The sequence below is a fragment of the Lutra lutra genome, chromosome 16 (genome assembly GCF_902655055.1).
Source record: "Lutra lutra chromosome 16, mLutLut1.2, whole genome shotgun sequence".
In the NCBI taxonomy this organism is placed as follows: Eukaryota; Metazoa; Chordata; class Mammalia; order Carnivora; family Mustelidae; genus Lutra; species Lutra lutra.
Genome location: NC_062293.1, coordinates 18770946 through 18910374, shown reverse-complemented (window position 1 = coordinate 18910374; position 139429 = coordinate 18770946). Strand labels below are relative to the sequence as shown.

Here is a 139429-nt window from a genome sequence, read left to right as displayed (position 1 = left end):
GATCTGGGGAGAGGGCCAAAAGGAGGCAGAGGCCAGTCCCCACTCCCAGAAGCACCTGAGTCAGCCACCTGCGCATCCAGCCTGACATGCACAGACCCAAGCCCACTGTCCCCAGCCCATTTCAGTCTCCACTGGGTTCTGGGGCAAAGATCCTCACCCAGGGCCTTTGAAAGAAAGAGGAAGGGACTCTGTTTATTAGGCACCTACTGTGCACAGGCCATACAGGATGGAAGCACAACCCAATGAGCTGAGTTTATACCCATTTTACAGATGAGGTAACTGAAGGTCTGAGAGAGGAGGGAACCCAGGATTCGAACAAGAGAAAAGCGCTGGGGCAGACCCCAGGAAGAGGCCCTCTCCACTGAGGGACAGAATGGCTCACTACCAGGAATAACCATGGAGCTCAGAAGTTGGGCGTGGGAGCAGGGGAGGGGAGTCTAATTCGGGGGCCTGCTACCCTCTCTGAGAGGTCAACCACATCAGGCCCACCTGTTCCCACTGGGAAAAGAGGGCTGTTGGGGAGTCTCCCCATAAAGCCCTTTCCAGCTCCCTTTCTCCCAGCCTGGCCAGAGCCTCCAGGGCTTCCCTGTGTCCCATCAGCCCCTGAGGGCAGGAGGCGCCATCTTGTCCTGCGCCAGCCCTACCACCCCCCAGGACAGATGGCTGCGGGTGTTATTTTTAGAGCTCTCTCAAGGTGGAGAATCGGGCTCCCTCAATCACCTTTTTATAGGTTCAATCACCTGCACTCTCCGGAAATGGCACCTTATCAACCAGTCGGGCCCATGGGCCCTGCATATCCCAGGAAAGGCCAGGGCAGCACGCTGAGCATGAAGGCAGAAGAGGGGACCTGCCTCTATACCCAGAGGGAGGAGAAAAATCATTCACCTGAGGGCAGGTGCATAGCCCTGTTCTCCAGGACCCCCAGTCTCAGAGGACAGTCGTGGCCATACCCTTGGGGATCCCCAGTGTGAGGGGAGGGGCAAAGCCGTATCACCAGGGAGCTCCATCCTAAGGGAGGAGGCACAGCACCCTCCTTGCAGAGCCCATCTGGAGAGTTGCCAGGACACAGAGATAGAGAGGAAAACAGAGGGACAAGTCTGGGTCCAGTTGGGGAGCAGACGGCAAGACAACAGCCAGGGAGCTGGTTGGAACAGCTGTAATCCCAGGGGTCGGAGTCTAGATAAGGACCCCTGCAGGCTAACGGGAACAAGGATGTCCAAGAGTGGGAGCCATTTGCTCTTCTGCAGCCTTGGCTGAGGTCAGGACAAGGGTTTCTGGTGTACTGATCCCAGGCAGAGAGAGAGGACAGTGATTGCGAAGTGCCCAAAGGGAATTGGTGGCCTCTCCTTCCTCGGGGAGTTGGGGGAGGGGTTCTGAGGACAGATGGGAGCAGAGGAGAAACAGTAGAGAAGCCAGAAGGTATGGGGGAAGGCCTGGGTTCAAGGTACAGCCCCTAAAGTAGTCGCTTCCCTCTTTGCCTTTAGAGTGACTGTGAGAGGGACAGCAGCCAGTGCACCACAGCCTACAAACCTCCCACGGGCCCACCCCGCCCTTCAGCTCCACTTCCCAGTTACAGGGCAAGCTGATTGGTTCATTAATCACCACCTCCTCATTGAAGACTTTATTAACTTGTTCATTAGTGAGGATGACGTCTCGGCCCTCGATCAATGGACTCAGTTACCCCCCACCCACGTACCCGCTACCATCATTGACCCATGACTCAGTTGCTATTAGACATGTTTGGGAGGTAGGGGGGCTGATATCTGTGAAAGAAGAAACTTCAAATTAATTGTTGTTGTAGACTTGGGACCAGCACCTGCCTCCAACTTGTCCTCAAAGAGCAAGGGGGACAGAATCACGGGGGCGCCCTTGCCCTTGATCCCCATTCTCAGAACACCTAGTAAGGGAGGCCAGGAACTTGGACCCCAGCTAAGCATTCCCCTTGCCCAGGGGGGCTCCAGGGCCACTCATCAAGATAGGATGACCCATGGCACACATCCCCAGCGGCTTAGCATTCTCTCCCCCACCCCACTGCCTGACCACTGTCCCCCACTTCCCACACACAAGGGCTCTCTTTGATATACCATGCACTGGGCAGGGCTAGGCCACTGCCTTCTACCCTCAACAAGGCCTCATACCGAAGGTTCTGAGGACAGCAGGTTGCCACGTGGCAATTATTAAGTCCCTACTCTCCTAGGCACTATGTTAAGCACAGAACACAGAGCCGCGAACAAAGGGGCAAAATCCTTGCCCTCGTGGAACTTACATTCTAATGGCAAGAAATAGAAAATCAATCAGGAAAGCATGTAGTATGTCTGATTATGATAAGTACTATGGAGAAAAGTCAGGGTAAGGCAGAAAGAGTACTGCGGTGTGCGGGACTTATTTTATGTTGGGTGGTTGAGGAAGGCCTCACTTATGAGATGGCATTTGAAGGAAGTGAGGAAGCAAACCATGAGGCTACGTTGGGAAGAATGTTCCAGGCAGGGGAAAGAGCAAGTGCAAAGGCCCTGAGGAAGGAGTGGGCTTCACAGTTTGAGGATGGCAAGGAGGTCCATGTGGTTGGAGTGGAGTGACCAGTGGGGTCAGTGAGAAGGAGAGGATCAGGGAGGCATCAGGGGACTGGACCCTGTAGGGCCTCCTAGGTTGCTATGAGGACTTTGGCTTTTGCTCAGAATGACCCAAGAGCTTCGGTCCAAGAAGTGACATGGTCGGACCTAGGTGTTATTTTTTTTTCATTTATTTTAAAGATTTTATTTTTTTAAGTAATCTCAACACCCAATGTGCAGCTCAAACCCACAACCCTGAGACCAAGAGTCACCTGCTCCACCAACTGAGCCAGCCAGGGGCCCCCTGACTTGGGTTTTAAAGGAAGCATCCAGGCTGCTACGTTGAGAGAAGACTGTAGGAGGTCAAGGTCAGAACCAGAGAAGCCAATTAGGAACCCACTGCAGTAATCCAGCCAAGACGTGATGCCCCCCCCCACACACACACACACTCTTCACAGGTGCAGATATCCCACACACATGTCACCTAAGGACAATGCCCGGTTATGTCCAGACAGTACTGAGTCTTGCATCTAGCTAGGAAAAAATCCCCTGGAGGAGACAGTGGAAAATCGATGGATGTCAATGGTGGTTAGGCAGTGGATCAGTCTGCTCTGCTCTCCGATGGTTAAGGCTGCGCGTTTATTAGCCCATGTGAAACTCTCTATGCCACCTTGATTCCCAGCCGCAGCCCAGGAAAATATTGGCTACCATGATGGCAAATCTCAAAATGCAAGCCTGTTCATTTTGTCATGAGTACAAATGTTCTGTTGCCTAAAAACACTGGCCATTTGCACGGAGTGAAGCAGAGAATGAGGAATAACCCGTTGACACCGCGGAGCAATGGCGCCTGTCCGAAAGGATATCAGCTGCATTCAAGGAAGCTTTGTCATCTGCTTAGATTAATGGCAGGGGAACAGACAGGGCCACCCTCTATCCTTCTCGTGATCTGTCACTGTGTACAAAGCCCTGTGACGGACAACGGGGACCGTGGGTGACTGAGTGAGGTCAGTAAGAAATGGTTCAAACTGTCACACCATGGATCCTGGTTTTACCAAGGGGGCGGCTTTGGGAGGCAGGAATGCCAAGAAAGAAAGGATTTTCGCTTCGGATGACCGGAGTTCTCCTAGAGAAGCTTCCCTTACCGCAAGTCCTCGGTTCTTCTGGAAATCGCAGTGACAGATACCTGTGGCCTGGTGCAATCCCAAGGTTCAGGTTTCTCTCTAGAATAGGTATCAGCCAAGCCTTTCTGTCAAGGACCAAACAGTAAATATTTTAGTCTCTGTTCCGCCATTCACCTTGGCTACTGTCGCACAGAAGCCGCCATAGAACTATGCAAACAAACAAACAAACAAAGAAGGGGCGTGGCTGCATCCCCGTGAGATTTTACTGGTGGATATCAAAGATTGCATTTCACATCCGTTTCAGGCCATAAAATATTCTCCTTTTGATTTTTTCCAACCATTTAAAGATATAAAACCAACTGTCGTAAAACCATTTGTCCCAGGATGTACAAAAACAGGTTCGGGGAACCACAGCGTGCTGACCCCAGGTCTCAAAGAGCAGGTACTTCAGGTCCCCCACCCACCCCACCCCCCATGTCAGGTGTCAGGTGTCGGGTGTCGGGCTGCCTGTTTACCAAGAGTCAGCTGGATCTCTCCCTTGTTTCAGCCAGGTATACTTGTCTTTGTAATCCTATAATCCCATAATCCTATTATCACATAATTCAATTAAATAGTACACAAACTGATGAAATGTGAGTGCACAGAATCACTTCCTTGAAAACTAAATTGGCTGCTTTGAACTGACCAGAGAATTGCAGAAATGTTGAATGAGGTGTGAAGGGTAACTAGAAATTCTTTGGAGAAAATTCTAAAAAAAAAAAAAAAAAAAAAATCTAGGTGGCTTCTACACCAGATAGTTTCACTTGTGTCCTTATCTTCTCACCCCACTTAAGGAAACTGGAAATAACAGGTGATGGGTTGTGGGAGTGATTAATGCAAGGAAGACAAGGACACCTCCGCCAGGAGCCCAAAGAGAACCTGATGCTTAAATGTGCATTTATAGGTTTGAAGTCAAAATGATTTAACAAAGGCATATATGTTTCTTTTTTTTTTAAGATTTTTATTTATTTATTTGACAGAGATCACAAGTAGGCAGAGAGGCAGACAGAGAGGGAGGAAGGGAAGCAGGCTCCCCGCTGAACAGAGAGCCCGATGTGGGGCTCAATCCCAAGACCCTGGGATCATGACTAAAGGCAGAGGCTTTAACCCACTGAGCCACCCAGGCGCCCCTCTGTTTCTATTTTATGATTGCCCACTTGGGCCAGCTTTTTCTGAAGACGGGCCAGTGACCCAGTCCTGCTTATATCTAAGCAAGGACTTCTCCAGCAGTTTACCTACTTTCTGTATAGTTTGAATTTGAATATTTTTATAGGTTGTATATATCACTTTAATAGTTTAAAGAACTAATAAAGGGGCGCCTGAGTGGCTCAGTTGGTTAAGTATCCAACTCTTTTTTTGTTTAAGCTTTTATTTATTTATTTGACAGAGGAGAGACACACTGAGAGAGGGAACACAAGCAGGGGGAGTGGGAGAGGGACAAGCAGGTTCCCTGCTGAGCAGGGAGAACAATGTGGGACTTGATCCCAGGGTCCTGAGATTAAGACCTGAGCTGAAGACAGACGCCTAACAACTGAGCCACCCAGGCACTCCAAGTATCCAACTTTTGATCTCAGCTTAGGTCTTGATCTCAGGGTCATGAGTTGAAGGCCCACATTGCGTTTCATGTCCAGCACAGAGAAGAGAGAGAGAGAGAAAGAAAAAAGAGAGAGAGAGAAAGGAAGAAAGGAAGAGAGGAAAGGAGAGAGAAGGAGGGAAGGAGGGAGGGAGGGAGGAAGGAAGAAAAAGGGAGAGGAGGGAAGGAGGAAGAAAGGTTGATTTCCCTCTCCTACAAAGGTCCAAGCTGGCAGATGGTCCAGAGGTGGGGGCTCTGATAGTGGCTCTGACCCCCAAGGAGCCCAGCACCTTCTATCTTGTTATCCTGAGACAGCGGCATTCATCTCTATGGCAGAAGAATGATCATCTCCCCACATTCACTGCCAGTTCATGGGAATGAGTAAAGAAGAAGTAGAGGGTGAGGATTTTCCTTTTAAAAATCTAATAGGGGTGGGTGGGGGCGCCAGGGTGGCTCAGTCCTTAAGCGGCTGCCTTCGGAAACCTGGGATCAAGCCCCGCATCGGGCTCCCTGCTCGGCCGGAAGCCTGCTTCTCCCTCTCCCATTTCCCCTGCTTGAGTTCCCTCCCTTGCTGCGTCTCTCTCTGTCAAGTAAATAAATAAAATCTTTTAAAAAAAGAAAAAATCTAAGTGATCCGAAGGGGCACGTGCACCCGAATGTTTATGGCAGCAATGTCCACAATAGCCAAACTATGGAAAGAACCTAGATGTCCATCAACAGACAAATGGATAAAGAAGATGTGGTATATATACACAATGGAATACTATGCAGCCATCAAAAGAAATGAAATCTTGCCATTTGCGACGACGTGGATGGAACTAGAGGGTATCATGCTTAGCGAAATAAGTCAATCGGAGAAAGACAACTATCATATGATCTCCCTGATATGAGGGAGAGGAGATGCAACATGGTGGGTTAAGGGGGGTAGGAGAAGAGTAAATGAAACAAGATGGAATTGGGAGGGAGACAAACCATAAGTGACTCTTAATCTCACAAAACAAACTGAGGGTTGATGGGGGGAGGGGGGTTGGGAGGGGGGTGGGATTATGGACATTGGGGAGGGTATGTGCTATGGTGAGTGCTGTGAAGTGTGTAAACCTGGTGATTCACAGACCTGTACCCCTGGGGATAAAAATATATTATATGTTTATAAAAAATAAAATTAATAAAAAAAAATCTAATGTGGGGGGAGGGCCCTGGGTGTCTCAGTTAGTTAAATGACTGCCTTCGGCTCAGGTCATGGTCCCGGTGTCCCTGAATCAAGTACCACATTGGGCTCCCAGCTCCGTGGGGAGGCTGCTTCTCCCTCTTCTCCCCTCTCATGCTCTTTCTCACTCTCTCTCTCTCTCTCTCTCTCAAATAAATGAAATCTTTTTAAAATTGAAAATCTAATGGGGGAAGCTGCACACATGACTTCTCCTCCTACCCCAGTGTCCAGAACCTGGTCACGTGGACACTCCTTACTAGGAGGGAGCCTAGGAAACGTGGTCCCCACCACAAGGATACCACCTTCCCCCACAGTTTTAGCCAACTCAGTGGTGTTTTCCCGCCCCAACCACCATCTCTGATTCTCCCGACACCGAGCGGGCCCTCAGCGGTTTGATCCAATTCCGACACTAACTACCTAAGGTGAGCACAGCTGCTGCCACTCATGAGCCCAGTCCCACAGTCCTGCCCCCACTCCAGATGCTATCGAAACCCCTGGACCTCCTGTGCTTCTGGCCAAGAAGCTATAAATCTGGGACTTCTGTGACCCCGTCCTTGGGTTTGATAGTCTGCTAGAACATTTCCAAGAACTCAGGAATACATTTATACTTACTTATATATTATTATATATTACTTATATATATATAATTTATATATATTATATATAATATATATTACTTATATATTATTTATACTTACTGGTTTATTATAAAACACGTTAGAAGGGATACAGATGAGCAGCCAAATAGAGAGGCATACGGGGCAAGGCGTGGAAGGATCCCGAGGGCAGGAGCTCCTGTCCTGCAGGGCTGTGGTTCACCACCCTCCTTGGAGATGGGGGGGCAGAGCTGAAAGTTCCAGGCTTCCCATCAAGGCTTGGTCTTTCTGATGACCAGTCCCCCTCCCAAAGGTATCTAGGGGCCCACTCACCAAGAGTCCCCTCATTAAAACTAAAAGATGCTCCTCTTACCCAGGAAATGCCAAGGGCTTTTAGGAGCTCTGCGCCAGGAACTGGAGATAAAGATCAAATATATATTCTTCTTATGCCACAGCCCCCCTCTGCGAATAGCCGCAGATCCCGGTCACTTGCTCCTCTGCTGAGCTCCTGACCCATATCATCTCTGGTCCCAGACATACCCATTTGGATGTCTGCCAGTCAACCAAAACTCCGTGCCACCCACAGAACCAAAATAATGAATCAACATTTCTCTAGTGCTGTCAAGACACCAGGCCTTTTCACATATTCGCTTAGTCTTCACTGCAAACACGACTTGCCCCATTCGTGCAGAAGATGGAATGGAAGCACTGAGAGTGCAAGTCAGTAGCTGGCCCTTGTCTTGACCCCCAAATCTCCAGGGATCTCCGGCTCCTTGAAGAGAATTTCCAGCTCGCAGGTGGCTGAGTGGGAAATCTTGGCTTCCCAGAACAAGTGACTTGAATCGCTCTTTGGAAGTCTGGAGACAGAGCAGTGCAGATCTACGAACGAGCAGCAGGTCTCAGAATTGGGGAGTAACCACAAAGGAATTCGTCAGAGAGGGCTTAACTTTACTGTGTGCTCCCCTGGAATAGAGGGGACCACATGGAATGTACAGGTGAGGGGGCGTCCTCCTCCTTAAGGCTTGTAGAACACATTTTGATCCATAAATTTTAAAAATGGGATATGCTGTATAGCAGGCATTTTGGCTTTTATCTGTCATTCAATGATACATGGCAGGGGTCCTTCTTTGTCAATAAGCAGACACCCAACCCTCTCCCCCAGCGTTCCTGATGCTCCTTTCCTGTCCTGCTTTCTCCCACAGCACTTCCCACTTTCTATCACACCACACAATAACTTATTTATGTGGAAATCCTAACACACACACACACACACACACCTGCGGTACTCTCAGCAGATGGGGTCTTTGGTACGTGATGAGGTGATGAGGACTGGGAATGGGGTACCAGCGAGCTCCCTCAGCCCTTCCGCCAGGGTGAGAACATAGCAGGAACCGTCTCCATGAATCAGGAAGGGGTTCTCCCCAGACCCTGAATCTACTGGTGCCTTAATCTTGGATTTCCCAGTTTCCAGAATTGTGGGAAATAAATTTTGCTTTTTAAGCGCTACCAAGTTTATGGTAATTGGTTGTAGTGCCTGAAGAGACGGAGACACTCCTAGAATACAGGGGTCTTTGCTTTCTTCACTGATGTATCCCCAGGGGTGGGGGATGCTACAGGGCTGGGGGTGGGGGGATCAATACTTCTGCTAAACGAATGACTCCACCCCCTCACGGGCATGGGCTGCTTGATTTAGCAAGCACATATACAAGTGTGCATACACACGTACATGTACAACTCCTAAGTGCATTCTTGTCCCATTGCACTTTGCGCCCTCCCTTTGCCCGCCCTGCAGGCTGGGCGGTGGCAGATATGGGGACCCTCCTACCATAAGGGGCACCAGACCTCGCTCCGCTCCGCAGGAGCAGCGTGCACCTGCCTCTGAGGCTGCAGAACTAGGGACTGAGGACACGCACTCCCAGGGCCAGGAGGACGGGGTTGGTCACTTACAAGCTGTGTGACCCTGGACAAATTACTCACCCTCCGTGAACCTCAGTCTCATCATCTGTCAGATGTAGATGACAACAGTATCTACTTCGTACAGTTGTGATCATTTTAATTCTTTAAGATTTTTTTAATTTAAGATAGAGAGCGAGCAAGGCAGGGGAGAGAGCAGGAGTGGGGGAAGGGGCAGAGGCAGAGGGAGAAGCAGACTCCCCACTGAGCAGGGAACCCGAGAGACACACACGGGGCTGGATCCCAGGACCCTGGGATCATGACCCAAGCCAAAGGCATGACCCAAAGCCAAAGACGCCCAACTGACGGAGCCACCTCAGCACCCCCAGTTCTGACAACTTTTAAAAGCGATTATGTTCCAGATGAGATGGAGTAAGGCCAGGCCGCCCCGTCTCTCCCACTGAGTGGAGATATAAAACTTGAACGGCGAGGAGTGGAGCAGCCATATGGGGAGTCAGAGAAGCCAAGCACACTGGGCACACTGAGGAAGAAAGCCAGAGTTCAGAGCACTGCTGAATAGCTGAACAGGTGGTGACATCCCCGTTTCCTCTGGTGGCCCCCACCCAGGACATAAGCCAGCCCAGAAGCCAGAACGGCATGGCAAGGGATGGCAATGAAAAGAGAGGTCGTCAGCAGAACTGCTCTGGTTCTGCCTCGAGCCCGGGAGAAGGGGGGCCTAACACTCAGAGAGAGTAGTGCAGCCCCCGGGTTTCTCTTCTGCATTCGCTCCTGCCCTGGCCCCCAGAATTCCACGGCAGTGGCAGTGGTGACAGTAAGTCCCCCCTATGCACACCTTAAACTCTAAGGGAAGGGAACATCCCCCTCTGATCAAAGATCTGTGTTCCCGAGAGGCTGGGGTGAGCCTGAACACGGTCACGGTCACAGGGAGTGTGCAGCAGGGCAGGGTAAATCAAGCCCCAGTTTTCTCGCTGGAGAAATAAAGCAGGGAAGCCCCAGGGCATGAGGAACATGAAGGAAATCACGGACAGGGAAGAGCAAGTTCACCCAGTTCACAAGCTCCTGAGCTTACCCCTCAGCTGTACTCAAATGGATCTGGTCTCCAGCAGTGAGCCTAAGGTTTTGAGACTGGACTCAAGGACAGACCACCGCCCAGGTCCCAGACTAGCCACTGGACACTACACACAAGACACTGAGCTGAACCCCAGTGCAAAAGCTTTGACGTTGAAATGACCTTGAAACTATAACCCAGGGAAATCCGGTCAGGACTCAGAGCCTGAAGCCACCTGGGTCCGTTACCCTGTTAAAACAAAATCGCCCACATTCTCTGGAGAACTCTGACAGTTGCCAGATTCTTACAGCATAATTTTTTCAAATACTCAGAATACAAGCGAGCATTATGCAACATACAAGAACCAGGAGAACCTTCAACTCAGACAGATGCAAATGCCAAGATGACCCATAGATCGGATTCTCTGACCAAGACTTCAAAGCAGCTATTTTATTTTATTTATTCTTTTTATATTTTTTAAATTTTATTTGAAAGAGAGAGAGCAATCGAGAGAAAACATGAGTGGAGTAGGGAGGCAGAGGGAGGGGCAGAGGCAGGCTCCTGGCTGAGCAGGGAGCCTGGGGAGGGGGGGAGCTTGATCCCGGGACCCTGAGATCAAGACCTGAGCCAAAGGCAGATGCTTAACCGACTGAGCCACCCAGGTTTCCCAAAGCAGCTACTTCAAATGCTTCAGGCAAATACTCTTGAAATGAATAAAAAGATAGAAAGTCTCAGCTAGGGGCGCCTGGGTGGCTCAGTGGGTTGAGCCGCTGCCTTCGGCTCAGGTCATGATCTCAGGGTCCTGGGATCGAGCCCTGCATCGGGCTCTCTGCTCAGCAGGGACCCTGCTTCCCTCTCTCTCTCTCTCTCTCTCTGCCTGCCTCTCCGTCTACTTGTGATCTCTCTCTGTCAAATAAATAAATAAAATCTTTAAAAAAAAAGAAAGTCTCAGCTATTAAATTAAAGATAAAAAACAGAACCAAATGGAAATTTTATTTTATTTTATTTCAAAAGATTTTATTTATTTATTTAACAAAGTTACGGTGAGAGAGGGGACACAAGCAGGGGGAGCGGGAGAAGGAGAAGCAGGCTCCCCACTGAGCAGGGAGCCCAACGTGGGGCTTGATTCCAGGACCCTGGGATCATGACCTGAGTCAAAGGCAGCCGCTTAATGACTGAGCCACTCAGGCGCCCCCCAGATGGAAATTTTAGAAGTGAAAAAATAAAATAACCAAAATAGAAATTCCCTGGATGGGATCAAATAGCAGAATGGATATAACAAAAGAAAGAACCAGTGAACTTGAAGATAGCACATGAGAAATCATCCACTCTAAGCCACAGAGAGGGCACCCGGCTGGCTCGGTGGGTGAGCCATGTGACTCTTGATCTCCGGGGCATGAGTTCAAGCCCAACGTTGGGTGTGGAGATTACTTAAAAATAAAATCTTAAAGGGCACCTGGGTGACTCAGTTGGTTAAGCGACTGCCTTCAACTCAGGTCATGATCCCAGAGTCCTAGGATCAAGTCCCGCATCAGGCTCCCAGCTCCACCGGGAGTCTGCTTCTCCCTCTGACCTTCTCCCCTCTCATGCTGTCTCTCTTTCTCTCTCTCAAATAAATAAATAAAATTAAAAAAAATAATAAAGTCTTTAAAAAAAGCAAAAAGAAAAGAAATTCTCAGTGAAAGGAAGAACTAAGGGAATTTGCTACCAGCAGATCTGCACTAAAAGAATTGTGAAGAAAGAGACAGACGGATGTCTAAAGACATTGCCATTTTCTTCTTCAGTTCAACCAGAAACCCTTTAGACTCTATATGACCCAGAAATTCCACTCCAAGGCAGTTATCCTAGAGAAATGAACACATATGTCCACACAAAAACCTGTCTCTGCCTTCGGCTCAGGTCATGATCTCAGGGTCCTGGGATCGAGCCCTGCATCGGGATCTCTGCTTGGCGGGGAGCCTGCTTCCTCCTCTCTCTCTGCCTGCTGCTCTGCCTACTTGTGATCTCTGTCTGTCAAATAAATAAATAAAATCTTTTTTTAAGAGGTGTTAAAAATAAAATAAATTCCTCGCTTTTCTAACTGAGACACCTGCCTGTATAAGGAACATATGAGAAATGCCCACTGGGGGTGGCTGCTTAAAGGCCGTGAGAATATCCTGTTCCACTGGGGTCTGCTCCTTCTGGGAGGTCCACCTCAGGGACGTACAGGCAGAAGGGAAGCAGCATGAAGATTCATGACCACCGGGCACAAGCAGCCCCCTGGAGGAGGTGAGGTGGGAAGGGGAGAACTTTGGGGGAGCGGGTCCAGGCGCATTTAGAGAGCATAGGGTCTCCTAGAAGCTCAGAATTCCACTCCAGAGCCAGACAAATCCTGGTACAAACTCGCTTCATCTTCTCCCCCAGCCTCTGTGGCCAAGCTACGTCATCTCTGAGCCTCGGCATTGTCATCTGTGGAAAGTAGATCATAAAAGTGCCCATAAAGGGAGATGAGGATTTAATGACAGGGCGCCCATAAGATGCTCAGCACCATGGCCAGCTCCCGTAAATGCCCAGTAAAATGCTAGAGTTTATGGCCATTATTTGCAATAAAGTGATTGGCAGGATACACCCTAAATGTGAACAGTGGGTTACCTGCGCTCAAACTCACAACCCTGAGATAGAGAGTCCCATGCTCTACAGACCAAGCCAATCCAGCGTCCCTTGTGGAGGGCTTGTTGTTGTTGTTGTTGTTGAAGGTTTTTTTATCTCCAACATTTCATTCCAAAAATGTTGAAACTTACAGCAAGTTGAAAAGACTATTTGGCAAACGTTATTAGTAAGATCCAGGATGCCTTTTCTTTTTTTTCTTTTTTCTTTTTTTCTTTTTTTAAGATTTTATTTATTTATTTGACAGAGATCACAAGTAGGCAGAGAGGCAGGCAGAGAGAGAGGGGGAAGCGGACTCCCCGCTGAGCAGAGAGCCTGATGCGGCCTGATCCCAGGACCTTGGGATCATGACCTGAGCCGAATGCAGAGGCTTAACCCACTGAGCCACCCACGTGCCCCTCAGGATGCCTTTTCTTCCTTTTTGCTTATACGTAGTTTACATTTGTCTACAATAGACATTTGTTACTTGGATAATGGAATATAGTTATAAGGGAAGGGAAAAGAAAAAAAAGGTGAAGGAGAACAGAACCAAGAACAGAGTCACTGCCTCGGCTCTGCCATCAACTGCCTTTAGAATCGGCCCCACATCTAATTAGAAATTCTTCCAGCCATTGAGCCCTTTGCCCATATGTCACCCCTGTGTCCACAGGATGTCAGGAGAGATTTTGCCAAGCGCCTTGCTAAAGTCCAGACACAAGGAGCCTGTGGCACCTCCACCCCCGACCGAGTAATTCCATTAATGAGGCAAATTAGATCAACCCAGAGTAATCTGTTCTTAGCAGTTTCCCTTCATGTCTTCCACATACCTGCAAAACTGGGAAAGGCATGGATTCCAGAGTCAGACAGCTCTGGGTTTGAATCTCACTAGCATTTCTCAGCTGTGTGACTTTGGGCAAGTTGCCTGACCTCTCTGAGCCTCTCTGCAAAAAGAAAATAATAAAGCCCAGGTCACAGGTTTCTTTTGATAAATAAAATCATGGATATATTTGTCTCCCTCCCCATCCAATCTGTGGTCTCCTCTCCTCAAGGCCAAAGCCTGGCCTTCCTATCTTTGCCTCCCCCAATGCCCAGCACCGGGAGGGACCCTCACCCCAACCCCCACCCCACCCCAATACCCCTTCCGATCCCCTCTCTTCTTCTCTCCCCTCTGCATCTCCCCATCCCTCTCCACAGCTCTCACTAACTCCCTTTCCACACATTGCCCTCTCCTCCCCCACCCAGAACCTCTTGCTTCTCCCTCTCCCCACCCCCTGCCTTCCCTCCCTCGCCCAAGCAACAGGCTTCACCCCTACTCCATTCCTATGCCCCCTGTGCAGCCCTGGCCTGCTCCGTAGGCCCCCTGTGGAGGGATAAAGTAGTATGACTCATTTGTTCCCTCACTTGTTAACAGCTTCCTTGGTTCCGAGGGCTCCATGGAAAGCCATTAGTGTGACTCAGTCTGTGCCATCCATGCAGGGAGCAGGGAGGTAACAGCAGAGAGAGGAGAAAACAGAACACAACCGACCATCCGCCCTGCTGGTGCCTCCCGGGGAGACCGAGACCCAGGCCAGCTGCACGGAAACTAGGGTTTGTCAGGGGGGTGGGGGGGCGGTGTGTGCCTCTCCTTGACACCGCCTTGCACCTGACAGGACGCCGGGGTGGCACTGCCCCCCACCAGAGGATGCTGGCCTGTAGCCCGTTCTAGGCCTACCTACCCCCAACACAGGCACCACAGACCTGCCCGTTCCTTGGCATGACATTCATGGCCCTCCCCACCTCCCTCTCCTTCACCCCTCTGGCCACTTTCTCCTGCCTCACCTCCCCCTGCTCTCCACTCTCCTCTGCCCAGCTCTGAGGTCCCCAGAAACCACAGTCCAGTCTCTGAGCCTTCCCCACCCCTGCCACAGGGGTTTTCCTGCTGGTGGTCCCCGCTCCAGAATGGGGCTGTTCAGGAAAACCTCTTGAAACTGCTGTCCCAGAACCTCGGGCTCTTAAAAACCACCACTAGCTGAGATTTTCTCTACAATAAGAGGTTTTGGGATTTCTTTGGTTTTGTTTGTTTGTTTGTTTTAAGGGGGTTTGTTGTTGTTGTTGTTGTTTTTTACGTATTTGAGAGAGAGAGAGAGAGAGCGCGCGCGCGCGCACATGAGTGGAGGGAAAAGCAGAGGAAAAGAGAGGATCTCGAGTAGATTTCCCACTGAATGGGAAGCCTGCCCCGGGGCTCGATCTCATGACCCTGATCATGACCTGAGCCGAAACTAGGAGTCAGACGCTTAACTGAAGGCGCCACACAGGTGTCCCCCTACAGTAAGTTCTTAACCAGGGTCCTTTGATGGGATTCAGGAATCTGTGAACCCCTTGAAGTTGTGTGACAAAATCTGGGTGAAAGATGATCTTTCTGAGGAAGACTGTTCATGGCCTCCATGAATACTTGAAGCCCCCACCACGCTCTCCCCCAGGTCACCCCCCTCTGCTGCTGGTGAGCCTTGGCGGCATTGAAAGTTACTGTCCAGACACTCTGTTTAGGTCTGTCCCTCAGAAAGAAAAGCCAAACGTTCTCCAAAGTACTTAGCTATTTGTAAGTCACACACTCATGATGTTTATTTGTTCCTGCAACAGTAAAGGTAGGAGGAAACGTTATTCATAGAGGTCACCCACTCCCACTCTGTGGCTGGGCTCCCCAAAGCATAGCCCCCAACACCCTGCTTCAGAAGGGCAGAGCTGTTTGTCCATCTGCCCCTGGACTGTGGCATCTCGCAGACAGTGCCCTTGACTTATCTCTCTCCATTGTGGCCCCCATCCCGGTGGTGAGGGGGCGGGGGAAGAGCCTCAGTAAACGTGAGTTGGAATGTAGATATGAGTGAGTCTTTATTTCATAGACAAAGATATGAGACACAAAGAGGTAAGGTGACTTGCCTTATGTGAGGTCATCTAATCTTAACCAGCTGGGCCTGGGCCTCTGGCACAGGCCTGGCTCCCTGGCCCTGGGCGGATGGGGTGGCTTGGGATATGTTCTCTGATTCTTGCTGGTTGTCCCCAAATCTATTCTTCTCTTCTTCATTAGTCAGAGAACCTCAGACTTAGCTGAAACCTGATTTGAAAGAAAGAAAGAAAGAAAGAAAGAAAGAAAGAAAGAAAGAAAGAAACACATAGTCCCAACCTCTCTTGCAATTAGTTATGTAGATATGACTAAGTTCTGACCAATGGATTGCCAATGAAAGCTATGTTTATAATTTCTAGGAAGTGTCATTCGAGGCATTTTAAGGCACCATAATGGTATGTGTTTTGTTCTTGTTTTTATTTTCTGCTTCATCCTCCTTTCTGTTTGCTGGAGGAAGACCTAATGGCTGGAGCTCAGGCAGCCACGTTGGACCATAAGGCAAAGGACACATCTCAGACAGCCAGAGCGAAAGCCTTACAAGCCCTGGATCCCTGACAACTCACCACCACATCAACCTGGGGTTGCCAACTTCTGGGCTTTTTATACAAGAGAATACGACCTTGTATGTTTGTGGCAATCATTCTCAAAGTGTGGTTTCGCATCAGGAGCAACAGCATCACCTCACAACTTGTTAGAAAGACACATTCTCCAGCTCCATCCTGAAAACTACTGAATCAGAATCTGGGGGTGGGGACTGGGCTTTAATAAGGCAGCTGCTGGATTCTGACACCACTCAAGTTTGAGAGCCACCAGGTTGAGACTTTATAAATTTGAGTTTTTCTTCATGCACAGCTGGACTTAATAATCCCCAACAACAACACACTGAAGGGGAAACAAGACGTCTGGACAAGGACTGCACTTACCTATACAGCATGTTTGTGAAAAAAATAAAACCTTTTAAAGCACTCCCTTCTCTAATAACAGTAACAAGAAAAACTGTAGGTGTATCTGCATACAATCCCACAATTTGAGCAACTAGCCGGCCAAAGGGAAAATGAGGACCTGGGCATCCAGAGGAGGCCCAGGGATGGAAGGGGGAAGACGGGGAGGAGAGGAAGAAACAGGCCAGAGAGAGCTTAGTCCACGGCAGAGAGCTTACTTTTATCCAAATGGTAGTTCTATAAATGTTTTTTTCTAAAGATTATTCATTTGAGGGCGAGAGAGCGCATGATGGTGGGGAGGGGCGGAGGGTGAGGGAGAGAGAGAATCTTAAGCAGGCTCTGTGCCCAACACAGAGTCTGACTCCGAGCCTGACCCCCGGGTTAGATCATGACCCTGTGATCTCAGGCCCTGAGATCATGACCCGATCTGAAACCAAGAGTCAGACACTTAACCTACTGTGCCATCCAGGTGCCCCATCTATAAATGTTTTAAACTTTTCAACATTTTTTAAAATAGGAGAATAGCCCCCATTCATTATTGCACACAAACTGTAAATGTTCAGCTCAGTGGGTTTCCACAAACTAAACACACCCGTGTAACTAGCACCTGGTATAAGAGACAGAGCACGTTACCATCCCCCAGAAGTCCTTCTCTTGCTCCCCTTCCCGTCACTGCCCTGCTGAGGGTAATCACGTACCCTTATCTCAAACATATCAATGGAATCACGTGGTAAGTGTTCGTGTCCGGCTCCTCACCCTCCGCAGTAGGTTTGTGAAGTTCATCCTGTTGTTATACGTGTTTGTATCTTGTTCATTCTCATCTTTCATAATAGTCCATTGTGTGAATGTCATTTTTTTAAAGATTTTATTTTTAAGTGGTCTCCACATCCAATGTGGGGCTTGAACTCCTGAGAGATCAAAAGTCACATGCTCCATGGACTGAGCCAACCGGCTGTCCTGCCTGCTTAATTCTCCTATCATAAGGCTCTGGGTGCCTGTGTGGTGTTTCATAGAGGGGGGCTCCCTTACTGACCAAGCATTTGATGGCGAGATCACTGCATGCTTATATACACTCCTCCGTGTCTACAATGTGAACAGTGCCCCTGAGATTCAATACTCTTTTGCAGTGTACAACCTGTATGCTAGTACTTGGGGGCCTGACTTTGGGGCAGGAGTCAGGCAAAAAAAAAAAAAAGAAGAAGAAGAAGAAGAAGATTTAACCAAGCTTCTGGCAAAAGCAGGAAATAAAGCAGATTTGGGCATGTGACAGAAACAGGCATGGCAGAACTGGACAGTCTTTCAAGCTAATGAGATGTCAGTAAGACATGCTTGAAGCTGGATGCTGGGCTCAACTTGGATGCCTCTAACCAGTCTGTTGATCAGGCTTCCCTGTACTGAGGGCAGCTGTTCATTTTGTCCTAGATAAGATGGTCTGTCCCTCAAACAACCTTGGCATGCAGTAGCCTTAGAAGGAAAAGAGTAGTGAAGGCACCAAGCCCGTGGCGCCATGTTGAACAGCATGTTGAGGTCCTGAAAGCAGCTGGGAGTGGAAAACAGGGATCTAAGGAGAGTTCAGGGGGCAGAGCTGACAGCCCTGGGATGAAGGAGGCAGCCAGAGGGTGTGGTCACTTTCCAGGGCCTCTCCCAGGGAAGGAAGCCCCTGCAAGCTTAGCTCCCAGCTCTGGAGTCTGATCAGTGTCCCCGCAGACCTAGCCCTGCCAGGACACAGGTGGCCTGAGCGCGTTCCCCACCCCCGCTTCTGAGACCCTCCGGGTCTCCGTGCCTGTCCCCATGGGGAGGAGGGCAACACCTGGTAGGGAGTACTGCATAGATCCCTGGGGCCCGGCTGCAGGCGACACCGCTGGGTGTGAGGGCTGTTACCCCAGGGGCTCACGCATCACAGGAAAACCCCTTCGGATACACACCTGCACCCACCGCCCACCGTGCCTCGCGGACACGCACGCAGCTCTCACCCTCAGGGACCCAGAGGCTGCAGGGGAATCCCGGCGCGCAGGTCTGCCCACTCTACACCCTTTCCCACCGCTCACCCCACACGCTGGTGGCTGGCGGGTGACCGCCACCGTCGCACGCCGCCCCACCCTCCCGGGGGTCCTGCGCCGGCTGCCAGCCGGAGGCGAGCGGCAGGTGTTTGCACAGCTAAGTGGCGTCTGTGTACAGAGCCTGCGATCGGCGGCGCCGCGCTTATCTCCCGCAAACACATTATCTCCCGCAACGCCAGCCGCGCGCAGTGCCGGAACCCCTCGCCCCGCCGCGCTCATCCGGCCGGCGCTGATAAGAACCGGAGGCAGCGGAGAGCACCGCCACTTCCCGGCATCCTGCCCGCCTCCGATGGCCCCGCGGATCCGGAGATATGATGGGGTCACGGTTAGGAGGGCCCCAACCGAGGGAGGCCGGAGACTCCCCAGCACACTGCATCGCGTGCTACCTGTCCCCGCCCCCGCCCATCGCCCCCGGTCCCTGCTCTCCAGGGCCCGGCCTCAGCCACCAGCCCTGGCTGCTCCGAGCTCATCCGTCTGCCCCGGCCTCCTTCCCCTGGTGACGGCGACACAGCCAGGGACCCACGTCTTGACCTCGATTCCCAATGGGTGAGAGCAGGAGACTGGTCAGGAATTGCTTAACACTACCACTACTGATACTACTCGTATCTGATTCGACCGAGGCTTAACTGGGGCTCAGGGCTGCCTGAGAATCATCTGATTCCACTTTCGCCACAGTTTTTCAACCACTGGGTGAGGGAGGCACCGTGACTATCCCATTTCGCGGAGGTGGAAACTGCTTACTTAGGTGGAAACCTCAGCATGTAAATTTGAACCTGGCGCCCGTCTGAACCCAGAGCCTGCAGGGACCTCCTCCTGAGAAGCCAGAGGATTAGTCCAGCCTCCTCGGTTTCCAGAGGAGGACACTGAGGCACAGCGGAAGAAACAGCTGGCATCTGCCTGTCAGGCACAGAGTCGGCGCTGAGGTCACTGAAATCGATTACTGAAGTCTAGACCGGGACTTGGTCAGATCATTAAATCTCGATTTTGCTCTTAATTAAATCCAGTCTGGTTGCATGAGGTCCCGTGATGCTGGGCATGACTTTGTTCCTCCTCCAAACTTGTAGGAAAGTTGTGATAGGACTTTTTTTTTTTTAAGATTTTATTTATTTATTTTTCAGAAAGAGCACAAGCAGGCAAAGTGGCAGGCAGTGGCAGAGAGGGAAGCAGGCTCCCCACCGAGCAAGGAGCCCGACGTGGAACTCGATCCCAGGACCCTGGGATCACGACCCGAGCCCAAGGCAGCAGCCCAACCGACTGAGCCACCCAGGCATCCCAGTGATAGGACTTTTATGATGAAAAAAGAAAAGGCCCTTCTAAGTACAAAAACAAACGAAATAAATATATTAAAAATTGTATAAGTTGGGGGCGCCTGGGTGGCTCAGTGGGTTAAGCCTCTGCCTTCGGCTCAGGTCATGATCTCAGGGTTCTGGGATCGAGTCCCACATCGGACTCTCTGCTCGGCAGGGAGCCTGCTTCCTCCTCTCTTTTTCTCTGCTTGCCTCTCTGCCTACTTGTGATCTCTCTCTATCAAATAAATAAAATCTTTAAAAAAAATTGTATAAGTTGGACTACATTAAAACATAACATTCCTCCTCTATATAATTTTAAAAAACTAAAGTAAAAGGCAGGACTCAAACTCAAGAAAGCATATTTATCACATATATGACCAAAGCAGCAATATGGTCTAGAATATATGAGGAGTACCTACAAATCAATTAAAAAAAAAAAAAAAAGACCCAGACCCCCTTTTCAAAAAGTGAGCAAGGATAATACACAAGTAACTAATCAATGTGAAAAATATATATTCTATCTCACTATTAATCAAAGAAATACAAATTAAAAGAAAGAGATACTATTTTTTCCAATTAAAAAATTGGGGGATGGGACGAAGTTTTTTGTTTTTGTTTTTGTTTTCAGTGCTAACACCCACAGTCGCCCAGGCCGTGATCCGCCCCGTGTTGAACACTAGAGAAGAGACTGTAGGAGAATTTTCAGAAGGCTGGCTTAGAGCGAGAGTGAGGGGTTTCTACCTTTTTTTTTTTTTAAGATTTTATTTACTTATTTGACAGAGAGAGAGAGAGATCACGAGCAGGCAGAAAGGCAGGCAGAGACAGAGGAGGAAGCAGGCTCCCCACCGAGCAGAGAACCCAACGCAGGGCTCAATTCCAGGACTCCAGGGTCATGACCTGAGCCAAAGGCAGAGGCTTTAACCCACTGAGCCACCCAGGCTCCCCGGGGTGTCTACCTTTTGTCCAGGTTCCCATTTCTGTGCAGGTAACCAGTAGCTATATCCAGCGGTAAGCACGAGGATATTCAGCAAAGCAGCAATTAATGAAACACACACAAAAAGGCAAACAACACAAAATTCCCAACTATCCAACAATGGGTAAATCAGAGTACAAATGAAAGATGTACTATGTTAATGGAGCCATTAAAAATCACATTTTAGAAAATTGTTGAATGACATGGAAATATTGAGGACATACGCTTAATAGGTGAGGAAAGCTGAGTACATCAAAATAGTGCATACAGAACAGCTCCAAGTCTATAAAAATAGACATGTCTATGTCTCTACATGGAAGGAAATCGCTCAACGATATTCTGTACATAAAAATGTCAAGGATTGGGGCGCCTGGGTGGCTCAGTGGGTTAAGCCTCTGCCTTCGGCTCAGGTCATGATCTCAGGGTCCTGGGATCGAGTCCCGCATCGGGCTCTCTGCTCAGCAGGGAGTCTCCTTCGGTCTCCCCTCACCGCTCCCCGCACTCCTGCTCTCTCGCTCACTCTTTCTCTCCCTCTCTCTCTCAAATAAACAACATCTTTTAAAAAACGTTGGGGATAGTCCATGTTGGGATGGAACTACAGGTGATGTTTGTATGTAATTGTTATTACTTTCATAATCAGAAAAGTTTTAACTGGGAAATTAAAAACAAGAAATAATTAAAATAATTAGACACAAAGGAATCCATGAATCCATGAAACACTGTTTCTCTTCATTTTCTCGGCACTCTAGCCCCAGCCAGGGAACCAGATTTTTGACATTTGCTCAGGGGTGGGAGAGCCCACTTTCTCCTCCTGGGATCCCCGGGACTTCCTGAGCCCTGGCCCTTGGCTGGCCTGGCTGGAGCACGGGTGTCTTAGCTGCCTGCTGCCACCCCTTCTTTCCTGCCTGTCCCCTGCAGGCTGGGAGTTTGTCCTGTCTGCCAGCTCCGTGTCCCCTCTCCCCTCATCTTGTCAGAAAGCCCCAGGACTACAACTTCCTGTCTTCCGCAGTCACTTCCCTGACCTAGAGCCAAAGCCCAGCTGCCTCCCCACACTTCCTCCAGCCTCCAGCAAGGAATGAGGCCCAAGGAAGGACCAGACCCCAGAAGGGCTGTGGTCCCAGCAGGGAAAAAAGCAGAAGCCAGGCTTAGTGCCTGGGAGGAGAGAGACCCAAGATTGGCCAGGAGTGGACAACAGGGTGGGTGGGCCCCTTGGCCCATTAAGAGAGGTGCGTGTCCAGGTCTTTTCCTCCTGAAGACAGGACACATACCCAAGTGTATGTCCAAGAGGGGAGGCATTTAGGGTGTCTGCAGAGGAGGCTAGGTGGCCCCATTGCTCCCCATGGTTCCCCTCAAGACTGGGTTTCTTGCAGCCTAAAGGAAAGGATCCTTTGAGGACTGTGGCCCCAGACAGGCTTAAACTGGAATCCCAGTTCTACAGCCCATTGATTTTGTCTTTCTGAGCCTCAGTTTCCCTCATCTGTGAATGGGACTAATACCATTCCCATGGCAAGACCATAGCAAGGACCACAGAAGCTGTAGAAAAACCACCGAGAAGGTGTCCGTTAAACCATACCTGGGGCTGATATGCCTGCCCCGGGACTCAGAGCCATGGGCCGCTGTCAGGGGAGCCTGCACATCCCTGCCCTCCACCCAATCACCCCCCACATGTGGGTGGATTCTTATACCCAACTGCCACCAACTATTTCTGGAATCCCAGCTCCACATGTGTCCATGCGTGCCAGGCCCCCCGCTGAGCGTGTTACACTGATGCCCCATCGCAATCCTGTAAGGTCCATGTTATTAGCTACATTTTACTGATAAACTGAGGCTCAGAGAGGTTAAGCAACTTGCCCCCGGTCCCACAGCGGTCAAATGGACATGGGGGCAAAAGCTCGGGCCAATGGGGCCCTGATCCGCGCTCTTTCCTCTATCTCAGGCTGCCCTCGTGGAGCCAGACAGCGACACATGCCTCGGGCCTCTGTGTCCACTCCTCTGGTGTTCAGCACATATGTGGGTGACTCCGGCCCTGAAGCCACGGCTCTATCACCAATATTCCCAGACTGGGCAGAGTCCTCCCCTCCTCTGCCCTTATTAATTTTACCAGGAGCCTCCTGAGAAAACCAGGCCTCCCTCTCCCCCACCCCTCTGCTCTCTGGCTTAATTACTTCTCCTCCTGGCTGTAATGAATGTCTCTGAGCCCCTGAGACAGGAAACTTCATCAGGAACCGCTGCCTTCATGACTCAGCCTTGCCTCCCCCAGCCCCGTCCCTCTGGACCCAGACAGAGGCCCAGTCTCTGCCTCATCTCCAGCCCAGCCCCAGCTTCAGCTAAGAGGGCATCCGTGGGTGGGAGACTCCTCAGCCCTTCTGTCCCCCTGCCCCCCATAGAATGCAGGAACGCAGACCCCAAAAACCAGACCATAAGGGATCTGCCCCAGATTGGGAGGATCCCGATCCTCCCTCGTCCAGCAATCCGCACGCAGGCATTGGACCAGACGGCTCAGAACGCCGCTCATCCTGGCTTCCTGCATACCCACAGCCCCCGGGGGTCACAAAGAGGTCATTCTTTCCTCTTCTTCACTCACCCATACTCCAGGAGCACCTGCTCCAGGATCTGCCTTCCAGGGATCTAAGGTCCAGCAAGAACACACCCCAAAACAAGTAGATAAATAAAAAGCAGATAAATAAAATGACCCGTGACTCTTGAAGAACACGGGTTTGAACTACGTGGATTCACTTACACGCAGGTTTTTTTCGGTAAATACAATACAGTGCTGTAAATATATTTTCTCTCCTTTATGATTTTTTCTTTTTTTTAATATATTTATTTTATATATATTTATTTTATTTTATTTAAGATTTATTTATTTGACAGACAAAGGTCACAAGTAGGCAGCGAGGCAGGCAGAGAAAGAGAGAGAAGAAGGGAAGCAGGCTCCCTGCTGAGCAGAGAGCCAGGATGCGGGGCTCGATCCCAGGACCCTAGGATCATGACCTGAACCGAAGGCAGAGGCTTAACCCACTGAGCCACCCAGGTGCCCCATCCTTTATGATTTTCTTAATAACATGTTCTCTCTAGCTTACTTTATCATAAAAACACAGCATCCAGGACATCTAGCAGAAAATACGTTTATTTTTATCGGCTGTTCGTGTTCTCTGTAATGCTTCTGGTCAACAGTAGGGTATTGGGAGTTAAATTGTGGGGGAGTCAAAAGTTCCAAACAGATTTTTGACATCCCTAACCCCCACATGGTACAAGGGTCGACTGTATTTATAAGGAGGGGGAAAGTGGGAGCTGAGAGTGATAGCTTGAGGAGCGGCAATGGCATATACAATTCCATCCTGTCCTAGTCAATCTCTATATTGGAAGTCCTTACAGCAGTCTGCCCCGCATTCTCATGCGTCAAGTTCAGCAGGGTCTCACTGGATCATCACGTCCCATCACCCAGGGCTTCTGCTATATACCCCCCCACCCATCACCTCAAATAACCAGGGAGGAAAGAGGGTCCAGAACCAGCACGCAGGAGGGAGAACAGCAGAATGAATACAGTATCCGGCAGCCGCCTGACATCCCTTTCTGCCTCTCTGCCCTCCCACTGGGGTCCCTTGTCCTCCTCCCCCGCAACCCCGGGACCCCGCACCCATCCCCGAAGTCATTTCTTTTTTTTTAATTTAATTTTATTTATTTATTTGACAGATCACAAGTAGGCAGAGAGGCAGGCAGAGAGAGGAAGGGAAGCATGCTCCCTGCTGAGCAGATAGCCCGATGCGGGGCTCAATTCCAGGACCCTGGGATCACGACCTGAGCCAAAGGCAGAGGCTTCAACCCACTGAGCCACCCAGGCGCCCCTCAAATAAATAAAATCTTAAAAAAAAATACATTGAACCATAGAAAATCTGGAAGGCGGCACAACCAGACCTGTTGAGGGAAGAGGCCTTTGTGAGTAGAAAGGACTGGATGAGAACACAGGAGAAAGGTCAACAGCTTTGCCCACAGAAGCGTTAAACACAGGTACGTGTCATAAAAGCAGAACTGAAATGACGCATGAACCCCTCTTTTTTGCCTGGCTCGAGCCTAATCTGTCCTAGATGGAGCCCGCCAGGAACCTTCCCTCCCTTCACCCCCCACCCCACCTTCCCTGGTTGGGGTTGGCTGTCACCCCTAAATGCTCCCTGGCCCCCTGCTGCTCCATCCTCCAGCAAAACGCAGATGAGACTGTGTGTGAATGTCACTTTGGATCCTCGTGGTGCATGGGCACCTTGACATCTTATTGTTTTTATAATCTCCATGCCCAGTGCACAGAAATACTTTACATGGGGTAAAATCCATTAAGTTTTTTAGTGGCTATCTGTTCTATTTTCTCCTTCCCTAGGTTTTTTTTTTTTTAATTGCAGTAAAATATACATAACATAAAAACCCCAAAAAATACATGTAACATAAAATCTACCCTCCTAACTTTTAAAAAAAGGTTTTATTTATTTGACAGAGAGAAAGAGAGAGCGCAGGCAGGCAGAGAAAGAGGGGGAAGCAGGCTCACCGCTGAGCAGAGAGCCCGATTCAAGGCTCGATCCCAGGACCCTGAGATCATGACCTGAGCCGAAGGCAGAGGCTTATCCCACTGAGCCACCCAGGCACCCCATACCCTCCTAACTTTTTGAGGAAATGCCATACTGTTTCCACAGCAGCTACACCATTTGGCATTCCTGCCAACAGCTCACAGGGATTCCAATTTCTCTGCCTCCTTGCCAGTCCTCGTTACTTTCTGGTGTTTTTGACAGTGTGTGAGGTGGCATCTTACTGTTGTGGGGATTTGTTTGTTTGTTTGTTTGTTTGTTTTTAATAATCTCTACACCCGACATGGGGCTCGAACTCACGACCCCAGGATCAAGAGTCACGCACTCCACGGGTGCCCCCTACTGTTGTTTTAGCTTGCATTTCCCAATAACTAGTTTTATTTTTTTTTTATTATTTTTTTAAAGATTTTTATTTTTCAGAGAGAGAGAGACAGGGAGAACACAAGCAGGCAGAGCAGCAGGCAGAGGCAGAGAGAGAAGCAGCCTCCCGCTGAGCAAGGAGCCCGATGTGGGACATGATCCCAGGACTCTGGGATCATGACCTAAGCCGAAGGCAGCAGCTTAACCAACTGAGCCACCCAGGCATCCCTCCTAATAACTAGTTTTAAATGAGTCAATAGACTAAAAAAAAAAAAAAATCCATACAGCAGATATGACAAAAGGCAATATCTTTTATACATAAAATGAATATACAGATCTCTACGTCTCTATGTAAAACATTAGGTTCCAGAAAGACAAAGGGACATGAAGAGACAACTTCTGAAAGAGGAAAGGTAACATAAGAACAAATGGCATCACTGGTCACCAAAAAAGGCAAAACAGAGGGGCGCCTGGGTGGCTCAGCGGGTTAAAGCCTCTGCTTTCAGCTCAGGTCATGATCTCGGAGTCCTGGGATCGAGTCCCGCATCGGGCTCTCTGCTCAGCAGGGAGCCTGCTACCCTTCCTCTTTCTCTGCCTGCCTCTCTGCCCACTTGTGATCTCTGTCTGTCAAATAAATAAATAAAATCTTAAAAAAAAAAAAAGACAAAACAGAACACCATGTTTTGCCTGGGAAGATTTCAAAACTTAAAAAATATATAAATAAAACGTTAACACTACTGCTTGGCAAGACTGCTGGCAAATAGACATGCGCGTCCATTCTCGGCTGAGTGGGCTTTGGTACAGCCCTTTTGAAAAGCAACTTCCAAAGACTCGGGAGCCTTTATGCACTTTAACCTAGGAGTTCAGTTTCTGGGTGCTCACTGAAATAAAATCATTTCAGCAATATATGCATAAAATGTGTACCAAAGCTTATTTATAATAGTGAAAACTTCGAAGTAGCATAAATATCTGATAATAGCATATTCAGTAATAAATTTTAAAGTATCCATATAGGGTAACATTATGAAGTCACCCAAAAGTTGATCATGAGGTTGATGCGATGAGAAGCCGTTTGGAACTTTAAGTGGGAAAAGCAGAATACAAAATGTTACCTGCCCTAACATCTCAACCCAGAAAAAACAAGGGTAGGAAGTATATATGAAAATATACAGCAGGGGGCGCCTGTCCGGTTCAGTCGGTGGAGCCCTCGCAGTCTTGATCTCCGGCTTGTGAGTTTCAGCTGCACCTTGGGTATGGAGATTACTTAAAAATAAAATCTTGGGGGGGCGCCTGGGTGGCTCAGTGGGTTAAGCCGCTGCCTTCGGCTCAGGTTATGATCCCAGGGTCCTGGGATCGAGTCCCGCATCGGGCTCGCTGCTCAGCAGGAAGCCTGCTTCCCTTCCTCTCTCTCTGCCTGCCTCTCTGCCTACTTGTGATCTCTCTCTGTCAAATAAATAAATAAAATCTTTAAAAAAAAAAAAATAAAAAAAATAAAATCTTGGGGCGCCTGGGTGGCTCAGTGGGTTGGGCCGCTGCCTTCGGCTCAGGTCATGATCTCAGGGTCCTGGGATCGAGTCCCGCATCGGGCTCTCTGCTCGGCGGGGAGCCTGCTTCCCTCTCTCTCTCTCTCTCTCTCTGCCTGCCTCTCTGTCTATTTGTGATCTCTCTCTGTCAAATAAATAAATAAAATCTTAAAAAATAAATAAATAAATAAATAAATAAATAAATAAAATCTTAAGGGGCGCCTGGATGGCTCAGTGGGTTAAAGCCTCTGCCTTCGACTCAGGTCATGATCCCAGGGGCCTGGGATCGAGCCCCGCGTCAGGCTCTCTGCTCAGCGGGGAGCCTGCTTCCTCCTCTCTCTCTCTCTGCCTGCCTCTCTGCCTGCCTCTCTGCCTACTTGTGATCTCTGTCTGTCAAATAAATAAATAAAATCTTAAAAAAAAAAGTTTAAATAAAATAAAATCTTAAGGGGCACCTGGGTGGCTCAGTGGATTAAAGCCTCTACCTTTGGCTCAGATCATGATCCCAGGGTCCTGGGATCGAGCCCCGGGAGCCTGCTTCCTCCTCTCTCTCTGTCTGCCTCTCTGCTCACTTGTGATCTCTGCCTGTCAAATAAATAAACAAAATCTTTAAAAACAAATAAATAAATAAAATCTTTAAAAAAAAATACAGCAGGCTCATAGATGCTTTCTCTGGCAGATGAGCCTGTGGGTAATTCTTTTCTGCCTTATGCTTCGTCTCCTCACATCATATACTCTCCCCAAACTGAAAATGTAATCACGACCTTCCATAAACTTCAATCAGATATTCCCTCCTCTGAACATTTATCCTTTAAAAAAATCATTTGACAGTATGAAGGAACATGTTATGCGTGAAATGCTAATTATATTTATAATCATATATAAGTTGGATGCAAATCAAATGTTTAATAATAGAAATTAATTAAGTAGATGAGGGAATTTTACGCTTGTTGAAATCTTAATCAATAAAAGGCACAGTCAGGAAGTGTGACGGGCTGAATTGTGTCCCCCAAAATGATATGCTGAACTCCTAACCCCCAGTACCTCAGGATAGGACCTTATTTGGAAGGAAGATGTTGTGGTCTTAATTCATGAAGTTGAGGTCATACCAGAGTAGGTGACACTTAATCCAATATGTCTCCTCCTTCTAAGAGGAGGAGACACGCACAGGGAGAAGGTAGCCATGTGACCCCAAATACAGAGATTGGAGGGGGGATCTTCAAACCAAAGAAAGCCAAGGTCTGCCAGCAAACACCAGAAGCTACAAGAGCGAAGGAAGGATTCTCCCCTACAGGTTTCTGGTGGCCCTGCTGGTGCCTTGATCCTGGCTAATCTCCCCCGCCTGTGAGACCACATATTCCTGCTATTTTCAGCCACCCAGTCTGTGGTCTTTTGTTAGGGCAACCCTAGGAAACGAATATAGGGACCTAATATGAAAAATGTTCCTGACATCCTAAGTGAAACTCAGGGAAATATTTACAGGCACACCATAATACAGCCATCCTGTTTGTTTCATGTATAAGAGCTTGGAAGGAAAGACCAAATGCAAATGCAATTGTCTTAGTAGGCTAGATAGGTTTATTTATCTAGTTTTCAATAATTTTCCTAAATTACTTTTATAATGAAGAAAAAAAAAAGGTGTTCGGTGTTTTGAGGTTTGTGCTGTTGTTCTTTTATTAAGTACACCCTAAACGGAACCACCAGCTCCTCCTTCCACTCGCACTGTCAGACCCCTGGTCTCCGCCTGGGGTCCACCACCTCCCCCCACCAACCCTTAACTTCTAGGAGTCCCAGCAGACACTGGGCCACTCCTCAAAATCTTACAGGGAACTTCCCTGGTGGTCTAGTGGTTAGGATTCGGCGCTCTCTCAAAATCTTACAGGGGCTCCCCGGTCTCCTTTAGCTGCACCCACACCACTGGCCTCACTACGCTTGGCTTTGCCGTTCCCCGCCCCTGCCCTTGCCCTGGCACACTAACACTGGTACCTTCCCCCGGGTTTCTCAGTCCGACCTGCAACGACCAGTGAATCGGTAAATCGGGAGGGAAGCCAGCTTCCTCTCCACCGAGAAGACAAAACGGAGAATTCCCGCAGTCGGAGGGAAAGTCCTGCGGGAAGCCAGCCCGATGCCACTCTGTGAGGCTGGGACTCGAAACCAGGGCGTCCGACTCCAGATCAAGGCAAGGGCTGAGCCCTGTGTCCCTGGATCCACTCGTCCAGCACCCTGCCCGGTCCACAGTGGGCGCTCTCTTCGTGTGCACCGACTGAGGACGCCTGAGGCCCACCTTCCCAACTTTGCCCCCAATAAAACCTCCCACTCCCCTCAACGCCTTTGCCCCTGACACCCCCTTGGCTGCATCCTCACTCTCTCCCCACCCCAGGGCTGGTCGACTTGCAGGAAGGTTAGGGGTGTCGGGATGGGAGAGCAGCGTCCGAAGATGGGGTGGCTCTGGAAGAGCGTTGGCTGGGCTGGGGGTTAGTCAGAGCCCGGGGGGAGGGGCGGCAAGCCTGGGCACAAAGGCACCAAGAGTCCGCCCCCAGACTCGCTGCCGAGGACCGGTTCTCACTCGGCTCCTGGAGCGAACCGCTGTAACTTCGCGGGGAGCTCACCCGGTCCTCGAATAGCCGGGGCGAGCCGACACCGCCCTCTCGTGGCAATAGTGTGTAATTACAATCTACGGGGTTTCTTCTCCCTGGAGGACAGGTCGGGTGGAGCCGTGAGTTCCCTAAGTCCAGCAGGCGGGCTGTTCAACCTTAGGACAGTTTCCTAAGCCCTAATACTCCACAATTCTCTGTCTACACATCAGCTTCTCCTTGGGACACGCACGTATTAGGATGGACCCTACGAAACTTCCATTTGTTGTCTTCTAACTTATAAAAGCACAAAAACACACAAAAGATATACATGAGCTCTGCTCCACAACTCACCCTTCATACATGCCAGAACCCTCAAACACACACACACACACACACTCACCTCTGCACATTCCTCTTTCCTCTCTGGAACACACAGATGGGTAACCCCCTCAGCCATGGGTCAGAGAAGTACCACCCAGCGCTACGCCCCCTAACCTTACCCATGAGTCCCACACAACACCCCACGAAACCATAAACACAACAGCCCCAAGTTCAGCTCCACGCCAGGGCCTTCACCTCTCCCTCCATCTCCTCCTTGACCTCAAACTCTCGAGGGACACCCCCATATTGAATGCCACCTCTCTTGACTTCCTGAGACCCGCCCACATCTCTGCCCCAGTTTATTTATTCCAGTTTATTATTCCAGATTTTGACGCCCCTGAAGAATCCCCTGGGGGCCTTATTAAAGTGCAGATGTTAATTCAGTAGGCCTAGAGCAGTGCCCCAGATTCCACATTTTCAACCAGCCCCCAGTTGATGTGAAGAACCATGTTTCGAATAAGGAGGCTCTGCTTCTGGGGCTGCCTGGGTGGCTCAGTTGGTTAAATGACTGCCTTGGGCTCGGGTCATGGTCCCAGGATCGAATCCCACATCAGACTCCCAGCTCCATGGGGAGTCTGCTTCTCCCTCTGACCTTTCCCCCTCTCATTCTCTCTCTCACTCTCTCTCTCTCAAATAAATTAATTAATTAAATCTTTAAAAAAAGAAGAAAAAAGGAGGATCTGCTTCTTTCTCAGGCCAGGAGTTCCCAGAGTTCCAGTGGGCTCATCCCAGGCCCCTCCCCAACTGTCTGCTACCTGGCTTTCCTGGCTTTCCCACCCTACATCCCCCCACCCCCCGCCCCAACATGCACACACTGAAATGGGAAAGTCACTGATAAGTGAAATCAGTGGCCTTTTCTCAGGCTTTGAGGCATCTATGCTGTGGGCTGCCCTTTTCTTCTTGAACCATCTCCACCTGTGGATTCCAGGTGACTCCTGGTGGGTCCCCTTCTACCTCTCCACTGTGCTCTCCGCTTTCTCCACAATCTTATCTCAAGAATCTTTTTTTTTTTTTTGAAGATTTTTAAAAATTTTTATTTATTTGACAGACAGAGATCAGAAGTAGGCAGAGAGGCAGGCAGAGAAAGAGAGAGAGGAAGGGAAGCAGGCTCCCTGCTGAGCAGAGAGCCCGATGCGGGGCTCGATCCCAGGACCCTGGAATCATGACCTGAGCCAAAGACAGAGGCCTTAACCCACTGAGCCACCCACCCACATACCTTACCTCAAGAATTTTATCTCCACTTGTCTATCATCTGTCTCCTAGCATCTCTGTAATAATCTGTAATAATCATCACACCAACTTCGTGTGCTTAGAACCTATTGGACCAGGAGTCTGCCCTCATGATCTTCAAGACAGTAGCCTTTTCTGGGGTGCCTGGGTGGCTCAGTGGGTTAAGCCTCTGCCTTTGGCTCAGGTCATGATCTCAGGGTCCTGGAATCGAGCCCCGCATCACGCTCTGTGCTCGGCAGGGAGCCTGCTCCCCACTCTCTCTCTGCCTACTTGTGATCTCTCTCTGTGTGTCAAATTAATTAATTAAATTAAATAAAAAAGACAATAGTAGCATTTTCTTGAATACCGCCAGTCCCCAGAGATTGTAGACTGTAAGAAGACTCTAACCATCATAGGGTTATGGACGAATTCTTCCCTGTGTGTGTGTGTGTTTTCTTCTCTCATCTCCAAGAGAAGGTCTCTGGCCTACGCTAACAGGCCTCCAACATCTCCCTTACACCAGGGATAGCTTCCTCCTTTTCACACACCCCCAGGGCAGCAGCCAGAAGAGACAGAGAGTAGGGAGCCCCCTGCTGGACAAGAGGCTCATGGCACACTTGGAACCGAAATTCTTCAATCCATAACTTACGTATTTGTGGAGTTATTTAATATTTCACATTTTTGTGCCTTGAAGGAAAAGTACTCATGGAAGAAGAAAGCTTGCTTTTATGGGGAGTTTACGTGTCAGGCTTCTAACTTGCACCTATGGGGATTCCCTGAATTTTCTCATTTGTCCAGTCATACACAGTGGAGGATAGTGTAGTGAATCCCCTGGGCCCAGTGTCCAGCTTCGACACATACCACCTCCCGACTCAGAGTGAGCCTTACTGTCTCTGTTCCCCCACCCCGCCCTGTCCCCTCCAGGGTTTTGTTTTTTGTTTCTTGTTTTCACTTTTTTCCTCTCTTACCTTTTGATCCTCTACCTTGTGTCTTTTTCCTCCCCGCTCCAGGGTTATTTTGAAGCAAATGCCAGACATCTTATCATTTCATCTATAAATATTCAGGATGTACACTAAAGTATATGGAGTAGTTTTAAAAACATAACACACAATCATAGCACACCTAAAAACTAATATATCAAACATCCTTTGTGATCAAATTTTTCCAATTGTTTCATTTCTTATGGCTTGTTTCATTCAGAATTCAAATAAGGATTAAAAGAGACTTTTAAAATACATCCTTTTGGGGGGTGCCTGAGTGGCTCAGTCTATGAAGCATCTGCCTTTGGCTCAGGTTATGATCAAAGGGTCTGGGATGACTCCCGCATCAGGAGGACTCCCTGCTGAGCATGGAGCTTCTTCCTTTTATCCCTCCCCCCTGCTCCTGATCTCTCTCTCTCTCAAATAAATAAAATCTTTAAAAATAAATTAAAAAGGGCACCTGGGTGGCTCAGTGGGTTAAAGCCTCTGCCTTCAGCTCAGGTCATGATCCCAGGGTCCTGGGATCGAGCCCCGCATCGGGCTCTCTGCTTGGCAGGGAGCCTGCTTCCCTTCCTCTCTCTCTCTGCCTATCTCTCTGCCTAGTTGTGATCTCTCTCTCTCTCTCTCTCTCTCTCTGTCAAATAAATAAATAAAAATCTTTAAATAAATTAATTAATTAAAAAATTTTAAAAAATACATCTTTTGGGGGTGGGGCACCTGGCTGGTTCAGTCAGTTAAGCTGCCAACTCTTTTTTTTTTTTTTGAGAGAGAGAGAGAGACCATGAGCAGTAGGGAGGGATAAAACGAGAAGCAGAATCTCTGCTGAGCAGGGAGCCCAATGCTGGAATCAATCCCAGGACCCTGGGATCATAACCTGAGCCAAAGGCAGATGCTTAACCAACTGAGCCACCCAGGCACCCAAACCACCAACTCTTGATTTCGGCTCAGGTCATGATGAGGGTCATGGGATTGAGCCCCACCTCAGGCTCCACACTCAGTGCGGAGTCTGCTTAAGATTCTCTCTCTCTCTCTCTCTCCCCCTCCCCCAGCTTGCATTCACTCTTTCTAAAATCAGTCAATCAATCAATCAGCCTTTTCTGGGGGGAGGCCTGGCTGTCTCAGGCAGTAGAACATAAGACTCTTGATCTCAGGGTTGTGTAGAAATTACTTAAAATAGAATCCATAAGAAAAAAAAAAAAAACACCTTTTCATCTACTCCACCCTCCTCTCTCTTACTCTTTTCCTTGTAATTTACCTGTTGAGGAAACCAGGTTGTCTGTCCTATGGTTTCCCACAGTGTGGATTTGGCTGACTGCACGCCCATGGAGAGCTTTCCATCTTCACTATTACACATGAGATTAAGTTTTATTCTCTTTCCCCCCTTTTTACAGGGGAGACAACAGGGGTCCAGAGAAGTTAAGTGACTTGGCCAAACCCTGGCAACCAAGGAAGTGGCAGCACCAGGCCTGCTGGTCTCCAGCCAGGGAAACAGGACTGTATCCTCAGAGCACCCCGTTCATGACCAGGCACATAATACGTGCTCACAAAACTGTGGTTGACCAAGCCCTCTGTTCTCTCCCGCTGAGCTCTCCCTCCTCATGGACGGAGAGGGCCACCTTGGGGCTGTTGGGTGGTCCTCGAGCCAGTCCCACAGCACAGGGTCCACAGAGCCAGGCTTCCCTTTCCACAGGGTCCTACCTCTTTCCTTCCTTCCTTCCTTCCTTCCTTCCTTCCTTCCTTCCTTCAATGTTTACTGGCCACTTCGCCCATGCCAGACCCCATCACAGTGTGTGAATGAGTACGGCTCTGTGCCTCTGTCTGTGGGTAGACGTGTGTGACCTCGGGGTGGGGGGTGTCTGCCTCTAACTCTGTATGTAGTGTGTGTGTGTGAGTGTGCGCGTGTGCCCGTACACACACAAAAGTCCGCATACATTCATGTCTCCAGATCTAAGTGTCCCCGTAGTTGTCACTGATAACAGCCAGGTGTGTCTTTGTGTGTTCTCAGCCCCTGCCCACATGTACGTGTCTGTGTTCCTATGAATGACACAGTGGCCGCGCATGTAAATTGGCATAATTCTGCATGCGAATGCATGTCTGGGTAGACCCATGTCTCTCTGTTCACCTGTTGTGCCTGTACATGTGCCTCTCGCTATGCGTACATCTGTGTGACAACAAGTGGTGTGGGTCTCCACCGTTCTGTGGATCTCCATACACTTGTGTGTCTAGACAGCTGTGTTTCTGCGTGCAGCCCAGTGGATGGTGTGGGATGTTACATTTGCGTACTGTGTGTGTGTGTGTGTGTGTGTATCTCCCCTCAGGTGCTGTGACTGGAACCATCAGCTGTCATCCCGGCCCCTCAACTGCCTGGATTCCTGTCACTTCCATGCCTGCCTTCCTGAGGGGCAGCCAAGGAGGGCTCTAGTAGGAGGGACAGCCTTGCCCTTCAAACCAGCTCCCGTGCTCAAGGCTGCAGCCCGTGCTGACGGGAAGTGTCTGGAGGAGTTGGCAGATTGTGTCTGTTCCCAGCATCTCCATGACCCAGGGCCTGGTGAGAAGACAGGAGCCTGATTCTGGGCACAATGACAACAAGCTTTGCTCTGAAATACAAAACGACGGCCTGCTTTAGGGGGAATGAGGAAAATTCACGCTGGAAACCAGACCCACAGGGATCCTGTCGGCCTTCAATTCAGAGGGGTGGGGTCGGGTAGGGGTGTTGACCTCATACACCCACACTCATCTCCTCCACAAAGCAGGGCCAGTTCTCCAACCAGAGGCTGGCCTCCCCCCCACCCCAGAGAAAGGCGGTGAGGACACAGTGGCCCCAGGGTCACTGGGCCTAGAGTTAATCATCTACTCAGGGTATCCCTGGGCCCATTGGCTGCCTGGGGACACGGCCCTCTGGGCTAAAGCCCAAGGCAGTGGGAAGCAGTTCCCCAGCCCCTGTCTGCCCCACCAGCCCACGCAAATGGGGCTGAAGCTGTTGGCGGCTGAAATGCGTGGGACCCTGGTCGGAGGGAGACAACCACCCTGCCCTCAGGGAGCTTCTGTCTGAAGGCAGAAGTCAACCTTGCCCTCACCGAGGCCTTGAGTTGGGAGGAGGGGGGAAGGGCCTGGAAGAGGCATACGTTTGGAAGAGGAGTGAAGAGAGGACAGAGCTGGGGCAGAGAGGCAGGAAAGGAGGAATCCTGAGTGGGACAGGGCCAGGGAGGGTGGGGGCGCTGATGAGGGGCTTGGAAAATGATTAGTCCCCCCAGGAGCTAGGACCACCTCCTCCGGGGGATTCTGGGAAGTGTAGGGAAGTAGGGGGTGGACAGGTGTAAATTGCAAAGAGACAGAAGGCCCTAGAGGTGCCCCCACAGAGTAGGGGGTACAGACCTTCCATGCTTCTCTCTCTAAGGGAACCCAGGATTTCTAAGTAGGAAAATGAAAAAGTCATTGGACAAGGTCACAAAGGTCAGCTCCCCCCTCCCCCTGCCAGGAGTCTCCTGCCCTGGATAGTGCCTGCCTGTGCTGTGTGTGCGCACGTGTGGGTGCAGGCATGAGGGTGTTGGCAGGGGATCCTGGAACAGGGTGGGCGTGTTCCCCCAGCATCCTCTGAGATACTCAGGAGAGAAGCAGCTCAAGCCACCACTGGCCATTCAGGCAAAGCCCCCAGAGTCCTGACTCCCAGCACAGGGAGCACAGAACTGCCTAGAAGGAAGAAGAGAGCAGTAGTGAGAACTTAGGTTGCCTAGCATCTGGCAGTGACACTAACAGCAGTGTGACCTTGGCCAAGTCACTGCTCCTTCACACTTGCTTTCCTCCTCTACAAGGACAGCGTGTGGGGCTCCGGCGCCCGGTACAGTACAGGAGCGCAGGCAGGATGTGTACAACGGAGAGTGTGGGGGGTGCTTCTGACAGCAGGCGAATACAGTATCAAGTCACAGTGAATCACATCCTGTGAGTTTTCAGGTCCTTTTCAAATCTTGTTTAAGAGCATGCAGCTGGAGCAGAATTGCTTTGCTTCAAAGAACAGCCCCACTGTTGATGAGAGGAACGACCTTGGCCCTCCCATTGTTCTGTGCCTTGATTTCCTCACCTGTAAAGTGGACAGAATAATAATACCCATCCTGGCGTCATTGTGAGGACGAAATGAATTATTATGTGTGAAATGCTTTGCACAGTGCCTGGCATTCCGCATGTCAGCAGAAAGTCTCCCAGGCTGCAGGGTGCTTCTGACCCTGGGCACTTGCTGGCCTTCTATGTTACCAAGAGAGCTGGCAAGCTACCAAGATTATCAGCTGAAACTGAGTAACATTTCATTCTGGCTTTATTCTTAACGCTTTCTTCTGATGATAGCAAGGGGATACTGGTTTTCTTTTTTTTTTTTTTTTTAAGATTTTATTTATTTATTTGACAGAGAGAGATCACAAGTAGGCAGAGAGGCAGGCAGAGAGAGAGAGAGGAAGAAGCAGGCTCCCCACTGAGCAGAGAGCCCCATGTGGGGCCCGATCCCAGGACCCTGAGATCATGACCTGAGCCGAAGGCAGCGGCTTAACCCACTGAGCCACCCAGGTGCCCCGGGATACTGGTTTTCTAGTTACAATCTTGACAGGGATAAATTTTAAATTTAAAAAGTTTCCTATGGGGCGCCTGGGTGGCTCAGTGGGTTAAGGCCTCTACCTTCGGCTCAGGTCATGATCCCAGGGTCCTGGGATAGATCCCCACATGGGGCTCTCTGCTCAGCAGGGAGCCTGCTTCCCATCCCCCCCCCCACCTGCCTCTCTGCCTACTTGTGATCCCTGTCAAATAAATAAATAAAATCTTAAATAAAATAAAATAAAAAATTTCATACTAATAAGGGGTGACTTCCCTTTCGGTTCCCTTTCCCATCGGATCTGAACGCTGGTCTTGGTGGAAAAGAGCTTATGTTTGGGAAAAGCAGGAAAAAGAACACCGAAGTTGGCCTCCCAGTGCTTACAGTCTCAAGCATATAGCTGATGGCCTGGTTTCAAACAAGGTAATGAAATAAAATAAAAATAAAAAGTAAAATAAAATAAATAAGAAGGGGTGATTTAAGAATATGACAAAATTTTTCCAAGTGGTACCCACTGTCTGGAGCCTGCAAACCCTGGTAACCTCATGACTCCAATCTTCTTTGACCTCCGATGATAGGACAGAGGCATCCCCGCCCTCAGCGGAGCTGGCACACCTGCACCCTCCTTCCGCTCCTCCCTGCCTCTCCTTGCAGTCTCCTCCCTCAGTCCCACGGCAACGGCGGCAACGGCCACTTGCTCTCCCCTCTTGCCCTCCTCACACTCCCGTTTAATCATCCAGAACCCCGCAGACAGCCAAAGCCGCCCTGGCTCTCCTAAGCCCTTCCTGGAACCGGCTTTGGCAGCAGATGAAAGACACCTCGCCACCGCTTATCGCTGCCGCGTGACCCGCGCTAGTGGGTTCCGTCCCGCCCCCCCCCCAGGGGCGGGGGATACTGGTGGCCCCGCCCTCTGACCCGTGGCCTGCCTGACCCTCCTCAAATGCACCCAGAGAAGATTCTGCGCCCCCAGTCCGCGCCCCGCCCCGGCTGGTCCAGCCCCGCCTTGCACCAGGTTAAGAGCCCCCCAGAGCCGGGAGCTGTGGACAGAAGCGCACTCGTGGGGGACCAGCCAGTCTGGTTGTCATGGCGACGGCGCGGTTGGCCTGGGCCCTACGGGCCACCTCCGTGGAGGAAGGCTGCGCGGTCCCCGAGGCCCTGGGGGTGCCCGGAGACTGAGCGGCAGCGCACGACGGCGGACGGCCAGGGGAGCCAGCCCGGGTCGCCGGCTCAGCACCGCCTGGGCCCCGGCCCAGCCCGCACGAGAAGGGCCGGAGGGCGCCGAGGACGACCTCCGCTCGCCTGCCGCGGAAGAGCAGGAGTGGACGCCGCCCCCGGCGCCCCCCGCCCCTCCCGACCCCCCGGGGCCCCCGGCCGGCCGCTCGCTGGTGCAGCGAGACATCCAGGCCTTTCTGAACCAGTGCGGAGCCAGCCCCGGGGAGGCACGCCACTGGCTCACGCAGTTCCAGACCTGCTACCACTCTGCAGACAAGCCCTTCGCAGTCATCGAGGTGAGCGGAGTCCGGCGCCGGCCCTGCCACAGCGAGGGGATGTATGGGGGCTGTCCGGCGACGTGTCGCCAGGCATGGCGGGACCCGCTGCGGACTCTGCACAGCGGAAGCGCGAAGGGGTGAGACGGTGCCCGGACGAGCCCCGGGCTGGGTGAAGCTGCGCGCTGCTCCCATAGTCTCACGCCCAGGCCAGGCGAGGAAAGTGGGGGACCGTAATCCCCCAAGTGTGATGCGCTGGAGAAGTCTCCCCACCACACACACACACCGTGGGCGCGGTTATGGGTTCAGATGGCAAGTGGAGAACTTGGACAGGAGCTGCCTGGGTTACCCCTCCCCCCAAGAACTCATAGAGTCCAAGGTCGCAGGGAGGCACAGAGGGAGGAACACCAATGCGAGATAAGGGGATGGCAAGACCCAACGGGGCAAAGGGCGAAGGAGGTGGGCGCCAGTAGCCAGGAATGGGGCCTGACTGCTCCCGGGCAGGGGGCACCGACAGGGCTGGGGAGAGGGGTGGTCAGGCTGCGGAAGTCAGGGCCAGTGTTGCCCCTTCTGAACGCTCCCTCCCCCACAGGTGGACGAGGAGGTACTCAAGTGCAGTAGCGCCGTATCCAGCTTGGCCTTCGCCCTGGCATTCCTGCAGCGCATGGACATGAAGCCCCTGGTTGTCCTAGGGCTGCCCGCTCCCACGGCGCCCTCCGGCTGCCTTTCCTTCTGGGAGGCCAAGGCACAGCTGGCCCAGAACTGCAAGGTGCTGGTGGATGAGCTGCGGCACAACGCCGCCCCTGCCGTGCCTTTTTTCGGCGGCGGCTCGGTGCTGGGCGCGGCTGAGCCCGCCCCTCACGCCAGGTTAGTGCGGGCCCCGCGTGCGCCCGGCGTCCTTAGACCTCGCCAGGCCGCCCGCCCCGCCCCAGCCCCGCAGGCCTGGAGGGGGCCCTCTTGAGCACGGCGTCTGGCCCCACAGCTACGGCGGCATCGTCTCCGTGGAGACAGACCTGCTACAGTGGTGCCTGGAGTCCGGCAGCATCCCCATACTGTGCCCCATCGGGGAGACGACGGCGCGCCGCTCCGTCCTCCTCGACTCGCTGGAGGTGACCGCGGCTCTGGCCAAGGCGCTACAGCCCACCAAAATCATCTTCCTCAATAACACAGGAGGCCTGCGCGACAGCAGTCAGAAGGTGTATCCCCTCCGTTCGGGCGCAGCTCGCGGGACCCCGGTCCCGGCTGAGTCCCTCTTGGGCTCCCTGCTCGCCTCCCCGACGGGCCCCAGAGTCAAGCCGGGTGGGTCGGGAATGGCTTGGTGCCCAGATCCGAACCCTCCCCAGCCGAGGACTCCGGAGGGTGCGAGGGTAAAGGGGTCCGTGGGGGTTAGGGGCGCAGTCCGCGGCCGGCTGCGGGCCAGAGGCTCACCCCCTGGGCCTGGACGCAGGTCCTGAGTAACGTGAACCTGCCGGCCGACCTGGACATGGTGAGCAACGCCGAGTGGGTGAGCACCAAAGAACGGCAGCAGATGCGGCTCATTGTGGACGTGCTCAGCCGCCTGCCGCACCACTCCTCGGCTGTCATCACCGCCGCCGCCACGCTGCTCACCGAGCTCTTCAGCAACAAGGGTGCGGGCCGCGCCGGGGGGGGGGGGGGCGGCGGAGGCGAGACCGGGTTTCGGGGGAGGCAGGCGGGTCTAGGGGAAGTAGGTGGGACTCCGCACGATGGACCGAAGTTGAGGGACAAACTGCCAGGAGAGAGCTTCTCCCCGTATGAAAATCCTGCACGTATCTCTGCTGACCGCAGAGATCACTTCATTGTGGAGATCTTCCCAAGAGGGCCACTGTCCCACTGGCCCCTGTCGTATCCGGACACCTCCCCCCCCACCCCCTCCGCCGACCAGGCAGAGCACAAGCAGGAGCGGATGGGCCCTGGCTATCGGGCTAAACTAACCCCTCGTGCTCCGCGCCACCCCCAGGGTCCGGGACCCTGTTCAAGAACGCCGAGCGGATGCTGCGGGTGCGCAGCCTGGACAGCCTGGACCAGGGCCGCCTGGTGAACTTGGTCAACGCCAGCTTCGGCAAGAAGCTCCGGGACGACTACTTGGCCTCGCTGCGCCCGCGGCTGCACTCTGTCTACGTTTCTGAGGGGTGAGCCTGCGGGCCCCAGAGGGCAGGGACCGAGGGACAGAGCTGGGCAGCTTGGGGCCTAAGAGAGGTCCCAGCCTGCCTCTCCCTTGCTGCGCCAGGTACAACGCGGCCGCCATTCTGACCACGGAGCCCGTACTGGGAGGCACCCCATATCTAGACAAGTTTGTGGTGAGCTCCAGCCGCCAGGGCCAAGGCTCGGGCCAGATGCTCTGGGAGTGCCTGCGGCGGGACCTGCAGACGCTTTTCTGGCGCTCCCGCGTCACCAACCCCATCAATCCCTGGTAGGTCCCGCCCCCCGCCCCCGCTCTCCACAGCCACGCCCCCCGAAGGCTGGGCTTCCCCCAAGGAAAAGGCTCCACTCGATGTGACCCCACATTCCCCAAGGAGCAGACCACACACGGAATCTGAGATTTCCCCAGAAGCAGAGCACACTTAAACACGCTCTTTCCCACTGCAGTGGATTCCTTGAAGACACTCCCTGACTCTTCCAGAGTCCTTAGAAGAGTCCTGATCCTCCAGTCTCTATTCCAGACCTAATGGCCAAGCGCTGACCCCAGGCCTACTGCATCTGCAGCATAATGGTCTCTCCTTTCTCTTTCCTTCTGCAACTATCCCCTCATCCAGCTGTGTGGGGACCAAGAGGTGAACAAGAACCCCTCCCCTGGAGGCGCAGAGCAAAGGACGTCCTCAGTCTAAACTTCCTAGCTTTGGGACTCTGGCAGGTCAACTAGCTTCTCCGGGCCTTAGCTGCTTCTCTGTGAAAAGAGCATACCACACCACCAGGCTCTAGGCGGCTGCTGTAAGGATGAAACCAGATAACAGTAGGGTGCCTAGCATGTAGATGGCATGCCTAAAAGCTTGCCCTAAAAGCTGCCTCCTTCCCCCCACCAGGTACTTCAAACACAGTGATGGCAGCTTCTCCAACAAGCAGTGGATCTTCTTCTGGTTTGGCCTGGCCGATATCCGGGACTCTTATGAGCTGGTCAACCATGCCAAGGGGCTGCCGGACTCCTTCTACAAGCCAGCTTCTGACCCAGGCAGCTGACCCTCACTGCCCGCCCTTCAGGCCCTGGGACAACCAGGGTGAATCAAAGTCATGCCTGCTGGAGGTGATGATCCCAGGCAGCCACAGGCTGGACCAGGCTTGATGACTAAGTGATCTGCAGAGAAGGAAGCAGCTCCTACTCTACTCTGCCCAGAGGGGGGCGCCCAAGAGGGGACAAGCCCAGAAAGAAGGGTGTGTCCAAGACAACCCCCACCCTCACCACTGGCTCCATAACTATAACCAGATGGCCTTCCATTTTCAGTCTAGAGATTTGGGAAGCTAGGGTCAGGGGATTGCCGGTTTGCCTTCTAGAGCTCTCCTCAGGGCCAACCTTAAAGGTGGTCCAGCCTCTGTGGCCTCCGTTCTGTTTTGAGGCTCCCTTATCCGAAATATCACCCCCATTTGCTTGATATTCCACCACTTACTTTAATTCCTTTGGGTCTTACAACTTTTCAGGAGGCCTTGATTAAAACACAAATACTTGTCTGAGAGTCAGCTCACACTTGAAAGGAAACGAGCAGTGACCTTCTGGGAGCAAGATCTTGAGGGCTGGAGAACCCGGGGGCTCCCAGAGGGAAGACAGGAGCTAAATGAGATGGAGTGCCTCCAAGATGAATGCTGTCACCATCTCCTTCACCTGGGTGTCAGCAGCCCCCAGTGGGGCTCCCCTCCATCCCACAGACCAGACTAACAGCAGCCCCAGCTCTCTTTCCAAGCAAGGCCCAGACTTGGATGTTTTCCCCTAGACCCACTGGAGGCTGTCTCCATCTGCTGAGAACACCTCAGCCAGCAGGAGTCCAAAGCCAGAGGTCTCATTCCGCATTTTTGACCCCCACGATGTGCCAGGCCCCCATGCTGGTCGCCAGGCTACTTTCAATCAGGAGGTGCATGGACAAGCAGGGAGAGGACCATCGTGGCACAGCAGGGCCATGACAGAACCAAACCCCAGGAGCAGCTTCTGACTTCCCTCAGAAGAGGGGTGACAGAGTGCACAGCTGTGTGTGGGCATTAAGACAGGCCCGACCTGGAATCCAGCTGTGGCTGCATTTGCTCTGTGGCTTGAGGGAAGCTGCTCACCTTCTCTGAGCTTCTATCTCCCCCATCTGTAAGATGTAAAATCCTCAGAGTGGACACTTAATGCTAGCCCCCCTGACCCCGCCAGCTGCCCTCACCAAAGATTTCTTCAAAAGAAACCAGGAGGATAAAAGGGGAGGCAAAGACAAGCTATGACACAGGGGCGATGGATCAAAGGCAGAATACAGGGAGGATCTTGACTAGACGCCCAAAGGCCTGTGGGAACCCTCAGAACAGGGCAGAGATCACGGGGAAACCAAAGTGGGGCTTAACCAGATGCGGTCTCTCAAGAAACCCAAGAATCAATCCCAGCCAATGGCAACGTGCCCTGCGGGGAGAACAGAGAAGCAAAGCCAAATGTCTATATAAAATGTTTATTTTTGGAGGACTGTGTGGTCTGGTCTTTGGGAGAGAACTCACCCCAACCAGGCCAACCATAGAGCTGGAAACAGCAGGCAGGAGGCAGGAAGCTGGCCGCTGCCTGCCCTACCACCCCCCCCCCCCCCCCCCGTACACCCCGGGCAGGGGCCTGCTCTGCTTTCAAGGTGGGGCAACAGCAAGTGCTGTTTCTGCCCCCAGCACACCCTGAGAACTCACGTGACTTCGGTGGCACCGGGCCCCTGGCTCCTCCCAGCCCCAACCACGTGTCAACACACACACTCAGTCTCGGTCTCCAGAAAGCACTGTAGAGCCTAGCTGCACTTGGCCAGGTTCAAAATGGAATTTTTCACATTTGCTCACTTCTGGTTCATGGTCTTCCTTCCTCTGTCTTCCATTCTCAGTAGCCCCACCCAAGCCCTGCCTTACTCCCTTCTCTGAGACAGGAGACCCAGGGAGCAGCTGGCCTCAGGTATCCCACTACCGAACAGGAAAAAGCCCTGTAAGGCATCGTGAGCAGGGCTCCCACCCACCCAGGGCCAAGCCCAGGTACCAGGGAAGAGACCTGCCTCTTACCAACACATACACACACAGCAAAGAACCAAACCAACAGAGTGGAAAGCAGAAGGAAACAACAAGGCCAGCAAGAAGGAAGGCGGGTGGCCCTCAGCGGCCTGCTGGCACCCATCTTGGCCTCTCCCCGTGCCACTCAGCCATCGGTGGCCAGGATGACGGCAGCCCCAAAGATGCCCACGCTCTCTCCAAGGAGCTTCATCTGGTTCCAGAACTCAACGCGCCGTGTGTTGTGCCAGTAGGTGACATTGCCATCAATGAGCAGCATGACTGGGGGCAGCAGAATGGCCAGGATCTGGGCAGCCAGGGTCACGTAGTAGCCCGACAGGAAGGCCAGGGCCAGGACGCCGTACAGCACGAAGAAGAGCTGGATCATCAGCTCCCCTCCCGGGAGATGGTTCAGATAGGCCAGCCGGTCCTCCTTGCTGTGCTGCAGCGAGTAGGCCTAAAGACACACCATCCTCTAAGTGTCTCCTGCAGGCTGAGGAGCCTGTCTGGGGACGGCTGGCCCTGAGATGCCACCTGCAAGTCAGCCTCTACCGGGGGGCCCCTGACTCCTGGCTCAGACCTGGGGGTCTCTAAAAGGAGGGCCTGCATCTCCCCCCACACAGGCTAGGGAGCTCCTGAGGTTAGGGCCTGTCTCTTTTCACCTTTGGGGCTCAGGAGGGCAGAAGCATGTCTCCGCTGCCAGACTGGGACTCTCACCTCTGAGTAGAGAGCTCTGCACATGGGATATGGTGCCCAGGAACCAAGATGAAGCCAAGTGACCTGGAGCCTGTCCAGGTCCCCAGGCACACTGGCTCCCCCTAGGTCATCCACTAGGGAGTACCATAACTCACTACCCCAGGCAACCCCAACCAACTCTAAGCAACAGAGTCCCATCTGGGGTCTGAACCCCACCAAACCTCTCCTTTGCTCCCTCTCCCAGTCCTCTGCAGGCTGAAGCCACGAGAGGACCAGTCCACCTTGTTCTCCTGACTCTCAGGCTTAGGACTGAACAGTCAATCCAACCTCTTCTCTCTCTGGTGGCAATAATGCTGGGAGAAGGGACCCTCAGCCAGGTCTCAGGCACTTGAACGGTCCCTGAGCCCACTAGCTGGCTGGGGCAGTGTCCAGGAGGTAGACCATCAGGAACTATATATGCAGGGCCTTATTCTGCCCACCTCCCTGGGTTCTGCCTCACTCCCAGGCAAGCACTTCCAGCCAACCTACCACGCAGATGAGGTAGATGCCCAGGAACACCTGGCCAGTGGACTGGAGGGAGCGGCTGCGGGGCTTCCGGCGGTACAGCTCCCCAGCGCCGCTGGCCAACACAAGAAAGCCGCCGATGATAGCAACTGTGCGTGAGTACATCCGGACCTGGACCGAGGCGAGGGAACCCCAGTCAGGAACTGCAGCCACCACCTTTCTCCTGGCTGTCTAGAGCACAGAACTGCCCATCTCTATACATCCCATTCCATCCGATGAACCCTCTTACTGTTTCCAAGTGTGGTGGGCAGGTGCAGTAGAGATAGAACTCTTTTTATCAGAACTGGAAACTGAGGCCCAGGGGATTGCTAAAATTGTCCAAGGTCCTACAGAAAGTGTCCAGATACCAAGAGTTGCCCCCTCTACACCTCCAGTGTACAGACTCGAATCCCAATGTTCTTTCTGCTATAGAGTAGTCTATCCCATTAAAAAAATCAGGGATCCCACTGTCCGGTAGTTGTTCACACATCTGCCACCCCCACTGGACTGACAGTCCCTGCCTCTGTCCAAGATTATCTACACACCTGCAGCACTTGGTACAGGTTCTGGCACTTCAGATTTACATGCTGCCCTATATTAATTAAATTTCATGAAATCAGATGGCTGCAACCAGTACTCTCCAAGGTCCCTTTTGCCCTATACTCTGACATTACTAACTAATGGCATAAAGGGTTCTGGTCTCACCTGCAATGCTAACTGTGGTGTAACTTTGGGAAAGTCTGTTTCTCATCTTTGCACCTCAGTTTTCACTCCCTGAAAGGCAGTCTTGTGTGGTCTCTGAGGGCCTTTCAATCTTGCAGTCTGTAACAATCTCCACAAGCCTAGGGGTTCTGCCTTCCCAGGCTTCACACTATGCACCTGTCTAGCACTATGCATTACCCAGCTGTCCCTGGCTGGACACTGGCCTCGGGCTCCCCAGACCCCTAGCGAAGTCCCGCCTTGGGCCGAAGTGCTCACCTTCAGCCAGTCCCCGTAGTGGACGTAGCCCCCGATGTAGGCGGCGTAGGTGCTAATGGCCAGCTGGAGGGCGGCCCCCAGCGCGAACCAGCGCCGCTTCACTCCAAAGGACATGAAGCTGGCGCACAGCACGGCCGCCCCCAAGTCGAAGTACAAGTAGGGCACTGGGATGTCGGGCTTCCTGCGAGCCGGAGAGGGGAAGAAGCAAAGAGGACAGAATGAAGCGGGAGAAGAGCCTTACGACCCCCTGAGTTCCCACAAGCTCCCCTGCGCCCCTGAACCGGAGGCCCTTCTCACGGCCAGGACCCCTGCACTACGCTCGATGCCCACCTTGCCCCAGTCCAGGGCCCCTAACAAGCCCGAGATCCCAATTCTTCCCCAGCCCAAGGGTCCCAACTTCTTCCCCACCCCACTGCACCCCCGTTCTTGGGACGGGCCGTACCGCTACCCCACCGCGCTCGGCGGCCGCGTGGGCCCGCTCACCGGCGTGCCTCGGCCCTCTCAGCGTACAGCATGAGCTGGCTGAAGCACCCCCAGAATGGGCAGCGTGTGAGCAACACCGAACCCAGCTGCATGATCAGCTGCAGCATCCACCGTCGCGAACCCATCTTCGACGCCATCTTGGGGAAGGGCAGTCCGCTGCGGCGTCACCCCCGACGGGGAGGCCGGCACCGGGATGCGACACGCAACTTCCGGATCTCGCGGGGCGGGGGGCGGTGAGGGCAGCATTTTTCCCCTTCCGCCGGGAAATAGTGCTCTCGCTCTCTAGTTCCGGACAGAAGGATGTGTTCCCGCTGCGGAGTTCAGCCTTTCTCCCTGCTCTGAGGCTTAAGGACCCGTCCTCGTGGCTTCCAAATTGAAAACTAGACTAGAGGAAGGAACAGTGGGTTCAGGATATCAGCGCCGTGGGCGAACTGGTGTTTGCTCCTAAACCTGGGCTCCAATCCTAAACCAAACCCTAACGGACTTGGGGCATATCACCTGCACTTTCTAAGACCCATCTGTAAAATGGGGAGGACATCCACTTGACAGCATAGTTCAGTGCTTTCAGTGTGGCAGTGTTGGTACCAGCTCATAGTAGGGGGTAGGTAGATGGTGTATACATACACAAAATCTCTCTTCTTCTATTTAATTTCAGAGTAAGGTGTTCCCTTGGCTAAGTCACTCATAGAGAAGTTTGGTCTCTGTCTGTCTTCCCTCTATCCCCTGAGAGAAAAGCAATATCTGATGTGGACACAGGGGACATCTCAAATCAGTCTATTCTCTCCAGCTCCAGTGCTCCCACTAACTACCATCTTTTATTGGTTTAACAGCAGCAGGCTTCCAGCTGGCCTCCCCAGCGTCTCCTTTGGCCTCCTTGTTAATTCTTAGCCCCCTATTTTATGTTTTCCTAACATCAGATACCCTTCCTTTGAATCCCTCAGCACAATGGCAATTATATATTTTAGATTCTTTGTTAACGACCAGATTAACCCTAGACTGTGAGCTTCGTGGGGGCAAGGACAGTCTCGGATTCCTGTTTACTATGTCCTCGCAGCCTAGTAGATGAGATGCATTCAGGAAATACATGTTAAATAGATAAATGAACAAAAGATGTGGCCAGTAGGTCTCATTCATGGTAGGTAGTCAGTAAGTAATTCGTTCAGTAAGTGGGCGAAAGTTCTGGGCACTCCAGGATTGCCACCACAAAGCCACCCCCACCTATCTTCCTGCACCCTCTACCACCCTGCCACACACAAATTCGTCTTCCAGTATTGAAGTTAAGACTACAAGCACTCCCACCAGGCTGTTTAATTCGGGTCTGTTTGCTTCCAGTTGCCTGAGATGGGGAGAGAAGCCTCATGTGAATTAAAAATTCCCACTCAGCCAGTAAAGCTACATACAACACCTCTCACATCTTATTTTTTAGTCACTGGAATAAAGTCTGGGCATAACAGAAACATGAGGGAGAGACAGATATATCCATCTAGGATATAACATCTAGGAAATGGGATCATTGTGTACCTATACGCTGGGGTGGGGGTGGGAAAGAGGAATGTCCAGACGAAGGGAATGAGAAAAAACTTGGATTAAAGGCCATTTTGTTTACCTCCCCCCATGCGCCAGTGACAACCACGTGAGGTAAGTTTTCCACAAGTACATAGTACAGAATCAAATTTTCCCTTGGTTTTATTTTTCCATCTCTTCACCCATTCCCAGTTCAAATGTGACAAGAATGCAGAGCCCTCAGGAGGAAGCCAAGGTGTTGAGGACCGGAACTGGGACAGTATACGCCCACAAAATAGTTGTAGGAGCCTGGCTGGGTTGTCCCCACAGGAACAAGACCCCTACCCCATCCCACCACCCTCATGACTTTATCAACAGCAGTGGCCAGGGACATGTGTGGGGAGGGGCAGGAGATGGATTCATGAAGTTTCCCTGGGTACCCCTCCCACCTTAATTCCCTCTGGTCTCCAGTCTCTGCCATCTACTCCCCTAGTCCCTAGAAGGTTGCTGAGAAGTACTAAGGGCCAAATCCCTTTCTAGGGTTGGGAAAGATGCTAGCATTGTGCTAAGGCAGAGACTAGGTGAGTGGGAGGAATGCCTGCGAGAGGAACACAGCCATTTGTTGCCCACCCCCCCCACCATTCTTCCCATTCCTGTCCAGGACTACAATTCAGCTGGAAAGACTTCTGAAGAACAGCCTTTTTTGTCCTCTACATCTCTACCTGCTGTCCACCTCTCTATCTGCTCTCCCTCCTCCTGCTGCCTCCACTTCCCTCTGCAGCAGCCCCTCCCTCTCCACAGGGCTCTCCCACTCCCCAGCTCCTCTGGAGCCCCACCTGGGCTTGTGCACTGCCACGCCGAGAGCCACAGTGACCAGCATGGTGCCCAGGGTATCCAGCACAATAGCTGTCTCAGGCAGGCAGAGCCGGGCCTCTGCACTACTCAGCACCACCCCCAACTGGTGAGGGCCAGGACAAGTCAGGTTGCCCAGGTTGACCACCACAAGTGCCACAGGTGGACCAGGTTTCCCAAAGGCCTACTGCAGGTCAGTCTTGCACCCAGGGGTTACTAGCCAGCAGCAGCCACATGCCCACCATCTAGGTGTCTGCAGTCACCTTGAAACTAAAGTGTGGCGATCTGTTGTCTACTAGAGAGAGGCTGCTCCGCGCAAACGAGGCTGCCGAGACCTCAGCCTCCAGCGCACTGATGTTACTCCTAGCCACGGGGGACCTCCAGGCCTGGCTTGGTGGCCAGGCCACACATAGCAGTTTCCAGCCAGCAAGAGCTAGTGTAGACAGAAGAGACCCCCAAGCCTGGCTCTGCCCAGCTCAGTCAGCCAGTTGGGACTCAGCTCGAACTGCTCAGGTTTCCCCAGGCCCCACAGGCTGCAGGGGTCCAGGATGATAAACAGGTTGTGAGAGAGAGCCAGGAGAAGCAGAGAGCCTGGGGTGGTGAAGACGTCCAGGGACAGGCGGGCCAGCTGGTTGCGGCTGAGATACAACCACTCTGGGAGACCCAGGCCCCCCAGCCCAATCCCACAGCAACACCCAAAGTCCCCACTCAGATTATCGTGGCTCAGCTCCAAGAGTCACTCTGCCAGAGAGCCTGAGAGAAGGCTGAGTCGGGGGAGAACCCCCCATACCTGACACTTCCTGTGGCTGGACAGGTGCACGGTGCTGGGCTCAATGCCACCAGATTCCTGAGTAAGGCCACAGCCACCATATGGAAGGAGTAGCCACACCTCCCCCATCCTTGCCCTATGAGGGGCTGGGAAGATGATAGCCTCAGGCCTGCATCAGGCTCATGGATACAGAGACCTTAGTGCCTTACTCCTCCAGCCAGGACTCTGGGGAGTGTGGGTGTGCTAGGGAGAGGAAAAACAGATACTATTCAGGGGTCTCACCGTTTGCCATGTCCCCCAACATGGTCTTATGGACACCTCCCTCCATCTCCCATAATTTAACCTGCTACCAAGGCTCTGGCAAGTGCCATTGCAGCCTGAGACCCCAGCATTCTGATCCTCTTCCCCTGCCACCTCTCATTCCCTTATGCCTACTAGGATGAAAAGCAATCAGGGAAGATGGCCTTTTTAAACCCCAGCACCCCCTCTTTCCTCTCACTCCATACCCACCCCCACTTATTTCCCACAGCCCAGGAGCACCTCTGCCTTTTCCTGGCCCTAAACACTCCCTGCGTCACTCAACCAGCCAACATTTGCAGAGTCCCTGTTCTGCAAGAGGACACAGCCTTGACTGGATCCTCGCTTAATCTGGCCACTGAGGTCAGAAGTTCAACGCACTCCCTTGTATTCCTGGCACCACCTGCCAAGTGCAGCCCCAGCCCAGGAATAGCAGTGAAAAGAATCTCAGCTCTAGTTACCTGCCCTCCTGGCCTCCCGCCAGAACCCCAGCCCCAAGCAGCAGAGATCCGATCTTAGGGAAGCCACAACGCTGAGGGTGGGGATGGGGCAGGGGGCAGGTTGAGGACATCTCCAAGGCTTTGTGGCCTTATAACCAGGGGAGCAGAATCCTGCCCTACCTAAGAACACCACTCCTCACTCCCCACACCATGGCCCTCTCCTTTTCAGCCCCACACCCTGGTCTATCGCTTGTCAGGATGGCAGCCTGAGGCCCCTAGGAGGCCTCCACTCACCACATCTCACATCCACAAGTCAAAAAGGGGCCAGGCATCTTCTCTTTCATTCTGTACTGCCTGCCTAAGAAATCTGCCATCATCTATCATCTGCATATATATATATATATATATATATATATATATATATATATGCATATATATTCATCCATCTATAACCCATCTTCTCTGGACACAAAGGAAAGAAATACTCTCTCTCCTTCTCACTGGGACAAAGGTCAAAATACTCTGTTCTGGCCTTTGAAGAGTGTCCAGCATTGCCTTCTGAAAACAGACTGGTCTGGGGACAGGGTGTCTGTACCCACCACTTCTGCCTTGCCCTAGGAGGCCAACCAAACAAGTTTCTTTCTGGGTTCCCTAGTGTGCTCACCAGCCCCACGCAGCAGGTCTTAAGAGAATCCTAATGGCCATATGGAAGACATGGTTACCAAGCGCAAGGCATCTCATTAAAGGCTTGATTTAATCCTCAACTGAGACACTCATTTTACAGAGGAAACTAACATTCGGCAAAGATACAGAGGCTGTCAAGTCACACTGCTGATCAGCGGCTGCGGCGAAAGCTGATATGACCTAGACCTGTCTGAATCCGGCCATGCGCCTAACCACCAAACCACAGCGACCAAGCCTGGGCCACTGTCTCACTTGCCAAACACCCCTCAAAAAATTAAGGTCTACGGGTGAATAACACAGATTATCACCAGAATGGGAAAAGCAGCTGAGCCACCATCAACCTAGAATATGAATCTGACCCTTTGGTTGATCAGAGTTGGGCCCCTTTGAATTAGTTCAAGGGATCTGGTTCAAGGAAATTATAGCGAAAAATTTGAAAAATCACTGTCAATAATGTTTAAGGGGTACCTGGCAAGCTGTTGCTGGAGTGTGTGACTCATGATTGTGGGATTGTTGAGTTCAAACCCCACCTTGGGTGTTGAGATTACTTAAAAAAAATAGAATCTTATTTTAAAATTATAATAATCTTTTTTTAAAAGATTTTATTTATTTCACAGACAGAGATCACAAGTAGGTAGAGAGGCAGGCAGAGAGCGAGAGGGGGAAGCAGGCTCCCCGTTGAGCAGAGAGCCCGATGCAGGCCTCGATCCCAGGACCCTGAGATCATGACCTACGCCAAAGGCAGAGGCTTTAACCCACTGAGCCACCCAGGTGCCCCCAAAATTATAATAATCTTTAATGGATGCCTGGGTGGCTCAGTGGGCTAAGCGTCTGCCTTCAGCTCAGGTCATGATCCCAGGATCCTGGGATCGAGTCCCGCATGGGGCTCCTTGCTCAGCAGGGAGTCTGCTTCTTCCTCTCCCCCTGCCCCCTGCTCACGAGCTAGCTCTCTCTCAAATAATAAATAAGATCTTTTAAAATTTTTTTCAAAATTAAAAATTATAATATCTGAGAAAATATTACAAACTGAAGGTTACCAGAGACGAGCTCACTCATCAAAAGTTCCAACTTTCATTAAGTCAGACAAGTGTAACAACAGATAACAAAATTCAGAAAGGTTCATTGAGCATGCTGTGTGAGCAGTTACCTAGGACACAGTGACTACCAGGTGCCTGCATGAGGGCACCAAAAGTAAGTTATACTCAAACAACTTCAATTCCTTTTTTGATAGGCTAACTAGATGACTATCACAGACAAACATCTGAATCTTATTAAAGTCTCTCATCACATTCCTTGCGATGATGAAAACACAGAAGACAGGATATACAAATTGGAATTGATACAACACTGGGATGGATAACTGCTATATTACAGAATCAAGATTTTTTAAAAGCTCTTAACAGGCTGGAATAGTTGGCTGAAAAAAGCCATTTCACGCTCCCAGTCACATCTGTGTGCCCCTCAGCCGGGGGCTGCGAGGAAAGGAAACATCCCGAAGAGCAGGGCCTGGCTTGCTGGACACCGGAGCTCTAGCCATGGCTCTAGAAAGGAGCTGCCGCTTACAGGACAAAAGGGCACAGTACCACCTGTTTCACAAAGCAGTGAGCTCCCCATCAATGAAAGAGGTCAAGTAGAGACAGACAGTCTATCGAGGATGCTAGAGAGAGGATATTTAAACTGGAAGATGCGGCGCCTGGGTGGCTCAGTCGGAATCACCGCTCCCCCACCCGGCATCCTGGGATTGAAGCCCTGGGTTGGGCCCCCTACTCAGCAGGGAGTCTGCTTCCCCCTCTGCCCCTCCCCGTCCCATGCTCTCTCTGTCTCACTCACTCTCTCTCTCAAATAGATAAAAATCTTTTTTTTTCTTTTTTTTCAAAGATTTCATTTATTTATTTGACAGACAGAGATTACAAATAGACAGAGAGGCAGGCAGAGAGAGAGGGAGAAGCAGGCTCCCTGCTGAGCAGAGAGAGCCCAATTCGGGGCTCGATCCCAGGACCCTGGGATCACGACCTGAGTTGAAGGCAGAGGCTTTAACCCACTGAGCCACCCAGGTGCACCCAAATCTTTTTTTTTTTTTAAAGATTTTATTTATTTGACAGAGAGAGAGCAAGAGAGAGCACAAGCAGTGGGAGTGGCAGGCAAGAGGGAGGGAGAAGCAGGCTCCCCATTCAGCAGAGAGCCTGAGGTGGGACTTGATCCCAGGACACTGGGATCATGACCTTAAGCCGAAGGCAGACACTCAACCGAGCAACCCAGGTGCCCCTCAGATAAAATCTTAAAAAAAAAAAAAATATATAGGGGCGCCTGTGTGGCTCAGTCATTAAGTGTCTACCTTCAGCTCAGGTCATGATCCTGGGGTCCTGGGATTAAGCCCCACATCAGGCTCCCTGCTCAGCGGGAAGCCTGCTTCTCCCTCTCCCACTCTCCCTCTCGCACTGTCTCTCCCTGTCAAATAAATAAATAAAATCTTTTAAAAAAAATTATAAACTGGAAGGCTGGACTATTCCCTATGAGCTGCAAAATCCCTGGCGTTTCTAAGTCAGGATATCTGTGCTGACCTTCTTATACCGCCTGGGCCATCCCTGGCCCAGAAGCCTCCTCTTTCTGCACACTGTTCACATACTGACTTCTGGCTTCTCCTTCCCATAGCCAGGACACAAGGATGACAGCGGGACACTTTTCAGAAAGAGTAATCTGAACAAAAGCCAAAGTGTATCTGAGAACAGCTTCCATCTGCAGGGGTGAAGAGTCCATTACTGGATCCCAGCCAAATTGCCCCTCCCCTACAGTGCCCACCTGATGAACACCCTTGGTTGTGCCCAGCTCTCCACCTTCTGTGTCTGCACCTCGGCCACTTGGTGGGACAACCTCAAGGTCACACAATGGGCATCTAGTTACACCCTAAATGCATGAGTTTGGACCTCAGCAACCACGCCATTTCTCCCGTGTCTACTGAACCAGTGGACATGCCCTCCTTCGCCCTCACCTCCCCGTCAAGTCTACAAACACCAGCAACTGTACAGTCTTCTCCTTCCTTCCTCTTTATAGCGGAAGAAGGGCTTCTTCCCATCAGAGGCCAAAACATCTGTGGCCACGGGTCTTGTCTACGACCTTCTGGAGTTCACGATGCGGTAATGACTCTGAAACACCCCAGCTGCAGCCCAGTCCCTGCTGAATGCCAGGCTTGTCACCCACCTGCCCGGCTGCCATCTGCTCTTCAGGGTTTCACGGGCAAGACAAATATGGCAGAACAAGACTCTTGATTTTTCCACAAACCTCTTCTTCTCTCATTGTTTGCCATCTACCCGGTAGCTGCTCTCAGTTCCTCTCCGCCCACCACCTCGGCCTCCAACCTTCTTCATCAGCAAGCCCTGTTCCTCAGCAAGCCCTGTTCCTCTGTCACCGCCACGTCGTGCCTGGATGACCGGAATGCAGCGATGTGATTCCACCTTTGCCCCTTGACAGACTAAAGCCCTCGACAGCTTCCAACCCTCGAACAGCTCCCCACTGTGCCAAGAACAGATTCCAGTCCCTATGATGGCAACGAGGCCCTGCCTGATCCGGCTCTTGTTCACGGGGCTTCAGCCACCTGTCTTCTAGTCATTCCTAAACACCCCAAGTTCCTAGCACCCTCACTTAGCACCTGCTGCTGCCCCTATCCAAGCACTCTTGGCTGGCACCTCGTTCAGATTTTGGCTTACATGACATCGCAAGGGACCATCCCAGAATGTTGTCTTCAGAGCAGTACCTGTACCTCCCCACAGTGACCATGAGCAGCTACCTGAAACCAGGACAGAGACCAGAACAAACGGAGCCAGACCCAAAAAGAAGCCACCACTTATGAGTCCCTCCACTAAAACTAACTGCAGAGTCAGCATCAGAAGGGTTGATGAGACAGGTTATTTGAGAAGTCACTAGAAATATGCCTCACGCTCACCTCACTTAACCAGTCAGGAAGTGAGTTAGTTCCCCGTTAGACTTTTCAACAAAATTGAAAATGACAGGAAAATGGGACGGGGAGGCCACAGCCCGCCCAGGGTTGGTCCCAGCCGCCAAAGTATACGCTCAAGAAACCTGAGGGAGAGCCCCGCTGCTCCCACCTTGCCCTTCACTGATCCCTTGTCCTCTTTTCAAGCTTGACCTCCAGCCTTCCTCAAATCCCACTCCATCCTGGATGGCTTTACATCTCCACTCAGGCAACTCATCTAGTTATTAAACTGGTAACTTTCGAACTTCTACCTTCAATTATATTCAACAGCCAGGTGCTAGGGAATAAAAGAAAAATGAGTAAGTCATTATCCTTGCCTTGGAGCCTCAAAATTCCCCATCAGACCACACAAGGAAAACCGTAACAAATAACTTATAATGCAAATCATACATGCCCCATGACGTGAGTGATACAACAAATTCTAGGAGTCGCTCTCCACCTTAATTGTCGAGGATGGCTCCCCAGGTGGCTCTGAAGCAAGGCATGGTAGGATAAGACAGACAAGATAAAATAAAACAGGCTGGGAGTAATCGGAGAGATCATCTATCCCTGTCTCTCTTCTATCGTAACAAGTCTAAGATGCTAAGATCAGCATGCCCTTCGTGAGCCGGGGATGAGGCAACCACAGCCGGCAACTTTCATCCAACATGAAGTGCATTGCATTGTCAGAAGTGCAAGGGGTAGGGATAAAGAAATGTTTTAGAATCTAGAAGTTACAAAAGATGTTAGCAATCAGGGGTGGGAGTGGGAAAACGTTTGCCTTATTTTCTAGCTTTCTGTAATGAGCCACGTAAGGCTTTTAAAATAAAAAAGAACAAACTTGTTTTGAAACTTTATTAGCAGTAGTCTATGACCCGTGGATGGCAGCCAAACAGCGTCCTTTTCTCCCCTGTAAGGTCCCCCGTGCTCTTATGCCAAACCCCTTAAGTTTAGGCTGTACATGCTGATGATTCCTTTTTTTTTTTTTTAAGATTTTATTTATTTATTTGACAGACAGCGATCACAAGTAGGGAGAGGGGCAAACAGAGAGAGAGAGGAGGAAGCAGGCTCCCTGGATCATGACCTGAGCCGAAGGCAGAGGCTTTAACCCACTGAGCCACCCAGGCGCCCCCATGCTGATGATTCTTAAAGGAGAAATCTCTGGCATGAGCAGCCTCCTCCAGCAGTGATGAGAAAGCAAACCATGTAAACAATGACCATCCTCCAATCCCAATTCCCAGACCCGCCCCTGCCTCTCTCCCCACCGCCGCTCACTCTGCACGTTGCAAGCTCTAGCCTCATGCGTTCTCACCACCGTGTCCCTTGTGTCAAGAAGACAGGCGGTTCTATCCCCGTGTAGGACTAAAAGATCTCAGTGTCTTCCTTTACTCACTAGTAGGTCTTGTGGAAGAACAGATTGCAACACACACACATTCTTAACTTCAAAAGTGTAAAGGGGCCTTTATCCTTCATCATGAGTTCCAGGCTGGAGCTCCTGACCTCAGACCACAGTGCCTGAGCAATTTTCAAAGCAGCAAGAAACTGCTCGGACTCTTCACAGGACAGACTCAGCATCGGCTCCCTGTGCGCATGCTACCTATAACCTCCTGACTGCAGCTTTGCCACAGCAGTAAACCCAAAGGCATGCGGCCATGGGGAGGGGAAGTCATTGAGCGCTGGGGTGGAGAGGTCTGTGTGTCCTGCAGAGCTACCTGCACACGGGTCATCAGAGACGTGAGCCCTCCGCACCATACTCTTCAACGGTTCAGTGCTCTTCCAATCTAGCGGGCCATTTCTGCCACTCTGCCCCGTCTGTGTCCCATCCTACACCTGGCAAACAAGTGAGCAGGGGACATGCCATCAGTTTGGGGGAATCTTGCATGATACCACTACATGAGCGGCGCTGCTCATGCCATCAGTTTGGAAAGTCACAGAGCGGCAGTAGGAGCCCACATGTGGATGTAGGCCTGAGGTTTTGTTCCAGCTCTGTCAGCAAAGGTAGCAGTGGTTCTCAGGACAAGTCACTTAGCCCTGTGGAACCCACTCTCCTTCTGTAAAAGGAGTGGTTTTCATATTATAATCAAAGGAATTCCCTTGGACTCCAGGGCAGAGGTAGAGGTGAGATCAGTTAGACAGAAGACAGGACTGAGACAACCCCCACCCTTGCTCAACTGCTTTACCTTATCAACCTCATTTAAAATGCCATGTAAGGGGCCCCTGGGAGGCTCAGTTGGTTAAGCCACCGCCTTCGGCTCAGGTCATGATCCTGGAGTCCTGGGATCAAGTCCCACATCGGGCTTCCCCGGCTCTGCAAGGAACCTGCTTCTCCCTCTCCCTCTGCCTGCCACTCCCCCTGCTTGTGCTGTGAAATAAAATCTTTTAAAATAAATAAATAAATAAAATGCCACATAAAGGGGCGCCTGGGTGGCTCAGTCGTTAAGCATCTGCCTTCAGCTCAGGTCATGATTCCAGGGTTCTGGGATTGACCCCCACATTGGGCTCCCTGCTCAGCAGGAAGCCTGCTTCTCCCTCTCTCACTCCCCCTGCCTATGTTCCCTCTCTTGCTGTATCTCTCTCTGTCAAATAAATAAATAAAATCTTTAAAAAATAAAAAAATAAAAATAAATAAAATGCCATGTAAAGCCAGGCTTCCAAAACAAAGCCAGAGCCTCTGACAATCTTCTAATCCAATCTCATCCCCAAACTCAACCGTCCAGGACCCAGGTAACATTTACAGAGCCCCTTCCGGTGGCAAGCATTTTAAAGATCTTTAGCCTTCCACACCAACAGTAGGGGACAGGTATGAGTTCCATGTTGACAGTGGGGAACCAAAGGCTCAGACTGGTGAAATGATTTACCCACAATCTCAAAGTGAGGAAAGGGAGGGTGGGGATTCCAGCCCAATTAGTTATGCCTCCAAGTCCTTATTCTTTCTTTACCTCACTGCCTTTTACACTGTCTTAACTCCAAATCTTGAAGTGCTTCAGGTTCCCCATCATTTCATAAACTAAAACTGAAGAGTCAAAAAAGTACTCCTTACCAGAAATAGTTGGTACCTACAGTCTTCCATTCACACCTAAAGACTAATGGGGAGGAAGTGACGGTGTGGATACATGACACAGACCTTCCTCCCAGGCTTCTATTTTCCATTAATCACATTCACTCCTTTAATGGCATCTCGTACGGTTTCTAGAGCTTACAAGGCCTCCCTTCTGCCTCCCTCTTTCACCTTTTCCAGAAGCTTACACTTCCATGCAGACTAAATTGAAGGCCTGGTACTTTAAATCTAGCTCTGGCCAATGGCAGAGTACCCTTCTCAGTCTTCTCGTTTTTCTTCCAAACAGCCCATAACAAATGGCCTCATGTATGTGTCCACCTCTCTGTGCCCCTACCCCACTCACACACACCTCCCAACCCTGGATCCCTTTCTCAAATTATACACTTTGCACTGTATTGCTGGGTGAGCTCCAAGGGGTGGAAGGAGACAGGGTAAAGAGTAGGAAGCAGAGAATCTAACGGGAAAGATTACTTAACACCCCCCTCCTTACACCCCCACCCTCTGGAGTCTCTAAAGCACGTACAAACCTGAGACATGAGTGATGGTTAAAAAAATTTGGGTTTTATTGTTTTTGCTAAACAATACTAAAAAAAAAAAAATTTCATTTTGAAGGCAGGGCTTGAATTATTTAATTTTGATCCATTTATTTAATTAAAAAAAAAAAGGAAGGGGAAAGAGATCATGGCCAAAAAGATAGCAGTTAACCCCCACCCCACCCCCAAAGCTCTAGCCAGTCACATGAGCATCACCCACTTCCCACTAGGTGCCTGATATTCAGCTGGTGGCACACTCGGCCCCACTGGACTGCCCTGAAGGCACAGGGGCACTGTGTGCCAGTTTTCGCGCTCAGCAGGTTAGTCAAACCAGACAAACTGGTGGGCTAAAGTCCAGAAGTTCTCTCCAGGTTTTCTGCCCATCGGCTGAGCACATACAAACTATCATAAGCTTGTAAAATTTAAGGGGGGTGGGGAAGGGCATAAGAGCAGGAGGTTGGTGGGAGAAAAGAAACTACAGGTCACCCAAGTTTTCTCCTGGGCTAGTGGCTCTGGATACAGACTTCGAGAGACCGGGAGAGGTGGGCTCCAGGTTTCTTATGGAAGAAAATCATCCTTCGAGGAGGAGCTGAGACGTGCCATGCAAAAGTTTTCTTCCTGCAGAGGGCACAGGAGACAGGGCAGCGGACTCTCCCATCTAGGAGACAGGAGAGTGGTGAGGAAGTTCTTCTAGTACCATGAAGTAAGACAAAAGGCAGAGGGAGAATCCTGAGGTTCTGGCCCAATGTGAGACGGGTACACACACACGGTTAAAGACTAAAAAGCCATCAGGAACCCTCACAGCCGAATCCCACCTGCAAACACTGGCTCTAGAAAGTGCTGCGGAAGATTCTTGCTGTGAACCAAGTCAAGTTAGTTGCCTGGCTATGGGTGGTGGGGAGGGTAATACGTTTTTATTTTTGAAGGGATGAGGTGGGAAGAGCGGCCATGATCTAGTAAAAAGAGACCTGCGAGAAGCAGAAAATATTTAGAGAACATTTTAATATATATTTTCATATATATATTTAAAGTTAAGAAAAATAAAACTAATTCAAGCCATGCCCTGTGCAAAAAAAGGAAAAAAAAAAAAAAAAAAGAAAGAAAAAAAAAGACAAATTTAAAGTGAGACCTCTGTCTGCTGCTCTAGTCTCAACTTAAGTATCACAGTCAGCTTGTTACTTTTATTTTGGAAGAGAAGATGTAAAAGTTTCTTTCGATCACTCAGAAGGCAAGTGTAGCCACTTATAAAAACAGAATGGCAGGGACAGACTAGGAAAGTCAGAGGTGAAAGGGCAGAGCAGGAAAGGAATTTTCAAAAATAAAATTAACAAGGTGACTGTTCCAGAAGGGGGCTGTGAAAAGGACATGGTGGACCGAAGTCTGTTAGTCAAGTAATGATTCAACTTTTAAATTATTCTCTTGTTCTTTTTTGTTGGGTGTTTTGTTTGTTCAAGTCTAAGATTTGGAAATGCCGACCCTTTGTTAACAAGAGCCAACAGGAAATATAGGATCCCTTCCCTCCCCCGGCCTGCCTCCGCCGAAGCCACCACCATCGCCTCGTCGGCTGGATGCTGGAAGAGTCCTCCGTGTGTGCGGACTCAGGATGACAGGGCAGCCTCCTTCTGTGGTTGCTGGGCTTGTGAACGCTGCAGTATCTTTTGGCTTTCCACGTCTCTAAAATGTTTTTCAACCTGAAAGAGACCAGTTCAGCCTAGGTCAGAACAGGAGATGGGCACCAAGGCCTCCCAAACAGTTCACGCCAGGCCTCCACAGCCTGTCCTGGCTGTCCAGCTCAGGGACCATTCAGGCCCCTCCGCCCTCGCTATCTGCGGGCCTTCTTGGCCAGAGAGAGGTGGCGGCCTCTTTGTTTCAGCCGCATGTGCTGTACCTTCAGCTCAGACGGTCTAAAAGAAAGTGAACCGATAAGCTCAAACGCAGTATGAAAAGAGATTATTTTGACCCCAACTCCCTCTCCCCTCTTCATGTAAGTGCAGAAAAGCTGACGGGGAATTAACAGTATTAGACTTTTTACACCCACAATGTTGGTCTCTCGATGCTCAGAGTGTTTTTACAAATGCTGCAACTCACTCGAGACAGTCACATGACATATGCAGGGTCACAGACGCCAAAAGCAACTGATTGATACCAACCAGCCCATCCTGAGAAGAACCCAGCCTGGGAGGAGAGGAACTGCTCAGGCGCAGTCCCATGGAATGGTCTGGCTAATTCTGAAAAGCCACACCGCCGAGGACATGGGGCTGAGCGCTCACTTTATCGCACTGCCCAGTGGGTTCCATCCCCACACAAGTGGCCCAGCCAGAGCAGCGGAGCACTGCAGCGCAGGGGGCAGGGGACTAGGCAGGGCTGCTCTCGGGCTGGCATGTTGGAGCAGGCAGAGACCGCAGCACAAGGGCCTGCCCTGAGGCTGGAGGGGTGAAGGCCAAGGAATCATCCTCTCTCTAAAGGTTCACAGCTCCTTTACTTACTATTTTGCGTACATGGCTCAGTGCACTCCCCTCTTTGCCTTTACAGTTTTCCACTTGATATGGGGGTGTAATAACAACTTCTTCCATGACTACGATGTTTTTTTCTTGCCATTTACAGTCTTTAATGCTGGAAGGAGAAGAAAGCAGGTGAAAGTTGCCTCTTGGAGGCATCCCACACCTCCTGCCTGATGAATAAGTAACTCGAGAAAACTGACCCCAACTTCTCAGCTCTCAGCTCAGACAGTAACCAGATGCCAGCAGCCCACAGGGCGCAGTAGCCAAGAAACAGCCCCTGGGCATCACTGGCTAGGAAAAGCAATGACGCGACGCACATTCGTTCCAAGGGGAGCCCAGAAGAATTACTCGGAAGCACTGGGGACCTAGAAAACCAGAGAAACCTTGGTGGCAGCCTCAGCAGTCCAATCCAAATTGAATTCAAATGAACAGAGAGGCTCAGGCCACTAGATTCAACTAAAGTAGCAGCCTAGGGCAGGGGCTGGCAACCTTTTTCTATAGAGTCAGACAGTAAGTATTTGAGGCTGTGAGCGCCATCCAATTTCTGTCACAACCACTGAATTCTGCTGCTGTGCCTACTACAAAAGCAGCCACAGATGATACATAAAGAAATGAGTTGATCTGCCTGGAGTTTGCCAACCTTTGACCTAGGGGGAAACAGCACCTTTAGAAAGACAGGAAAAGAAATTCCCCCAACTTGCTATGATCTGCACGCTGTCCCCTACCTCCCGAAACGGAAACCGCTCCTCGAACCAGCCCCTCTCAATTATCAGACAGCTGGGCACTTGCCAGACTGGGAAAACCCATTCCAGTTCACACTTGGGGAAGCGCAGGGCAGCTGATATTCCTCAGAGTTCCCTCACATACCTGTAAATGTTCAGACACTCATTCCACGGCCTCAGACAGCTCTGATGCCAGCTGCCATCTGTGCACCAGACCCAGGTGGTTAAATAGGGTAACAGAAGGCAGCAGGGGGGAGGGGGAGTGTCAAATGTTTCAGTTTTCAGCAGCTAGGGAAGCTAGTGGAGAGTCAAATGACTTCTGCTGTGACAAAATGTCTTTTAGGAGGTGGTAATAAGGTGGCCTTCTGCTTTCCCTAACTCCCTATATACACCCCGATGTACAATTAATTAGAAAGAGACAGACATGTAACTCTCCCTTAGTAAAACTGCATCAGCTTCTGGAGAAAGTTACAAGGTCAAAATAATAAAGAGAAAGAAGCCACGAGTTCTAAATTATTGAATACCAGTTCTGAAAGGGATCTTCAGGAAAATCCAATCCCAAACCAAGTTTTGCACATGAAGGCACTGAAGGCCAGGGAAGACAACCTGCCCGAGACTCCACCGTCCTCCTGTTACGGGAACACCCACATCCCTGGACACCGAGGTGCTGCTGACACACTACCCAGCGCCTCTGCTGACCTTCAGGAACGCGACTACCACACAGCGCGGCCAGGCAGCATCGCCCCCGGGGACAAGGGACCCCTATGCTCCCCCGACTCACGTCTTGTGTATGGTCTGGAAGAGCTGCTGGCCCTCTAGGGAAACACCAGCGCTGATTGCATAGGCCTGGCTCAGCTTCTCCTCCTTCTCTGTCCGTGCTTTGCTGGCAAGCTAGGTGGGGGAGAGGAAAGAGACTCAGAAAAGCATTCACCTTCATTCTTCCCAACAGTCAGGACCTGTTGAGGAAAGGAGGCTAGGAAAGACTGGTTTGGTAGCTTCAGTTTTCTCAGAGTCCAAAAGTGAAACAAACACACTGCAAGATGCCTGAGTAGTTACCGCTACGGTGGCAAACATTCCTTCCATCCACTTACTGAGCACCCACCAGGTACCCATGTGCTGTGCTAGGCTAGAGATACAGCACGGAGGCGGGGACTGGACAGAGACCACGAACAAAAACAGAGTAACTTCAGACGGTGCTAAAAGGAGCTAGGCAGAAAATAAAGCGCAGCAATGTTACACAGTGGGACTGGGAAGTGACCGTCGGAAAAAAAGGTAACGCACACATATCTATGAAAGGAGAAAATTAAGAAATTTTATCAGCCACTGCTAGAGTCTCAGGTTCAGAAATTAATGTCTACGACACCTTCAGAGACCAGAATTTTAGGTTCTAAAGACGACCTTTCTGGTAACACTATCTGTACTCACACGGGGAGCCAAAATTCAAGTAAACCTAACCCATGGATACTGCCGACCTTCAACTTAAGCTATCGATATCCTACTCTTTAGAATATGGAATGGTCTGCATTCTACCTTATGTTTGTTCCTTATCTGCCCTCTAGTGGAACGCTCACAAACTTATCAAAAGAAATTCTAACAAACTCTAGTACAGTAGTTCCCTGCCCCTCCCCTCCTCTCATCCAGGGTCAACCTTGGTCTGGAAACAGCTGACGCTCCTCCATCAGGTCAGGTCAACAGTAACCTAATGCTACATTACAGTGCCTACATCATTCACCTCATTTCATCACATCACAGAGGCATCTTATCACCTCCCATCAGCACAAGAAGGGTGAGTAAAAACAATACAATGAGGTATTTTGAGACAGAGAGAGAGACCATATTCACGTAACTGTTATTACAGCATATTGTTATACTTTTTCTGTTATTAATAGTTATTGTTGTTAGTCTTTACTGTGACTAATTATAAGTTAAATTTTATCATAGTTATGTGTGTACAGGAAGGAAAAAAAAAAAAACTAATACATATAGGGCTCAGTACTATTCATGGTTTCAGGCATCCTCCAGGGTCTTGGGGACTACAAACCCTGCAGATAAGGGGAGACTACTGTAGTCTACTAAAATCTAGTAAATCCCTCCCAACAGGGGTGGGTTGCCCTGTCAACCCCTATTGTCCCTCTAATACACTTCTAGTCCCCACCCTACTGTACTGGCTGCTAGAGACTCCAGAAGTACAAATTCGTTTCAGTATAAAGCAAAACAAATGTGCTGGAAAAGATGGTTAAAATGAAAGGCAGAAAATACATCTGAAAAGTCAAACAAATGATTTGGAGATTTTTCAGGCCCACGAACATGAGCACCTTAGTGTACCGATGCTGCAGCTAGTACACTAAAGACCTATGCACAGACACACACATGAGAACACACAGTTTGTCCCCAAACACCAGCTCCTTAAAATAGAGTCATACCTCATATACATCCCCAAAGTACCTGGATATTTGGAATTCCTAAACATTTCTATTCTATTTTAACAGTGACCCCTCAAACCCTAGACCAAATACAGTTTTAGAGGCAAAGTGTCTAACTGTTAGCAAAATGAAGCACTTTATTAAGGTGTGGGTTTGACTATGAAGAAGAGAAAAAGAGACCTTTGGGTTATGGGGAACCCTGCCTCTGAGTTTCAAAAATCATCTCAGGGGTGAGGGGTGTGAACACAGAAGAGAGAGGTCATGCACGCTGTCATTTCAGTGTCCCCAGGGAAAAGAGGAAAGAAAGGCCAGAACTCTGCAGTGATCTGAAGCCTGAGCTCCCTTTTCACATAGTCCCAGCATGTGGAGAGAGACAAGTACAGCAGCACTCAATAAATAATCCTTCAAGCCTGGTCCTGCCATTCTGGCCCTACCAGGCTAGAACTCCACAGAGAAAGAAACGCACAGGCTGACAGTGTTCCCCGGAGCCTCAGCGATCCCAACTGCAGCAAGAGAGCTCTCAGTCTCCACAGGAAAAGAACCGCTGATGGTGTATTTTAAGCAGCAAAAAGCAAAACTTAGTCACCCAGAAAACCCTGATAACAAGGAGTTTCCTTGAGTCTCACTTGCCAAACAACCCTGTAGAAAATCCGAAGTCTACAAGGAAAAAAGGGAAAACCAGGGGGCAACAGCGCTCCCCTGGATTAACCACACTCTCGCAGGGCTCCCGTGGGGCGCAGGGGACCAGACAGCTGTTTACCTTACCCTGTGAACAGGCAGGAAGGTCTCACGTGCAGGTCTTTTTAAAAATGTTTATCCCTGGGGCGCCTGGGTGGCTCAGTGGGTTAAAGCCTCTGCCTTCGGCTCAGGTCATGATCTCAGGGTCCTAGGATGGAGCCCCACATCGGGCTCTCTGCTCAGCGGGGAGTCTGCTTCCCTTCCTCTCTCTCTGCCTGCCTCTCTACCTACTTGTGATATCTGTCAAATAAATAAATAAAATCTTTAAACAAAAAAAGTTTATCCCTGGAGCGCCTGGGTGGCTCAGTCGGTTAAGCATCTGCCTTCAGCTCAGGTCAGGATCTCAGGATCCTGGAATCAAGTCCCACATCAGGCTCCCTGTTCTGCAGGGAGTCTGCTTCTCCCTCTCCCTCTGCTGCTCCCCCCATTTGCATTCACTCTCTCCCTCACTCTATCAAAATAAATAAATGAAATATTTAAAAATGTTTATCCCTGGATGCCTGGGTGGCTCAGTGGTTAAGTGGCTGCCTTCAGCTCAGGTCATGATTTCAGGGTCCTGGGATCGAGCATCACATCAGGCTCTCTGTTCAGCAGGGAGCCTGCTTCCCTCCACCCCCCGAAGTAGGCCTCTCTGCCTACTTGTGATCTCTCTCTCTGTCAAATAAATAAATAAAATCTTTCAAAAAAACGTGGGTGCCTGGGTGGCTCAGTTGGTAAAGCAACTGCCTTTGGCTCAGGTCATGATCCTGGAGTCCCAGGATCTGAGTCTCGCGTTCCCTGCTTAGCGGGGAGTCTGCTTCTCCCTCTGACCCTTCCCCCTCTCATGCTCTCTCTCTCTCTCTCAAATAAATAAAATCTTTTAAAAAAATAAACTTTATCCCTGAAAACCAAAATCATCTCCCTGTGTTGGATCAGACAAAGCTGCTTCTATAAAGCTTGTGTTGACTAGACAAGAGAGGATACCCCCAGCAAAATATCCTTGTCACCTACATAGCAGATTAAAAACTAACCTCACCCATTCAGTAAGAGAGGAAATGGCTCAGGAAACCAGGCACCTATGCTGAATGTTTAAGAACAGAACTGACAAATTTAGGCTAGAAGAAGAAGGAAAAAGGCTGGGAAAGGAGTCACTTTTGAATTCTTGCCAGAGGCAGAATAAAACGTATACAAATCTCAGCCAGAAGTGATTCCTTTGGACAGCCTGAGTAACAGCAACAGTTAGAAAACAAGGATTTCAAAATACGCTTCTAGCCCCCCAAAATACCAGGTGTATAATCTCCTCTAAAGGCTCTGAAAGCAAAGGAGAATAGACTAGGTGATTCTCTATTTCAACTCATAGTGCAAACAGGTCCCAAATGCTAAATGATAAAGTGCCTTAGAGGGGCACCTGGGTGGCTCAGCTGGTTAAGTGTCTGACTCTTGTTTCAGCTCTTGGTTTCAGCTTAGGTTGTGATCTCAGAATCGTGAGATCAATCCTGCAGCAGGCTCTGTGCTCAGTGCGAAGTCAGGTTGTCCCTCTCCCTCCATCGCCCTCTCTTGCTCTCCAATAAATAAAAATCTTTACCAAAAAAAAAAAAAGAGAGCCTTAGAAAAGTCAACAGAGGGGCGCCTGGGTGGCTCAGTGAGTTAAGCCTCTGCCTTCGGCTCAGTTCATGGTCTCAGTGTCCTGGGATGGAGCCCCGATTTGGGCTCTCTGCTCAGCAGGAAGCCTGCTTCCCCCTCTCTCTGCCTGCCTCTCTCTCTCTCTAATAAATAAATAAATCTTTAAAAAAAAAAGAAAGAGAAACAAGATGGGATTGGGAGGGAGACAAACCATAAGTGACTCTTAATCTCACAAAACAAACTGAGGGTTGATGGGGGAGGGGGTTGGGAGAGGGGGTGGGGTTATGGATATCGGGGAGGGTATGTGCTATGGTGAGTGTTGTGAAGTGTGTAAACCTGGCGATTCGCAGACCTGTACCCCTGGGGATAAAAATATATGTTTATAAAGCTGTAAAAAAAAAAAAAAAAAAAAAGAAAGAAAGGATGAATCCCCAAGTTTTGTAGCAACATGGACGGGACTGGAAGAGATTATGCTGAGTGAAATAAGTCAAGCAGAGAGAGTCAATTATCATATGGTTTCACTTATTTGTGGAGCATAACAAATAGCATGGAGGACAAGGGGAGATGGAGAGGAGAAGGGAGTTGAGGGAAATTGGAAGGGGAGGTGAACCATGAGAGACTATGGACTCTGAAAAACGATCTGAGAATTTTGAAGGGGTGGGGGGTGGGAGGTTGGGGGCACCAGGTGGTGGGTATTGTAGAGGGCACGGATTGCATGGAGCACTGGGTGTGGTGCAAAAATAATGAATACTGTTATGCTGAAAAAAATAAAAAAATTAAAAAAAAATAATGAATACTGTTATGCTGAAAAAATAAAAAAATTAAAAAAAAAAAAAAGAAAAGAAAGAAAAGTCAACAGAAATCAGAGTAAACTGACTGTATTTCAATTTGCCCCAGTATCCTCAATTACTCTACTTGTACCTGCAATTGTGCTCTGGGGGATCTGGATGCAATGCAAACTTTGAAACCTCCTGCTGTCTGTTTATGAATTGTATTTTCATGGCAATCTGAAAAATGTTTTTATCTGATTCAGCTACATAGATCTGCTTTCACCCGGAACTTATACAAAGGGGTAAATTTCTCCCTCAGAGGAGCCTAACAAACAGGAACAAGGATGGTTACCCTCACAAAAGGAATCCAGAAGTCTTCTCTCAAAACTGGGAGTGAGATTACCTTGCTCTTTTTAGGCATGTTCCTGACAATTCATGAAAACTGTAGATAAGCCTCCTTTTGTAAAGCAAATGACTATCACTCTACCCTCAAGTTAGCAGTTACTTAGGTTTGAATCCCCCCCACATCACTCATGCATATGTATAAATGGTCCAGTTACTCCAAGATAGTAAGTTTATAGTTACTGTCAAACCACTAGAGGGAACCAATAAAAGCTGCCCTCAGTAGAGGTATAGGGTGTACCTTTTATACCTGGGAAGATTGGGGCGCCTAGGTGACTCAGTGGGTTAAGCCTCTGCCTTTGGCTCAGGTCATGATCTCAGGGTCCTGGGATCAAGCTTCGCATCAGGCTCCATGCTCATCAGGGAGCCTGTTTCCCCCCACCTCCCGCCTGTCTGTCTGCCTACTTGTGATCTCTCTCTGTCAAATAAACAAATAAAATCTTAAAAAAAAACAAAGACAAAAACAAAACTGAAGTACTAGCTGTTGAGAATCTCCAAGACTATTAAAGGCAGCACTTTACAAACTGAGTTCAGGCAAAATGAGAAGCACAAACCTACGAGTACTTGTTACTGATGTGCATGTGGCTTCATTGAAATGACTGCACAGGGGCACCTGGGTGGCTCAGCGGGTTAAAGCCTCTGCCTTCGGCTCAGGTCATGATCTCAGGGTCCTGGGATCGAGCCCCACATTGGGCTCTCTGCTCAGCAGGGAGCCTGCTTCCCTGCCTCTCTGCCTGCCTGTGATCTCTGTCTGTCAAATAAATAAATAAAATCTTAAAAAAAAAAAAAAAAAAGAAATGACTGCACAAGACAACCTGTGCTCACCTGCCTCTCCTTTTATTTTGTATGAAACCCAGTGGAAACAGCTATTCCTGGTCCACTAACCAGTGCTTCCTCCCGTGGCCGTTCTGGATATAGCAACTTGATGTGGGCAACGGAGAAAAGTATGTGAACTTGATACAAAGTACATCAATATTAAAAGGCATCTAGTCATGCCTGCTGCGGGGTAACCCGTGAATGAGTGAACTAATGCACAAACCTCTCCTCCTACACTCAGTGACAAGGAGAAAAGCAGCCACAACGACAAAATCCCAAGCGATACGCGCTTCATCTTGTTACTGAGTCACCAGCTGGGCCAGCTTAGCCCCACACCCCCAGACCGGGGAAGCACAGGCGCTGTGGGGAACCCAGACGGGTTCCTACCGCAAGTATTTAACAGGCTGCGACAGCTGAGACAACAAGGAAAGCAGAGTCCAAAGAGGAACACACTGGATGTGACCTACTGACTCCAATGAGCCACTCTGAGTTTGTCTCATGTGTGCACGCGGGCCGTCCGGCCAGCTGCCCTCGCACGGAGGCGATGAAGCACTGCAGCTGCCACCCGGGACCTGCCGGCACTGGCCGTGACACCTGTGGGAGGCGGACGGATGACAGACCACGGCGGCCGAGAGACCACGGCGGCCGAGAAACCGCGGCGGCCGAGAACACCAGCATCCTAGGGCGGGCGCTTGCCTCTGCTGTCTCCATCCTGGGGTGCGCCCTCAGGAAGCCCTCCGTCCTAGCTAGCAACAAGCAGGCTCTCAAAAATATTTGTTCCAGCCTCCGATCGGTATCCCCAAGTCTTCCTGTTCCCTAGCTGAAAGCTCCTGTCTGACAGTTTCAGTAAAATACTGTTCTTTACAGCTTCGGGTAGTTGGGAACTCCAAAAATAGAGTACCCCACTTGTCTTTGTATCTTAGAATATATAATAATGTATCAAAACACTGAATCAAACAGGAACTGTAGAGCCTCAGAGGCTTGATAGCTAATATTAAAATTCTAAGAGCCAACCTGCTGAGTGAAAGCCTACTCCATCCTAGGCACCAAGCTACACACCTCACGTGTACTGAAACATTTAATCTGTACAACGGGGCGCTGAGTGGCTCAGTCGGTTAAGCATCTGCCTTCGGCTCAGATCGTGATCTCGGGGTCCTGGGGTCGAGTCCCATGTTGGGCTCCCTGTGGGGGGGGTCTGCTTGTCTCTCTCCCCCTGCCCTTCCCCCCACCCCACTTGTGCTCACTCTCTCTCTAGCAAATAAAATCTTAAAAAAAAAATCTGTACAAGCCTACAGAATAGGGACTAAAATTCCTCCTACTTAATAGATGGAGAAACTCAGTGACTTGCCCAAGTTTACCAAGCCTCAAGTGGGAATCTGAATTTCAACCCAGTCTGACTCTTAATCCTGTGCTACAAACAGCTTCACCTAAGTCTAAATTATTGTTGAAAATATAAATTTGAATGCAAAAGAAACTACTTTCAGAAAGGAAAAACATTTTTTTTTCCAGAAAGGAAAAACTTTTAAAACTCAGCTGCCACCTTCTCTTCTTGTCAACGCATTCTGGCATTTCCACCAATGTCCCCAGTTCAGAACACAGCTGTCTGCCTTCTAGAGAAGGACTGCTCTTATCTGAAAAGGGCCCCAGTCTCACCCTGAACGTCAAGAACATTATTTTTTTGGTTTTGTTTTAAAGATTTTTTTTTATTTATTTGAGAGACAGAGATCACTAGTAGGCAGAGAGCCAGGCAGGGGCTGGGGAGGGAAGCAGGCTCCCCGTCGAGCAGAGAGCCCTATACACTGCGTGGCTTGATCCCAGGACCCTGGGATCATGACCTGAGCTGAAGGCAGAGGCTTTAACCTACTGAGACACCTAGGCGCCCCTTTATTTCTTTTGTTAAAGGTAAATCACAGAACTGTTTTTCAGAAAACATATCTTGTGTGAGAAAGAATTTCAGGCCAATTGTAAGTATTCCCTGGACCCTCATTTTCTTTCTATTTTTTTCAAAATATTTATCTAGGGGCGCCTGGGTGGGGGGAGTGGGGTTGAGTATTCTCTCCGTCTGCCCCTCCCCTGGCTCATGCTACCACTTTGAAATAAATAAATCTTAAAAAAAAGAAAGAAAGAAAATGGAGTGCCTGGGTAGCTCAGGGGGTTGAGCCTCTGCCTTCGGCTCGGGTCATGATCTCAGGGTCCTGGGATCAAGCCCCGCATTGGGCTCTCTGCTCAGCAGGGAGCCAGCTTCACCTCCTCTCTGCCTGCCTCTCTGCCTACTTGTGATCTCTATGTCAAATAAATAAATAAAATCTTTAAGAATAAAGTTACATTGAGTGCTTTGAGCTAAGATGAAAAACACCCTGCAAATCCAGAAGGCCATAGAGACGTGATACTTGTTAAACCATCATATTGCTACTGTACAGTATCGACCAGCCTCAAGTCACAGTTAGTCCACAAAGCCTAAGGTTTCTCTCTCCCTGGCTTAAAACGAAAACTAGTTTTAAGTCAGTGGTTTGTTAGCAATTTGTAATTATGTCACCAAACACAATTCATAACTCTAACAGAAAACTAAATTTCCAGGACACTAAATTAATAATTTCCTACTCCAGAGACCCTAAAAGCAGTACTGCTGTGGAACTTCTAAGTGGCCCTTCCAGAGAGAAAACTGGCTAAGAAAGAAGCTAAAATCTGACCTCAACAATCTGAGAGAATCCACTCAAATTAGCCAGCTCACACGTGGCTGTGAGGATTGAGGGAGACAGCCCAGGTGAAAGCTGTAAGGGAGCTGTAAAGCACTGTATAAATATTAGCTGTTAACACTGTTACTATAATATCATTATTGTTAGCACAGAGGTGGTTTGTGGGTCATTTCAGAAAAATCCATACGATCTAACCTTCTTTTAGCCAATGTGCTCTCTCCTTTCTGGTTTCTGTAAGAGCTGCTAGACAAGTTGTAAGTCCTAAACAGAACATCTTCCAAAATATAACTAGAATAGTAAGTTGGAAATGTCTTTAACTCTATGTGCCCAAATGGGGGCACTACCTATGGAATAAAGAGCTGGGGCGCCTCAATCATTAAGCGTCTGCCTTCAGCTCAGGTCATGATCCCAGGATCCTGGGACAGAGCCCCACCTTGAGCTCCCTGCTCAGCAGGAAACCTGCTTCTCTCTCCCACTCCCACTGCTTGTGTTCCCTCTCCCCCGTGTCTCTGTCAAATAAATAAAATCTTTAAAAATAAAAATAAATAGGGGCGCCTGGGTGGCTCAGTGGCTTAAGCCTCTGCTTTCAGCTCAGGTCATGATCCCAGGGTTCTGGGATCGAGTCCTGCATCGGGTTCTCCGCTCTGCGGGGAGCCTGCTTCCTCCTCTCTCTCTCTCTGCCTGCCTCTCTGCCTACTTGTGACCTCTGTCTGTCAGATAAATAAAATAAAATCTTTTTAAAAAAATTAAAAAATAAAAATAAATAAATAGTTGATTTGGGGTGCATGGGTGGCTCAGGCAACTGAGTGTCCAACTCTTGATTTTGGCTCAGGTCAGGATCTCAAGGTGGAGAGTGAGCCTATGTCAGACGCCTCCATGGCAATGAAGCCTGCTTAAGATTCTCTCTCCCTCCCTCTGTCCCTCCCCCACTCCTACCTTCCCTCCCCTCCTAGGGAGCACGTGTGCTGCTTTCTTAAAAAAATAAACAATTGCTTTTATTCAGTGGTACTGAAATTAGCCATGCCCTGTTTTTTCCTGGGCTCTGAAAAGAGAGAAAACAAAGTAAAATAGAAGAGCCACACCCCCTTACTACCTCAAAGAGAGATTCTGGCTCAAACTCTTGCCTACCACACACTAGCTGTGGGAACCTGAGCACTACGCACAACCTCTCCAGAGCCTCAGTCCATTCATCTGGGGCCCACCCTGAAGGGTTATCGTTGGAATTCAATGAGCATGTACAGCACCTAACACCAATCCCGGCATGTAACAAGTCCATTCCCTCCCTCTGAGAACTAATAACCTCCAGGGTAGCTTCCCCACAGAAGAGCAAAAGCTTCTAAACTGTAGATGGACAAACTGAGCACCTTCCAAATTAGCTTGATTCCATTACGTTCCTTCCTTTTATTAGTTATTCTTCAAGACCCTACTCCACTATTACAACAGAAAAGCCTTCCCTAAAATGTTTACCACTCTACGCCAAGGGTTGGCAAACTAGAGCCTGTGGGCCAAATTCAGCCAACCACCTGTTTTAGTTATGCCATATTGGAAAGACCACACCCACCTGTTTCTGAATCATCTGTGGCTGCTTTTGCTACAAAGACAAAGTCGAGTAATTGTTACAGAGAATGGATATCCCACAAACCTAAACTACTTACTGTCTGGCCCTTCACAGAGAAAGTTGGCTGGCCCCTGCTCTATGCGCCCACACCACCTTGCTCACACCTCTCGTAACTCGGACCCTGCCATACTGTCAGCACCAGCTAAATGCTGCTCTCCCTCGACGCCACCAACACACAAGGGATTCTTGAGGGCAAAGGCGGTCTTAATCATCTCAACATTCCCAGTGCCTGGAAGGGAAGGGAAGTGAGAGGAAAGGAGTTTAAAAGGAAAAGAGGGCGCCTGGGTGGCTCAGTGGTTTAAGCCGCTGCCTTCGGCTCGGGTCATGATCTCAGGGTCCTGGGATCGAGTCCCACATCGGGCTCTCTGCTCAGCAGAGAGCCTGCTTCCCTCCGTCTCTCTGACTGCCTCTCTGTCTACTTGTGATCTCTCTCTGTCGAATAAATAAATAAAATCTTTAAAAAAAAAAAAAAAAAAGGAAAAGAAACCTCAACTATCAGAATTTCACAGAACAGTTCGCAGTTTCAATAAGTGACTAACACACGGTCACACAATTCAGTAAAAACCCAGCTGTTAGAAGAACCCAGCTCTTCAAACTCCCCACATTCTACCACACACACAGTTGGCTTTTGACACAGTGTGCAGATCCTTTCATTTTCCACTTCAGGTACAATTTGCTGGACTCTCCAGGGTAGTTTCTGATATTTACCTAAGTTAGTCTCAAAATTCCAGGGCTAGAACTGGACTGCATGACCCTTTTCTCCACAAGCCTGTTCTGCAGCTGTAAGACCGGACAGTTAGGATGCTCTTAACAGCAGAAGCGATACCCCCACTGACGCAGCAGTAAAGCCCTCAGTTTAAACCACCTCCACGTCAGAGTGCAGAGGTGGCTTCAGTAACACATAGGTGGCGCACCTCTGCCAGTAACTCGGGCCCAGCAACTGTCTCCACAGCCCGCGATGTCAAGAAAGCCCCCTTTGGAACTAAACCCTTAACCTAATGAAGGCTCACAGGATTGGCTGGCTGCCATGCACTATAGCTAACTGAGCCACGAGCCCCAGCCCGGAGCACTGCATCCCCCGCTACGGCTCTGTCAGTTGGACGCTAAAGTTTGAATGCCACTGAATGTGACACGATTCAGAAGGCTAGTGATTGTTTAGGCAGGCTCCCCGCTGACTGTGGACCCCAATGCAGGGTTTGAACTCAAGACACTGAGATCAAGACCTAAGCCAAGGGGCACCTGGGTGGCTCAGTTGCTTAAGCGTCTGCCTTTGGCTCAGGTCATGAACCCGGGGTCCTGGAATCGAGCCCTCTGTCAGGCTTCCCACTCAGCGGGAGTCTGCTTGAGATTCTCTCTCCCTCTCCTTCTGCCCCCTCCATGTGCTCTCCCTCTTTCTAAAATAAATAAATAAATCTAAAATAAAATAAAATGGCAGTCAATCATTCTACCTTGCTAACTTCATCTGATACCACTCACTACTTAACATGTCCCGTCACACAGCAGTAAGGGGCTCTTCCTTTTCACCCCCAACCTAAACCATGACACTTTCCTAAGGAAACAGCTGTGTCTGCTCACAGCCACAGGCAAAACACTGGTGGACTCTAACCTGGTACTGGGGCCTTGACATTACACTCTAATCAAGTGAGCCAATAGGTTATATACAGCTTCTAAAAGCTAGAAAATTTTTATCTGACAAAAAAGACATGCTTTCTCTAGAAACATAATTGTTTCCTTCCCACATTTACACATAATATGAACTCCTACCAATATACACATAACCTAAACACAGTGTGGCCAGGCCATCTGATTCTACTCGGTGCTAACTCCATATCTCCACACATTAGGGTCACGATATGGTCAAGGGCCCACCTGACAAGACAGATCCACGAACAAAGGCCGTAAGGCAGCAGTTATTAACCACTCCAGGAGTGTACTCATACTTGAGAATTAACCCTCAAATCACTGGAAAGTCTATGGCAATGCTAAACCTTAGTTGTTTTTTTTTTTAATTTATTTGACAGAGAGAGACAGAGCAAGAGAAGGAACACAAGAAGGGGGAGTGGGAGAGGGAGAAGCAGGCTTCCTGACAAGCAGGGAGCCCGACGTGGGGCTCAACCTAGGATCATGACCTGAACTGAAGACAGATGCTTAACGACTGAGCCACCCAGGTGCCCCTAATCTAAACCTTAGCTTTGAAAGTGGGAGAACTCAAAACAAAGAGTAAGTCAGCTCTTCCCTGAATATGACAACCTACCTAAAGGTAAACAATTTTTTTTTTAAGTGAACTCTGTGACTCTTTTGTTTTCTCAGCCGTTCCAGAACTACCCACCCCCCACCGCACCCAATCTTCAAATACCCTTTTTTATCCAAAGGCACCCAACTCCTTCTTCATTACCAGGAGCTAATGACAAGTTTTTTGAATCTCTTCTTCCTGGGTGCATCTGGTAACTCACTGCTTGTTAGCAAGATCTAAATGGGTAATAAATGGATAAAAGAGGCTGACAAATTAGTCAGTGGTTTGGTAAGGGAAGTGGATGCCTTATCCGCAGATTTCAATTTCTATGCTTTGTTAGTTTTCCTGCCTCCCCATACAACTCACAAATATCTCTTCAAGAAAGTCTTCTCCAACTCAGCAAAGTGAGAAGACGACTTACATCTCATTCAATGCACTGGATGCATTTATCTTAATAAATACATACACTTGCCTTGGCTATGTCCATGAATTCTTTCCTAAGGGTCTCAGAGGTTGAAAGCACAGCCTCCTAGGTTCTGTGACTACTCACTCTAAACTCCAGTACCCAGCCAAGTGTTAACTTAACTACACCACCTGGTAACTCTGCTCTCGAAGTTCAAGTTAATTCTGGTCACCAAGAAGAGATCTCTTAAAAATATTTAACTCTATTACATATTAATGGCATTCAATACAATTTTGATTTTCCCCAATCCTGGGTTGGCAAGTTCGGATAACTGAACAAATGTCGATCCAAAGCCAGGAAAGACTGACAGAGTAATAGCATTCATGTTCTTGGCTGCCTTCCCTCAGTCACAATGCCCCCACCCTCCCATCTTGCCCCTATGCCTATTCAAGGAACATCAGTTGGCTACAAATCGCTAAGAAGAACAGAACGAACACCTTCCAATTCTAGTCAAGTGATCTAATCCCCACAGCAACTCTGTGAGATAGGTACTAACACTATCCCATTTTTACAGTGAGGAAACTCATGCTTAGTAAGGTTAAGAGGCAGAGAAGTAACTTTAAAGACTTACCTGCTTTTTCTACTAGACCACAATGCTCCTGACCACACACACAGGTTTCTCTACGTAGAAACATTACTAACATGGGACTTGGCAGCCAAAACATCAGACCTGAGTTCAAATTCCAGCTCTGTTACTTAGTAGCTGGATGATCTTGAGCTAGTGACTCATTCTCTCTGAGCCTCAGTTTACTCTCTTATGAGATGCTGATGGTACCCACACCATAAGAACTGTTAGAATTAAATGAGATGTCTACCAGTTGCTAGCTTAGAGTGGCACATGAAAACATTAGTTTCCACGCTACCAGCCACGTAACCTGGAACAAGTCACTTAAACTAATAAGCCTGTCTTTTCATCTGCTAAATGAAAAGAATACACTCTAAAGATCACACGGTGTGACTGCGAGAATGGAATGAGGTATCCAAGTACTTTGCAAGTTGTAAAGCATGAGACAAATGCAAAATGTGGTCCCCAGCAGAGCTTACCACAACGCCTTGCACAAAATAGATTTTAGGAAATGTTTTATAATGCTACACAAGAGCAACCTTGTTAATGTTGACATGTCCCAAATCGTCTCCTGAGAACACGACTAACCCACCGGTAATCTCCATCCCCAGAGAGCAAGAAGCAGAGTCAGTTCAAAGGAACTTGTTCAGAAACACCATACTTCATCCTGCCATGTGGACACTACAGTTCTTCTTGTCCTAAAGCAACATTTAAACCTGCCCCATGACAGAACAAACTAATAAGCCACAGGGTAAGTAATCTGAACCTCACTTATGACTGGCTTTGATGTGCTTTTGTACCTTTATTGAAATGCTTCTGTCTTAGAGTCAGGAAATTCAGAACACTTTAACAGGGTACCATGGTAGTATGGAGAAGATCAAATGATACCTGTAACTCCCACCTTCAGCAACCCCACTGTCTCTCACATCCCATATCTGTGGACAGACGCAGGACTTCTTAGCCAGCAGTGAACTGTCAATGGAAAGCAAAACAGACTCATCTCTAAAAACTGCTAGTTCATACCTTCTCTAGTTGGACTGGAATTAAGTATTTTCTTTAAAAGTCCTTCTCTTCCATTTCCTGCTGGGTCAGAGTAAACAAATATCCAATTTATATCAACGGGATTGATTAAACAGAGCACTTACTAGATCAGCAACATGAGCCAACTTGTGATGGTTATCTTCCTACTGGAAGTGGAGCACACAAGTGGTGGTCCCTAAGACTGTGAGAGCAACAGCTTTCTTCCAGGGATCTCTGAACACTTTAGTTCCCTCCTAACATGCTTAAACAACTCTCCATCTTAAAAAAACCCAAGTCCATGTTCTTCAATGGGATGAACTTCTCAGGTCACTCAAGCAATACGTAAACAGCCGCCCAGATTTAAGTTTTCAGTAACAGTACAGCAGGCTCTTCTAAGTCTAATCGAATCCAGGGACTCACAAAGCCTCCTCAAACGATAGTTTCAAGGGAAAGCCAATATAGCTGACTCCTCAACACGTCTGCGAAGGGAAGAGTGAATAAATGAAGTCCAAAGATAGCCCTCCAACTTAATTTTAGTTTTTAGTTTCTGACTCCTCTTCCCAGCAAACCTTTTTCAAGACCTGGCAAGCACGCCACAAAATAAGAAAAGTAAGAACTTCTGGTCTTCCCTAACCTATTGATTCCTGCCACTTTCTTGAAAGAGTGGGTAAACAACTAGTTTACAATACTAATAATCTAAAACTGACCAGCAGAAAGCAAAACCCTAAAGACAAACTCGATAACCAAGAACTACTTATATTTGAGGTCACCATAAGAAAATCACCTCTTAACAGCTCCCACTTAACAGTACCCCCCAGAATACTCCAAGCCCTCTCAGCTAAATGGGGCATATACTGGTCCCAAGAACAGAAACTCAGTCCTCTACATTTGAGAAAATCATCCCCCTTTCAGATAATCTTTCCTCTACTACTCACTGAACATCCAGTTATTTAGTACCAAACTTCTCATACCCTATAGACACCAAAAGTAACTACTTTCTCTTCAATATACTAGGAATAAACAACTTCACTTGAATCTTTCAAATCTCTTCAGTTAAAAAAAAAAGACAACCACTCAAGGAGCTCCTACATTCTAGTAGAAGGTACCTAAGGCAGGGTTTAAAAAAAATCTATAGATTTCTAAGAATGGGACATTCTATATGCAACAGCCTTTAACATGAAACCCAAGACCCTTCCAAATCTGTCTTCAGCTATAACTAAAAAACAAGTGGCATTTCCCTGGAATCTGAAAAAAAACGGAGCTCCAAATCGCAGGTAACTATATTCCACCAGCCTCAGTTACCCTCTATTGTTTCAGCTGCCTGAGTGTTTCCTTGCTTTGCTGAATTGTGGCCAACATACCACATTCCCGAGAGAGAAGCAAGAGAATATACGTTATTACAAGACTCCTCCAGAGGGAAAAACTTCCACCACACTAACTCAAGAGACTTAAGGAGAGGCAGCTGCTACTAAAATCAAAGGTCTAATAAGGTTTAATATTCATTCAAAAATATTAAGCACTTATTCTGTGCAAGGCTCTGTATATTCAGCCATAAACAAAACAGGGATGGTTCCCAACCTCTGAACAAAGTTTGGTGAGATAGAAAAGCAAAGAAACAATAAACAATTATACTTATAAAAAGGCTACAAATAGGGTAATCTTAAATTCCAATTTGCCCAGGACACACTGATCTATACTTGCCCCAGTGTACCAGCATAAAACAAAAGCGCTAATGCTTTACTCTCAAAAATGCCCAAGTTGGACTATAAATGCTGCCACCTTAACTCTAAACGATAAAGTACTGTAAGAGAGAATAATGGGGGCAAATTACTTTAGCCTGGGTGATCAGAGAAGACTTCTTGGAAGAGGTGCTGAAGGATGCGGCTCCAAATTCCAGAAGAAAGAGTGTTCCAAGTACAGGACAGCAAAGACTACAGGGCATGGGGTTGTATTATTACTGATGTTATTATACATGAACTTTCACTCATAGAACTGGAGAGTCAAAGTGATTTGGGGGTTCCCACATTATCAACATATCCATCCAAAACTAAAATATCGTAAAGCCTCTAATTCTGTCAGACCTCAAAATACAAACATAAAGACAAAAATGAAGCTCTAAGGCAGTAGTTTTCAAATTTTTGTAGGTCATGAATCAGAGATCTGCAAAATACTCCATATGTTCACCAAAATCACATATATGCATGTAGGCACACAGACAATTTCAGGAGGTTCACAGGCCACACCCCTACCCAACCCCACCAACACCAGAAGTTCACACATGGACTCCAGGTTTTTAAAAAAAAAAAAAAGTCCTCTTTCAGAAAGAACAAAAGCAAACTCTCAACTTTCTCTATTTGGGCATTAAAAGGTTTCTTAAGTCTTCTGAAGATACCCAGGAATAAAGAGAACACCTAAACTGACAGGTTTTTCAAAAAGGTATCAGAACAATTTTAAGTCAATGAAAAAATGAAAAACAATGGACAATGAATGTATGACCAAAAGTCAATGAATCTCAAATCTCCCCACCATTCTGGAGAGCCAGAACTGCCCTCAAGTCCTTACCTTACTAACATTGAGTGAAGCTAGGGGAGGAGGGGTTTCTGTTCGGTCATTAATTATTTCCACTTCTGAAACATACTGTAAGTTTATGAGCAAGATGTCTGCATGGTTGGGCTTTCCACTGGAAGAGGGACATTCTGGTGAGAAAATAAAGTTAAGGAAAACAGGAGCAAACCGAGCACATCCCAAAAGGGGCATGGAAAACACAATTCACACAAGGCTGGTGTAACAGGTGTGCCACGAGCAAGAGTGGGGAGCCTCGCAAGAATCACAGCGCTCCTCAGGGAATCTCTGCCGGCCACCTTCTGCCCACTCAAAACCCAGAACCCAAAGATCTCAAGCTTTTCAAAGCCAAATACCATCCAAAATTGGAAACCTCAGAAAAGGTTTCTGTCACCTCTCTGGTTGGAGGGAGGCATAATGCCATGTTAATGCCGTATATATAGTTTGTCTAGGACCTAAGGAACCACACAGGAGAGGCAGTACTTTCTGTTCTTGGTACTCCTTTCATGTATATACTGCTCTTTTCACTTTTTTAGATTTCAGATTTCCCATTCTGCAGAGGAGAAAACTACAGCACTGGAAAGGAGGCTCACTCTAGGTGAACCCAGCTAGATAAATCATTCATTTATTTATATATATATATATATATATATATATATATATATATATTCTTTCATTCACTCACCCGTCCTCCAACTATTTATCAAGAGCATATTATATGCCAATTAAAAGTAAAGGAATTCCTCATGCCAAAACCCTTCCAACTAAACCACTATCGTAAAAGGTCTGTTTGGTCCAGATCTGAGTTTTTATATTTAAAAAAAAAAAAAAAAAAAAAAAAGGCATGGCTCTTGCTGTAGTTTCAGAGGATGTCCTCTTAGGCTAGAAATCTACAATTAAGTGATTAAATAATTTAAAATACTTGCCACGCAGCAAATGCAGCACTCGGTAGGAAACTTCCTTTTGAAAGATGCCATAAAGGATTACTCCTCCAAAAAAGAAAAAAATCCAAATAAACCCACCTGTGGCTCAGAAAGGGGAAGGGGTGGCATATTTAGTACAATCAGGAAGTATTATAATTCCAAGATTGAGTTTCCTGGAGTAATTCAGAAATCATTTCCACCCCAAAGAAGCAGGCCTTGTTTTCCATTCTGTTTAACACCGCCACTTCCAAAACGGGAGCCAACTACTATGGAAAAGTCAGGACTCCATGTGCTGGGCTGAGCAGAAGATAACTTACTCCTTCACCTGTAGCCCACAAAACCCTACAGGAGCCCCTAAAAAACGTGGTCTTCTGTCTGACCAGGTTTCCTATGCAAACATTCTCATAACAGCAATTTTCAAATGACTGAGAAAGCTAATTCAATACTCCCCGCCCCCAATAGCACCATGCACACTAACCAGCAAAACAAGCCCCTATCCCCATTTCAGATACAAACTCTGTCCTGCAGTTACTCTCCCCCAAAGCAATCAAGACCCATTTGGTCACCACCCCACCGCCCTTCCTTGGACCGAATCCCACCAGAAGACACCCCTTCTTAAACTCTATACCCTTGAGCTACTAGCAGTTCCTTAATCTGCACACCCCCTCCCCACATGATTCTACCCGCCCCCCTTCCATCCGGGCTCCAATCCACCAGCCCCCTCCCACGACCACCCTCTCTCCGGATCACCGTGTCCCCTCTCATAGCGTTCCCCCGAAAAGGCATCCTCGTGTCAAGCCCCCCTCCACCCACTGACCCTTGCTCGGGGCCCAGCTCCCACAAGGGGTGGGAGACAGGGTCCCCAAAGCGGACCGAGGGACACGCGAAGAGGGGGAGGGGGAGCTCAGGCCCGTGCGCATGCGCTCCGGGCGCCGCGGTAGCCGGTCGCCCCTAGGCCCGGAGAGGGCCCCAGCCGCCGCCGTCGTCCCCCACCCCCCCACCACCGCACATACACGCCGGCCCGGCCTCGGGCTCCGCGCAGCGAAGGATACTTAAAGCCAGCATTTTGGACTGGTAGTCGAAGGCTACCACCTCGCCCTGCAGCCGCTGCTCCTGGCACGTCCGGCACGACACCTGGCTCCCAACGCTGAAGTACTCGCCCGGAGGAGCCGCCATCTTGGGAGAGCAGCCGCGGCCGGCGGCGGCGGCGGCAGCAGCGGGCGAAAGCCGGGCCCCCAGTGAGCGCCGCGACGCGACGCGACGCACGAGGCGCACTGACGTCACACGCTAGGGCGTGGCCTCGCGCTGGGTGGGCGGGAGCCTAGGTGGAAAAGGGAAGAAGAGGAAATAAAGGGGAATCTGAGTAAGTGTGTTTGTGCAACTGGGGGCACACTTGGTAAAGTCTTTGCAGAGTCAATTTCGGAAGTTAAAGATAAATGACCTACGTGGAATGAAAAAGGGAAGGAGGAGGGAGCTGCTGTTTACGTATGTGCGCACCTTGACACAAGAGTTTAATGAATGAACTCTGTATTTTATATATGAGGAATGTGAGGCCCAGAGGACTTAAGGAAACTTGCCCAAAATGATTATACCCAGTTATAAAGTGGTAGCGGAAAGAACATTGCTTATAGGATTAGCTAAACTGGGATCGGAATCCCAGGTCTGCCACTTGCTAAGTTCTATGAACTTGAGCAAATTACTAAACCTGATCCTGAATCTTTATTTCTTCCCTATTTTACTGAAAACCCAAAAATCTTTTGGGCTAAGAATCAACACCTGCATTTTACAGAGGAAGAAACCAAAGTCTTAGACTGAACTTGGCTGGGGTCACACAGTCAGAAAGGATTTGGTCTACCTGACAAATGCTACTTACAAAGACGGTGCTATTTACTGCTCTGCTATATTAAATAATACCGTCTAGAGTATTTTTTAGTGAGATGATGTGTACAAATGAATGGTATGTAGTAGGTCTTTAATAAATTGTTGTTCCTCCATGATCACCCATCACCCTTGGAACTGGAGATGTTTCCCCATCTCCCATCTTGCCCTCTCTAGAAAGCCAGGCAAAGGGCAGGAATGAGAAGCGGTAGTGACAAAGGTGGCCTTGGGGCAGGAGTTTTGGCCCTCCCCCATTAGTGTCCATCTGATATATGAAAGTTTAAACATGCAAGATGCAATTTTCAAGCCCTGTCATCACCAGTTTCTGTCCCTAATCCACCTACCGCCCCTCCTTCCATGGAAATTCTGGAGCCTCATGTCTGACTAACAATAGGCTGAACTTTCTCTAGTCCAGACAGAGGCAAAGGGCCAGCCCTGGTCCTACTTAACCTGAACACAGTTCCAAAGTGTTTCCTTGCCCTGCAAGAGACATCAACTTCCCAATTTGGGGTGTATATTAGTACAATCATTGTAATAGGAATAAATATACTGCTCCCTCTTAGTTGTGTTTTTTCAGAGAACTTTCAAGCCTGACCCTCTCAAGTCACATGTAACTGCTGCTCCACTTTTTATATGGCAGCGTGATTATAGGTTTTCATATATATGACTGTCAGGTACTGTTAGGAAAAGCTTCCTGGAAGAAGTGAAAAAAATCTGAGACCTAAAAGACAAGCATGATCTCTAAAAGGAGAGAGAGCCTGGTGATTTCAAGGAACATAAAGTAGTTCAGAGATATGATGAAATGGAGTTGTGGGGGTAGGCTGGTTAAGGTTGTCTTGGTAGAGCCTGAGCAAACTTTTAAAGACCTAGAAAACGTAGGCTTTCTCCTTGGGGCAACCAAAAACATTTAGCAAGGAAGTGAAATGACATTTGTATCCAGCTTCCCCTCCCCACACCTTTTTAATTAGTGAAATTAATCTCTTTCCAAGAACCATATTTACATTCACAATTTCATCCACCCATCAGAAAACTCTCCAAGAAAAAAGTTGCTTCAGGTAGGAAGGAACTGGGGAGCCATTCAACAGTCTCCTCCCACCCCAGCTCTGCCTCTAGGCAGAACCTCGCCTAGAATAGCTGAGGTTTCTATTTTGTGTGTGTGTTCCTCGAGAAGATTATTCCAAATTTTGTCGTGGGTGTGTGTCCCTCCTCTTCCCATACCAACCCAGCTACTACCTCACGGTTTTACCTGCCCATCGGGGTTTTGGAAGGCAAAGAAATGGAAGGAGGGAGGTAAAGCAAGCTTAGAAGTGGGAGGAAGTGTGACTTAGACTGCTACGTGTAAGAATTTGCAAGTGTTTAGGGAAGACTCCTCAAAATTAAGAGGCTTATCTGTCAGCTTCCAAATCAATAACGGATGAATTTGAGCGGAAGATTCTTGGGCTGGGGGAGAAGAGCATGGTCTGATTAGAGGTGTATGTAAATTTAAGGTCCCGCTTCAGCGCTGACCGGCGATGCCTGGCTCCGCCGGTGAAGCAGTGCCCGTAGCCTTCACTTCATGAAATCTCAGAATATCTCTGGAGGGTAGCGGTACCGGAGAAAAGAGGCCTGGTATGGAATGAATCCACATGTCGGTGATAACACATCCATCTCGCAGCGGCAAAGCGAGAACCCCGGGCGCGTCGCCGACCCGCAAGTCAGTCCTTCCTTTGACCCGGAACAGCAGCGACAACCGCCTCTGAGCCCAATGCCCACGTGCCGGCAACAGCGGCCACGTGGGGCTCTGCGGAAACGCCTTCGCAAAGATTTGTCCCCTGCGCTGCCCAGTAGAAAGGAAGGCCCGGGAAGAGCACTGGAGGAAACGGTACCGGCTAAAGGCCCGGCTCGCGCGAGTCTGGGACTGCTGAGGGGCGGGGCAGGAGGCGGGGCTCTGCGCCGGCCGCGGGCCGGGGGCGGAGCCGGGGGCTTAGAGAGGTGGGCTTTGGACCGCAGTGGGGAGCCGCTTCCTTGTCTCCGGGACTCCTCGGCTTCCGCCTTAGAGCATAAACCCGCCAGGCCGGCTCCTGGGTCGTCATGGAGTCCACGCTGGGCGCGGGCATCGCGATGGCCGAGGCACTGCAAAACCAACTGCCTTGGTTGGAGAACGTGTGGCTCTGGGTCACCTTTCTGGGCGATCCCAAGAGCCTCTTTCTGTTCTACTTCCCCGCGGCCTACTACGCTTCCCGCCGCGTGGGCATCGCAGTGCTCTGGATCAGCCTCATCACCGAGTGGCTCAACCTCGTCTTCAAGTGGTGAGACAGCGAAGCCCTCGGCGCCCTGGCCCCCCACCCCCAAGGGCCCTGAGTCCTGGGCAAGCCCTGATCTCTCTAAGCAGGTGCCTTAAGGGCTCGGACCTCCCCCGCCAACCCGCCCCACTGAACCCATAGCCTTAAGACCTCCTCTCCCCTACCCCGTGTCCCCTGACTTTTTTTCCTTTGAGCATCACTGTGCATCTTGGTCTCAGACCTCAGAGTCCCCATGTTACTCATTAAACCCGTATTTCTCAAACAGGCCTGATCAGAGAAATCACCTAAGAGGCGCCTTTAGAATGCAGTACCTCATCCCACCTCAGACATACAGACTTAGAAATTTCAGGGAAAGGGTTGGGAATCTGTATTTTAAGAAGAGGCTAGGGCGGCTTAAGTAGCATAAAGTCCTGCTTCTCAGCTCCCCCTTTCATTCATCTAGACATTCATTTATTTGACATAGTTGCTAAGAAGCATGCTTTGTGCCAGGCTTCACAATAGCTGCTAAGGTGCTGGAGAATTAAGGTGCATTTCCTGGACCGGGACCAGCAGCTTGGGAAACCCTTGCAAACTTGCTAGAAATGCAAGATCTCAAGCCCCAGGCCAGAGCTACTGAATCAGAATCTGCATTTTATCAAACACCTCAGATAATTGGAGTGCCTAGTAAGACTTGAAAAGCACTGCCTCCCAGGAAACACTTGCTCCTTCCTTTTCTCCTCCGTTTACTAGTGGGCTCCTCACACAGACTTAGAAGCTGGGAATCCCAGGCAAGTGTGTGGGGCCCCCAGGGCTTATCTCTTGGTGCCACCTGTTCTCTCCGGGGTGAAGAGGGGAGCTATGCCTCCCGCTGGGCGTGAGCTGCTCCTCCCCATTCACCTCATCCCCTGTGGCCTGATGCCTTGCCTGGGGGAGGGAAGGGAGTTCAGAGGAGACATTTGAACAGGCTGGAATGACTTGCTGAAAAAACAAAATAGGAGTTACCCTCCCCTCCACTCTTCTCTGCAAGAGTTTCATCCCTCCTGAAAAGGGAAAAGCAACGGTCTCACCATTTCCTTTTTGCCTAATTGCCCTTTGCTTTGCTTTCTCTCTCTGCTCAGAATCTGTGTGAGCCGTGTTGGGTAGACATGCTCAGTGCCCCTCCCCCACGTGACAAAGCCCTTGTTCATTTCCTAAGTGTGATTGGAGCACCTGGTGTGTGAACCTGGTGGCAAGGAGAGGCAGCTCCCTTTCTTGTGTCCCTCCCCAGCAGCATCTTTTCTGCTCTCCCACCTTTTCTCTTTCTGGCCCCAGCAGCGTAGCCTCTTCTGTGTGCTGTTTCCCAGGGTCCAGCGAAGCACCTGCCAGGCCAGGGGATCTTGAGCTTTTGGTCCTCCTTGTTCTTTCTCAGTTTCCTCTGTCCATTTCCCTTTCCCGGTTTCAAACACCGGAGACACACCTAAGGAGTTCACATGTAGGCTGGAATTTGGGGAATAGGAAGAGGGAGAAGCAGGAGCACGAGTAGGGGTCTGGGAGCAAAAGGGGCAGGTCCCGGGCTCACTAGGAGTGAGAAGAGTAGGGCTGGTCCTGTAGTGGGATAAGAGTGGAATTAATGAACATTTCCGAGTGCGCACTTGCACACATGTGCACGCACATGGTCTCTTGTCTCCTCATCACTTCTTTAAAAATAGCGTGCATTCTCTTCCAAAGTAAAAAAAAAAAAAAAAAATCACTGCAAGGTAATGCACAGAATTGGACTCCCCTGCAGACTCCATCATGCAGGCCCTCCAGAAACATCCTTCTGCTCCCCGCCTGTTCCCCTGGCTGCATGTGTGTGTAATGTCATCTTGCATCTGTTCTCTTCTAGGTTTCTGTTTGGAGACAGGCCCTTTTGGTGGGTCCATGAGTCTGGGTACTACAGCCAGGCCCCAGCCCAGGTTCACCAGTTCCCCTCTTCTTGTGAAACTGGTCCAGGTAGGAAGCCCCAAACCTCCCTGTCCTGGTGTGGTTAGGGTTTGGTGAGTGTTTCAGAGTGCTTTTCAGCCAGGGTGGCCTAACCAGACACCCAGCCCCTCCGTTACTGACCCAGAGAACAAAGAGAGCCCGGGAAGACTGAGTTGAATTCTGGGAGGAGAGCGCCCAGGCCAGAGTGCAGCTAACCACCTTGTTTTGAGTAGAGCCAAGTGACACAGGGCAAAGCAGAAGCCTGAGAGCAGTGGGCTCAGGCAGCGGTGAAGTAGGCTGCAGGGCAGAGGGACCAAGGTGGGGCGGGGGGGGGGGGGCGGGGGGGCAGCGGTGGGGGTGAGGGGGAGGTGTGCAATGGCAACTGCATTCAGCTATCACTAGGGGCTCCTGAGTTCCACGCTCATGCTCTCACCTCAAGCTTCTGGATCCCCTGGCAGGCAGCCCTTCTGGACACTGCATGATCACAGGAGCCGCCCTCTGGCCCATCATGACGGCCATCTCTTCCCAGCTGGCCACGCGGACCCACAGGTACGCCTCGGCATTGCCTACCATCCTCCCAACCCCTGGATCCAAAAAACCCAGCAGCAGGGCAGCCTGGGAGCTGGAGTTCTGGGGGCCCTGGGGCATTTGGTCAAACCATGAAGTAAGTGCTTGAGTGCTGGGGGAAGCCGAGCTGTGCATGGACACCCCCTGACCTGTTTGCTTTTCTTTGTAGCCACTGGGTAAGGATGATACCCAGCCTGGCTTACTGCACCTTCCTATTGGCGGTCGGCCTGTCCCGGATCTTCCTCTTAGCACATTTCCCTCACCAGGTGTTGGGTGGCCTAATAACTGGTGAGCAGCTGGGGCCCCAGGGTGGGCCTGGGGGTGCCTCTGGCAGTGGGAGGACCGGTATAGGATCTTCCCTTTGTACAGTGGACCCCAAGGTGTCCTTACAGCTCAGACTATTTTGCCAAGCTGCCCTACAGCTCAGGGGGCTCATATCCCAAACCCCTTGAAGCTGCTGTTACCCCACTTCTCTAGGTGCTGTCCTGGGCTGGCTCGTGACCCCCCGCGTGCCCACGGAGCGGGAGCTAAGCTTCTACGGATTGACCTCCCTGGCCCTCTTGCTGGGTGCTAGCCTCATCTATTGGACCCTCTTTACACTGGGCCTGGATCTTTCTTGGTAAGTCCTGCTCTGAAGCTTGGGCAGGCTGGAGCCTGTCCTGCTTCGCCTGTACCAAGCCTTGGTAGGTCCCTGGTTTGCTGTAGCTAAAAGGGGACACGTTCCTTTTCACAAACACAGACTCTCCCTGGGTCACAGCAGAACATGGGGGTAGACCCCAAAGGAGCTAAAAGCCATTGGCCCTCATGCTTTGAGGGGAATCTTTCCTGGCAAAGACCCTCCTCCCCATAGGTCCATCAACCTGGCCTCCAAGTGGTGTGAGCGGCCTGAGTGGGTGCACGTGGATAGCCGGCCCTTTGCCTCCCTGAGCCGTGACTCGGGGGCCGCCCTGGGTCTGGGCATCGCCCTGCACTCTCCCTGCTATGCCCAGGTACGGCGGGCATACTTGGGACATGGCCAGAAGATAGCCTGCCTTGTGCTGGCCATGGGGCTGCTGGGCCCCCTGGACTGGCTGGGCCACCCCCCTCAGATCAGCCTTTTCTACATCTTCAATTTCCTCAAGTACACCCTGTGGCCATGCCTGGTCCTGGCCCTCGTGCCCTGGGTGGTGTACACGTTTAGTGCCCACGAAACACCACCTGTCCGCTCTTCCTGACTTCAGGTGCCTCCTGTTCCCATTTGCATCCCCCACCCCAAAAAGCTAACACTCCGTGACCTCCACACTCCGGAAGGCAGCCCCATTCCCTTTCCAGCTCCCAGCAGGCCCTGCTCATCCTCAGTCTCCCACTGCTCTGTCATCTGGTCTTAGCCCCAGAGAAGGGCCTTCTCTCCTCCCAGAAAGGCTGGTCGTCCTGCCTTCCCCCTCTGAGCTCCCAGAGAGCTAAGGCAACATCAAGACCAATGGGCTCCTGTAACACTGTGAGGGGCTCAGAACAGCCCCAATAAAGCCCTTGAACACTTCCGGATTCTTTTTCTTGCCTATGCGCACATTTCCACTGATCTTGCCTGTGTGTGTCCAAGTGAGACCCTCGCCAGGCCACCTGTTCTGCCCCCCCCACACCCATTTCCACGGAGACCTTCCGCCTGGGCCCTCTCCCCAGCATCGCCACCTAGGCCACAAGAGAGGTCCCATGAAATGCTATGGCTAGGTTTGGTGAAACCTTATCTCTAACCTCTGAGGACAGAGACACCGCTCTCTCCCACCCCAGCCTCTTGTTTCCTAAATTGGCTACTCCAGGGACTGGAGAAAAGCAGAGCAGTTTTTTGGGCCAGGATGGGGAATGAGAACCTCTATTCCATTTGGAAGCCCAGAGAAGAGAGACAACAGCCCCAGAAGGCACTGCCAGAAACAAGTTTATTTACATAAGGACACACAGTGTAACAGATTACAAAATACTTAACTGAAATCCATATCCAGGAAGACAAAGCAAAGAGTGGGTTTACATGAGAACCAGACCAGCCATGGGGAGAAGGAGGGTTAAGGGCCTGGAGCTGGGGCTCAGCAAGGTGAGGCTTGCTACACTGGGCCTAGCCCCATCCACATCCCCCAGGAGGATCTAGAACACACTAACAATACACAAGACACAGTACACAATGAGCCAATGGTGGTGGGACTCCTGGCCCTCTCCTAGCTCCCTCAATCCTACTCAGGCCCCCATTAGGATAATAAATATGTAAACAGACAGGTGAGGCCCTCAGGATGGAGTGGAAAGAAAGTATGTGTGGTGTTGGGAGGAAGAGGGAGGAAGACTCAGCCCCCTGGGAACCGCTTCCCATCTTTGGTTTCCTACAGGCTAGACCGCATTCCCTAGAAGACTTATGAGCTCCCCAACCTCTGAAACAGAGGGCCAGGCTGGGCTCCTGGGAAAGAGAAAGGGTGCTGTTCAGTTCCTCCTGTCTTAGCTCCCTTGGGCTAGTGACCAGCAGAGGAAGCCCAGGAGGAAGGGAAGCTATAGCTGAGGGCAGACTCCTGGGTTCCTGGGTTCTGGCCTTGCCCCTTCTAGAACCCCTACCCTCACCATCCCTGGGCTTCAGGGTCAAAGCCCACAGGAGGGAGGTGGGCCACTGACCCTTCTCATGGCCTGCTGGATGGCTGGGGTAATGTGGTCCTGAACAGCAGTGGGTCTCTCACCAGCCTGGAGTCCCCCTGCAGGGATCACGTCCCCCTCCCCAGGCTGTGCCAGCAGAGGGCCAGGGAAGCAAAAGAGTAAGGCAGAGAGTGGCCTGGTTCTGCAGCTCCCCCGGTCCCTCAGAACCTAGGAGTCCCACCCCATCCCTCCCCACACACTCTGACCCTCTCCAGCCCCTGGGAACGGAAAACAGGCCAGGAGAAGCGTGAAGTAAGATTGCCTGGCCCACAGACCACAGGCTCACCTCCTGGGGCAGAAGCCCTCCCCTCAGTGCTGAGGCCAGGAGAAAGGAGGGAAAGGGGGTCTATGCAGAGATGGTGAGGATGACAAAGAGGGAAAATGGTGGGAAACTGCAGGATGGGAGACCACCTCCCTTCCACTCTGTATCTTACACTGTAAAGCAACCTTCCCGATCTTCCCCTGAGGTTGGAGAGGGAAGGAGGGTGAAATTAAGGCATTTCCCCCCAAGTCAACTGAAGCCAAGGCACCAAACTTACTGTTCCCTGTTCAGTCAGGGAGACCCCAAAACCAGACGGTACTATCTGGGCCCCCATGCCCACCTTAAACTGGCCCAGGCTCCAAGGGGGAAAAGGACAGCCTGCGGGAAAGTGGGCATGGGACACAACATGGATGAGGGGCTGGAAAGGACACCTCCCCACACGCCTTACAGGGGAAGCAAACTTCTAGAATGGAGACGTGGGCCACGCTGTGGCAAGTTGGGGGCGAGGCCCAAGACAGCTTGGAGGAGCAGGGGGGCAAGGCTGAGAGACCCACACAGCACACGTTGTTGAATGTGTGACTTTTTGTTTTTAATAGAAAAAATAAACAAAATCACAATGATGAAGCCCAGAGGAATGGGGGCCAGGGTGTCACAGGGCAGGCTCCTGCTCCATGGGCTCCTCTGGCGGCCTGGAGGAACAAGCACAGGGTGATTGGGGGGGGCGGACACTGAGGTAGGGGCACCAGCATGGGCAAGGGCAGAAGTCAGAAAGGAAGCTTACCTGGGGCTGTGCTCCCGGGCTGCAGCAGCCTGGGCCTGCTCTGCCCCCACTGACAGCAAGGCCATGGCGCTCACAGTCTCCGCCTCCTCCGTCTCACCTGCCTGGGCCTCCCGCAGGGAACGGCCTAGACCAGCCGCGAACCTCTGGACGCAGCTCCAGTGTTTGCCTGTAGACAAGGGGCAAGCAGGGGTCAGGGAGAACAGAGAGCCCCATACTACATCCCCAGCCCTGGCAGGCCTGTAAGCTTCTGCCCCCTTGGCCGGCTGAGGTCTGAGCCTCATCTCACGCACTCTGGATCTCGATGACTTTCTCTAGCGTGGCCACTGCGTTGATGTTGGGCTTTTGTTGCAAGACTGCCTCGTCCAAGGGCTGCAGCTGAAGGGGAAAGAAGAGAAGGCTCATGGTGGGGAGTGAGCCAGGGTGGGGCCTGGTCCCCTAAACACCCCACATTCGGCCCCAGAGATCTCCCATGACAGGGGCGAACCTAGCTTTCTGGAGGAATCCTGGGTCAGAAAGCCTTCCCTGGCCAGCAGTGGTCTTTAGGACCCAGGAAAACCTTCCCACCTTCTTGATCAGTGTTGCTTGATCAAGAAAGGGGCCCTCCCTTACTAGCCTCTCCCTGGCCCTCACCCCCACTGCCTCCCTGTACCCCTTACCTCTACACTGAGCAGAGCCGAGACACAGGCCTCAGAGGCATCACAGATGGCGGTCAAGTCGTGGCCTCCCTCCAGGGCCAGCACCACCCGGCCCCCTGCCAGAGTCATCAGCTGCCTGGTCAAGTGGCCAAAGCCTTTAGGGATGGGTGAAGGGAGGAAGAAGGAAAACAAAACAAAACAGGAGAAGGTAAGGAAGAAGAGAAAATAAACAAAAGAGGTGGAACAAATAGCACAAAATAAGATGGCAAATTTAAGCCCCAATACATCTCCATAATGAAATTTAATGTCAATGGACTAAATGCTCTATTAAAGATAAAACAACAGATGAGATTTTAAAAAATTCCAATTATACGTCCCAAGGAACACCACTGAAACACAAGGGATCAACAAGCTCTATCCCTATGATCTGGGAGGAGACGTACCCTCTGCTACCCCACACCCACCTGCCTGTCCTCAAGTCCAAAGCAGGCAGAGGGAGAGCAGGAGGCTCCTGCCAAGATGATTCCAAGTCTTGGACCTGCCCCCCCACCCCGCTTCCATCCTCCCAGCCTCTGCAATACCAATCCCTTCCTGCTCTGTGTCCCCACTCAACCCCGTCCTCACTGCTCCGCAGCCTCCCTCCATCCCCCAGCACTCACATCTGGCAGTGACAGAGTAGCCACCCAGTGGAGACAGGTGTCCCTCAACAGCATCAAACCCGGCAGAGACCAGGACCACATCAGGTGAGAACTCGTGGGCAATGGGCATCACCACTGTCCTGCAAAAGGAGAGGGCCCAAGCTGACCCAGGCGGGTGGCTAGGCCAGGCCTCACCTCGCTCTGGTCCCCACCCAGAGACAACCCCCTCCACCCGCACCAAACTGAGTGCCTTCTGCCCCTCCCATGGCAGGGCCCAGGGGGCTCCCACCCCGCCCTTGGCCCTTCTCAGTCCCCACCTGAAGGCCGTTAGGTACTCCACGTCTCCGATGGGGGGGTCCACACCTCCCGTCCATGCCACGTTCACATTGTACCCCACGCCCGGCCCTCCGCCAACCTGGCAGCGCGGTGGGGCAGGGGTTATTCTCACTGCCTGGGGATCCCAGACATCGCCCCCACCCTCAGCCCTGATTCCAGCCCTTGCTCCACTCACCGCTGCTCTGCATGGAGGGGCAATTGGCCTGTGTGGTCCTCCCACTAGGAGCCCAGACTCCCTGGGGACCCAGCACCACCACAGGCCTCCAGGGCTCCCTGCCAGGTCCTGTTCTGCCACCTCCCCAAGGGGCCCCACGTTTGAGCCCAGGAACCATACCTCTTCAGGGGCCCCCGAGCCTGGAAAGAAGTTCCCGTTGTCGTAGCGATGCAAGGAGATGTAGAGCACAGAGGGGTCATTATAAAACGCTTGCTGGGTGCCATTGCCATGGTGAATGTCCTAGTGGGGAGGGATGGAAGCATCAGAAAAAAAATCCCAGGCTCTGGCCCCAACGGTCAAAATTCCACTTGCCCCCCACCTCCACTCTATGGTGAATTCGGGGGGTGCAGCCCATCACTGGCTACAGGGCATCGTGTTCCGTTCACCACTGTATCACCCCATGCTTCTCTACCCGGGGTCCGTGGGTCACTGTGCAGAGACACAAAGCCACGGAATACATACGGTGGACCTCCCTGCAAGCCCATTCCACTCAATAATTGGGAGGAAACCTTAGAGCTGGTAAGGAACTGAAAGCAGATACATTCTGATGAACCCAACGTTTCCATGAACTTCTAAGCCAGAACTGGGCTTCAAAGAGATGTCGTCTTTGCTGACGACTGCTCCTGGGTACTTCCCAGTCACCGGGAGTGGTGGGTGCCTTTCCCGCTGCCCTGAGAGGTGGGGTTTGAGAAGCGGTGCCCAGCAGCAGGAGCACACGCGTCAGGCCCAACACCCCAAACTATGTGACTTTGTGGCTATGTCACCCAACAGCTCAGGGTCTCCATTTATAGAAATGCACATCCAAACTTGTTTGTACTACTCGATGTGGCCAGGAGCAGTACTGTGTGTCCCAGCAGAGTCCGCCACCCCCCCACCCCCCTGCATTAAGAGTGGCTCCAGGGACGCCTGGGTGGTGCAGCCCATTAAGTGCCCAAACTCTTAGTTTCAGCTCAGGTCATGATCTCAGGGTCGTGAGATAAAGACCCGCATGGAGCTTCGTGCTCAGCACAGAGTCGACTTGGATTTCTCTCTCCCTCTCCCTCTATCTGCCCTTCCCACCAGGCATGCACGCTCACTCTCTCTAAAACAAATAAATCTTAAAAAAAAAAAAAAGAAGAGTGGTTCTAGCAATGCTGGTAACAGTCTATACTATTCGAGGTAGAAAATCTCAGTTGCTTGAGGCTACAAGGTGGGGGCCAAGATGGACCAGGGCTAAAACCACTTTCGAGTCTCTTTGTGAGGCGGGAGCCCCACGGGAATGGGAGGGCTGGGCGAATGCTCCAGCAGGAAGAGCTGTGGTAAGGCCTCAGGCCCAGCAGTGGTGTGGGCTCCTGAGGAAGAAGGGGCAGTGTCGGGGTGAGGCCCTCCTAAAGGCAGACCCCAACCCCAGCAGCCCACTGCCTACCCAGTCCACGATGAGAACCTTGCCCACGTTCAGCTTCTGCTGCAGGAGTTTGGTTGTGATGGCTACAGAGTTGAAGAAGCAGAAACCCCTGGTGGCCGGGTAGGGGGAGAAAACGGTTGGGGAGGTCAGCTGTAGCAGATGTTTGCTCCCGGAGAAAAACAGACACATCAGCTCAGCTGGGAGGGAAAAGGGAAGGGGGGAGGGCAGTGGGTCTGGTGGGAGGGGAACTCACATGGCTGTCGACTCCTCAGCGTGGTGTCCCGGGGGCCGGATGATGGCAAATCCATTCTGAAGAGGTGCAGATGGAGGGTCAGAGACAACAAACAGACAGGCAGGCAAGGTGGCCACAGAGAGGGTGAATACAGGAGGAAAAATAAACCAGGCAGGGAAGAGAACCCTCATGCTAGGAACACAGCCACAGGCCACGTGTGCCAGCAGGCACCATCTCTGACCTTGAGATACCCCTGAGAGCATCAGATGCCCCTGCCTCCTTCCCAGTCCCCTCCTGACCCCTCGCCTCCCTGCTGGTCCAGGAGCTAGCATCTCCCACCCCGACTCCGGCACCTGATAGTTAAGATGCCCAGGGACAGTGCCTTGCTCTAGGGAAAGGCAAGGTTGTCTCTGTCCTCCACCCCTGAGGACCAAGCCAAGGGGGGCCGCAGCCTTGGGCACACACTCACCTTGAGCTCTCCTGAGGCCACCTTGAAAGCCAGCTCCACCAGGCAGCCCACTGCCATGCGCACAGCACTGGAGGAGTGCATTTCATTCCACACAGTGTCACTGTCCACCTGCGGGGGCAGGAGAGCAGGCTTCAGCGTGCCCCCTGCAGGGGGAGGGCAAGAATGGGGGTGGGCACCTGGACAGTGGGCCCAGCAGCCATGGTGGGCAGGAAAGGCGAGGCAAGAGCTGGGAGAGCCACCCACCCACCCACCCACCCTATTAGCAGGTACCCTACTCACCCCAATGCCCCCGCAAGGCAGCACGGCATACATCTTCTGGCTGATGGGGCCTGCATAGAAGAGGGACAGAGCTACTTGGGAAGCTGGGGCCCGCAGAGGGTGGCGAGCTCCATGCCTGAAAAAGGCGGCCAGACCCAAGCAAAAGATAGACCTCTGTGGCCCACACCGGCTGGAAGAGGTCTGTGCCCTATTCTGGGGAGGGGACACCTTACTTCTGGGGCAGATGGCAAGAAGAAAAAGGAGATGATCAGGGAGAAGAGCAGAGCCCTCCCCTATCACTGACCCGCCCCCTTCTACAAGCCACAGTGCACCCCACCCGTGTGATAGTCTATGTGGACTGGAGACGCGCACCCTGGAGATGGGCAGTGCAGCAAGGGGATGGCCTGTGCCCTAGGGGACCCACCTCCTTACCCTGACAGTTCCCTATCCCCGCAGGGTGGTGGACATAGCCCAGACCCCGCCTGCCAGCTCACCCAGCAGCTTCTTGCTGTCCAGCTTCTGTCGGTTGAGGGGGCTGGTCCCATAGAGCAGGGTGTGGTACTCAGAGTGCACCGTCTGGATCTCGTCCAGTGTGGCTTTGCGACCCCGGATCCGCTGCACAGGGAGAGCAGAGGAGGCCGGTGAGGGGACACGCCGAAGGCCCAGCTCTCCCTGAGGCCCACACCCTCTCTCTGCCCCACAGCCTGGGACACATGGAGCCACTTTCTGGCCTTCAGAGAATCCAAGGGTTTTTGTGAATGTGCGCCCTGGCCCCCAGGCGCCCCGGTCCAGGACCAACCCAGTCAGCAAAGCGGGCTGCAAGGGAAGGAACGGAGAGGTGGCTAAGGGGACTGGCCCTGAGGTCAGGGGTTGAACAAAGGATGAAGATGACACAGAGAGAGGCTTCGTGGATGGGGAGACACAAGGGCTTTGGCTGGGTCTGGGCTAGGGGATGGAAGAAGGAAGGGCTCCCTTACCTCACACTTGCTAAGCAGGCCCGTCTCCTGCAGCCGCGACCAGATGCTCTGGATCCGGCCGGCGTGCTCAGGGTGCACGTGTGTGTTCCCACACATGCACTGGTGCTTCAGCATGAACGTGTCGTAGACCACACCTGGGCCGCACACGCACCTGTCAGTCCAGCTAGCCGCGGCCACCCTCGGCAGGGCTCCCTGGGCTCCCCACAGCCTGCCCTGTCCCGGGGACCTCCTCACACCCTGCCCCCCAGCCACTCTGCCCCTCTTATCTCCGCCTGTGGTCCCCTTCACCTGTTACTGCCCATCAAAAGCCGCCCCGCTCCTCAAGCTGCAGCCAAAACCCCCACTGGTTTTGATTTCTGCCCACCATGATCTCAGCACTGCACCCCATCTGGGGCACGGCCTCCTTTTGCCCCTTCTGTCACAGCCTGTGTGTGCCACGCCCCCAACTCCCGACACCCCACTGGTGGGGTCAGACCATCCCCAGGCATCTGTGCCCCCTCAGAGCCCAGTCCATTCGGGGATGGACTGAGGCCTCACTTTTGACTTCACAGAGAGGACAGGGCCCAGAGAAGGCCGTGGCCCAACTGAGACAGTAGGTTCTCGGCACCCAGGGACCCAGGGCTTATGTGATGATGGGACAAAAATCCCGTGGTCCCTCAGCCGGTTGTGGCTGAGGTAGCGCGCACAGGCTCCTGGCACATTCGGGGAGGACCACTGGCGGGGCAGGGCTCACCTGTGGTGAAGAGGTGCTTGGCGGGCTGGTCTGGGGGGCTTTTCAGGCCGCCGGGGGCAGCAGGTGAGGACTGGGTGCGGCCCAGGGCCTGGTGGGGCACAGTGGCCAGGCTGAGGGGCGCCTGGAACACCTGAAGTGGTTGCAGCTGCTGGGCGTCGGAGAACACCTGCACAGGGGAGAGCGGGCAGGAGATGAAAGTGAGGACAAGTGTCCTGGGGCCTCCCGGGGGGCCCCCTGTTCCAGCCCTTCTCTTCCAAACCAGCTCCCCATCTCCTCCCACCAGAAACAGGAGGCACTGCAGCCTTCACCACTGCCACCTCCCAGGAGATGGGGGGGCGGGGGGACGTGATGAGTCAGCCAGAGTAGCACTGAGGTAAGAGGCAGGAGAGATGGGGGCGTGGGAGGGGGCAGGATGACTCAGGCCGGGAGGGCTCAGCGCTGTCCGCGGTGAATGGAGTGCTGCTAGGTGTGGGGCAGACGGGAGTAACAGTGGGGGTGTGTGTGTACACACACACGTGTGCACATACAGACCAACGCACAACTGGCCCAAAGCAGGCGGAAACGCACGGGCACTCGAAAGTACACACATGTGCGCGCGCGCACACACACACACACACACACAGAGCTCAGCGGGGGGACAGTCACAGGGGCAGCCAGGACTGGCTGGTGGACTGGGCGGAGGAGGCTCTCCTGAGACCAGCACAAGCAGCACCCCCTTCTACCACCCCCGGCCCCCTCCTCCTCCGTGTTTGCCCTCTACATAAAGCTACCCCCCCACCCGCCCCGAGCATCCTGGGCCACGCAGAGCGGGGAGAGGGAAAGGCAAAGATGGACCGGGATGTGGGGGACAGAGGAGCGGTGATCAAGGGCTGGGGTGGAGGGATCACCTTTTTGTAACCAGCACTGGACTCATCCAAGTCGGGCCCTTCCTCAGGGCCACTCTCGCCCTCCTCATCCTTGACCTGGATGCAGTCCTCCTCCCCCTCTTCCTCCTCCTCTTCCTCCTCCTCCTCCTCCTCCTCCTCCAGGTCTTCCTGCGTGCTCTCGCTCTCCGTGGAGCCTTCCCGGGGGATGGTCAAGGCTCCCTCCCCAAGCAAGGCCTCCTGCTGCTCGGTCAGCTCCTCCTCCGTCTCTTCGGGATGGGTGGTGGGCTGCCGTGACAGCTCCCCAGTCTTGGTGAGGATCTGGGGGAGCAGAGAGAGGGGGAACATCTGCTGGGAGGGGGCGCAGCCATGCAGCCGCGGCCCAGGATGGTCTGTCTTTCCCTGGCCTCCCCTGGCAGCTGGCCAGCCGTACGGAGCCTCTCCAGGAGGCCAGGTGATATGTCGGAGCAGATGGAGCCTGGGGATGGCCCAGGGCATTAGCCCCCCACTCCCCCGCTCCTTTGCTGCCAGACCAGTGCCCTGCTCTGCCCGGCCCCCAGCACCGCCCTGGCCCTTGGCCGCCCCCAGCTCACCTTGCCCAGCTGCAGCTGCTGTTGCTTCTGCTTCTCCAGGAACTGCTGGTGCTGCTGCTGCATGACGAGCTGCTGCAGGGCCTGGGGGCTCTGGGGCAGCGGGGACGACTGCGTGCGGCTCAAGGGCCGGTGCCGTGGAAGCTTGCCCACTGTCCGCATGCTGGTGGCCACACGTTCACCTGTCACCAGCGGGGACTGCCCGTGGAGTGGCACTATGCAGTGGGAGGAGGGGAGGAACCATCACTGCCAGGGTGCTGGGCACCCCCGTCCTACCCCAGCTCTCTCCCCCGCCTAGAACGCCACCACCTATGTAATCAGGAAAAACCCTGGAGGGGCCTGGGGGTACCTGGCTCCCCAACCTGAGCCCCATTCTTCCTCCTCCCCACAATGGAATGGTCCTGTAAGCTCAGAGTCACTGCCTCCAGCAAGCCTTCCTGGATTCACCACTCTCTCCCTTTGATTCCCTTATGATTGCACATATAGTCTTACACCCTCAGCGTAGGTAAATAATAACTAGCTTCCTCCAACTGCAACAAGACTGCCCTGATTGTAGACATGGATGCCATGGGGTGGGGAAGCCTGGGGCCAGGATTGTATGTCTTTTAAGCAGAACCTCTTCTGATGCCACTAGCTGCTTAAGGTCTGACTGTCCAAAGCTATGCTGTCCAGTTCTGGGATGCCAGCCACTTGTAACTACCGAGCACTTGAAATGCAGCCCCTCTAAATTGAGATGGGGATGTCTGGGAGGCTCAGTCGGTTGAACGTCTGATTTTGGTTCAGGTCAGGATCTCGGGGTCGTGAGATCAAGCCCCACGTTGGGCTCCCTGCTCAGCACAGAGTGTGTTTGTGCCTCTCCCTCTCCCGCATACATTCTCTCTCCCTCTCTAAAATAAATAAATAAGGAACCCTGTGGGGCTCAGTCAGTTAAGCATATGCCTTGGGCTCAGGTCACGATCCCAGGGTCCTGGGATCAAGTCGCCCATCAGGCTCCTTGCTCAGTAGGAGCTGAGCCATTCCCCCTGCTTGTGCACATGCTCTCTCTGACAAATAAATAAAATCTTTAAAATAAATAAAATCTTTAAAATAAATAAACAAAATACAATCTAAAAATAAATACATAGGGGCGCCTGGGTGGCTCAGTGGGTTAAGCCTCTGCCTTCGGCTCAGGTCATGATCTCAGGGTCCCGGGATCAAGCCCCGCATCGGGCTCTCTGCTCAGCGGGGAGACTGCTTCCTCCTCTCTCTCTCTCTCTCTGCCTCTCTGCCCAGTTGTGATCTCTCTCTGTCAAATAAATAAAATCTTTAAAAAATAAAAATAAATAAAAATAAAATAAAAATAAATACATAAATAAGGGGCACCTGGTGGCTCAGTAGGTTAAGCATCTGCCTTTGGCTCAGGTCAGGATCCTGGGGTTCCAGGATCGAGTCCCGCATTGGGTTCCCTGCTTGGCGGGGAGTCTGCTTCTCCCTGTGACCCTCCACCCATCTCATGCTTGTTCTCTCACAAATAAATAAAATCTTTTAAAAAATGACAATATTGGGGCGCCTGGGTGGTTCAGTGGCTTAAGCCTCCGCCCTCAGCTCAGGTCATGGTCTCAGGGTCCTGGGATCAAGCTCCCAATCGGGCTCTCTGCTTGGCAGAAAGCCTGCCTCCCCCTCTCTCTCTGCCTGCCTCTCTGCCTACTTGTGCTCTCTCTCTCTGTCAAATAAATAAATAAAAATCTTTTTTAAAAAAAATGACAATATTCCAGATTTACTGAGTTAAATATGTTTTTAAAGTTAATTTTAACAGTTTCTTTTCATTTTTTTTTTCCTGAAGATTTTATTTTTAAGTAACTGCTACACCCAACATGGGGCTCGAACTCACAACCGTGACCGAGATCAAGAGTCATGTGCTCTCCCAGCTGAGCCAGCCAGGTGCCCCATTTTACATATTACCACATGGCTCTAGAAAACTTGAAGTTGGGGGGCACCTGGGTGGCTCAGTGGGTTAAAGCCTCTGCCTTCGGCTCAGGTCATGATCCCGGGGTCCTGGGATCAAGCCCCACATCGGGCTCTCCGCTTGACGGGGAGCCTACTTCCCTTCCTCTCTCTGCCTGCCTCTCTGCCTACTTGTGATCTCTATCTGTCAAATAAATAAATAAAGTCTTAAAAAAAAGAAAACTTGAAGTTACAAGCGTGGCTCGTGCTGTATGTAGGTCTACCAGACAGTGCGGCTCGAGGATGTGAGCACGTGGCAGCCGTGGATGACCTCGAGAACAGCGCCTGGTGGGCTGTATGTACTCAGTCGTGTCTGGAGGACACGGGAGAAGTCACCGATGCCCTGGAGGGCAGCTGGGACAGAGCTGGAGAGCGACCCTGGCTACTCCGTTAGGGCAGCCCTGTGGGGCCTCTGCAGCGGCCTAACACCTGGGTGCCCCCCCCCCGCCCACTCACCAGCAATGAGGGTGCTCTGCTGCCGAGCCTGCTCCAGCAGCAGCACGTGCTGCAGTAGGGAGGCGTGACCGTGGGGGCTGCTGTCGCCCTCCAGCGCCACGCCCAGCAGGCAGCCAGGGATGGAGGATGTGCTCATGAACTTGCCCGTCAGTGCACCACCCTGCCGCAGGGACTGGAGGGCCTGCCTCTCGGCCTCCTGCTGCGTTGACAGCTTCGGGGAGGCCTGTGGTGGGGAAGGGAAGTGGAGATGAGGGAGGGGCTTATATGGCCCCGAGTCCTGCCAACCGGGATCAGCATCCCGCACCCACTCTCTGCCCACCAGAAGGCCATCTGCTGTCACTCGGGGCCTTGTGTGGACCAAAGCCCCAGCTGGAGGCATCCAGGACAGCAGAACTCAACACCAGAAGGAGGAGGAGGCACATGCCCCGTACTTACGGTGAGGTGTGAGTTGGTGACAGTGACTGTGGCCTGCAGCCCTAGGGAGATGTTGGGCAGAGAGGGAGACGTGTAGAGGCTGAACTGGTTGGGGGAGCTGTCCAGAGGGAGGGCCCGGTGCTGGGGGAGCATCTAGGGAGCAGTTGGGAGAGACAGGCATGAGAGCCAGCAAAGGAGGGCTTTCCGGGGCCAAGGGCTCTGAATGGTGCCTCGCTCTTCCTGCTCCCCACACCAAGCCCCACCTGGGGGTACTGAGAGATCACAGTCCTCCAGAGGCCCATGGGACAAGCCCACCTAAAAGCAACAGGTCCCTCTAGCCTGTCCACATGGGCAGGGAGGTCCCTGCTGGATACTCTCAGCGAGACAGACAGGAAGGAGCTGCCTTTCTTCTTCCAAGGGAAATGGAGCAGGTTGGCCCACCCGCCCAGCCCTCAGCAGGCCTGTACCTCGGTGGGGATGTTGGGGACTGAGCCAGTAAAGCCATTCTCAGCAATGGTGCTGTGGGAGCTGTTGGGAGAGCTGGGGCCGGAACCTGGCGCGCTGTTACACACGGACGACACTACGGGAGAATTGGCTGTCACTGGGACATGCTCAGAGTCACCTTCCCCGCCCCCCACTCCCAGGACCTCAGAACAGGAACAAGACAGAAGCCCTTACCCCCAGGCCCAGCGCCAGTGATCTCAACAGCTCTCTTCTTAAAGGTGCTAATGACTGTTCCGTCCTTGCGTCGCAAGAGGGGACTACTTCTCCGCTCAGCCACCTTCTGCTTTAGCCTCGAACGCACTTTCAAGTTGGGTTCAGAGGCTGGGGAGAAGGGAGTCAGGGCTCAGACGCACCCACACGAATAGGTACACACCCACCCGTAGCCCGGCCCCACCACATTCCCCACCCACCTCCAAGGAGCCATATTCTAGAAAGCCAGGCTGGCCACTACACACCTGTTTTGCGGAGGGGGAAGTCATCGCGGCTGTCATAGGGCCCAAGCAAAGGCAATTTGTAGGAGGGAGGTGTCCCAGGGGGGCCACTCTGGGGAGGGGAACTCTGGTCCAAAGAAGCATGGTGGGCTCCCCTGGAGGATGTGGAGTGGGGATAGAAACAGACCTAGGTTACTACCCAGCCAACAGGGCCTCCCACCCGGCAAGCACCGTTAGGAAATGCCCAGTGCATCAAGGGATAAGAAATGGATCCTGGGGAGGGAAGAAAGGAAAAAAGCCAGGGGTGGGAGTTTCATCCCTAAGAGAGACTGCAGGGCCCGACTGTGGATTCCGGCCAGGAGACCCCCTGCCATCCTGCAGCCAGGCAAGCCCCTGAGCAGGGCAGCTCTGTGTCCTACGCCTGCCAAGGGCCATTACCAGCATTTGGGATGCTGTGGGAGGGAATGGTTGAGGCCGCCTGGCGTGGGCTCCTTTGACTTCGACAGGAGGAATTCCTGGAGCCTCAGCTTCACCTCAGTGCTGGCGATGGCACCTGTAGGACAGGGCACGGTTGACCCGGGTGCTTGGCGCCCAGACCCCTGGGCTGGGGGACGGTGCAGGAGGCCCTAGGCCTTACTCTCTTTGCTCTTCTCCTTGTTTCGCAGAATGAGCAGCTGCTGCTCCAGCCGCTGCTTCTCCAGCTCTTCCTGCCGCTGCTGCTCCCGCTGCCGCTGCTGCTCCAGCTCCTGCTGCCTCTTGGCCGCCAGCATCTCCTGCTGCTGCTGCAGGGGTGTGGTGGGGGGAGGGAAGAACCCAGGTGAGCCAGGTCCGGGCGGGGGTCGGAGGTCTGGGCAGCCCCCCCGCGCCCCCCTCGCTCACCTTGAGGTGCTTCTGCAGCTGGACCTCATGCTGCCTTGTCAGGTGGTCATGCTGTTTCTGGAACTCAGCGAACAGGAGCTGCTTCTGCAGCTGCTGCTGCTGCTTGAGCGCCAGGAGCTCCTGCTGCAGCTGCTGCTCCCTCAGTGCGGGGTCCACAGGGCCTGCCAGAGCCCCCCGCAGCTCCGCGGGGCTGGAGCTGCCTCCTCCCCCACCCCCCATGGAGCTGGGCATGGCTCCGGGCAGCACTGGCTTCACCTCCACTGTGGGGACAAGAGACGGGCGTCAGGGAGTCCAAAGGCAACACGGTGACACCCGGGCAGCCATGTTGGGGCCCCAGAAAGCCACCAGCCGAGACTGCCAGACCCAGGAGGGTAAGTTCTGGGAGGGGGACAGTAAAATCCCTCTGCTCCGCAGAACCATGTTCTGTCTTAGCTGAAGTCAAAGACATGAACTTCAATAAGAAAACATGCACAAGGGGTGCCTGGGTGGCTCAGTGGGTTAAGCCTCTGCCATCAGCTCAGGTCATGATCTCAGGGTTCTGGGATCGAGCCCTGCATCGGGCTCTCTGCTCAGCAGGGAGCCTGCTTCCCCCTCTCTCTCTGCCCGCCTCTCTGCCTACTTATGATCTCTGTCTGTCAAATAAATAAAATCTTTAAAAAAAAAAAAGAAAAGAAAAGAAAACATGCACAAGCTGGGACGCCAGGGTGGCTCCGTCAGTTAAGCATCCACCTCTTGGTTTTGGCTCAAATCAGGATCTCAGGATCCTGAAATTGAGCCCCACAATGGGCTCTGCACTTGGGGTGGGGTGGGGGGGGGAGTCTGCTTCTCCCTCTCTCCCTCTCCCATTTCAAGCTCACTCTCTCTCTCTAAAATAAACCATTCAATCTTTGAAACAAAAAGAAAAGAAAAAAAAAACAGAAAATATGCTTAAGCATGAAGAACAGTCTCTGGGAGACTGAGTCCTCAACCCGTGATACTGTCATTGACGATTAATGCCACGGAGCATTTTACAGGAACTCCTTTACGGAGGAGGAACCTGAGCTTTAGGAAGGTTGAAGTACATGACCAAAGACACACGGCCAGGTGACCAATGAACTGAATATGAATCCAAACCCTATGCTTGCACCCACTGTCCTTCCCAGGCCTCCTCCCCGCCTTTCAACATCAACATTCCCTGCCGAGAAGCCGTTATACTGGAAGAGAAACTGAAGCTGAGGATGGTTCTAGAACTCAGGGGGCTGGTAGCCAGGGCCCTTAGTAAACCCAGGAGAGACCTGTGGGGACCTTCTGGACACCCCTACCCTTGCCTCTCCCCTTCTCTGTCTCACACCCAACTGGGGCAGATGGGGCCCAAAGGAGAGGCTGTGAGACTGGGGGTGGGGGGGTGGGAGCAGGAGGCCTCAGGAAAAGGGGGTGCAGGGCTGCACCAAACCGGGGACAGGAGGGGGCTGGGAGTCAGACTCTGCTTCCTTTGCTGGATTATCTCCTTTCAACAGTTTTATTGTAATTACCCTGAAAATGCCGCTATATATAGAGTGAGCCAAACAGCAGCTGTGCCTGGGGGGAGGGGGAATGAGAGAATGGGCGGGCGGTGCAGGGAGGAGGTGGGAGGAGGAGACAGGAAAGGAAAGGGAATCAGACAGGAAGAAGGGTAACAGCATGGGGTTGGGGGGGGGCGGAGGCTGGAGCTCAGGCAGAGATCTCAGAACTCCAGTCTCACGGAGAACCAGCTGGGAAGGGAAAGGGGTAGAGGGGCCAGCTGGGTCCCAAGACCTTAGGTCCAGGCCCCCATGTGGACAATGGGTTCCTGGGCAAATGTTCCAAGGGGCTCATGGGAAGCATGGGTCTCGACTTCTTGATCCTCGTACACTGTCCTCTGGTCACTCAATGTCACTCCCCACCACTGCCCTGCGGTTGTCAGGGCAACTGGGCAAACACCACACCAGCAGGGAGCCCTAAGCCCAGCCCAAACTCCACAGAGCCTCCACAGAGCCTCTGGCAGGAAGGGGAAGACAGGCTACCCACTGCCTGGGAAGGAGGAAGTTGAGAGAGGCAGGGCCAACCCACCTTGTTTCTCTTCCATTTCTTTCTCCAAAGAAAGCCCTCACTTTTCTCACTCCAGCCCAGGAAGGCCACAGGGAGCTGGGAAGACCTTCCTGTGGCAAGGCAGCCCACTCCAGCCTGGGCCTGGAGAAGGAAGGACCCCAACATGCTGGTGGCTACCAGTGTGCCTCCTGCCCTCGTGAGCAGACCTCTCTGCCCAGGCTCCTATCCCTGACCTTCACTGGGAGTGGAGAGGGAGTTGGGAGGGGACAAAGGGCCGAGCTAAGAGAGGTTTCCACACCCTGCACAGTCTGTGGGTTTGGATCTCTCCAGTGACACTGAATGAGTGTCACCCAGGCAGGGGCCAGGCCTGATGAAGGTTCGGGCCCTGCTACGACCCTCCTGCCTGAACACGGCCTCTGGGACCGGCTGGAGGAAGGTAAAGCCTGAGCAGAATAGCTCAGTCCCCGCCCGCCTGTTCTCCGCCCAGCACTGCTAGGCACGTTCCTCTGTGGTTTGCCCGCCAGCCACACTGACGACTCTGCGGCCATGAGGCCTGAGCCACATCTGCAGGAGTGGCCAGACGTGGCCAGGAGGGCAGGGCTACATACAAAGACACACACACACTCACTCACTTTCCCTCACAGCTCACGTCCTCCCCCGGCACCAGGAGGAAGGGCCCTTGGAAAGGCCCTGCAACAGGGCTTTTCTGGAGGTGGCCGACCCCATCCAGTGTGCAAAGCACGGTGACAGCAAGGTCCCAGCTGCCAGCCCCAGGTCTCCCCAGCCCTGGAAGTGCTCAGCAAAGCCCCAAGCTGGCTGGAGAGTTATCTATTCCTCGGCATGGCTTGGCCCGTGGCACTCGGACCGCTCAGCCAAGAGGAGGACAGGCTTCAACCTGCTGCTCCCAGCAGGGCTGGGGCTGTAGGAGCTGGATGCCTGCCAGCCTGCCTGCCTGGGGAAGGGCAGGGGTCCAAGCGCTCCTGGCTCCCAGCAGATAACCCGGCTCAGGATGCAACTACCGCCAACAGGGCTGGCTTCCCTTTGCAGGAGCCCCGCAGAGAGGGCACAGGCTCGGGCTCAGGGACCCTCCTCCCGGAATGGCAGGGAGGCTAGGTCCCAGCTGGAGTGGCAGCCACAGCCCCATGGCTCTGCAGATGGCAGGACAGGCCGTGGGCTCTACCACACCAGCCTCGTTCCCATGCAAGTAGGAAGCACAACCGACGAGGGAATTGGAGTCCACAGGTGCTGTGGTGGCCCGGACAGAACACAGGCCTACCCGCTCACAGCCCAGCTCTAAGGGATGATGGCTGAGCGGCTGGAGTCCAGGAAAGGGTGTGGGGGAGGCACAGAGCCTCCTGAATGAAGGCTGCTGGACACAAAACCTGCAGCCTGGCTGGCCTTGCACCCCCTGGAGGATCTGTGCCCTCTGCCAGCTGGGCGTGAGCCGAGCAGGTGGCCGTGGTTACCATTAGAACCAAGCACCTAGAAGGTGAAATGGGTGTGTCAAGACAGGAGGAGGCTCTCGACCGCCTCCTGGTGGACCAAGATAGTGGGAGGATTTCTGACAACGGAAGAAAGCAGGCTGAGGGGCACTGCTCCCTAAGAGGAAAGGCCAGGAACTCCGGCTAGCAAAGAGATCCCTGAAAGGCCAGGAGAGGGGTCGGTAAGAGGGCAAGGCCCCGGGGCCCCCATGCCTCCCTCAGACAGAGAGCTGTAGAGAATACAGAGGAAGTCAGATGGCCAACACAGTCACCTCCTAGAGAGGGAAGATGCAACAAGGGTCCAGGTCTACCCTCCTCCAGACTCTGCTCCTGCGGGACTCTGACCCTTCCTCCTGGGAATAGCGGCCTTAGGAGAACATGCCAATATCATCCCATCCTCCGGCCTTCTGCAAGACTGACTCACGCTGCCTCCACGGAGAAGGCCCAGCCGAGGTAGGTGAGTGGGCAGGGCGGTGTATTTCTGGAGTGGCCTCACACATACCAGGCTCTGCCTGCGAGGGGGTGCCCTGCCCAGTCTCATGGGCCCACCTGGGTGGTGCCAAAACCTTAGTGAGGATGCTTGCCCCCCACCACCCCGACCTCTCCATGAGCCCCACCAGCCCAGGGCGGGCTCCCGCCACAGAATCTTTAGGCAGCATGCCCAGGGATAGAAAGGCTGGCTCCTAGGTGGAGACAAGGCAGGTGCTGGCGGGACAACCTCTGGGACACCCACCAGCACAGCCTTAGACTAAAAAGAGTGTCCAGACAAAGGGACACAGCTCCCAAGCAGGCAGGAGCTCTGGGATGTGAGCAGCAGGTTTTAGCAACAGCTTTAGGAATAAGAGTTCAAGGGGCGCCTGGGTGGCTCAGTGGGTTGAGCCGCTGCCTTCGGCTCAGGTCATGATCCCAGGTCCTGGGTTCGAGCCCCACGTCGGGCTTTCTGCTCGGCGGGGAGCCTGCTTCCCCCTCTCTCTCTGCCTGCCTCACTGCCTGCTTGTGATTTCTCTCTGTCAAATAAATAAATAAAATCTTAAAAAAAAAAAAAAAAAGGAATAAGAGTTCAAAATAAAAAACACATCTGGCTGCCAGAGGGCAAGGCCAAGCCCTCGCCTTGCTCAGAACATACCTGTAAGCCATGCCCCAGCTCGGAGCCCTCAAGTGGAGAAATCACCAGTGTCAGAATCCCTGTGACCCAAACCCTGGCAACAGGGAAACTGGTGCCTTCTGACCCACCCCTGGAGAAGCCCGAGATGAAAGGGCCAGGCCAGTGTGTAGACCTGCCCCACAGGCCAAAACAGCTTAACGCTTGGCTCTTTAAAGACCCTGCTCCACAGAGGGCTGGGGCAGAAGGAAGGGACCCAGGGTACGCAGAGTAAGAGCCAGGGGTGCACTGAGCTATTTGGAAAGTCTACAAAGGAGAAAAAAACAAACAAACAAACAAAAACACAAGGCCTCTGCAGATAAGACCTGGGTCAAAGGAACTACCCTGCTGAAAAGGGGAGAGGATGAAAAAGGCCTTTACGATCACCTGTCTCGGGCCCCTCTGTGCCCAGACGAAGAAACCAAACCTCTTGGGCCACTGTGCAGAAGATCCCGGCTATGCAGTAGGGACTCACGCCCTCTGAACACTTAGCTAAGAGACTGACTCCACCGCAGGGCAACCCAGGCCCTCTGCACCAGCCAGCCCACGGAACCGGGCCCTCTGGAGAGCAGCACGCTGCCAGCCCACCCAGAAGGCAGCGCCTTTCCCTGGCACCTGACCCCCGAGGAGCTCCCTCCGCAGGCTGGGCGGTCCCCAGCTTCCTTCAATGTCCAACGCCCTCGTTCTGTCCCTCTGGAGAATGGGAAAAGGAACTTGTCCCTTCCTTGGCCTTGAGGGATCTTGGAAGGAGGCAGGGAACAGCATCTCTCACTCCTCCCCGTGACGCTGATGACCCCTCCCCACCAAGGACGGTTTCCCATGATCTATTTCTGGGCTCTTACGTGACTAGGGAGCCCGATTTAGGCTCAACAGGTTCTACCACAATTCAGACAGTATTTCCCCATGCGCAAGCTGGGGAGGACTCTCACCTAGCAATTTTCACAGTTCCTCACGTAACGCAAGCTCACACACATCACGTGATGGTTAAGAGCCACGGCCCTGGAGTAAGAGAACGCCCGGGTACAGGTCAGGCTTCGCTACTTCCTAGCGCAAGGCCCTGAGCCCCTCTCTGTGCTCCAGGCGGGCATCTGTGAAACGGGAGTAAGACCAGCACCTTCCTCCCAGAGCTCTTCGGCTCCGGAAAGGACTCCCAGGGGAGCCTGGCGCCAGGGCCAGGAAGATCTCAAGGGTAGCTGGTCAGGGCGATTACTAATGGTTCCTGCTATCTGTGTGTGTCCCAGACCCCTCTGGCAGTCTGGACCATGTCTCAGAATGTTTCTCAAGTTCCGGAAAGAAAATACTTAGAGCTCAGGGGACCTGGGGGGCTCAGTTGGTTGGGCATCTGCCTTCGGCTCGGGTTATAACCTCCGGCTCCTGCGATCGAGCCCCCACATCGGACTCCCTGCTCAGCAGTGAGTTTGCTTGACCCTTTCCCACTCCCTCTGCCCCTCCTCCCACTTGTATGCCCCCCCAAAATAAATAAAATCTTAAAAAAAAAAATACTTAGAACTACTCCAAGGCAGAGGGAGGCCTTAGCTCTCTGGTTTCAGATTGCTCCAAGGTCGCTCTGTGGTCCTGATCAAAGCCCGACCTGCGTGCCCCACACAACACACCCTGGGGTGGCCAGCAGCTAGATCCCTGCGCTCTAGCAGGGATCTCTGGGAACAGCCTCCCCCTGACCACAGCATATCCAGGCTGTCTGTCCTGCCTCGCTACATCCCAGAAGGGCTGCCCCGTCCTCTGCGGAACAGCCCACAGGCCTCGGCCTCCCTCGGGTCCCTCAGAAGCATTATTTAGCACAGATGCGCACAAGTGTGGCTCCCTGCCCTCAGAGCCCCAACCCCAAGCGGTCAGAAAGTCTTCTCTGGTCTCCAGTCTCCCTGTGCCAGCTCGCTCTCCAGTACCATCCCACATCTTCCTAGGCCCCTCTTCCTGAAAGGCAGAAGCAAAGTGCAATTGACTTCAGAGGCTTTTAGAACGTCTGTGCGGGAAGGGCCTGCTGATCAGCAACTCAGCTTCCCAAACCAACAGAGGCCAGGGGGGCCACAATGAAAGAGGTTTGTCCCTGGGGCGCCTGGGTGGCTCAGTGGGTTAAAGCCTCTGCCTTTGGTTCAGGTCATGATCTCAGGGTCCTGGGATCGAGCCCCACATCAGGCTCTCTGCTCAGCAGGGAGCCTGCTTCCCCTTCTCTCTCTGCCTGCCTCTCTGCCTACTTGTGATCTCTCTCTCTGTCAAATAAGTAAATAAAATCTCAAAAAAAAAAAAAAAGAAAAAGAAAAAGAAAGAGGTTTGTCCACATCATCTGGAAAGGAGGCAGAGGACTTAGGGCTTCCACAGGGTCTTCTCTCTAATAGCCTCCCAATAAAACACAACAACAACAACAACAACAACAACAACAACAACAACAAACCAGAAAAACCACCAGGAGAAACCATGATGGCTGCTCCCGCATTTAATGAGAGATGAAGAGAGAAGCCAAACTCTGCATTAAGGATGCAGGGATCTAGAGAGGGCATCCATTACGCCCCCAGCACACCAGGGCCCAGGAGCGCAGGGGAGAAGGGGGCTGGGTGGTTTGAACCCCCAGAAACCTTGAGGCAGATGATGTGTCTGAAGGACCTCAAGCCAGCAGGTGTGTGGAGGCCTGATGGAAGGAATGAAGTGTCTCGCTGAGGAAGAGAGAGTTACTCACTGACCTCGGCTGCTATCTGGAGGAGAAATGGACTCACTTCTCCCAGCCGAGACATTTCCAGGGAACATTGGGGCGCCCGGTTAGAGGCAGCTAAAAGGCACGCTACCCATTCAAAGGCCGTAGCTGTTGGTGGGACTGTCCACTCCACACGTGGGGTGGACAGCAGGGGCCCCAGGACAGGGGCTCTGCTTCCACTCTCCAAGTGCAACTCAGCCCTGAGCCTCCAGCAGGGCACCCTGCCCACCTGGTCACCTGGCCACTTGCCATAATCCACCCCCCAGCTGGGGTTTAGACACCTGCGGCCCCGGCGTCTCAAGACATCCTCCCTCTGCAGGACGCCAGGCTGCTGGGGGCTGGGTGTGCCTCTGATGGGGGCGACAGCCTTCCTCCTTCCGCAGTCCACCCTGCTCCAAGGAGCCCCAGAGCCTGCCCAGGCCTTCCAGGGCTGCTGGTGACATGCACTGGTAGGCTGCGAGGCCCCATGACTGTGTCCTCCCAACTTCTGTCCACACAGCCCTTACCCCCAGCACGGTCTGAGTCCACTCGCATCAGAGTCACTGGACATATGTCCAAAATGCTGGCTCCTGGGCTGCCCTACAGAATCCACACCCTTCAGGGGATGGGGGGGCCAGGTTTGGAGCTTTGCACTTTAATATAGAAATTCAGTATATGTAAAATCAGTAATTCTGATGTAACTCAGAGTTTGAGAACTTTCTTTCTCATGGTGTCCCCGGGCGGGCCGGCTGTACTCACTTCTGCTGCCGACCTGACAGCTGTTACAGCTGTGTGTGTGGACACAGTTAATCTGATTTCCTGTCTGGCAGCTGTACAGCAGGGAAGGGACAGCTGAGGGTCTCAAACACAAGAAGAGTGGATGGGGGCAGGGGAGCTGGTCTGATCAGGATGGAGTGTTCAACTTCGCGTCCAAGGCTCCTTCTCCCCTGAAATCCCTGCAGGGAGGGACAGCGCTGACCAAGGGGTCCCCATTGTTCACAGAAAACAAAGTCTCCTCTCTGAGAGCTCAGGAGCCCCCCCCCCTCCACAGAGGCACACTGGTCTCTATTCCTGAGATGCTTACACTCAGGAGGCACTAAGACAGGTCATGCAGACTGTATACTACACAAGGGCACCCAACCCAAGGGGCCAGTCAGGACTGAAATTGAGCCCACGCCCCAAGGGCAAAGCCACCTGCTCTGGCATGAAGATGTACCCCCTCCCCAGAAGAAGGGCCACCTCTCAAAAACGTACACAAAGGAACAATTGTGTGGACCTGAATCCGAGTCCCAGCTGTCACTTACCCTGTGACCTTGGGCAAGTTCCTTAACCTCTCTGATCCTTCTCAGTTGTACAACATGGCTAATAAAACCTTCCTAAAAGAGACAAGGTAAGGAAAGCCCCTGATATGCTCGTGGCTTAGGACATTATTAGTTCCCTTCCCACCTGAGCCTCGCCCTTCCTACTTTGCCCACACCCCTCCATCTACACGCCCACACACCCAGCCAAGCTTGGAACGGCCCCAAGAACATGAGCAAGAGTATCCAAGGGGAAACCCAATACCAAACCCAAACGCCATGGCACTTCCCAGCATTCACAGCCTCCTTTCCTGGCACAAGCAGGACTCACACCCTCCCTCAGTGGGGAAAGGAGACTCCTCTTCCATGTCTGCTCCTAAAATCTTGCACGATGCCCCTATCAGCGCTGCCCAGCCCGGGCCACAGGGGAGTCCAGGGCCCACAGGAAACATGGGCTCCCCCAGCACTGTGTCCTGGGGAATCCCTCCCACACAGGAGCTCAAGCCCCGAGGCTCCCCAAGCCGCAACGAGGCCTGAATGATGGGGGTGCCCGCTGCGTGGTGGGCCGTTGCAGAAAAGTCTGGCAGAGATCCCATCCGTCAAGGAAGATCCCTATGGGGCTAGAAGAAATTGGTGCCTGGTTCCCCTCTTCAAGCAGGGACGGCACAGAGTGCCCTGCAGCCCCCGTGGACTCCCCGCGGCCAAGGCTCTGGCTCACCCACTGGGGCAACTCAGCACATCTGTCTGCTCACCCAGATGGCCAAGCCCCAGAGTAAAACCCAGGAATCCTGACCTCAGCCCTGGACACCAGCCCCTTCAAAGCAACCTTCATTTATTTATCCATGCGCCAGGCACTGTGCTACACAACGGCCGTGCACAGACAACAACAGACAGCTCAGGGAGCAAAGGATGGCCCAAAAACAGAGTTCCAAAGACCTGCTGGTGATGCAGCCAGCCACCCTGGAAAGCCCTGTTCCCCAGCCTCTCCGGCCAGGGAGACCGGGCGACACATACTGCCCAAGAAGCGTTCCTGGACACGTGCTTTTTTAGCCATAGGCTTCGGCCTCCTGTTTGGAGACTGATCAAGAAATAGGGAGAGGAGGCGGGCGGGGGCGGGGGGGGGGGGGGACACCGGGCTGCCTGGGCCCTCATGGCCGTGTTTATCCGGGGTGGATTTTTTTTTAACCCAAAGGTTAAAGCGTTTCTATTTGAAACATCTATTTACATTCCAGAGTCCAAAAAAAAAAAAAAAAAAAAAAAATACACAAGGCAGCCGAGCTCCAGGCCTCTATATCTGTCCCCAGCCGCGTCACAAACACAGCATCAGAGCTGCGCAGGGGGAACATTCTTAGCCCTCTCCCGGAGCCGCTGAGGTGACTCACACCTCCCTCCTGCCAGCATGGACCACACCGCTGATCAGAAAGCTAGGCAGTGCATGCATGCGCGTGTGTGTGTGGTGGGGGGACACAGGGATCTGGAAAGAGGGCTGGCCCAGGGGAGGTCTATGCAGGGACAGGCAGCCTTAGGGAAGGGACAAGAGCAGCAGGGCTCCAGCCTGTGAGGGTTTTGGGGTCTAACTTGAAAGAAGATAAGAGAACATGCTGAGGAGGCAACTTCAGACCAACTGCCAGCCGCTGCTGGGAGGCAAGGGACAACAGGGGAAAAGGGCAAGATGCGTGGACCGAAATGTGCATGATGAGGGAGAACTGCCCGTCAAGTCCTCTGCCCCCGCCGGGGGACCAGCTCTCTGAGGCTTCCAGGCAGGGGTCCACAGGCACTTAGAGCTTAGAACTGAGAGCTGCTAACTCCAACAGACCAAGGCTAGAGCTCTGGGTTTCCATTTCCTCCCAGGGGATGGTGTCGGTCCCCCGCATGGCCAGCCCCCAAGGTTAGGCCCCCATCCCAGGGGCCTGTGTGGGCACCCTGCAGGGCTGGCTCCTAAGGTTAGGCCCCTACCCTAGGAGACTCTGTGGTCATCACTGCCCAGGCAGAGGGCAGGCCTTATTCCAAGGATTTTCCAAAACTTCCCAAAACATGTCTTCTGACGCATCTTAGTCCAGCTGCAACATTATCCCTGGACGGCTTAGAGCCAATCACAGGCACCTGCGGAGACACACAGTTCCCACCTCCCAATTCAAAGCTTGGGACCCCCACCCATGTATCCAGAGGCCAAGACTCTCAGTACACAGGCACACAGACACCCACACCCAAGTGCCAAGCCACTGCCAGGAGGGGCCAAGCGGGCAAGGGTCCAGCAGGCCCCTCCCTAAAAGAAGCATCTCGCGGTGCCGGCCCAGTGGGAATGCTGTGCCAGAATGGCCTGATGCTGCCAACAGGTTCCTGGGAGGGAGGGAGGGAGTGGCCCAGCTCTGGGGGACCCCACCCCCAGCCAAGAGCCAAAAATGTCCCTGCTGAGAAGGTGGCAGGACCAGGGGGTCCTCAAGTCCAAATGAACTGGAGTAACACTCCTTCACCATCACGAGATGGGATGAAACCAAGGCCTGAGGGACAGAGAGATGAGGAAGCTAAGGGAGCCAGGACCCCCGACATGCCACCTGCCAGCCTCTATCTAACCCTATCACACAGCCTCTATCTAACCCTACCACATAGCCTCTACCTAACTCTACCTAACCTACCTAACCCTGCATCACATCTGATTCCCTGGGAACTCCTGACTGGGAGACTTGCAGAAGCCACATGCTCCCCCAAGAACCCAGCCAGAGGAGCTGGGGTCGCCTTTAGTCTTGTGGACCCTCAGCTACAGCTTATTCCCTTGCCCGGACCTGGGGAGCGGGCCCCTGGGAGGCAGGTCACTGACCCACTTCCTCCCCTCTGACCACAGTGCCAACTAGGCCAGGATCCTCCAGCGATCCATGGCCCCCAGCAGCTTATGCCGACCCTGCCAGAGACCAGAGAGACTTGCAAATGCAGCACAGTGTGGCTAGAGGGTACGGCAGGGAAGGCAGGGTCGGGCCGGGGAGAGTCACGGAGCCCACCTCAGGAAGCCCAGCTCCCCCGACCGCCCATCTTCTCAGCAAAGCCCTCCACAAAGATCCAGGCAGGACCCCAGCTGGGTGATGCTTAGAGCCAGACGCTTGCCCCCGGGACAAGGATGCGTGACGGCAGAGGGCAGGCGGGGACACCGAGGCACTCACCTGCCACAGGGATGCCGTGTAGAGGGGTCCGAGGCAGAATTTCCAAGGCTGGTTCCCGGCCTGACATCCCATCTGCTGAGAAACAGGATTCCGTCTCATAGATGGTCTGCAGCATCTCCACGAGCCCCTGAGCCTTGGGCACCAGCAGCATGCCAGGGAAGGGGCCGCCGGAGGCGGGAGGGGGCCGCTGAAGGCGCGAGTCGGCCAAAGGGGAAGGTGGTCGGGCGGGGCCCTCGCTGCTCAGGGGCTCCCCCAGGCCACTGCCGCTGGGACCCGGGCAATGGGGAGGCGCCTCATCCGGCCTGGGCGCTCCGGGCAGCAGGAGGAGCCTGGAGGCCCCAGAGCTACAGGCCCGGCTCTCCGCTAGAGGGGCATCAGACCGTGGGCCTTGCCCAGCTCCCAGGAGCCGGGCTATATGGCTGAGCACTCAGGGGACAGGAAGGGGAGCTCAGCAGGCAGGCGGGCTCTCTGTGTTCCCTCCCAGCCCTGGGTGACAGCTCTGGGCCTGGCTCCCTGCTCCTCCTTCCCGAATGAGCCGCCGGCAGCTGGCAGGAGACTGAAATAGCAGTTGGGGGAGGGCCCTGTCTATAAATAGGTGGAGCATGCTCAGGGAGCCGCCGGCCGGCTGCCAGGAGCCCAGGAGCCCGGGCTGGCGGAGGCCCCAGGGGGGGAGGCGCGTTCCACCCCAGGAGGAAGCGCCAGGCAGGGGGATGGGGGCCAGGGGAGGGCCCGCACTCAGGGCCAAGGCCACAGAGCCGGGTGGCCGGAGGCTGGGCTGGGGAAGGGCACAGGCCAGAGTACCCATGTGTCTGGGACCGGCTCGGGCGCTATTCTTGGCGGGCGAGGGGCCGGAGACCCAAACGCCAGATTCAATCTCCACATTCCCTCTAGCCATCAGAGCAGGTAAAAAAACCAGAAGGGTCTGGGAGAGGGTGGCAGACAGGGCCACTTGCCCTACCCTCACATCTTCCCTGGAGCCCTCCTACCAGCCAGATGGGAATTGATTTCTGTCCTCCCTCAAGAGCTGGAGGGTGCCTCCCCAACCCCTCAGCCAGAAGGGAGACCCCTGGGCAGCAGCTGAATGGCAGCTCCCTCCTACCCCTACCCCCTGGAAGGGTGTCACTTCCAGGGGCTGCACAGCTGCCATCCAGGGAGCAGAGGCAGCCTTCCCGGATAGGCCTTGGCCCTCACCACGGAAGGGGACCGGGGAGCACCTGCCCACCGTGGGAGCACACACAGCTCCTCCCTGGCAACGTACCAGGGGCGACGCTAGCAACAGCACATACGTCACCTCGTTTACTCTGCACGATGACCTCAGGAGATAGGTGCAGGTGGGGAAACTGAGGCAGAGAGATGCAGTCACTCACTCTAGGTCATACAGCTGCTTAAATGGTAAGGCCGGGATGTCTGAGGCTCCAGTCTGAGTGCTAACCACCACAGCCCACTGCCTCCTACACAAAGGAACACATGAAGCTGCCCCAGGGTTTCCATGAACAGGTACGAAGACCCCCAGCACCCCAGGAGACACAGGCATGAGGCTGGAGCCCCTCTAAGAACTTAGGAAGCTGATAAAAGCCAGCCCTTCCCTCCCAGCTCCAGGCCTGGCACAGCAGCCCATGCTCCTGGGGCCCTGATGGGACCTCGGGTTAGGGACCCACAAGGACTGGTGATGCCCGCCTACCCTGCCCACTGCTGGCTCATCCCTCCTCCTCAGGTTGTGCCTCCCACTGGTACAGAGATCCCACTTGGCCCCCTGACCTCACTGGAGCCTTTTAATAGCCTGGTTATTCCTGGGTCTGGGTCCCCCTCCCCCTTTCCTGATGTCACAGTTGCTATTTTAGAACCCCCTCCTGGCCCCTCCTTGCCCCCGACTCCAGGCATGGAGCCAGGGACACCTGTCCTCTCCCTGGACTGGATGACCTCACCCTCCTGTCGGGAGCCCTGGAGGAGCTGGCCAACCAAGGACACAGTAGCCATGGCGCCCACGGCCCATCTTCCCAGCTGGCTCTGGCCAGGCAGAGAGGACAGCAAAGGGGCAGGTGAGGGGAGCACGGGGACAAGGGAGGTGGCGGAAGTGGACTTTCCCAGGCCCTGGACTAGCCGATATTCTATGATAAGATATACACTGAGGTGGGGGATGGGAAACAGGACCTGAACAAAGATCCAGAGCCTCAGCTTCTCTGCCACGGTAGACTCTAGAAAAATGGTGATGGAACAGTGCTCCCCGTGGGGGTTTGGAATTGAGAGACACCCCAGGGGTAGGCCTGGGGACCTCATTCACAACCTCCCGCTCCAACCTCATCCTGGCTGACCAGACTCTCTGAAGAGGAAGAGAAGGGAAGACCAAGGTCCCCTCAGTGGGGTGATGGGCAGCAAACTCAAGACAGCCCCAGAAGGCCGGAGGCAGCAGCCCCTCCCAGCTCAAGACTCCACCCACCCACGCTGGGAGCAACCAGAAGGGCTGGCTAGCCCTGTCCCGGCTCTCTCTGCCTGCCCCAGGCACATGAGAGTATGGTAGGGGAGCCCTGTTCTGGAGGAGGAGAAGTCATCAGTTACAGTGACTGAAAAGCGGGGCCCCCCCGAACCCAGAGCAGCCAAAAACCCAAGGGAAAAGAACTCCCTGCTAAGGGAAGACAGGAGCACCCAGGGGATTGGGCACCCAGAGGTGGTCAGAGCCTGGGGCTCAGGGCAGGTCCCAGCACTGTCAGGACTTCCAGTAACAGCACGAGGTGGGAAGCAAAGTGCCAGACAGCCAGATAATCCTCCATGCACTTCCCAGAATCCTCCAGGGGAATTAGAGACAAGACCTGGGGTGGGGACAAGTGTCTTCTTTTCCTCTGAGATTCAAGTGATACAAGGTCCTCTTAATGTCTAATCTCAATCCTTCCTGCTTTATAGCCTCTCTCTCTGCTGTTCATTCATCTTCTCTGTCCCAAGCCATCCAGCTCTCCCAAGGGTCATCCCACAAATCTTCCAGAACACCCACCAAGCACAGGGTGCGTGGGCTCCACTGGGAGCGAGCACCACCCCCTCCAGGCCACAATGACCTCATTCCCTTCCTAGAGGCTGGCCTCAGGCCTCCTAACCCTCTAAAGGTAGAGGAGGGAAAGAGCCCAAAGCTGGCTTCTTGAGCTCTTCTAGGCTCCCATTTCCTGGGTACAAAAGGTTGGGGGAAGGCCCTGACCTAACAGAAGAAAGCAAGCCTTCTTCGTACCCATTACAAATCCAAGGGCTGGCTCAGGTGCGCCCTGGGTAGAGCAGGGGGTGCCGGCTGTCCCAGGGCCCCGGAGCCATCAGGCCTGCCTGCCCTCCAGTTTTCTCCTGCCCTTGGAGGCCCATCATGCTGGAGCCCGTTGGCACCGCCCAGGAGCTGCCAGGTGCCAGGTTCTGTGCCAGGTGCTGGCTGAACTCTGTCGTCTGAAACCCAGTCCCGGAAAAACGTGAACACCTACTTTGGCCTCTTTCACATCCCCTTAGGGCTGACCCTGCCTCTGACTATCCCATCTGAGTCTTCGATGGGACTTTCGACTGATGAAGCGGGAAAAGGAGGGCGGAGTAGATCCCAATCTGCAGGGAGCAAAGGTGCACCAGGGGGCACCAAAGCGAAGATGGGATGCCAGGAGTCCACTTCCCAGACCCCAGGGCCCACGCCCGCACTGACCCACTTTCTCCTCCTCAGGGCTGGCTGCCTGCCGTCCCCAGGGGCTCGGAGGCAGAGCCTGAGCCTGAGGCTGGGAGGCAGGACACCGAGGTTCCTGGCTCCACCCCACACCCATGCCCCAGTTTCTCTGGTCACCCAGAGGGGGCAGACACTTTCTCTCCCTCCTTCCTGGGAAAGGGAAGGAGAGAAAGTGTGGAGAGTGCAGGGAGGTGCTGGGCAGGCCGGTGTTGTCATGAAGCTTGTCTCCCCTCCCACGCTGGGGCTATGGAACCTGGCCGCCGCCTCCTGGGGCCCTGTCGCCGGCCAAACTGGATCCCACAGGGGCCCTTGCTCTTGCCCTCCTTCCTGGGCAATGGCACAGAGGACAGGGCAGAGATCAGAGCAGGCCTAGCTCCCAGGGCCCAGGGCCCACGCCAGCTCCCCCAGTCTAAGCCCCAACAGGGGGCAGGTTCTGTCTGTCCTTCAATCCCACAAAGGGGAGCAGAAATTACCAGTTCCAGAAAAAGAAAGAAAGCCTCCCTCCTTGAGCCCCCTTGGGCCTGAGGAGAAGCCAGACACCGGGGAGCAGCCTCCTCAGGGAAGCAGAGGCAGCCCCATCAATGGCCTCCGCCTGTACTCCCAAGACTGCAAAAGAGGCAAATCAGGTCAAATGCTGGCGTGCAGCCCAGCCAGAGGTAAGTCAGTCAGCTCCCACTCCCTGGGGAGGAGGGGGGAGCCCCAGAAGTACACTTCTCTCCCCGCCTGCCGCCCCTCACTTGGGACCTGCTCTCTCACTGACTTGTTTGCTAGGGGGGCAGGGATGGACCATCTTCTATTTTTCTTCTGTTTCCCCGTAGGCTGAACTCCGGGTTGGGCGTGTTGGGGATACTCAGGCACTGGCCAGCCGGAAAGCTCCCACACTGAGAGAACTGGAGGGAGCCAGGGAAGGAGGCTGTTCTGTGGCCTGAGGTTAGGGGAGCGGGTCTCGGGGATGCAGGAGAGGGCACGTGAGAGGTGGTCCTGGCCAGGGCAGCCAGGTCCTGGGGACGACCCATTCTCATCACTCCCACCTCTCCCCCAGGGCTCCGTGCTCTTCCTGGGGCTCCGGTCAGCGTATCCATAGTGAAGTCAAAACCCATCTGCCCGGCTACAGTTTCATCTTCCTTCTGTGGTGTCCAAAGGCACGTGGACCGCAGGCTGGTGCCAGGCACCGGGCACCGGCAGCCCCAGCCCAGATGCCACTCTGAGCTCTGGGAATAGCCGGTGCTGGGCCCCTCAAAAAGGAGAGCTGTGTGGAAGCTGGCCGCCTCCCCGGCCCAGAGCAGCTCTCCCTCCACAAGGAGAGGCAGCCCCAGAGCCCCAGGGAAACTGGACGGGAAGAGCTTCCGGGGTTTGCCCCCAAGCAAGGATCCCAGCCTTCAGGCCTCTCTGCAGGCCTAAAATGCAGTTCCCGGTATCTGGCCCCCTCCTCCTCGCCCTCTTTCTCAAACACGAGAAGACAGCATCTCCCCCTGCTGGGGGGAGCTGGAAAGCCAGCCAGGAGGTGAGACCAGCTCTACCTATAAGCCCCACTGTTGGGGGGGCGCAGGCTCCTGAGCCATAGGTGGACCCTCCCTTCATCTACCACCATACTCTCACCAGCCCTGGCCGAAGTGGCTGCAAGAGGAATTTGGAGCACCAGCATCTGGAAAGGCAACCCAGTGGCCTCATCTAGCCAAGGTGGATTGTTGTAGCCTTTCACTGTTCAGGGAATAAAATCCCAAAGCTGGGAAATGTCCTTCCCAAGCCATCATCAGATGCCTCTGGGCAGATTCTGTTCCCTTGGCCCATGGTCTGACCCAGGCTCAGTGTGAATGTAGGTGGCCCTGGATAGATCAACACAGTAGCTTAGAGGAAAGAAGCCACTGGTGCCCAGGAGGGGGGCCAGGGACTGGGGAGAACCCACCAAGCCTCTCCCTTCCCTTGGCCAGCCCAGCCTCAGAGGAGGAAGGAGGAGGTCAGAGCTTGACCGCCCATCCCCCCCAGCCCTGGAGTCCCCCAGCACCTCTCCGTGTCTAACTCCTAGCCACAGCCCCTCCAGGTTGAATGAAGGCAAGGACAGAGGCGGTGGGGGCGGGGGGGAACTGCACACACTGCAGGAGGTTGTTCCCTGGGCAAAGCTGACCTGGGGAGTCTTGAGGGCCCAGCCCTCACCAGCTGACACGCTATGCTGCCTGCAGCCGTGCCCTGAGGATGTCATGTCACAGAGACAAAGGGGAGGGGGCATAACCTTGACCAAAACAAAAGGCAAGAAGCCAAACAATCTCACTAACTCCCAGCTCCCTGAGTCTACTGGAACTTCCAGGAGCCTTGTCAGGACCTCTGCCACATCAGGTCCCCCCAAGAGAGAGCATCAGGTCCAGCAAACTGCTGAGAAGCAATGAAATGGGAGGCAGCCTGGATTCGCACCCCCCATCCCTGCCGATGCCACTTCCATCCTGCAAATGGGTTTCCATCTCCAGGTCCTAGTTCTCTTATCCCTAAAAGAAAGGGAAATACCCCTCTACCCCTCCGGAAAGAGACGTGGGGGTTTAGGCTGGGCCGTGGGGGCTGAAGAGGAACAAGACAGACTCTGGCCCTCTAAGACCGTGCAGAAGGAGACAGCCAGGGAGAGAAGGCAGTTATTACCCTGACCACACTGACCCATGACCCTCCTGGGAAACTCCTGAGGGTCCAGCTCAGGCCACTTGGACACATCACGGGCATACACCCAGACCCACCCATACATAAAGCCGCCTGGAGTCCCACCCATGGACTATTTCTGGCAGCACGAGGCAGCCTCCTAGGAACAGAGGGGAACAGGACATCACAGAGTCAAAGTCCCCAGATCCAAATCTGGGGACCCCAGTCCGGTGCCCAAGAAGAGAAGGAGTAGTCCACCCAGATTCAAAGGAGAGAGCCAAGACTCCTCCATCAACGTGACATCGCACCCCCCATCCCAGTACCACACATCCCAGCAAAGGCTGAGGCCAAAGGCCCTGCAAACACTCCCCTAAGAAAAAAGCATGGAACGGAGAGAAACTCCACCGGGATAAGAAGCACCACAAAAAGGAAGCTGCATTCAGCTATTGTAGGAAACCTTCCAACATCATCCCCGGCTGGCCCAGAGACATTCAGGGACACATATCCCCTCTCAGGCCTGCCTGTAGTGGCAAACGGGGCCGGGCAGAACCGGAACAGCAGGCCCCCGCGATGAGACGGCAGGCATGGGGACGGAGTCGGACCCGTGTCCTCCCAGGGCCAGGCTGGACTGTCAGCCCATATTTCCAGCTCTATTCCTCAGGTCATTCACTTCAGGTTTGCCTCGTTCCTTTCCTGGAAATGCTTCTCCAGTCCTGACCCCCTCGTTCCCTTACAGCTCAGACCCCGATGGTCAGCTGGCCTGGGCTAGAAACTCACCCAGCCCCCTGAAGCCAAAACCACCCCAGGGTGCCCTTCTCTGGCCTCCCAGCTCTTACCCGACTCGGTGGGAGAGTTCATGCCGGCTCTGGGCCCACAGGAAGCTGGCGTTGGGGGCTGGGATGGGAAGGGGTGGAGCTGCGGTGATGTCAAGAGAGACAGACGATAACAGACAGACGGACGGGACAGGAGCCCGGGGCTGCTGGCCTCTACTGCCCATCAGAGGCCATCCTTCGGGGTGAGGCAGTCAGGCACTCAGAACAGCATCCCTAGGGAGAGATGGAGCAGGGTTAGAGGCCCCCAGCTCGGGAATCTGAAAGAGTTGAAGGAGACCTCAGGGCTTGTTGGGTTACACTTGGGGAAGAGAAGAGGGACACCTGTCCCAGGCTGGAGGGGGGGTGTGGGGGGCAGCAGAAAGCAACAGCACTGGCCAGACCCTGGCTTCTTAACTCTGAGGCTGCCAGCACTCAAGGAAAGGGAAATGGCTACAGGAGCCACACCCAAAATCCTTTTCAGGTGACAGTGTCCACTGCCAGGTGGGAAGACCTTACAGACCCGCTTGGGTGCCTGACATGGGACTGGGTGTCCACAAAAGAAGAAAAGCGCAGGGAGATTTGAACTCTTGTCTGTGGCAGTGGGAAGATGCGGGGCTGGAGTCCCGGGAAGAAGGTAAGGGAGACACTGTTCTCCCAGCCCCAGCTGCCTGGGTGGGGACCCTCAGGCAGAGTGCCACTTTCTCCTTCCTCCCTAAGCCCTGTGCCACCCAGCTCAGGAATTGTGACAGGCTTCTGTCTTGGTTTCCCCCATTCAACATCGAGTGCAGGGAAGAAGGTAACTGCCTCTCTTCTACCCATAACCCATGCCATTTCCAGGAATTTGGAAAGGCAGAGACACGCACCCCACTGGGGTCCAGGGCCCAAGCCCAGGGCTTTGCGTGTGTTGGAGAGACAGTGCCCTGTGCAAGGAGGTCTGAACACCAGCCTTGGCTTTACCTGCCAAGCCATGGGACATCCAGGCTGAGACCACCCAGAATAAAGGACACCTTTTCCCAGTGTGTACAAAGGTGTCAACGGTGTGTCTGCCCAGACCAGTACAGTAGTGGGGGATATCCCAGTATTACAGGACCGTGAGTTTGCCAACCTGTCCCACTCCTCCAGCTCCTCGCCTTCCTCTGGCCCCATGGTTAGCCTTCCACCCTCAGACGCTATGCCTGAACCCACCTGGGCCCATCCCTGAACGGCCCGTGAACCACCCCAGACATGACCTCATTCATTCTCTTCCAGATGAAGGGAGGCCCTCCAAAACCCAGTGATAAAGTGAGGTAGCAGGAGTGATCCAGTGAGGCTGAAAGGAGTGAGACGTGTAAGCCCAGACTCTGCTCCCCCAGCTGGGGAGGGGCAATCAGCTCTCCCCCACCCCCCCAAAAGCCCCACCTCCTGGCAGGATTCACTATTGTTAAGCCTTGCATTCTCATCAAGGATTCCCAGGAGTGCGGTCCATTTGGAGCCAGTAGCTAGGGAGTCAGGCATGGCTGGGACACAGGAACACGAACACACACACACACACACACACACACACGCACGCACGCACGTGTGCACATGTGCGGAAGACCTCAAGCCTTCCTAGGCCTGCTGCCCTCTGCTTTCACCCACAAGGTTGGGCCTCTGTAGCAGAGAAAGGTGCACTCAGATAGGGAGTTAGGAGGAGGCAGAGAGAAGGGGCTGAATTGCTCCTGGCAGGCACAGGTATGGGGCAAAGACAAAAGAGGCTGCGCAGGGCTCAGGCCAAGCTCAGGAATGTGGCAGGTGGGGCTGTCGGTGCCCTGGCAGGGCCCGCGTGGGCAGGCGGCTCAGCCCGTGCCCACCCCAGGGCTGGCGCCCATTCCTGCTCACACCCTTTCCCGTGGGCTGGGGAGCACAGGTTCAGAAATTCCCACGATTCCCAGCAGCCTGAGTGGCCCAGCCCATCTCCTTAGTGAAAGGCGCCTCCACAGCAGGGCGCTGAGAAGGGGCAGAGTCTCAATGGTACAAAAATGGAAGTTAAGATCAACTCTGACCGCCCCCTCCATCATCTTCACCACCCCCCACAGAGAAGAGGAAGGGAGGGGCTCCTAGAACTCCATTTGGCTCGGGATTCAATTGGGCCACGCTCCTCCCCGCTCTGTAGGACACAGCAGGACCCCTGGGCCCCATTCGCCCCACAGCACAGGGTGTCTCCCAACACCTCTATCAGGCCTCCTGAATGAACAGGGGCCCCTCTGGGAGACAAAACAGAGTTCACTGCCTGATCAGGACAGGTACAGATTCTTGTCTGGGGCGGGGCATGAAGGGGGAAAAGGACAGGGGGATGGTTAAACCTGGTTATCTGGTGCCTACTCTGCTGCAAAAATTTCGCTGTTGCCTACAGTTATAGGAGGGTCTCGGTGGGCACTCAGGGGCCAAGGGCCGTGTCACTGCTGGATGACAGCACACGTAGATGCCAAACCAGTGAGCAGCCTGGCTTCCATGACTCCTAAGCAGGCAGACCCCCCCAGAGCCCAGTCCCCATCCCATCGGCTCTTGCGGTCAGACCTCCAGCTACGATGGCACGGAATGAAGGAAACAGGGTACATCTCCTCCTACAAGCTCATGGCTAGACACGGGGTGGGGGCAGGGCAACCCCCCACCCCCACCCCATTCATGAGTAATAAAAACTCTGGCAGAAAGTGGGAGGAGAAGGGTAGACAAGTAAGGGAGACATGCAGCAGCGTAAGGACCCAAAGGCCACAAATTCACAGTGGTGCCCCGCAGGTATCTGTCCCTGAAAAACTCCCTCAGCATTCCTGGGGAGTCAGGTGTCCCTCCAAGGGCCTCTCTGGAACCTGGACTCCAGCACCACCAGGCAGCTTTCTCCCCAGCCCTGAGCACTGCAGCCTGGGGTCCCCTCCCCAGGTCACAGATGGCCTGGGGAGCCATCTGAACCAAACCCTGGGAACTGAGACTGCCCAGAATCGGAGATCTGTTACAAAGACCTCATCAGAGAGGTGCAAACCCACACATCCCATCCCAAGGCACAAAAGACCTCTCATCTCAACCCCTCCTGCCTGGGACCAGAACAGATCACTTTCCCAGCCCTAGAGCTTCCACCATCTGGTCCCTCCCCCAGGCGGGGCCACCAGTAGCCCAGGATTATCAGAGCCAGGAGGGGGTGCTGACTTGGATGTCCAGGCCCCAAACTAAGGGAATGGGAAGAGAACAGGAAAGGAAAAAAGGCACCAGGCTGACAAATTCATTTTTGCAATCGGCCCATTTCTGTTTGTCTGCTCAGACGCAGCTCCAGGCATCTGCACAAGCCAGATGGAGGAGGCTGCTATTTCTAGAAAAAAAAGGGGAGGGGGGAATGAGAGGGGAGGGAGGGAGGAGGTGGAGGCAGAGGGCAAAAACCGGGTCTGTTTGCCCTAAAACCTCAGGCAGACCCATACCCCCTCCCCAGCACTACCAGACAGGGTCCCCATTCAAAAAAGGGCTGGGGCGGGGGCTGGGGTGAGGTGGGGTAGGGGAAAAGAAAGGCAGAGAAAGTTTAATTAGCCAAAGTCGACTACAATAGGCCCCCTCATGGGCTGCATCAGGTTTTCATTCATGAGCAAGCGACAGTGCTCCAAAAATGCCAAGAACCGCCCCCCCTCGCAGTCTCTCCCCCCCCAAGGAGTGCGTCCTCTAGCAGGCTGGCTGAGCCTGATGCTGTGTTCCAGACATCCCTCCTCAAAGGGATGTGAGTAGGAAGAATTAATTATTAAAGAGCAGCTGGTACTTCGGCACCGACTGCACTCCCCCCAAGCTCCGAAAGCTGATCCCCCTCCCCCTTATGGAGAAACACAAACTATACCCCCCACCCCCATCCCCAGGCCCCATTTCCAAACACTGGGCTAGGATGCCACCCCTAGGGAAGGAAAAGCAAACCTTTGTTTCTGCAGCTACTTGGAGTGGGTGGGGCATGTGATACCCCCCCCACACCCCCATTACTCGGCCCAGCTACTCCCGAGGATATACTGGGGAGGAAGGGAAGGCTGGCACAGGGAAAACATGTCCTCCAGCCTTGCCCCCAAGTAACTTGCACCTGGTACGTGTCTCTCTGATCCCGGGCACGCATACCCGACAGAGTGGGGATACTGGGGGCCCACCCCTCTAACTCAGAAAGACCCCTACCTGCCCTGTCAAAACAGGTCAGATTTAACTCCAAGGGGAGACACAGCAAAGAGAGGATTCAAAAGGAGCAGGGGCAAACTACGATTGTCCAAGCTTTGTGTTTAGGAGGGAGAGGAAGGAAAGAAGACTGGAATGAAGAAGGGAGCAGCCCCCAACATGGCTCACCCACCAACCCAGCCCAGCCCAGCCTCTCAACTTACCCCCCTCATCTCAGGGACCCTGGTGCCTGGAACTCGGATCAAGGACCCTCTCTACCTCTGTCCTCTGAACCCAAACCGGCCCAGGGCAGGGCCCAGCCCCCTCCCCCGCCCCCCCCCTCCAGTCCTGCAGGGCAGTCCAGTCAGGAGCACCTCTGGCCAAGACTCCTGGATCTCCCAACCTCTGCCTTCTTTTGTTCCTCCCATCTGGGACCTTCCTCCCCTCTCAGGTAACCCCAATCATCACCATCATCACCCCCAATCACCAAAACGAATTCCAGGTCCCAGAAGCACAGTGGTCACCCGTCAGGAGTGGTGGGTCTTTGAGCACCCCCTCAAAAGTAACTGCAGCTGCCACCCTTCCTCTTGGGGACACAGGTCGTTTCAGAAGGCCAACAGTGGGGGCATCAGGTGGTCACCTCTTCCCCCAAATGGGGCACCCCCACCTTCCCCACTTCTCCCTCCCCCCCCAACAACCAGACTCCCAAATTAATTACTTATCGCCCAGCCAGCATTTATCACCCCCTCTCCCCCCCGCCCCCACCCCCCGCCCCACCCCCCCCACCCCCCGCCACAGAGAAGGGCGGGGTAGGGAAGCAGCCTCCCTCAAGTTGAAAGGCACAAGCAGTGTCCCTGCCTTTATGAGACAGGGACCCAGGATTAAAAATGGGGGGCATCCACCCCAGACAGGAAGGAGGGGAGCTTTCACCTCTCCCTAGCTCCAGGGTGTCAGACGGAGAAGAGGGCGGGAGCAAACGCAATAACGCCTCACCGGGGAAGGGGTGAGAATAATGGGAAAGAGAAGTAAGGTGGGCCCGCAGGCCCCCTCCTCACGCACAGAAGTCAAGGACACAAAATCAAGGATGCGTTCTTGGGTCTGGGTGGAAGCGCTGTGGGGTGGGCAGCGCCCCTCACCTCAGAGTACCAAGAAAGGAGTGTCCAGTGAAGAGGGGTCTGCACAGAATCCGGGTGCAGGGCTCAGATCGCTCGGCAACGCAACACGCGCGGCCCGGGAAGGGGCAAATCAGGCAGCCCCCGCCGGGCTCCGGGCAGTTTGAGGGTGCGGGTCGCGGGAAGGCGGGCCCCTCCCTCACCTGCAGGGAACGCGCCCCTGCACGGGAGGGGCGTGGAGGGGCGCGCGCAATACCCCGAGGCCCGGCTCCCGGGCTGGCGATGCTCTCGGGGGGCGCCGGCTGGCACCGGGCGCCGGGAGGAAGCAAGGGGGTCGCGGGCGCGCGCGCGCGCGGGGAGCCCGCGGGCAGCGACGGCAGGAGGAGGGGGCGCCGCCTCGCGTCGCGGGGACCCGGGGGAGATGGGATCTGGGCTGGTGCGGCGCGCTCACCCCCTGCGGCTCGAGCTCCGGCTTCGCGGGCGGCGGCGGCAGCAGCGGCGGCGGCAGCAGCGGCAGCGCCTCCTCGACGGCTCCTCCATCTTTGCGGCGGCTCCTCCGGCTCCGCTCGCCGCCGCCACCAACAACAACATTCGGAGACGTCACTCCCGTCACGTGACCCGACCCGGAGCTAAAAATAGACCCAGACCCCCCCCCCCCTTTCCCCGCCCGCCCCAGCTTCAGCCACCACCAACTCCTCCCCTCCCTCTCGGCCCTCCCCGCCGGGCGGGGCCAGCAGCGCCACCGTGACAGCTTCTTAAAGGGCCGGCACTCATCGAAGGGCAGGGCTGGGGAGAGGGTGGAAGGCCAGAGGTCGGAGCCCCGCGAGGAGTGGTGGAAGGAGCATTGCTGGGGACCTGGTCCGGCTGCTGGGCCCTGGCCTTTGGGACGCTCGACTTTCCTCCCTGCGCTTCCTCGACTTCCTTTCAAACCGTGGATGGTGCAATCGTTGCCTGCCTAAGCTTCTCTCTAACACGTCCTCCCGCGATGGGGGAGGGCAACTAGGGATGGATTCCTAGGGACTGGGAGGGCCGCGGAAGGCCCCACCTAGGGGGCCGGGCTGGGGTCGGATGGCTGGGGCAGGTCCTGAAGCCACCTGATGCCACCGCACACACTGCATCCATGCCAGGGAAAGAAAAGACTGGAAAAATGGATGTAACAGCTCAGGGCCTTCAAAAGGAAGACTTCCGGTTCCTGACTGATGCCATCCACCTCTACAACTCCCCTTAGGACCCAGTATGAACATATGTGATTAAACCTAGACAGTTTGTCAATGACCCAGTCATTTCACTAACAAAAATTGATCCTAAGGAAATAAGCATTGTGTTCAAAAATAAGTGGAGACGGAAAGAGGTTGTTTATAATGGTGTTGGAAAAGTTGGAAACAACCCGAATAGTCACCAGCAGGGGATTGGCAAATAAACTGGTGTACGCACACTCAGCAGAATACCATCCAGACCATATATATATATATATATATATATATATATATGTCTGTATGGACCTGAAAGATGTTCATGATACATTGTTTTCTTGAAAATCGGGTACTACAGAATTGTTCCATTATTGTAAACAACAACAAATTAGATCCAAATGTGAATACATATGTATATTTAAAAGCTTAAAATAATATATACCAAAATATTTACCTTTTGCTTTCTTCATCTTTGTATATATCTGAAATTTTGCAATGATCATGTATTACTTAATCAGAAAAAGTAAATGAAATAAATATTTCTGTAATGAATTTTAAAGGTTGTTCCTACAAAATAGCTCATGAATCAGTCCACTCCACCCCCCCACGACCATCCCTCCCCTGGCTTGGTCTAAACCAAATCATCCCTGGCTTGAGACACTAGCTGCTTCTGTGACAGGTCCATTCCTGCCTCCATCCCAGGGCCCTTCCAAAGCCAGAGTGACCCTTTTGGAACACAAATCTAATAGGAGGAGGGCTTAAAACCTTTCCAGTTTGTCACTGAAATCTGTATCTGACCTGGAAAAGTGGCTTCCCAACTTTAGGATACTTACAAATACCTTTTTCAGTGGGGATGGGGTCCACAAATATTCATTTTTAATAAGTACCCCAGGGAATTTGCTGCAGCTGGTCCTTCCTTCATACTTGGGAAAAAAGCAAATAAACAACCTAGAAGCTTCTATGTACATGATCTGGTCCCTGACCACCTCACCTCTCTTCCTCTAGCTGCCTTTCCCTTATGGCCTTGAACTGTGTGCCCTTTGCTCCTCAGGGCCTTTGCACAGGCTGGGCTTTGTTTTGGTTTGGTTTGTTTTTGTTTTGTTTTTCTGGATGCTCCCCTCCCTCCTCCTCTTTGTCTAGCTAGCTCTTACTCATCCATAGAACTCAATTAAATATCACTTCCTGAAAGTGCCCTTCCTTGGTTCTTTAGCTAAATTGATTCCCCTTGTTATATACGTTTTAACTGACCCTAATAACGACTTGGAAATATGCACCTATTTGTGGCATTATAGGGTCAGTATCCGTTTCTTCCTATAAACTGCAAGCTTCTTGAATGCAGAAACCGCACATCTCCTCCCAGCAGGGCGCCTGGAACAACAACGAAAAGACTTAATGAGTATTTGTTGGGTGAAATGAATGAGTATTAAAAGATTAGGTCAGAGCAAGCACTTTGTGATTAGACAATGGACTCTGAGCAGAAAGACCACCTCCACAGTCACCCCAAGACAGAGATCCTCTTGCCTCCACCCCCATTGCTGTCACTCTTGATCAACCTTATGTTGTCTCTAGGGCAGTTGGGTTGGGCGGGGATTTGGCTTTCTCAAGGCTTTGGTTTCGCCTCCCCAGAGTATGGGCCACTTGAGAAAAGAGGTATGATCATATTTCTTTTTTTTTTTTTTTTTAGATTTTATTTATTTATTTGACAGAGAGAAATCACAAGTAAGCAGAGAGGCAGGCAGAGAGAGAGGAGGAAGCAGGCTCCCTGCTGAGCAGAAAGCCCGATGTGGGGCTCGAACCCAGGACCTGGGATCATGACCTGAGCCGAAGGCAGCGGCTTAACCCACTGAGCCACCCAGGCGCCCCTATGATCATATTTCTTTTTGCCTTTCCAGCACCTAGCACATCACCTTCTGCGTAGCAGGTACTAAGTCAAGGCCTCGGGATCCTAAAGAGCTGCAATTTCTCCTCTCAAGATCTCAAGAACATGGGGAACATCCCCCGTGGGATGATAGAGGTCAGTAACCGTCATGGAGCACCCTGGCTAAGCACTTCCTATTCTATAGAGGAGGGGACTGAGGCTCAGAGAAGCTAAATAACTTACCCAAAGTCACAGAGTTCATGCAAGCAAGAATTGGGATTCAGACTCAGGTCTTGGGGCGCCTGGGTGGCTCAGTCAGTTAGGCCTCTGCCTTCCACTCTGGTCATGATCCCCGGTCCTAGGAGCCTGCTTCTCCCTCTGCCTGCTGCTCCCCTTGCTTGTGCGCTCGCTCTCTCTATCTCTCTGTCAAATAAATACAGTCTTTTTTTTTTTAAGATTTTATTTAGTTATTTGACAGACAGAGATCACAAGTAGGCAGAGAGGCAGGCAGAGACAGAGGGGAGAAGCAGGCTCCCTGCTGAGCAGAGAGCCAGATGCAGGGCTCGATTCCAGGACCCCTGGGATCATGACCTGAGCCAAAGGCAGAGGCTTAACCCACTGAGCTACCCAGGCGCCCCAACAAATAAAGTCTTAAAAAAAAAGAAAGAAAGAAAGAAAGAAAGAAAGAAAGAAAGAAAGAAAGAAAGAAAGAAAAACAACAACCTTCAGGTATCTCTGTCTCCCAAACACAAAGGATAGGACTTGAAGGAGCTGGCTTTCAGTGCTCTAGCCCTCTCTTCTGGAGGTCCCTGAGATGATCACTTCAGTTCTCCAAGAGCCAAATGCCCCAGAAGTTATAAGAATTTACCATACAAGACCCTGATGAGCCTTCAGATTTTCCCTTCTCAGCTAAGTGGGGGTTAAATAATCCTGTACTCCCTGTGTTTTTTAGTACCTGTGGTAGTGTTGGAGATCTAGAAATGAATCTGCCTTTAAGAAACTTAGAGTTCCGGGGCGCCTGGGTGGCTCAGTGGGTTGAGCTGCTGCCTTCAGCTCAGGTCATGATCCCAGGTCCTGGGTTCGAGCCCCACATCGGGCTTTCTGCTCAGCAGGGAGCCTGCTTCCTCCTCTCTCTCTGCCTGCCTCTCTGCTTACTTGTGATTTCTCTCTGTCAAATAAATAAATAAAATCTTAAAAAAAAAATTAGAGTTCCTCACAGAGAATAAAACTGCCTTTTGCTATGACTTATGAGTCTTTGCTAGGACCATTCACCACGGAAATGAGGGTCATGAGGCTGTCTCATTAAACGCTACCTCAGTTTCCCAATGTAGAGTGAGTCTGCAGCTAGAATCCAGTAGCCAGTTAGGGAACTTCCGCCCCAGGGATCCAATGGTGAATTTGGCCTCTCGGTAGAAAGAAAGGAAATCAGTTTTGGAGGAAAGCTGAGCCTTTAACCTATATAGCCTGACAGGTTGTTAGCACTAATAGACTTTAAGAAGAATGCATCAGGGGAGAAGACTGGGGATTCTTCTGCTGAACAACACTGCTTGGGTCTTTGGGAGTAGCAAGCCCTATCCAAAATCATGAGAAATGTCCCAGCCAGTACCTGGAGCAAGAGAGAGAATGAGCTTCCTCCGTGCTCAGCAGATGCTGTTAAACTGATAACACCCATCGCCAGCACACCCCCTCTTGCTCACCCAGGCCTCGGCCCTCTAAAGTTAGCCTTGCCTGGGGGAGCCTGGCTGGCTCAGTGGGTAAAGCATGTGACTTGTGATCGCGGGGTTGTGAGTTTGAGCCCCACGTTGGGTGTAGGGATTACTTAAAAATAAAGGCTTTTGGGGTGCCTGGGTGGCTCAGTGGGTTAAGCCTCTGCCTTCGGCTCAGGTCATAATCTCAGGGTCCTGGGATCGAGCCCCGCATCCGGCTCTCTGCTCAGTGGGGAGCCTGCTTCCCCCCACCCTCTGCCTGCCTCTCTGCCTACTTGTGATCTCTGTCTGTCAAATAAATAAATCTTTAAAAAAAAAAAAGTCTTTTAAAAAATTAAAATGAAAAAGATAAAGTTAGCATTGCCTGCGGCTCAAACAGGGCACCCAGTTCAAATGTGCCCCCACTTCCACACTCTGACCTAGAATTTTGTATGCAGTGGAGATCCTCAGATCCATGCCCAGGATTCCAAAGGCTCTGGCCAGAGTGGTCTAGCCCACCGTTCCAGCCTTGGGTGGGGCAACACTTATGTGGTCCTGTGGGCCTCCAAAGAGTTCCTGGGGTGGAAATAGTCCAGTGGTGCCTAAATATAGGCTTAGGCAGAAAATAATATGGAACAAGGGAAAACGGAGCTAATAAGCCCAAGCAAAAGGCATTTATCAAAGGGAATATGCATTCTTTAAATCTATCAGTTACTAAGGCTCATTTGTACAAAGGCATCTTGTTTTTAGCAAGAAATTACTGAGCAAGAAATTACTGAACATGTTGAAAAGTTATGAGACACAGCACAGTGCAAGGTACTGTGGGGGCTGCAAAAAAAAATAATAATTATTATAATCAATAAGAAAACAGGACAGGAAGTGAGATAATCTGGGTCCTCCGATCAGCTCTATCCTGGTGTGTTTTTGGATGAGTCATTTTCCCTCTGGACGTTAGTGTCCTTATCTGGGAAACAGGACTTGGACTTCTGCTCTCTGAGGTCTCTTTCAGTTCTGACATTCTGTGAATTCCAAATTAGATGTGATGGCAGATGTGACCACATCCAGCATAGCTCCGGGAGTTCAAAGTTTGGGCTGGACCTTCATTCCTTGCAATGCTTTAAGGTTCTGTCCTGCCCTTGGGCTGTTTACAATATGTTCAAGGAGCCAGAAGAGAATTTATTTCAGGGCAGAAAATTCATGTGCCCCGAGGCACAAAGCAAAGGCAGTCACTGAGGACTGAATCATGCAGAGTATAGTGCAATGTCCTCCCCACTCCAGGATGCCTGAGTTAGGCTCAGGTCTCCCTGTGTGACCTGAACAAAGGCCCTTCTTCTCTCTGGGCCTCTGTTTCTTTATCTGTAGGATGAGAGGGTTGGACTGGATTTCCTCCCTTCCAGCTAGAGACTTTTCTGGATGGTCCAACAAGGTAAAGTTGAGAAGGAAGGATGGAAAAGGAGTTCCTCCTTCCCTCCCTTCCTCCCTTCCCTCCAGGGTCGTCTTCTCTGAACTTAGGACTGAAAGGAACTGGTTTCAGGCCAGCATCCAACAAGAGTCATCTTGACTGAGATGGTTGGGGACGAGGGACAGATAGGTACCTGGCAAGCTGCCATTCCTCTGCTGGTTTCCTCATCTGTAAAATCGTATGTGTGGATGGATAACTTCTTCTTTTTTTTTTTAAGCTTTATTATTATCATTTTTAGATTTTTATTTATTTATTATTTTAGAGAGACCACATGAGCCAGAAGAGCAGAGAGAGAGGGAGAAAGAGAATCGCAAGTGGACTCCTCGCTGAGTGCAGAGCCTGACACCAGGCTCAGTCCCACGATCCCCAGATCATGACCTGAGCGGAAACCAAGAATCAGACACCCAACCGAATGAGCCATCCAGCTGCCCCCGGATGGATAGCTTCTGAGGTTTTTTCCCTAGCCCTGCGAGCCAACAATTCTAGAGTTACAGCTCGAAAAACCAAAACCAAAACCAAGAAGGCCTAGCTGGAGGCAAGGGCTTCAGTCATTCACTTGAAAGTGTTACCTGGCCCTCAACACCTCTGTCCCTTCCTAAGCTTCCCAGCTCCTGCCTTCCTGGAATAGAGATCGGAAGTAGGTCCCTGTCTCTTCACTCAGCAATAACCAAGCCTGGAGAAAGCCAGAATCATAGACTAAGCTATGAATTTGTTTAAAAATGGGGCACCTGGGTGGCTCAGGTCATGACCTCCAGGACCTGATCTCCAGGTCCTGGGATCAAGCCCCAGGCCCTGCATCTGGCTCCCTGCTCAGCGGGAGCCTGCGTCTCCCTCTCCCTCTGCCTCTTCCCCTGCCTGTGTTCTCTCTGTCTCAAATGAATAAATAAAATCTTAAAAAATAAAATAAAATAAAAATAGACTGTCCTGGGTGCAGCTACCATCATTTGTCACAGTGCATTAAACACACACACGCACACACACACAAATACACATTTACAGAGAAAGAGCAGAGAAAAGCTGCCAGTCCTGTGGTCTATAGGTCCCAGGTTCCTCATCCAGCCTCCCATAGCAGCAAGGTACTTGCTAAAGGACAGCAGGTGACCAGAAGGTCTAGGATGGACTTCAATACTTCTTAGCCCAGAACCCCGCAGGAGCCTGGAGTGGTTCACATAGGACCCTCATACCCCCTTCAGCAACAAGGAGAGCAGGAGGTCCAGGCGAATGACTGATAAGGAAGCTTATCCGCTCCCCCACATCCTGCAAGGATGCTAGGTCCTGGAAGTGAGGCCCACAATTTCCAGGATGGCACAGGGTTCCTCCCTGCCTGCTCAAGAGTCAAGGCCATGTGGACACAAGAGCACAAGGAACAGCCATGGCCAGTCCCATCCCACGTGTCTGCAGGTTCCTCCAGAGTGTCTTCTCTGGGCAGAGCATGCCTGTTGGGGAGGAACAGAAGATGCAAGTATGCCTGCCCTCTCAGAATTTATGATCCTTTGGAAACCACAGAACCCCCAAAAGCAAGATGGGACAGTGGGGATGGAGGGAGCTGGGACACACAGACCTAGAGAAGTTCAGGCAAATCATCTGCCCTCTCTGAGCCTCAGCTTCCCCTCTGTGACTGGAGGGTTGGGTCCTTGAATTCTGGAAGGCCCTCTTGGCCCCGAAGTCGTGAAACAATAGAGAACAAGACACAGCGGACCTACACGCTACATGGAGGGGCATGGACCATGGCCACTGAAAAACCGGCCTAATTGCCCTCCCTCCAGCAAGCAAGCAGTCTACAGGTGACATATGCTTTGTCCCCTTTCTTGTTTTGTGGGTTTTTTAAATATTTTATTTATTTATTTGATAGAGAGAGATCACAAGCAGGCAGGCAGGGAGAGAGAGAAGCAGACTCCCTGCCAACCAGAGAGCCCAATGCAGGGCTTGATCCTAGGACCCCGATATCATGACCCAAGCTGAAGGCAGATGCTTAACCCACTGAGCCACCCAGGTGCCCATGTCCCCTTTCTTGTACACATTTATTGAGCAACTTCCTTTCAAAAGGCCTTGTCTCCTATATTATCATTCTCACAACTCTATAAGGTAGATGTGATGCCTTCCCCCTTCTGGATAAGGAGAGTGAGCCCAGGGAAGGTAAGTAAGTGGCTGGGCCAGGCCATGACCCAGGCTCTCTGGGTACAGCACCAGGGGAGGTCTCCCTGGCTTTGAGGGGTTCTTCCCCCCAATAGACAGAAACAGCTATGTCCTCTTTCTCCAGGGAATTCCTTGAGGATCCAGGACCTCCATGGGAAGTCCTTTTTTTTTTTTTAAGATTTTATTTATTTATTTGACAGAGAGAGATCACAAGTAGGCAGAGAGGCAGGCAGGGTGGTGAGGGGGGAAGCAGGCTCTCTGCCAAGCAGAGAGCCCGATGTGGGGCTTGATCCCAGGACCCTGGGATCATGACCCAAGACGAAGGCAGAGGCTTAACCCACTGAGCCACCCAGGTGCCCCTCCATGGGAAGGCCTTGATTCATGTGTCTGGAAGGCACATTCCATCATTCTTGAGCAGCAGGGTCTTTGCATATCTGTCCTGGCCAGTAGACAGCTCAGATGACAAACTTGACCTGTACCGTTTCATTTCGTCCTCCCGTCCACAAGGTGGGCATTATTATTATCATCTCACTTTTAAGACAAGGTTCAGGAGACTTAACAAACCTGCCCAAAGCCACAAACCCAGTAAAGCGAGGATGTCTTCCTGACCTGGACATCAGGAGCAGGCCCCTGTCTCTATACTCAGCAAGGGCCGGGCCTAGGGGAAGCCGACATCATGGCTCCTACAATAAGCTATGAATTTGTTTAAAAACAAAGACTAGGGGCGCCTGGGTGGCTCAAGTTGGCAAAGTATCTGACTTTGGCTCAGGTCATGATCCCAGGGTCCTGGGATCAAGCCCCACTTTGGGCTTTTCTCTCAGCAGGAGCTTGCTTCTCCCTTTCTCAGCAGCTCCCCCTGCTTGTACCCTCTCTCTCTCTCTCTCTCTCTCTCTCTCTCTGCATATCAAATAAATAAAATCTTCATAAATAAATAAATAACAAATAAAAACAAAGACTCTTCTGGGTGCAGCTACAGCCCAGGTGAGCAGGGTAAGAGCCTGCTTGGTTTAACCACTGGATTCTGCCCTCCATGAGACGGTAAAAACCCAATCAGGACTGAAGCTCTGCCATTTCCTAGCCGTGAACTTGACATTTTACTTAAGGGGCCCTTGGGTGGCTCAGCTGGTTCAGTGACTGCCTTTGGCTCAGGTCATGATCCTGGAATTCCTGGATGGAACCAGCATTGGGCTCCTTGCTCAGCAGGGAGTCTGCTTCTCCCTCTGACCCTCCCAGCTCTCATACCCGCGCTCTCTCTCTCTCAAATAAGTAAATAAAATCTAAAAAAGAAGAAGGAGGAGGAGGAGGAGGAGGAGAAGAAATTCTACTTAAACTCTTCAAATCGATTTCCTCACCTTTAAAACATCCTCTTCCGTGGGTAGCTAGCTAGGGCATGACAGGAGCACTTGTGTGAAAGCCCAAGGGGCGGGGGCGGTCAGCCACAGGGTAAACCTCACCCTCTCCCCTCCCCAGCCTCTGTGTTACCCCTCCAGGGTTCTGTGGTGGTTGACAGGCTACTTACTGGCCACACCCACTCCTTGTGCAAGGTACTCACCTTCCACACCTGACATGACTCCTGCCCCCACCTGCTCTCACCTTGCTGTTTCCACCTGAGTTCCCCATCCCACTCTCCCAGGCTTTGTAGAACTGCCCTAGGGATGGGTGGGGATACAAGCTCATACAGCCACCCCGAAGTCTGTTTCCCTGCTCCAGGAATCCTGCAGGAGCAAGGACTCCAGGCTGGGGGCAGCGAGAATTAGCAAATAAAAATACATACAGGAGGGGCACCAGGGTGACTCAGTTGGTTAAGTGACAGCCTTCAGCTCAGGTCATGATCCTGAAGTCCCGGAATCGAGTCCCGCATCGGTCTTCCTGCTCAGCAGGGAGTCTGCTTTTCCCGCTGACCTCTCTCCTCTCATGTTTTCTCTCTCTCTCTCTCTCTCTAATAAATAAATAAAATCTTTAAAAAAAAATACGTAAAGGATGCACAGTTAAATCTGAATTTCAGGGGCACCTGGGTGGCTCAGTGGGTTAAAGCCTCTGCCTTCGGCTCAGGTCGTGATCCCAGGGTCCAGGGATCGAACCCCACAATGGGCTCTCTGCTCAGCGGGGAGCCTGCTTCCTCCTCTCTCTCTGACTGCCTCTCTGCCTACTTGTCTGTCAAACAAATGAAAAAAATCTTTAAAAAAAAAAATCTGAATTTCAGATACACGAGGATTAATTTTGTATACTTATATTAAGAGTTCATGACTTTTTAAACTTGTTTATTTTTATACTTATATTAAAAGATTATTCCTTATCTGAAACTCAAATTTAAGCGGGTGTCCTGTATTTTATCTGGCATCCATACCCCGACCCCTTGGAAGACTAACCTTCATGGCAGACAGCCCTGCAAATGGCTTTTATTAAGAGTTTTTAAACAATTTTAAGTATCTTTTTTTTTTTAAGATTTTATTTATTTATCTGACAGACAGAGATCACAAGTAGGCAGAGAGGCAGGCAGAGAGAGAGAGAGAAGGGGAAGCAGGCTCCCTGCTGCGCAGAGAGCCCGATGCGAGGCTCGATCCCAGGACCCTGGGATCATGACCTGAGCTGAAGGCAGAGGCTTTAACCCACTGAGCCACCCAGGCGCCCCAATTTTAAGTATCTTTTTATATAATATAAAAAGTACCCATTTTAAGTATACAAGTCAATGTTTTTTTAGATTTACCAAATTGTACAACCATCACAAAATCCAGGGGTTTTTTTGTGGGGTTTTTTTTTCTGTGTTTTTTTTTAAAGATTTTATTTATTTGACAGACAGAGATCACAAATAAGTCAGAGAGGCAGGCAGAGAGAGAGGGGGAAGCAGGCTCCCTGCTGAGCAGAGAGCCCGTTGCAGGGTTCGATCCCCAGACCCTGGGATCACGACCTGAGCCGAAGGCAGAGGCTTTAACCCACTGAGCCACCCAGGTGCCCCTGAAATTCAGATTTAAATCCAGTTTTAAAACATTTTCATCACCCCAATAGATATCCACTGATATCTCCAATAGAAATCCCTGAAATCCAGTTTTAAAACATTTTCATCACCCCAATAGATATCCACTTACAGTTAATTCCCATTACTGCCTCCCACAAATTTTTTTTAAACATTTAGTAAATTAATTGTTACTTCTGCTATAAAAAGTCACAAACTGTTATGGAAGAAATTCTGGAGGAAGTAAATCAGAGAAAGACAGAGAAGAAAGTAAAATTACCTCTAAGTCTCTGGTCTCATGAGGACAATTGTTAATAATTGTTTCTAATCTTTTTTTCCATGTTCATATTTTTAAAAATATTTTATTTATTTATTTATTTATTTGACAGAGATCACAAGTAGGCAGAGAGGCAGGAAGAGAGAGAGGGAGAGGAGGAAGCAGGTTCCCCACTGAGCAGAGAGCCCGATTCGGGGCTTGATCCCAAGTCCCCGGGATCATGACCCAAGCCTAAGGCAGAGGCTTTACCCACTGAGCCACCCAGGCACCCCTCCATGTTCATATTTTCTTAAGAAAAAATGGTATCAGGAACACTTGGGTGGCTCAGTTGGTTAACCCACTGCCTTCAGCTCAGGTCATGATCCCAAGGTCCCAGGATTGAGTCCCACATTAGGTTCCTTGCTCAGCAGGGAGTCTGCTTCTCTCTCTGCCTCTGCCTGCCACTCTGTGTGCTTGTGCTCTCTCTCTCTCTCTGACAAATAAATAAATAAATAAAATCTTAAAAAAGAAGAAAAAAGAAAAATGATATCACACTGTATACAATCTTACAATCTAATTTTTTAGGTAATACATCTTGAAAATACTCCCATGCAATCAAATCTTCTTCAACAATATCATTTTCAGTGGTTACATAGTATTCTGTTGTGATTTTACCTCTCTCTTTATTCGATCCCCTTTTGGTTTTTTTTGTTTTTGTTTTTGTTTTAAGATTTTATTTATTTATTTATTTGACAGACAGAAATCACAAGTAGGTGGAGAGGCAGGCAGAGACAGAGAGAGAGGAGGAAGCAGGCTCCCCACTGAGCAGAGAGCCCGATGCGGGGCT

The 139429-nt window shown here is 52.2% G+C and overlaps 5 protein-coding genes across 11 annotated transcripts; 2 read left to right on the top strand and 3 right to left on the bottom strand.

Annotated features, from left to right (window-relative positions):
- The first annotated feature begins 37965 nt into the window (after positions 1-37965).
- Positions 37966-42891, top strand: NAGS (N-acetylglutamate synthase). Its single transcript, XM_047708406.1, is given in 8 exon segments — positions 37966-38124; positions 38127-38503; positions 39075-39349; positions 39465-39678; positions 39930-40110; positions 40461-40632; positions 40731-40913; positions 41524-42891. Coding segments are annotated over 8 exon segments (1602 nt in total). The 5' UTR covers positions 37966-38078; the 3' UTR covers positions 41678-42891.
- Positions 42892-43109: 218 nt separating this feature from the next.
- TMEM101 (transmembrane protein 101) lies at positions 43110-46573 on the bottom strand. Its single transcript, XM_047708407.1, has 4 exons — positions 46391-46573; positions 45908-46088; positions 44915-45061; positions 43110-44147 (listed from the first exon to the last, which is right to left on the bottom strand). Exons 1-4 carry the CDS (start codon positions 46525-46527, stop codon positions 43839-43841), a joined length of 774 nt encoding a protein of 257 aa, XP_047564363.1. The 5' UTR covers positions 46528-46573; the 3' UTR covers positions 43110-43838.
- Positions 46574-58805: 12232 nt separating this feature from the next.
- LSM12 (LSM12 homolog) lies at positions 58806-81806 on the bottom strand. Its single transcript, XM_047706198.1, has 5 exons — positions 81603-81806; positions 79628-79761; positions 62501-62610; positions 60983-61109; positions 58806-60187 (listed from the first exon to the last, which is right to left on the bottom strand). The coding sequence occupies exons 1-5, from the start codon at positions 81724-81726 to the stop codon at positions 60095-60097; spliced, it is 588 nt and encodes a 195-aa protein (XP_047562154.1). The 5' UTR covers positions 81727-81806; the 3' UTR covers positions 58806-60094.
- Positions 81807-84274: 2468 nt separating this feature from the next.
- Positions 84275-88717, top strand: G6PC3 (glucose-6-phosphatase catalytic subunit 3). The gene is made up of 6 exons (XM_047706189.1): positions 84275-84716; positions 86554-86660; positions 87089-87179; positions 87367-87485; positions 87675-87816; positions 88048-88717. The coding sequence occupies exons 1-6, from the start codon at positions 84499-84501 to the stop codon at positions 88409-88411; spliced, it is 1041 nt and encodes a 346-aa protein (XP_047562145.1). The 5' UTR covers positions 84275-84498; the 3' UTR covers positions 88412-88717.
- A 1955-nt stretch (positions 88718-90672) lies between these two features.
- On the bottom strand, positions 90673-127646 carry HDAC5 (histone deacetylase 5). Of its 7 annotated transcripts, none has more exons than XM_047706163.1 (27): positions 127491-127646; positions 121827-122036; positions 114690-114764; positions 102883-103142; positions 102641-102785; positions 102442-102556; positions 102028-102158; positions 101747-101893; positions 101536-101663; positions 101090-101221; positions 100655-100877; positions 98219-98430; positions 97650-97946; positions 96763-96931; positions 96030-96163; positions 95547-95667; positions 95074-95123; positions 94795-94902; positions 94347-94402; positions 94115-94202; positions 92830-92949; positions 92477-92574; positions 92181-92299; positions 91543-91676; positions 91177-91261; positions 90887-91052; positions 90673-90794 (listed from the first exon to the last, which is right to left on the bottom strand). In XM_047706163.1, the coding sequence occupies exons 2-27, from the start codon at positions 121846-121848 to the stop codon at positions 90755-90757; spliced, it is 3375 nt and encodes a 1124-aa protein (XP_047562119.1). In that variant the 5' UTR covers positions 121849-122036; positions 127491-127646; the 3' UTR covers positions 90673-90754. The 7 variants fall into 7 exon arrangements, with proteins under 7 accessions (XP_047562119.1, XP_047562120.1, XP_047562123.1 ...); XM_047706164.1 differs by having other exon boundaries at positions 96763-96928; XM_047706167.1 differs by having other exon boundaries at positions 101536-101648.
- Positions 127647-139429: the final 11783 nt, after the last annotated feature.

What these genes read in the sequence shown, in the direction of transcription:
- TMEM101 (XM_047708407.1), bottom strand. Translation starts at nt 46,527, where the DNA reads ATGGCGTCGAAGATGGGTTCGCGACGGTGGATGCTGCAGCTGATCATG. An exon ending in GAGAGGGCCGAGGCACGCCG is followed by an intron (nt 46,089 to 46,390) that starts GTGAGCGGGCCC and finishes TCCGGCTCGCAG; the next exon opens with GAAGCCCGACATCCCAGTGC. An exon ending in ACTACGGGGACTGGCTGAAG is followed by an intron (nt 45,062 to 45,907) that starts GTGAGCACTTCG and finishes GCCTCGGTCCAG; the next exon opens with GTCCGGATGTACTCACGCAC.
- LSM12 (XM_047706198.1), bottom strand. Translation starts at nt 81,726, where the DNA reads ATGGCGGCTCCTCCGGGCGAGTACTTCAGCGTTGGGAGCCAGGTGTCG. An exon ending in CTTCACTCAATGTTAGTAAG is followed by an intron (nt 62,611 to 79,627) that starts GTAAGGACTTGA and finishes TCCCCCACCTAG; the next exon opens with CTTGCCAGCAAAGCACGGAC. An exon ending in TGAGCCATGTACGCAAAATA is followed by an intron (nt 60,188 to 60,982) that starts GTAAGTAAAGGA and finishes GGTCTCTTTCAG; the next exon opens with GTTGAAAAACATTTTAGAGA.
- G6PC3 (XM_047706189.1), top strand. Translation starts at nt 84,499, where the DNA reads ATGGAGTCCACGCTGGGCGCGGGCATCGCGATGGCCGAGGCACTGCAA. An exon ending in CTCAACCTCGTCTTCAAGTG is followed by an intron (nt 84,717 to 86,553) that starts GTGAGACAGCGA and finishes GTTCTCTTCTAG; the next exon opens with GTTTCTGTTTGGAGACAGGC. An exon ending in TTCTTGTGAAACTGGTCCAG is followed by an intron (nt 86,661 to 87,088) that starts GTAGGAAGCCCC and finishes ATCCCCTGGCAG; the next exon opens with GCAGCCCTTCTGGACACTGC.
- HDAC5 (XM_047706163.1), bottom strand. Translation starts at nt 121,848, where the DNA reads ATGAACTCTCCCACCGAGTCGG. An exon ending in CAAGCACCTCTTCACCACAG is followed by an intron (nt 96,164 to 96,762) that starts GTGAGCCCTGCC and finishes TGTGCGGCCCAG; the next exon opens with GTGTGGTCTACGACACGTTC. An exon ending in GCCTGCTTAGCAAGTGTGAG is followed by an intron (nt 95,668 to 96,029) that starts GTAAGGGAGCCC and finishes CTCCCTGTGCAG; the next exon opens with CGGATCCGGGGTCGCAAAGC.